Raw genomic sequence first — 144,179 nt, 5'->3', positions numbered from 1 at the left:
TGATACATCAAAGCATCAATTGCTAGGTTTGCACTAATATGTTCATTTTTAAAGATCTTTTCTATTTTTAAGGATTTTTTTAGCATCATATATGATTTTTTTTTGTATTTTTTGTTAGAATGACTTAGAGATTACTGACTCTCAAGAAAGATCACATCATTTTCTCCCAATATCTAGCAAGGTATAGGACATGATGAAGCAACAAGATGGTGGATAAGAAAAGTGGATATGCAGGGAATATGAAGCAAGTGAAAGTGATCCTCAAGGATTTGACTCCTCAAAAGCACCCAAGCTAGGGAAAGATAGCCATATAAAGTAGGTATTGGATAAGCAATGGAAGCAATGAGCAATATAGCATGTAGGCTAAGTAGTGAAGCGAAAAAGTGAGATAGCATATAACATAAGTAAGTGGAAGACAATAGGTGAGATAGCATGAAAGCATGTAATCCAAGCAAGTAGACATGTCAAGAGGCTTAAGAAGCATATTTTTCTTTATTGTGATCAAGATCAAGGGGTCAACTAGATAGGATAGCAATGGGATAGAGCAATAAGAATGAAGTTGGACATGAAGGCTATGAATGAATGAGAAAGCACAATAGGTAAGTTGATGAACATGATAGCCAATATCCAAGGATATCTCAACATTGTCAAAATCAAAGAGGGAGAAAAGGGGATGGATGGTGGAAGAATTATGCATGATGCATGTTTGCTATGTTTTCATCATATTACTTATCCTAGGTGCTACAAGAAGTGGTTTTCACCATAGGACAAATTTTTTTCTCTTTACTTTTGCTACCAAGGTGCCGAAAGAAGTGGTTTTCACCAAGGAACATTTTTTCTTTTTTTGAATTTTTGATTTTTAGAAAGAGCTCAAGATTTTTAAATTTGGATAGTGCTTCTATGGGAAAGATAAGTAATGATAAGCCAAGACCATAGAAAGGTATGCTCAAAGATGTTGATAGGGTTATGGAAGGGAGATAATAGTAGGAAGAGTATATGGAGGATAAGAATACATGTCTTGAAAGGATTGTAGGAGCATGGATAGAAAGTAAATCTAAGCTTTAAATGATTTCATGTGGGTAGGTGAAATATTGGGAAAGATCAACATTGACAAACACCTTGAAGTGTGTTGGAATGATGGAGCAATCATGGATGAAATAGCTTGAGGTTTAGATGTATGAGGTACTAGAGCAATTTTGGAAGAAGATGAAGTGGAAGGCTTTGGAAGCTTTTTATAAAGATGTTTGGAAGAAGATGGAATGGAAACCTTTGGAATCTTGAATTCCAACTTAGATATATGTTCAATATTCAAGTCTTTCAAGAGAGCCTTTGGAATCCATATAGCTTTAGCTTTCCTTTTCCTTTGGATGCTTTAGAGTGCATTTCTTCAATTATGGATTTAGGAACTCATATTTTCTTTGATTTCACTTTTTGAATAGTGGAAATTTGTGGTCTCTTGAATATTTTTTCTTTTTTTCCATTCACATGTTGATTAGATGAGACATAATGATCTCCATTTTTGAATGGATTCTTGTTCATTTTCTTAATTTGATCGTCCAAATTTCATCCAAAAAACTTAGGACTTATGGATGGATATGGCTCCATTTTCTTGCTGGTATTTTAGTTTCATTCTTTTGCCTAATTTTTTTACAACAACTTATTGCATCTAATCAAGTGGTTTTGCAAGTTTCTTACTTTGGTTTAAAGGCTAAACCTTGTGCAGATTTGTTTGAAGGCCAAAACTCTAGGTTTGAAAGATTTGAGCATATCTTCCAAACCAAATTGAGTTTGGATCTATAATGTATTTTTTAGGTTGGGGATGCAACCAAAATGTCTTAGTACAATTCTCATATTTTTTTAAGTTGATTTGCGTTCATTCTAAAGTCTTCTTTGTTTTTTATAAAAAAATGTTTTTGGTCACAAATCAGCAATTTTTTGGAAAAAATTACATTTTTGGAAAGGTATCTGAATTAACATGGGGTTAGTTCTTTATATTTTGAATTTTGAACTCATATTATTGCTCAATAACTTGATTTAAAAAATCTGGTCTATTTTGACAAAATGGGTCCTTAGGGCACAAATGAAGAGATATTTCTAAATTTCTTGCATTTTTGGAAAGCTCTCTAGTTTGTAGTATGGGTCTCTTATTTTGATTTCTATTTTTGGAGCTAAAATAATAGCAAAAATGTCCAATCTTGTTGACTAGGTCAAAAGCAAAGAGTTAAAAAAAATTGTTTTGTGATTAGCTTCCACTTACTTTGCATACACTTGGTTGGAAGATAATTTGGATCTTTTAACCACTTTTATTATGATCTAACCTTCATTTTTTTGTAGGGATTTTCTCATTTCATTGCTAAAAAGAACACATGTCAAAGCTTCAAATGCACAAGGGCTACTAACACTTATTTGTAGGGCTACCTAACACATAAAAACTAAATATTTGCTTGTATTTATTTCATTTTATGTGCAACATCTTATTAGTTGTTTCATTTTCTAGGCACATAAAACTTGTAATTGGGATCGGTGGGTGATAGAAAAGTATGCTCTTCACCCTTGTGGTGAATCAGAAATCATGATTGACCTTTGGATTTTGAGAACAAGAGGATTAATTGAAGCCTTTTGGTGTGTTTGGGGGAAATAATAAAGATAGGAGAGTATGCTCTTCACCCTCATGGTGAATCAAAAATCTTGACTCTTGAAAGTGGATCTAATATGTTTAGTTAGCATCCTTTAGAGGGCCTACTCTTGGGCAACCAAGAGGAATGGCCCAAGTGGGGGCAAGAAAACCTGACTATTGCAACCCACTATAATCTCAAGGATATCAAGGACACAAAACCTTGATAGACATAGTTTTTGTCTTCACTTAGTTTGAGTACTTGTGATATTAAGACAATAAGGAAAATACTAAGCAAGAATGTTTAAGGTGCTCTTGTGGTTGCAAGGCCTGTTACTTGCTACAAGGTGGAGTGTCCTAAAATTGAGTGCAAGAGGAAAATTACAAATGAAATCCCTTTCTAAACACTCTAAGTTAGTAACTACCCTATTTTGTTTCTCAACTTCTTTCTGTAAGGATTGGTCCTAGTGGATTACCTCGATCACCCTAAGATTTAACACTCACCATATATGTTCCCTTGGTTATGCTTATGGAATTTCCATGAAAAATACAATATCTCTTGTGGGGAACCACTTGGTGTGAGGCAAAGGAGCACTTAGTATGGGCCAAGTTGTTGAGTAATAAATTGTGACTTTTAGGTAGAAATTATTTGATGTGTTCTTGAATGTTGTAGACCCATGGAAATCTTTTGAACATACACATGACGATAGTTCTAGGGCTTTCTTTTGAGACCTCAAATATGCTTGTATTATGCAAGGTTGTATTGTTCCTTTCTTGATTATTTTAAGACTACTCCATGTGTCACTATATTTCTTGGAAAAAAATTACTTTTGAACATCAAACTTTCTATGCTATCAACTATTGTCAAACTTTTTCAACCAAATCAAATCATCAAGTGAAAACATTTGCTTATTTTTCTTGCTAAGGGGAGTCTCATTATTTGACTTTTCTTTTCTATGTCTCTAGTACTTTAACATGCTTAAAGTGACTCTTTGGTCTTAGTGGTCTTGGTCTTTCTATCTTCATGGTGTATGTTTGATTGCTAGTTATCTTTTTGCTAAAATGGTTACCTTGATTTCTTAACTACACTCTTGGGTTGGGAAAGTTTTTCACTTGTCACCATGCTTGCTCTATCTACTTGGCTATTTGGCTTCTTTCCTAGCTCTTGACTTGAGTCACTAGTGTTGTAAGTTTCTTGGACACTTTCTTGACAAGTCACTTTACTCTATATTTACTATTTTGGCAAGTGAACACTCTACCTCTCTAGTTTGGACACCAAGTTACCTTGTGTCACCTTCTTAGCTTCCTCTAGTTTCCTTCATGCTTGATTTTATATCTACCACTATGGGCTTCAAACATTGTGCTACCAAACCTCAACCAAATCTAAATGATCATGATATCCTCCATGCCACTAAAGGTTTTCAAGATCTATATGCTCAATGCAAAGAACTAGAAGAGACAAATGATCTTTCTTACCTTCATCTCACAAAGCACATGATAGAAATGAATTCTAAACTTGAGAAAAGGTTAGAGGAGAAGATTGTACTCTTAAATGACTCTCCCTTAAGTCATTTACATGCACATGGGTCATCTTCTTCTTTAAGAACTACATATTCTACTCCAAGACATCAAATGTCTATTAGTGTAAATAATTATTATTTACGTTTTAATTAAGTTTATTTAGGATAAATGCAATATTTTATTATTTATTATGTTATACATCTAGGAGTTTGCATACTCATATGAGTTTTTAGGTTGATAACATAAGAATAAGAAACTCTAATTTAGCACATGGTGTCTACAACACTGGAGTTTGCATAATCAACTTGTTTGCACTCTTAATTAAACAAATGTTGTCTACAACATAATTTTACATGACACACCTTTGTAGGCTTATCCTCTCATCATCACACTAACTATTGTGCTTAATGGAGGATAATCCACACCTGGTGGACATGTGCCTAGTTGTAAGACTTATCATGTTGCTAACTCCTAGACATTTTAGATGCATCTTAGAGGCCTTTATATATAGGCACCTCTAGTGTACTATACATCAATAAATCAAAATCAATTGAATATCATATTGTTATTTTGATCATACTTTATTGGTCTATTTTGTGCTAATTATTTTACTTCTTGATCTTGGGTGATTTTTTTTCTAAGGCAAATTCTTACATGGTATCAGAGTCATAGGAGCGTCATTTCGTAGCAATTGGAGACCATTCTTGCTTCACCTCTTGGAGGACCTCAATTTAGATTTTGAGTATTCACAGCTATTGGGAGTGTTTGAGCCAAAGAGAACCTCACTATTGCATCCAGAGGATCGATTCGATGAAGTTTGACTATAAATTTTCCTACCCTAGGCCATAGTCAAATCTGAGACCATTTTTTTTGCAAACCGAAACCCAAAGGCCTAATTTATGAATTTGGTATGATCATATCATATCTCTAAATTTAATTTTTAAATCTCTATATTGTACAATTTTAGTCTCTGCAATTTCTTTGCATTATTTTTCGGATCTTCTTATTTTATCCAAAAAAAAATTGGCCATCAAGCTAGTAGGAGAGTTTTTTGGAAGTGAAGATTGGAGATTGTTGGTGCTAATTAGATATTGGCACCATATTTAGAAGGTAACAAAAAACCCCAAATTGACTTTTGTTTCATCAAAATTGGGCATTAGAGGTGAAATTTAGAGTCATTTTATTTTTGAAGGTGCGACGACAGTGATTCAAGAAAAATAATTACAAAGGTGATTTTTAAATAGTGATATCTCCCTCATACGGACTCCATTTTTCGAGAATTTTATTTTGTTTTGGGTTAAAATTTTGTGATCTACACATTGGTGTAGGATGTTTAAGCTCTCTATTCTTGAATTTTTTCGTAAATTGCAAATTCTAATTTTTGCAACCCCAAATGCTTAGATTAGGCTCATCTGGACACATAATCAAGTTCCTTTTTTTGTGAAAGTGAATAATTTTTCATCTAATTTCCATATCTGCAATCAGTTTATAGGCTTGTGTGGAGAGAAATACCACTTTCAAAAATAGGTCCTATTTTGCATTGTATTACTTTAAAATTGTTGTATTTCTGAGCTACATTGTAAAGTTCTAGATTTTAACTATAAGAGGAGGTCATAAACTAAAAAATTAGAAGTACACTAAGATCAAAATTGAAAAAGTGGCCTATTGTAAATGCACTAAGTATAAAGTTCCAAATCATGCATTAGGTGGGGTTGATTGATTATTTTTGCATTTGGGGGGTGCATACATTCATTGATCTCATGGAGATTTGTTTCATATGTCAGGGTGGTCTTAAGCTGAAGTTGACAAAGAAGAACTATCAGAAATGGAGTGCCTTAATCATCGATCATCTAAGAAGAGAGCATAAGGGAGTATTTCCTTATTTATGTTTCAATGAATAGGTCTCTTCCTTTCAATATCCAACTATTGCAAGACTTTTGGACATCATTTATTTCAATGTCACTCATTCTTGCTTTAAAGTCATTGACAAGTACAATTATCCTTATGACATTTGGCTAGGTCTTTGGGATGCATATGGAGATCCAAATATTCCTCCCTTTCCACAAGACATTATATCTTTAGTCACTCTAGTTATGGTTCCTCCAACTCCATATGAGATCTCATATCCTGATACTCTTATTGATACTACTGATCTAGTTCTAGCCATAGATGCTCTTGATTCAGTGCACTAGGTATTATCATGTCTTCCTACTTTAGCTTCATGGGATGACTTCCTTATAGACATTGCAAGAATGTTTGTGGAGTCTTACATTGAAGATGTGGGAGACATCATTGATGACATCAATGTTCTCTTCATTGAGGAGACTTCTTCACTCGTTGTGAGGGCATAGTCTTACCCTCAACCACTTGATCATTCTGACATGATTGTGGCTTCTTATAGCAGTGGGAGGAGGACTCTTTCACTTATGAGGAGACATACAAGTCTATGGAGATTGTATTCCAATTTCCTTAGACATCATATTTTCTAAGGATTCTTCCTACCAATTGGGGAGCATTCCCTACAACACCTATTGCACCATTTCTTCCTATAGGGAGGACCATCATTCAGGTTTCATGGTGTAGTTTCTTTAGTCATCAAGGAGCTTCTTTCACAGGTGTACCTACATCATCAAAGGAAGACGACATTGCTTCTCTTCCTACATCTTCCTATCAGGATGCTTCATCATCTTTGGAGTTTGATTTAGCTTCATACATGGACATGTTACCTTTCTTACCAGCATATTTTGGGCTTCCACTAGATTGGTTCATGGCATCATCATTCATCAAGGACTTGTCAACATTTGAGAAAACTTCAGAGTTAGCATCCACTGCATACTACATCTGGATCCCTCTTCCATCTCTCTATCCATAATGGGAAGCATACTTGCACCTCTACTTGGTGTATCTTCCTCCTTAAGGGAAGAATATTGTTTGTCGACATTGGATTTTCTTCTATCTTTAGAAACTTATCATTCAAAGATCCTTTACTAAGGAGGGGATTTCATCAAGGGATTCTCTATTGTATATGCAAGATGTATGTCATAATGGGGGGTCTTGATTACTCCATCCATTCATGCATCTTTCTTTATTGTACATATCTCTCTTTTAGGGGGAGGGTTCTTTCCATGAGGTTTTCCCTCTTTCTCCATTTGTAGAGAGATCGCATTGCATTTCAGCATTGCATTTTTACTTGGGTACCTAACATGGCCTAGTAGTTGGGACCCATTATGCATTTCATCATAGCTTTTGTGAGCTTAAGTGCATTCCCCTAAGTTGCACTTAAGGGGAGTATTAGTGTAAATTATTATTATTTATGCTTTACTTAAGTTTACTTAGGATAAATGCATTATTTTATTATTTATTAGTTTAGACACGTAGGATTTTGCATACTCGTATGAGTTGTCATGTTGACAACATATGAGTAAGAAACTCTAATTTAACACATGGTGTCTACAACACTGGAGTTTGCATTATCAAATGAGTTGTCACATTGACAACACAGTTGTTCACACTCTTAATTAAGCACATGGTGTCTACAACATAATTTTATGTGACACACCTTTGTAGGCTTATCCTCTCATCATCACACTAACTATTTTTCTTAATGGAGGATAATCCACACGTGGTGGACATGTTCTTGGTTGTAAGACTTATCATTTTGCTAACTCCTAGACATTCTAGATGCATCTCAAAGGCCTTTATATACAAGCACCTCTAGTGTACTATACATCAATCAATCAAAATCAATTGAATATCATATTGTTATTCTGATCATACTCTGTTGGTCTATTTTGCGCTAGTTATTATGCTTCTTGGTCTTGGGTGATTTTTCCCTAAGGAAAATTCTTACAATTTCTTCATCTTCTAGATCTAAAAACCTCTTTAGAGAATAAGCAAGTGATACCACCTTTGAGCCTATGTCAAGCTTTCATGATGGACTTATCTTTGTCCAAGATAGTGATGAAGATATTGATGCATGCTATGCACTTGAGAAATAATAAGAAGATCCTAGTTATACTTATGAGAGGATTTCTACTCTCTTGGTATATTCTTATGATGACATTTTTCAAACACTTCTTGGAACTAAGCTCATCTCATTGCCTAAGTCTATCTCATATGTATTGGTAAACAAATTTGTTCTTTCTAGTTCTAACTCACAAGTGCCCTAATTTGGGAACAAACTTTGATTACAATAGTTTGGAAGGTTTCTTCTAAGAAGGCTAACTTCCCTCTGAATTGTTAGGTACATCTCCCTATTATGGATTTGCAATGAATTTTGTTTATCCTAAGTTTAACAATGCATGTTCTTAACCTGAGAATAGGAGAGGTTAATTGAGTTAAAAATATACAAGATTTAACCCAGGTGAGAAATGATTTAGAGAGGATTAACTAAGTTTATGAGTTTCACACATCCTATGAACTCACGAGACTGAATGGTTCTAATATGCATGCTAGCTACTACTAAGCTAAATTTATCAGAAACTAAATGCAGAGAAAGGAAAACTAAATCACAGAAAAATGCCTAAGAGATCCCTTTCAAAATCATAACAACACTTATCATGATCAGTTTGTTGCCTAAAAATAGGGAAACGAAGCTCTGTTCTTTCCTTTTTAATTGAAACAAAGAGAAGATAAAACCATTAATATCTAATAAATTGGAACAAAAAATAATTGATAAAAATACCATTCAATTGACTCTACAACATCAAGTACTTCACACCAAAAATTAGCCGACCCTTTTCTAATCTTTTAATCTCATACATTTAGGACTTAGAGATGACTGTTACAATGGAAGTTCAATCAATTCATCTCCTCAAAAATGACAAATGGCAAGGAGCTAGTTCATCTATTATAATGATTACATAACAAAAATGGAAAGGGCAGAATATGAATCACTTCACCTTCTTTCCCTTTTTTGCCTTTTCCCTATAGGCTTTGGCGACAATACTGATTGGAACTAGCTCTTCATGTTTATGGGCATGCACATTGGTGTATCTACAGAGCCATTTAGAATCCTCTCAGGATAGATCTTTAATGATGCTCAACTAGTCTTGCAATTATTCCATGGCCATGTGCACACATCCACCAAGCCTTTAAAGCTCATAAATTCTATCCTGGTGACTAGAAGGTATTCATGTTAGATCATCTATGAAATTGGAGAAGTTGGTCTACATGAATGTTGCTCCAATTATTGCCTTCCCTTGCCCACTAGACTGCGAGACTATATGCAAACCTCTTAGTAGTTCACAATCTTTATCTTGTTCCTTTTTTTATTCGACCTCTATTTCCTTAAGTTCTTCTTCTGTTGCCATGATCATTTTGGATTTGAACTGCATGCTCTAAAACCACTCAGCTAGGGGCTCATCTCCTTTGGGAAAAATCTTTGCTTCAACAACATCTTTTATCTTCATATGGATGATCATCTTCAACAAAGAAATGCAATCATCACTTTTGACTTTTTCTACAGTCAAGATGGCTCTATTTGATGATATGTTATCCCTTTCTATTTCCAATCTCAATATGGCATTACCAATCTACTCTATAATGGAGATTCCTTCTGCCTTGATCTTCTCACTCCACTCTCTATCGATTGGCCCAAAATGCTTATCTTCTTGAAGCTAGGAGATAAGTTCCTGGACATCTATGGTTGTGGACTCCCTAGTAATGAGCATCCCTAATTGCTTGCAAAAGGGGTGACTAATTGCCTTATGAAATTATTCAATTCCTATATTTTTTCTTTCATCTAGACCTTTGACAACTTAAGACTTTCTAGTTATCCTTCGATCACCTTGTTTGTGGACTTCCACAAACTGACTTTGGTATCATTTCTAGCTTCCCCAAGATCTACTAAATGCATGGTGAAATCATCCATAGTAATATCCTCAATCCTTCCTTCTTTAGTAGGTTTGGCTATCTCCATTGTTAAATTTCTTATTTTAGGGTCTTTCCCAAGGATAGACAAGGTATTTTTTTTCTTAACCTTAGTCAATGCAGAGCTAGAACAAACAACAAGGGATAAAGTATCCTTTTTGGGAGCACCTTCATCTTTCCTCTTTCTCTTCCTATCCAAAGTATCTTCCAACAATTAATCTATGCCTATCACCTTTGAGGTCATCCCAAGAGACTCAATGCTAAATATCTTCCTTTTGACCAGAGTGATTGCCTTTGTGGTTGAAGAGAATGGATTCTTTTAAGCTTATGAAACAAGCTTTGATGACTTTTCACCTTTCTCTACTTCTATAGTCTTCTTAGCTGCTTCATTTGATTTAGTGGACTTGCTATCACTACTTCTTCCATCCCCTAAGTCCACTACTTGCACATTAGGATTTCTTGGGAGGAGAAGGGTAGAGCTTGTAGATGTAACTAGATTAGTTGGAGGTGAGGGAACCAGAGTAGCAACACTATTTTTTGGCTTGTCCAACTTCTTCTTAGCTTTTGGCTAGGAACTAATCACTGGGGAGGAGCCATCTTGACAAGTTTTAGAAAAAGGGATATTTTTGTCTAGAGTTTGGTCAGCTCCACCTATTGGTTGAGTTAGTTCTTGAGTTATGGCTAGAGCTACATCTAATGTGCTACCTTGTGAGGAAGAAGTAGGGGTAGATGTTGGAGAAGCTTGAGTAAGGGTGCTTTTACTTTGACTTCTCCTTGCTGTAGTCCACTCAACCCACTTCCCAGTTCTTTTAATAACTTAGGCCATCATGACATCTAGATCACCTCCAGTATCTTGATAAGGCTCTTAGCTGATGGGAATATTTCTTAGCTTTGTTAAATATGTATTGCTATACATATTCTCCCCATCATCTTCTACTCCCTCCACATTAATATCAACCTTATTCATTTTCACTTGATCTACTATGAGTCTAGCAAAAGCATGCTCTTGGCTCTTGAATTCATCCTTGCAATCGGCATAGTAGTCTTCAATAGTGGTGATATATTTGATAACACTTCCAATCTACAACACCTCTCTTGCATATCCATTTAGATCAAAAATAGGCATCAAAACTTCACATATCTCCAATTGATATTTCATTTTGAACACCTTTAACATTTTCTTTGCATCAGAATGGGACTCACAACTAAAAGCTCCCACTTTCATAGGGAACTTGTAACCCTTCTTTAGACTCCCACTCAGCGTGTTCACTTCAATGGCTTGTCTCATGATCTTGATCAACATGATCATGTCACTTGGATATCTTGATAGCTTCAAGGGAATCCATCAAAAGCTACAAGATCCAAATATGAAAATGATGAGAACTGGATAAAATAACTCCCAAACTGACTAATTTGGATCCACCAATTGTCAAATCTAAAAAATCTTCCCTCTCTGGGACTCAAAGAAAATTTACCATAGTTTATCTATCAATGGATATCAATATTGTGTCATTCAACAATACAATCTATCTAGTATCTAGGTTATAATGATTTATAAATTCATATATCAACTCTGAAGTATGGACTGCAACTAGAAAACCCACTGCTTCAACTAGCCAGCATCCTCGAAACTTCTTAGTAATGGGATGAATAGGCTCTGATCTCACTATATTTTGGAAATCTTGCATGTCATAGAAACTAAGTGAAGTGTCCATGAAATTTTGTAGTGAAGACTTGATCCCATTCAATCCATCGAAACCCACAAATCTAGTTGCCATTCTATTTGAAAATGAACTTTGAACCCAGAAAATGAAAGGAATAACAAATGTGCATTTACTAGCTTTTTGAAAAAGTAATGCACTTTTAATAGAATAACAATTCAAGAAAGAGTGGTAGTTTTTTAACTGTTCATGTTTCCATCTATATAGGGACTTTAATTCACCTGTTGATCTTCAAAATTAATGCCACATGAGAGATCTATTGGAACAGTAAATGCATAGTTTTAATAGATATTAAGGTGTCCTTTCACTATTCCATTGGTCCAACGGTAACTTTCTATCTCTCATATTTACTTTCCCATTTTTCACTAAGTTTCATAAAGTTATAAATAGAGTACTTTGTAACAAAATATTTGCTGAAGAGAATTCTACTTAGTAGATCTTTTCTACAACGGTTAGATTATTTCCATTATCATCTTGAGAGGTTTAGTACACAAAATATGGGTTTGACCAACGTGATTGTCTTTAAAATCCAAAAAATTGTCTTCATGGTTTGAAAACCCGCCAAGGAGAAGACAATTTTCATTTCTTTGCCTAGGCTTTCCCTTTAAATTTACCTTTTGATCATGGTTTCCTTTGGGTTTGGAGATGTCTAAAATTAGTGAAAAAGTCATTAGGGACCCACCTTTTCTTCTTTTCCTTTATAATTAGCTTTTTCAGGAAATTGACTTCATGGGTCGAAAACTTGCAAAGGAGAAGTCAATTTCTAGTTTTCTATCTAGAATGATTCGAAGAATTGTGACAAGTCTTGAATTTTTCTTGTGGTAGATAATTGTAAGAGGAACATTAATTTTTCATAGGGTAACTTTTTATCTTCTTATTTTGGCCTATATGCACCATTTTTTGCTTTCAACGAAAAATTGCCTTCATGGATTGAAAACCTATCGAGGAGAAGACGAAGTCCAAACTTTTGCAAACTTCTATTTGCATGGAGAAAATGATGAATCCCAAGTAGATATAACTCTTGTAAATGATGTTTGCATGTTTCATGAATCTCCATCATATTAGGTACTAAACTACTTGCAAAAACTCACAACATAAAGGAAAACCACCTGGCTATGAAATGTGGAGAAGGGGAAAATAAAAAATTTGATGAAGACTCTTTCCACCTAAGGGGATTTAGACATAGACTTGAACACACCTAGGACCTTACCAAAACACAAAATTTCCACTTTGCAAATTGGTTAGAGAATGAAAAGTGGGGCAACAATATGGAAACCCTTTCTTGGATATCTATTGTTCTTACCATTGACATAATGAGCACAATACTTTAGATTGCATTGAGATGAAAAATAAACAATAAGATCTTATAGATGGTCGGATTTTTAATACCTCTAATGACTCATGTGTTAAGGATACTTCTCTTGAGAAAGATCATGCTAATAAACCTTTTGTCTAGTAATTCATTGACACCTCTGCTTCTACCAACACTCATGCATCTCCCAACAGTTCAAAGATTTCTAACATGCCTCCATCAAACAAAGAACCTAATGATTTTCATACACACTATGCCTATTCTCAAGGGTTGCCTCTAAAAGAAACTCAAGCTAACCTTCACTTGGCTAAAAATATTTTAAATGCTACTAAAGCTAAAGATCCTCAACCTACATGCAATGTTATACTTGTTATAGGTGGCTCCATGTCAAGAGGACTCTCAAGGAGAAAAATCTATAAATGTTAAGAAATATCAAGATCAAGGACCATTTCATCTCATTTGATATGTCACCCCTTCATATCCTATGTTTTTCCCACCTCCTAAGTATGATGAAGACATCACTTCCACTATTTCCATTGAGTTTACTAAAAATGATGATAAAAGTTCCCTTCCTACGCTATCTAAAGCTACTTTTCAAGATTAAAGAATCCCCTCATGTTCTACATCTTCACATCCATTTCAAAACTATGCTCAAGCTTCAAATGCTCCTACTAAACATGTGGTTGCTGTCAAAGCTACTCATGAGTCTATTGATGGCCTTGGTCATGTTGCTCACTCTAAAGATGTTGATATCCCTATCCACTATCTCTTTGCTTCTACTAAGTCTATCCTTGGTCCTTATCTATATCTAAGCTAAATCCTTCAAACCTTCTATCTATATTGAAACCTTATGTTCCTTCATTTCCTCCATTTTCCATTCTTAACTCTCCTATCATAATGATAAACAAAGATGCTTATCCTTGAAAAAATTTCATTTATCTATCCATCTAAACTAGTCATATTGGCCTTATTCATCCACAAGTTCCAAGCCTTTTGGAAGCAATTTTGATGACCAATTCAAACACAGATGCATGAAACCATCTTCAAAAGTTCACTATGTCTCCTCTAATCGACATGTGAATGCTAAAAAATAAAATATACAAAAGAGACCACAAAGGTCCACCACTCAAAGAGCTAAACCAAAGAAAGTATGGGTTCCTAAATCTATTACTAAAGAAATAGACTCTAAAGAATCCAATTAAGACTCTAAATCTATATGGATTCCCAAGTCTTTCTTAAAAGAATTGAATATTGAAAATACTTCAAAGTTGGCATTCAAGCTTCCAAAAGCTTCCACTCCATCTTCTTCTAAAAATGTTTATAACAATATTTTGAAGCCTCCCATTCCATCTTCCTCCACAATTACTCTACTACTTCATACATCTAAACATCAAGCTATTTCATCTATAACTTTTGAACCATTCCACTACCCTTTGAGGTGTGTATCTTTGATGACCTTTCCCACTTTCACAGCTACCCTTCTGCAATCTTTTGAAGCCTACACTTTTTTACTATCCATCCTTTGTTTATCTATTTAGAACCTACAACCTTGTCCTCCATCTACCTCTCTTCTTCCTACAATCTCCCTTTCATTATCCTATCAACATCTTTGAGCATAACTTTCTATATTTTTTTCTTATCATGACTTATCTTTCCTATAAGAGTGTTATCTAACTTGCAAATTTCCCAAAAAAAAGAGAAAAAAATATATGTGCCTTGGTGAAAACCACTTCTTGTGGCACCTTGGTAGAAAAAATTAAAGAGAAATAAAATTCATCCTATGGTGAAAACTACTTCTTGTGGCACCTTGGATAATTACCATGATGAAAACCTGGAAAACAAGCATCATGCACAATCCTTTCATAATCCATCCATTCCCTCTTCCTCTTTGATCTTGACATTGTTGAGCTATCCAAGCGCTTTGGCTATCTTATCTATCACTCACCTCATCCTACTCATTCACTCATATCATTCATATCTAACTTTATCCCTATTGTTATCTTATCACCATCCTAACCACTTGACCCACTTGATCTTGATCACTGCACTCTCTTGGCATGTTGATTCTTTGGATTTCTTGCTTTCATGATGTCTCATCATTATGCTCTTTCTATTGGCTTCTATGCCTCTAAATTATCTCACTTATTATCTTATTCTTCCACTATTACTCGCTCCTTGCTTTCACTACTTATCTAAATTATGATTTATATGGCTATATTTCCCTAGGTTTGTCACTCTTGAGGAGTCTATCCTTAGGGATCACTTTCACTTGCTTCATATTCCTCACCTATCCATCTTTTCTTATCCATCAACTTTTTTCTCCATCATTCCTACACCTTGCTAGAAACTGGGACAAATAATATGATCTTGCTTGAGAATTAATGATTTCTAAAAGTCTTGAAAAAATCCTAAAAACTGTATATGATGCTAAAAAAATCCTAAAAAATATAAAGTGTCCTAAAAAATAAAATAAAAAATGAGAATCTTAGTCAATGTCTATTCCTAAATACTTTGATGTCTCACCAAAAAAACAACAAAAAGGTTCCTTACACCTATGTCTATTATGCTTGTTGCATGCTTGTTTCCCATCCTCTTTACTATTCTATCTTACCTCGCCTAGCTTGGAATTAACTCTTCTCATAATCTAGGGGGCATCGTTTGTTTGGCTTATCAAGGATTTTCTTGTGCAATGAGATTTTTCTTTGACAGTGTCTTCCAAATAGTGTTTCTCAAAACTACCCCTCTTGATATCAACTATTTCTCAACACTTTTTAGATATTCTACCTACGGTCTTGTATATCACAATAATTTCTCATTTTCAAAATCAAGTCTCAAGGAAATGGCCAAGTGAAATGCACACATGAACTAAAAAATATAAAATTTTGAGCTATGATGAACTTTATCTTTCTTTCTGTGTTGTTGATGATGATTTCTTTGCTAAGTGTTCGCTCCCTAATAGTCTTTCAAGGATGTCATGAACTAGAAGACTGGGGGCATGGGGCATGTTTTACTTTCTTTCTACTTATGGGTATACCTTTTTAGTCTAAGGTGTTTAGAGCATTCATGCTTATCCTACATGACACTTCGAACCTACAATGTATTATCCTTGATTATTTTTGCAAGACCACACTCAAGGGTTATCTTGACACTTATGTCTTGATACAAGTGTAATCTTGTTACACTAAACTTAGGGAATCTAATCGCATAGTTATCTTGACTTACATGTCTCTAATGCTTATATTGGATTTCCACATACCTATTTGATTTCAATCATATTCATACCTTCATAGTTATACTAGTGATGATTGTATGATCTCATGATGTCCCTAATAAATTCTTAGTGATGAAATTAGAATCTAAATATTATGTGTTTCTTTCTAGTAAACCACTTTGCATAAATAGCTTGCATTTTAGATTCATTCTCTAGCTTTTTCTTTCATTTCTACATATTGAGAGAGGTCTCTCTTCATCCTTTTCAAACATGTTGGCTAACTACTTTCATATCTTCTTCACTTTCATCTTTATCATGTCTTTTCATCTTCTTGATCTTTCACTTTGTCTCTTTGCTATCCTATCATCATATCTATATAACCTTTTGATCCGTAGCTAATTTTGATGTCCTAGATCCATTTTTGAGTTTGAAATAAAAATATGAGTTCATCTTGATAGTTAAAATTGCATTTTAAAACTCTACCTTCTTCTATATAGTTAGCTGACCTCTTAAGGTCTAATCTTTGAATCATCTCTAGGGCGTCTTCATTTCTTCATGTCTTCATCATTTATACACTTTATATCTAATCCAATTCATATTTTCATGTCTAAAATCACCTTTCTACTTGATTTAACCTAATTTTCATACTTTATCATTTCTGGTAAACTCTAGTGAAACTGGTGCATTCTATTAGTTTTTTATGATCATTCTTTGCACTAGTAAATTTAAACTCAATTTTCAAACAATTTTGGTCAAAATTTCCACCTAGGTTGGTCAAATTTTTGACCAAGATGTTCATCAAAGTTTTTCTCGTCAAAATTTTGACCAACCTACATGTTGGTCAAAATTTTGACCAATACATTCGTCAAAATTTTTTAATTTTTGGTGGTCCTAATTTGCCAATGTTAGTCAAATTTTTGACCCATCCATTCATCGAAATTTTTTTGATTGGTCAAAATTTTGACCAATCCATTCATCAAATTTTTTTTGATTGGTGGAAATTTTGACCAATGCTTGGTAGAAAACTAATAGGAATTGGTCAAAAAAATTTAGCATTGGTGGAAATTTCCACCAATGGTTGGTCAAATTTTTTTAAGTTGGTGGAAATTTTGACCAATAGTTGGTAGAAAACTAACAAGTATTGGTCAAAATTTCAACTAATGTTTGGTCAATTTTTTTATTTTTAATGTTGTATCAAGCAATTGCATCTTATCCAAACCATTTAATTTGTAACCTTTTAAATATCTGTAAAGATAAAGTTGGAGCCAAAAAAAAAATATTTTCAAAGGTGTCCTTTGATTGTAAAGTGTCCATTCCATTATCTATTCAACAAACAAGACATATCTAGTTCAACAGATAATGGAATGGATGCATTACAATCAAAGGACACCTTTGGGAAGAAAAATTCTCCTACTCCAACTTTACCTTTGTAGAGATTTAAAAGGTTGCAAATTAAATGGCTTGGATAAGAAAAAATTGCTTAATACAACATGGAACAAATGGACATTTATGCACAGGGCACCATCAACTATGTGAGTGATGCCTACAATTGAAACTTTCCCTTATAAAACCCCATTATAACAAATCATTAACTTCTTTGTTCCCCTTGAAATTCATGCTAGTATTTTCCTTATTTGGTGCCTTTTTTGGCAAACTAGAATCTAGAGTAAGATCCTTATAATGCAAGATTTGGTATATTGTAGATATTTGTTTGGTATTCCTTTGCCAATCACATGAGTGAATTCCTTGAGTAGTCAATGAATTTGGTCTATCAGGGTTGTGCAATTTTTTATCACTTGTGTTTAATTATTGGTGCCATGTTAGTCCTTCAAGTCTTCCACCTCTTTGACAAATTTCTTTTGCATGGACTATAATTTCACGGGAAGTAGTTTGACTTTACTCTCATCCTTCTTAATGGTGAAGATGCTTTTGTAGCCATTCAAATAGTACATTATTTATATTTCTAAAACCTTTTTAGCTACATGTGATAGGCATCTATTAGGATTAGGATCGCATTCCACTATACCTTATTTGCATATCCTCTGATGCAAAGTGTAACTTGAAACTACTTTGCCATCATGAGTACTTTCTTTGCAACAAAGCATGTTAGTCTTTAACACTAATCTTTGCACTACCTTCATGGGTGCTGAGTTATTGATGTTACATCTACCAATGATCAACATAAATTACTTCCTTTCTCAACTTGCACGTGTTTAGAATGAACTAGTATTCAATTATAACTTATCATCTTCACATGTAGTTCTCAGCAAAATGTTACATCACTTTTTGCTCCACTACTTGCCAAATGCACACTCTTCTTTACACAACCTTTCTTTTGAGCAAAGTTTGGACCTAAAACTTGTGGTGGCTCACTCGCTTACATCTAAAGTAAGTTCCATTGAAGCCTACATGGCTTTTTCTTCTTTACAACTTTGTCAAAGGTCTGCTCACATTTCACACTTGACACATGCCATTAGTTTCCACACTTTCTTTGTGTGATGAGGTATGTCTTCCTATGCACTATTTGGTCTTCTTTTCCTTACCACAACTGCATGGTCTTTGTTGTTTATGAGATAACTACACATTTAGTGTGAACTAGTAGGCCTTTTTGATGGACCCGATGATTAAAATGCAGATGTCTTGCTAAAAGGAGATGCACAATCCATTTGCATACCTTCACAATTTCTTAGTGTCATCTTCCACATGACTAGCTTGTATCCAATTTTTTTGTTGCATACTTGACTCTTTCAGTCCTTGGTATCTTTGAACTCTTAAGTCTCATTTTATCTAAGTGATCTAGTCCATTGACTCTTTTTGGGTTTAAGCTTCCTATGTAGAATAAGGGATCAATCCTTGGTTTGTTGCCAAACTTAGCTAGGCAATAGTGAATTCCATCCCCTATGATGCCATCATTAACATTATTTTTATTTGTGGCATCTACTTGTGCCACAACCTCATCATTATTGATACCCTCCATTGCCATGGGACATCTTCTTCTTGCAGTCATGATAGCGTTGATCTAAGCATGAAAGGCTTCTAATGCATCAAAGAGGTCTACAATATGAGGCAATTTCTGGTTCCTTGTATCCCTTCATCTGACTTTGTGAGCCATCTCCTCAAGTTGCTTGCAATGCAACAAGACTTCACACAATATTTCTAAGTGGAACTTTCTTGAGATCCCCTTTACAACTTAAAACACTAATTTCTAATAGTAGGTTGCTGCAACAATGTGTCTACTGATCAACTATCCAATGAATGTGAACAAAGCATACACTAAATGTAAAAGGAAGAAAATGAAAAAAAAATATGAAGCCAAAAAAATTCCAAAGAAAAAGAAAAAGAATACAAAAGAGCTGCCAATTTCTAAAAGCCAGTGTTATGTTACCCAACACTAAGAGATACCTGCAGAGACTCTACAACTACAATAAAGCTCAAAAATTCTATTCAAATCCCAAATTCTCAAACTTCTATCCTTTTATCCCCTTCAAAAGACTATGGACTCTACTTCATATATCATATTCTACATCTACTACCTTGTGGGGTGGGAGTTGGAAGCTGAAATAAACATGTGCTCAAGAGTTATCTAAGCTAGCGAGGTGCAATTTGACAGAGAACAATCCAACCATTCCTCAAAAAATATGAACTAACATTCGTTTGGCCTTTCAAGCTTAGCATGCTATCAAAAAACCTATTCAATTTTTGACTCTAACAAAATGACCACCACTCAGCATTGACATTAACTAATCTTGTGAAGAGTGAGTGTAATGTGTGATTCATTCATCAGTGTATCTTCCATTCAAAGGAACTTGCACTAGGCAGAGATGCAAGGGTAATGCAAAATATTATTAACTTAGGGATGGTCCAATCTCACAATGTAATTTTGGAAGGCTAGGGTAACTTTGAAGCAAGCCATCTCTATGGGGAGCAAGGTCATGTACTTCTATTTCTGGTATTTTGATAATAGGCAAATACATGGTTCTCATTCATTGGAAAGATCATACATTGACCAGTAACCCTTATAATACACTTCCATTTAAAGATGGAATGTTCTTCAGGGTTGATTTCAAGGAACATGGTATACATGTATGTTCATCTTGAGGAGTGGATATGGGCTCTATAGGGCTATGAGATCGAAATTGGATATAAAGATGTGCATTGGGTTTCTAAGACTTGTTGAATACTTGTGAAAAATTATTTTATTAAAACCTAATGTTCCATTTAGTCTATTAAATGTGCTTCTAATAGTTTATCTAAGAAATCATATTTTTAATTTTTTGTATGCCTGCCAATGCTTTTTAGCAAGATAGAGCATTTATGAACTTATTTCTTATCCAATTTTTGTCATTTTTTCTATATGAAAAGTGTATAGATGTTTTTTTGAAATAGAATCATGCTAAAATATTTTGACATGCTTTTTAATCACTTCAGTTTATGGATATTGCCTATTGCAGGTGTATGAAAAAGGTGTGGCTATCATTAAGCTTCCTAAATCAATAATTAAAGGCTTAGATGTACTATTCATGGGTTTTCCAAATTGTGGAAATTCTTATTACCTTCTAATACAATTGGATATGGATTTCAAGCCTCTTTTTACCCTTCTAGAGTCCAAGCAAGACCCAAAAAGTAGATCTTGTCTTCTTTCTGGTTCCATCCACATGTTTCATTTCAACAAGATAAATATTGGAAGAATGCAAATGATGGATCATGAGGTGAACATGAGCATTTTAGAAAATGGATAGTCATCTCTAGAGAAAGAGATAATAGAAATTTCAGATTAAATGTCAAAATCTATGTCTAATCCTGATGCATTTACAAATTCTGAGCTTCAAGGCCAAGGCTGCTTGTAGTTAGGATTTTCATCTCTAGTAGATGATGTATTTGAGTTTGACAAGGGAATGCCATTATCTCAATATTTACCAAAATAGAATTATCTTGTTGAATCTTCACCATCAAATCATCTAAGTGTTGTTCAGGGTATTTAGCAAGGAGGAAAGTATGGTCCATCAACTACATGGGATAGGAACTCTCAGTTGTCTTTAATTAATAATACTAAAAAAAAATATTCTAGAAGCTCACCTTTCAACACTAGTTTGATGTCTAAACCAGATCATAAGAATGTATGATAGAATGGCTCAAGCCCCCTAGCTAGTGGGCACAATTATGGATTCAATACATCCACACTCGGGCCTGCAAGGATCCAATCTTTTAATAAACTATCATCAGCTACAAATAATTATTTTGATCATGATCTCACTTCTTCAAAGTCTCCATTGCATCTTGAAGACACTTCAAGTTATCCATCAATGGAGGATAATCATCTAAGAAAAGTAATGGATTCTCCAAATGAGGGGCTCCCATCACATTCTACTAATTGGAAATCCAATTCATCATATACAACAAGAATATTGCTAGTTCATAGGAATTCCATTCAATATTCAAGGTCTTCTCTTGTTACAACATCAACTATATTCAAAAGCTTTGCAACTAGCTTGCACTTGATCACCCCATCATGTAAGTTGCTATTTCTAATTCACTATACTTTTGTGATGGAAAATGGTAGCATGCTGGGTTGGGCATGTCAATTGTGTCTATTGTATGCCTTCTACTTTTAACTGAACATCATCTAGCTAATGCATGAGGTATACATCTTACAAGTCAAACGTTAGATTCTTTAACTTCTCATGGCAACACGTCTGATATAACTCCAAAAATAAGCAATTGAAAGTGTTGTATTTCAGATATTGTGCAGTTAATTCCATCCTTGCAAGGAATATTAGCTTATGGAGAAAATTAGAAGAAAAGAAAGATCTTGGAATTAGGTAATACACAACATGCTTATGTTTATCTAAGTACTTCTAGCACTTTGGGGAGATTTGTTGGTCGTGCATGTGGGAGCATTCTGAGAGAAGCTAATAATGGGAAAACACCTTTCGGTATATACATATTTGTTCTTCTTCAAGTGATTAGGCATTGTTCTTTATGTATTAAGCATGCTCAACCTACAAGCCAAATGGAAGTCCTAAATATCCCATATGTCAAAGATGTGGGCTTGCGAAAACCCTCTATAGACTTATGGTTTCAGCTACCCTATTCAAAGGAGGATGCATGGCAACATATTTGTTTGTGTCTTGGTAAACTCGGAAGCACCTACTGGGATGGCAAGGTAAATGATGAACATTTTAGAGACTTGTGGGAACTTTAGAAAGGTAAAACTAGAACTCCATGGGGTTCTAGTGTGCAAAATGCAAATACTTCAGATGTTGATTACCATAAAACACAAATGAGCAACAGAAATAAGAATTTTTTACATGATTATTTAATTCAATAACAAAGTAGGGAAATACATTCATCGCAGCTTTCATCAATATGAAGATTTCCATTGCTTTTTGGTCACAATGTTGTCTTATAATGACCCCAAAATTGCAAATAATTATTTCACTCAAATTGTATAGCACTTTTATAATTATATTTAACAAGAAGAACAATATGTGTACTAAAGAATCTCCGAGGTTAAGCTTTAGAGGCATTCAATTTTTTTTTGTTTTGCAGTACTGTTTCACTATTGAAAGGAGACATTATAATTTGATATAATTTACACCAATCAAATTGGATCCATAGTAAATAAATCATATTGCAAAAGGGTAGGAAGATTGCAATTTCTTACCTTTAATATTATTGGAGACAAAGAGCTATGTCCTCTAGAGGAGAAAAATGCAATTTGTGGAGCAAGTGTCTTCTTGATAACTATCTCTGTAGGGCTAGTCTTAGAAGAGGAGATCTACAGAGTATCAAATCTTGTAGTTGCAAATTTAGGGTGATAGCTACCTTGTTTCCTTTGTAGAAATTACCAATTGATTACCTTGATGTCTGTATGTAGGAAATAATACTAGTGCCCACTTCAAAATCCACTTGTACACATGGAATAAAAAGCCATGAATATAGAAATGTGAACTCTACATGAATATAAAATTTGAATCTAGAACTTCACCTTGATGCATGACGAGCCAAAAATGGCCTGGAGTAAGAACCCCTTATTTCATTGCAAACCCCTGCTTATCACACCCTCCCATAATCTTGAAGACATATCCCTTAAACTCCTAAAAATTTGTAAGAAACTGACATGAGAAATAATAACTAAATTAATAAAAGCCAAATATTTGTTGCTCATGATAGTCACTGATCTCAAAAGAAAGTATTTTTTGGAAAATATTATTTGTACATTGTTGGTTTTATCATTTAAATATGGGGTCTTTTTGAGTGTGTGCTCTGCCAAAGCTGAATGCAAATCCCTTTTTGACTAATGTTTGCAAAATGTTGAAACAACCAGCTTCACCAATGTATAGTACAACATATGAAAACTCAATCTAATACCCATGTGTTAGAAATGGATCCATATTAACTTTGAAATATGTGATCTGCTATCCTTAGAAACTTTGGAAGATTTGAATCAATTAGGTAGTTTTCTGGGGGTAAAAATAATTTATCATTTTTTATATTGAATCAAAGCTTTAAAAAGTTATATAACAAGATAGGCAACACATTATGACTATTTCAAATAGTATGTTGGTGTTACTTTTCTTCAAAATTCTTCCAATTTTTATTCTAAATACACCCAACATAGGTAAGCCAATGAAAAAAATACTATAGATATCTCCATTAAATTGTCATCAATAATAGCTCAACCCTTTTTATATTGAATAAGTTTCTATGATTTAATTTTAGGACTTTGGAGGTTCCCAAGGGATTTCATTCTAAAATCAAACATTTTAAAATCAAATTCATTAAAGTTTATAATAGTTTGAGCCACTTTTATGCAACCTTTGTAAATTGAGTTTAACCCTCTTAATGATTGGACAAGATTTTATTGCATAAAAATTGTTTCAAGAAAATGAAATTTAGCTTTAATGATTCAACTCTGATTGTACACCTTTCCAAATGACCTTGCAGTGGAATACAAAGACCATATACCTTATTATCAATTCTTATGCAAATTCTATCTATTCCAAAGTAGTTGCAAAAATTATATTACATCGTGTATTGGAAACATAACTCTTTATCCTATTGGACAATGGAATCTTATTCTATCTATAGAACAAAATTCTATCTTCCACAATCACATGGAATCTTAACAACTTTTTAGCATCTAAAAGAAGACCTATTTGTTAATGCTCATCTATTGCATCCTTTATTTTGAGTACAAAGCTAGCAGAAATGGACTAGAGATGACATCTCAACTACAAGATATATATACATACCAAAAGGTATAAAAATTAACTCATATATACATACATACCAAAAGATAGCTCAAGACTGTTGCATTATCTCATAAGACAAAATGTTTCCATTAGACTACTTCATTAAGGTAATTTGGACAATCTGTATAGGAGCAACTTTAGACATCAAGGACATAAGAATTTAAGATCACCCAAGAATTTCAGCTTTAAATTTGTAGTTCTTAAACTTTTAATTCAAAGACCTAGGATACTAGATCCCTCTTGAATATGGGCAAGATTCCCAAATGGAACAGATTCTCTATGGACCCTTCAACTGGATCTATGAGAAATTCAGTAGGATCCACAAGAATCTGAACTTCTAAACAAAATAAATCAAGGAGAATCCATTTTGAGATTTTTGATAAGTAGGCATATGATATAATCATATATTGACAATTCTGGACTTATCATTTTATGAGAATTGGGCTTCTAACTTATTATTATTATCATTATATGTTTGAAATTTTGAAGTTTTGAACTATTGATGAATGAGCATATTGACATGTTATGTGCATGGAAACTATGAACAAACATAAATATATAATTTTTCCAAAACTATCTATATATACATATATAGATATATATAAACACACACCCACAGAATTAGGATCGGACCAAAAAAATTGCCATATCCTTGGGACTAAATCCCAATCCGAACCAGAATAAGGATTGACTGCTTAGTCAAAGATTGTAAAATTCTATATATATGATAAATTTTTGAAGGGAATCTAACATAGAAATCAAGCCAAAATGGATGCGAATGTGAGGGTTGACAAAATAATAGATATTGAGTTAGAAATGGGTGATGTTCTTTGTAGCATATATCCAATTCTCCTAAATGCATTCATGCTCAACATTCATCAAAAAATTGATCTTGGAAAGTAAGTAATAAAAAAAAACTCTAGATCAAGGAACAAATGACACTATCATTAACATCCATAATATATTTGGCTTGTGGAGGCATATAAGCTATCTATACTGCATGGCCTCAATCTGCATTACTCATGCTAGAAAGTAGTTGCACACAAAATTTATCTATGATATCCTCTAAACTCGAACTCAAAGATTTTATGAACTCGTAATCTCTAGAGAGATAAAGGAAATTCTAGCTTCAATTGTAAAAACATGGACTAAACCCATCAAAACAAAACTTTCCCCTCCTTCAACTCATCAAAAAACTACTAATGTTTTTTACATTTGGAAAGCAATTGTAAAATTTTTTATATAGAAACCTTGGCAACTTTTTTATCATTCTGTGATTTCTATTACCATCTTTGGGTTATTTAATACAAGCTCTATGAGCTACACATAAATAGTATCATATTGCAAGTGACGTTTACTTGTAGCTTAAGTGGATGCAGTTAAAAGTATTGTACTCTTCAATAGTGAAAAAAAAATTATTAGCACCTAAAATGTGATAAACAATCTGACAATCATTTCACCTCAAATTCCAAGATTGTAGACACATGAAATTAGTACCAGGAAATTCTTTAGTATCCCCAAAAATAACATGTTTTATACATCACTCCACATTCAATCCAAGTGATTAATGTCTTGTAATCCACTAGGTTTGAATGTTGTCCCCTAATCTATTAGATTTTAGTTTGGACATATATCACATTTCAAATTACATGGAGGATCACATTTTGGATTTTAATGAAGTAAAAATAAGCAACATTCCTAATGGTAGGATTGGGAATATCAACAACACCTTTGAGCCCTCTCACTAAGCTAGCTTATTCAAAACAATGATGAAAAAATCAATGTGGAAGTGCACTCTTCACATGCTCAGTTTCCACCCTAATCTTATGTCTTCTCAAAGTTTGAATGTTGGCCCATATCATAGAAAATATTGCAGATCCTATGAGAGATGCTTCAAATCTAATACCAAAGATATATGATGCCAGAAACAATATGTTTACCTCCATCTCCATTCTATTCGGAGGAAAGCAGGCTATTCTTGTTTATTTCATGAGAGTACAAATCAGAATGGACATGAAAAACAATTCACAACAAGAATATAGGGGAAACCCTAAATACCAATACATGGAATAAAATTGCTAAGGTATAATGGATATTCTCCTCATGCTTAATCAAAGAGCTCCCACTTTGGAGTGGCAGATGATGTTGAATTAGGAAGTCCAGACTCAAATGTTTCCCACTTTGTTGTTACTTTAGGGTGATCCAATAGTGATTTTGGCATTGAATTGCAAACTTTCATAGCATCCAAAGTCTTGATGCACTTTTGTACTCTCCTAACCTACATACATTCTCCTGTATTTTAAACAATACTCTAAGAGATGATTAATTTAAAATAAACTTCCTACAACAGGAATCAAAAGGGAAACTCTCATAGAGATTTCAGCAATTTTCACTACTTACATCAATAACTCAATTGATAAAAATTGTCATAAGCATGAATGACTTTTAAAACAATAAAATAACATTTAATAGTAAATAAGGTATTCTAAAGATTTTTTGAGGAAGAAAATGTGAAAGACCTTATGCATTTCAAAGAGAACACAAAGAAGCAAAATATATTCCTTATGAAAAAGAGCTACTAGTTTGATAGGAAAGTAAAAAATTAAAACTGGTTGAGTGCCTGAAGAAGCATGCAAACCAACTGCAAAGGAGTGGTTACTGCCTTCATAGTTTAAATAATCATGGTGCAAACTTATAGAAAGAAAAGGTCAATGAAGAATATAATATATTTGGAAACACAAGTCAAATTGTGATATTTCTATCATGAGTGAATGAGTTTGATTAAAAAACTACACATTTAAATCCTGATAGCAATATCACAATTTGACTTGCTATGGAAAATATCTCATACTTACAAAATAGAAATCTATGAGGCCATTGTTTCATGAATAATAAGGCATGGTAATTGATCATCTCACAACCCCTATGAATACTATCATTAGTAGCCTAAACTTATGCATTATTTTCTAATGTACACAAACTTCAAGAAAACTAATGGAGAATGTGGTAAAAATTTCAAGCAAAGCAAATTGTAAGCTCGCAGATGTTTTATAAAACCAATTTCCATAACCTACCTAATAGTGTCATCTATCAATAGTTAACTCATTGTACAATATGAATCTTAATAGTCCATAAGTATCTCAAGTAATGAATCATGCCAACAAAATCTCATTAACCTAAGCATTGACCTAAAATAACAACAATACTTGCTCATTTTTAGGAGTACAAACTTCATATACCATAATTACTTATTCCAACAACATTCATGAGTATTCTTTGGCTTAGAGATAGAAAAATTCTATGAAAATGTTGAGACACTTCTGGGAATGATTGTGTGCCAATTTTTAACCATTAATGTTTCAAATCATACTCCATGATCCATCATTAGGATGAAAGAGTGTACAAGGATGCAAAAGACCATGGACCATGATGATCCATCTACACTCTTTTTCTTTGCTTGCAAAATTTACCATGTTTTCTATTAGTTTTCCTTAAGTTTGTGTACATTAGAAAATAATGCACAATCTTAGGCTACTAATGATAATACTCATGGGGGGTGGGGTTCATGATCAATTATCATGCCCTTTTGTCCATGAAATATTGGTCTCATAGATTTCTTTATTTTTCCAAATATTGCTGATTCTCCTTTTCGTTCTATATGTTTCAACTATGATTACTTAAACTTTAAGGTAGTGACCACTCCTTTGTAGATGGTTTGCATGCTTCTCGACAAACTACCTAGATAGTGTCATCTTTTTATAGTTACCTCATTTCAAAATATGAATTTGAATAGTCCATAAGTATCTCAAGTAACAAATCATGCAAAACATAATTCTATTAACCTAAGCATTGACCTAAAAGAGCAACAATACTTGCTCACATTCAGGAGTACATTCAGGAGTACAAACTCCAAATACCCATCAAGTAGTTTCTCAAACAACACTAATGATTTTGCATTTTCTTAATATTCATGAGCACCCTTTGGCTTAGAGGTAGAAGATTCCACAACCCATGACAATGTAGAGAACTTTATTTCTCATTATATGGAATACCAAGTAAAAAATGAGATTTTCACTAGAAATTACCTGTAGTCTTCTTTGCACTTTGGCATCCCCATTAGCTATAATTTCATCTACCTTTACCAATTGTCTCATGAGGAGCTTGGCACATCCTGTTATATCATTTTCTACTACTTTCTTCCCATTGTTCACTAATCCTTTGAGGGAAGACACCTACAAATCTACTTAATGAAAAGTATCATAAGTTACTAAATATAGGTTGTTTGAACTTACTACTCTGCAAACACCATGTACATGTATATTCACATAAATAAGTAAGAAAATGAAACAAGAAATTGTGAGGGATTAAGGAAAACGAATTTAAAATTTTAATATCAGCAATCTAAGTATATGTAACATAGAAAATGACAATCAACCAATGCATCAAGCCTTTGACCAACAATAATTGGTATAACTATATTTACACTATTTGATACTCACGCAATAGTTTTTAAATCCCATCTTGCACAAAAATGGGTCTATTTCCTTCAAATGTGATCTCCCAATGTTATAATAATTAACAATGAATTTGGAAAATATTCCTCAAATGTTTCATTAAAATTGAACATTAATTCTATAAACAAGTAGAAGTGTATTGATGCTATTAGTTTTGAGAGGGTAGAGTTATGTCAAACGATCTTAAAATCCTCATACCTACTCTAAAAGTTTATTCACTTCTCCACAAATTTTAGAAATTTCTTTGCAAGCCATCTCAATCTAAGCATTTCTTTTCATCTCTATGTACTTTCTTTCCCTACTTGAAGGATCCTCAATGAGCACATTTTTTTACTTTTCTTTCACCCTTGATATATCTAAGAAATTGCTACTATCCCTTTCTTTTCCTTTGAATATAAGTTGTGAGCAAGCTAGGGCAAAACCAGGGCATTGAGTTTTTTTTCTAGTGATGGTGCATCAAGTTTCCAACTCCAACAAAATGCAAATGATCCCGTGCATGAAAAACCACAAACAAAAAATGTTTTTGTTTTTTACATCTAAGCCCCATGTTGGTCAAAATTTTGACCAACACATTTCACCCTATATGTGTTGGTCAAAATTTTGACCAACACAAGGCTTAGATGTAAAAAAGAAATTTTTTCCTTCTACATTCTGACCAACCTAAACTTTTTTAGTTGATGGACAAAAATTTTGGTAGAAAAATGAGGTCAAATGTAGTAGTATTGGTTCTAATCATTTATATTTCATCATGTAATTTTCTATATCTTGATTTACTCATATCTAGCTCATTTCTACATCCCCCTTACCTCATTTTGATTTTGATCCTTGGGGATAGAAATACTCTATTATCATTTCCTACAACTATTTATTTCTTAGAAGCATATGTCTGATCTTTTCATTTGCTCTCGATTCATCTACTTTGCTAAGTGTTAGAATTATTCTTGAATTATGACATCATCTCTTTCCTAGTGTGTAGTGCTATCACTATCAAGCTGTACATTTAGAATTTTCTATCTCTTTTTGCATTTCATTCTTCAGAATCAGATATCTCTATCTATTGCTACCTACTTGGCTTCTATTTTCTTTGATGTAATTTGTTCCCAGATCAATCACACATTAGTCAAAGAGGGGAAAATTTAATCACCTAGAAATGGTCACCTATACTATTAGCCCCCTTCTCAACATTTTGGATAAATTAATTCATCATTCACCTAGACCAAATTGCTAAAAATCTATTAATTTGATTATAACCTATAGTTTGACTACACTATCCTAATCCATTATTTGATTAAAATAACATGTCCCATTTTAATTAAATAAAAAACCCCTTCCTTCTAACACACTTAAAGTGCACACATATAGTCCTTTTCTATTTTATAAATTATAAGAAAAGGCTTGGTGACTTTTGTCTTATATGGGGAGTCAACTTCTATTTTATTGGTTGACTTGTGTGTGCACATGGATCACTCCTATTTTAAAACTCCACCATTGATCATCCATTATTTTGACATTGATATCTACCATCCATACAACTTTAAAAGAAAAAGCTCTCCCCTTTTCGAAGGATCCACGCTCTTGAGTATTGTTGTATTGTAGGTTTAGCAATTGACTCCTTGAGAGCTTGTGGAGAAGTTCCATTTTTCTTGTTAACATTCTCACATATCATGGAATTTTAGTGTAGTTTCATGATAGCTTAGTTTCCTTTACTATAATCTAGCTCACATAGTATAACTAGGATGGTTTTTAATACTCTCATCATGGTTACTATAGTTGTATTAGCATTTCATCTTAGCTTACTTCACATTTGCATTATATCCTTGAGGAACTCCTTGTAGTTATTTGCATTTTTGCATCTTGTCTCTGGAACCTCCCATTACATGGTTTACTAGCAGGGAATGCACTTCTAAGGCTAAGTTGAGAGCTCATTTCATTTTATCTTAAGCATCCTTACACTTCATGGATAGGGATCTCTATTCTGACATCCAAGAATTCCAAACTTGTAGAATCACTTGCATAGAATGGTTTAGAGTATGACATATTTACAATATACTATACTCATTATGGAAAGATAGGGCGTACATCAAACAAGTGTTGGAGCAATGGGAAATCAAAATTTGGTAGAAAGTGTTATAGTTCTAATAAAGTAGGACATAGAGCAAGTGGATTCATAGAGAAATCTAAGTTTGAAGGAAAGTATTTCAAATACAAAAAACAAGGGCACACATATTTAGAATGCAAGAACAAGAGATGGAACCTAGTAGGATAGATTGCCAAAGCTATATTTGGTTGGGATTACAACACATGGTACAGATATCAATTATGTGATGAGTATGAACACATTAGAGAAAATTTCATAAGAACTCACATGAGGAAGAGAGATCCTACAAAGAGATGCTTTGTATGCATAGAACTTGGACATCTAGCTAGAAACTGCATAAATTAAGGTAAAGTTGAAGATGCGAAGAAATCAAAAGCTGACAATATCAGAAGTCAAATAATGCAACAATAGATAAGGAAATTTCTTAAGTTTTGACACCTAAGTTAATGAGTTGGGTGACTCAACCATTTCAAACTAGTTATTAATGGAGACTATTGGAACTATGATTCAAAAGAATACATCTACCAGATCTAGTCAAGAATCAATAAGATTCAAATCAGCATTTTAGATGCATTGGGATCACCAAGTTAGATGATAGTTGAAGTAATTTATTAGACCTTACCAAGAAAGATTGGGTTGCATGACCTAACCGAGCTTGGATGTAGTTGGTGAGTTTGGAGTTCTGACTGAGTGTTGAAGATGTATACTAAGTTCATAAAACTAATTGAGTGAATGGTTGTTGAGTTGAATATTGAAGGTATCTATTGAGTTGTATAGGTTTTCATCAATTTTTTTGAAGTATGATGCATTAATGGAAGCTCAAAGATAGAGTTTGATTAAAAAGAAGAAATCAAAGGATTTGTTTTCATTGTAAATTCTAGAGAAAATAGATTAAAGCATCCTTGAGCCCCCAAGTAATTTAGAGAAAATTTGTCAAAGTTATATCCTTGCTTCACCAAGTGAAATGGCATCTTCATCTAGTAGAAAAGTGAAGCAAGGTTATGAGATGTTGGTCAGAGGTGTTGAACATGAAACCCTAACATTCAAACTATGTCTAGCAATTGTGGAGGAGCTTGACCTAGTCAGAGCACAATCACAAATCCCTCCAATGGTACTCTTGATTCATGAGATTAGGTCATTCTATCATTTTTCAATTCAAGAATTGGGCACTCTAGAATTGAATCATGCATATGAGGCATTGTGTGTGGATGGAAGTTTGAAACTCGAGCACAAGCATTTAGGAACAAAGAGTTTAACCCACATTTTACATATGCCAAGGGATTTTCAAACCAAATGGATTAGATTCATCCTAAGTTGTATCTATGACATGCAATTTTGGCTCGATCAACCCATCCGAATCATGAAGAAAATGATACATAGGGTTATTGGGTTACCGATGCTCAGCAAAGCAAAGAAAACAAAAGCCCTAAGTCTAGTTGAACTAGTAAAGAAAAATCTTGCCAAGTGGGGTGATAGAGGAATGAAGTTGAATGACATTACAAACATGAAAATGAAGTTCAGAATCCATGTGATTTCTTATAAGATTTACCGTCCCTACAAATTGAACAACATTCAATGTGAAGCTATGGACTTGGAATACAAAGTGGTCAAGAACAATTTTTCATTTGACCTTGCAAAGTTGCAGCTAAACTAGCTAGGCAAGAATATGGAGAGAATCCAAGTGTCAAAGACTAACTCATGTAAGTTTGTCTCACATTTGACATGCCTATTCTTTTATGTTCATAAAATTTTTCCTTCCAAAGGCACTATAGTATGGAAGAAGGATATACCTATTATATATCAGATTAATGAAATCATAGCTAATATGGGAGATAATTATTAGGGCATCAAAGATGCATATTTTGAGACATTCAAAGAGAGAATGCAAAGAAAATTCAAAATACCCAAACAACTAGTTGATGACTATGAATAGGATAAATGTTTCCTCTTGGACTATGACAAGGTGTACATTCATGAAGTTAGGCCAATAATAGCTTGGGTAAAACCTCTTGGATATGAGGTAAATATCGATGACACCAAAGACATCATTGAGGCTCTTTTCAATGAGCCAATAGACCCTAAGACACCATATTTTGGCACTTATGAAGAGGCTAAGACCAATATTTCCTTGGAAATCAAGCTATCTTGTGCTCAAAAGTGAGAAAGAAAGAAGATTGAGAAAATCTAGAAAGAAAGCAAGAAGTCTAGCTTCCCTCTTCTACTAATAGAAGGAAAAGGTATTGAAATTTATGATGAATAATGAGAAGATGAACAAGATGAGGAAGAAGAACCTTAAGAAGAAGAGCCTCCCAAGAAAAAGGGGAATATAATCATGAGGAAATAAGCTATGCTCTCACCTGCCTTCACTAGAAGACTTGCCAAATCCAAGAAGAATCTCAAATTGCAAGATGAAGAAAAGGAAGATGAAGAAGAGCAGCAAGTTTCCTTCAAAAGGTATGACCCTTCCTTGGAAGAAAGACTAAAAAGACTCTCAAAAGGTTGAGGTATGACTTACTTTAAGTCTCTTAAGTATGATACTAGGACCATGAAAGAAAATAAGCAAATAGAAGATGCCTTGGTGGAAAAAACAACCAAATGAAAGTATTCTCTAAGTGAGCTAACTTCTCAAGTTTTAGATGTTATACTGAAGGTAGTTGCACCTAGATGGGAGGATATAGTAAGTGTTTTCTTAGATATTATGGAAAAAACCTTGAGAAAGGTTATGCCAAATTTGACGGATAAGGAAGTGAAGGAAGCATTAACCAAGCATAAACAAAATTTTACCCCTAAGTTTAATGCATTGCTGATTTTGTCAAATGACATAGAATCAATTGTACAATCCACTAACAAAAATGGAAAAATATCTGTGAATTGCATGAGGAAAAGCCTACTGATGAGGTTGTGCAAATTGATGATGAAAAATATGATGACAAGGATGACAACAAGGATGATGATGAAGAGGAAAAAGATGATCATGAAATTAGTGAGGATCTTCTTGACATTCAGGACATCCAAGGTTTTGATCTTAAGAAGATTGTAGTAGAGGTAATGGCCTCCCTCCCTAATTCTCCAAGAAAAGCCTTAATGCCATCTAGCTCAAAGAAGGCTTCCATCAAGTCTCAATCAATTGAGGTAAACATAGTTCCATCAAGCACCCAATTGACTATTGGTCTTGTTTTTCCACCATTTCATCTACCAAGAAGCAGGCTCCATGCTTCATAGAAGCACGCCAGACTAAATCTCAACAAGGAATAGTAAGAAGTCATGCTATAGTTGGTGTTTCTACTAATATTTTTTTCTATTTCTTGTGCAATAATAGTTCAAGTTAAGCCTCAACCAAGCATAGTAGATCTAAGTAAAGGAAAATAAAATATTCCTTCTAGTGTACAAAAGGAAAATCAAAAAAAGAAGAAGTAGAAGCATCCAATGATGAGATCAATCTAGAGGAAGACATAGTTATACCAAATTGGGATCTCTCCAATGTAACCCTTGATCAAATGGACACTCTAGGAGAGCTATGGAAGAAAAGAGAAAGACAATAGAAGCTTAGAGCTGAAAAGAAAAAGAGAAATCAAGTGCTTGAAGACATTAATGGTATACTTGTTGATGCACTTAGTATAGAGGCTGATGAGAAACAACCCATATTGAATCAACTTTTTGATATTGTTCACAAGTTTAATGAAGAATTGAGTGGACAAGAAAAAATTCTAGAGAGGGAAAAAAGGAAGTTTGAAAACAAATTTTTGGAGAATATGACACATAAAATTGTCATTGATCAAGTGGAGTTGTCCACTATTCTTGTACATTTTGAGAATTCCATAAATAATGTTGTCTCTTTATTTTCTAAGTTAAGTGATACTACTAGTTTAACAAAGGAAATAAAGGATAAGTTTTCACATATAGATACTGACTTGAAGGCAAGTGCACACTAGCTGTCACTTGACCCTAGCACTAGTTTTGCACATTTTGTGAAGATCAGATATTTGATAGATTTGCAGGTAGAATTGTTGAGGAAAGAAGCTAGAATTAAGGATACACTAGTAGAGATACAAAGCATGATAATTCCCAACATAGATTTAATGCAAAAATATATTGTGCATGGAAAAAAAATCAATCCATGATAATAACTTTTCAATTGCTGATCACATGATGGAATTATCAATTGAAGTATAGATAGCTTTGCATGCTTCCAAAATTTTGCAATAGAATTGGAACAAAACCATGTCCATAATTTTGAAGTTACATAGTGATTTCCTTTCACATTGTGGTGTTACCTTGTCAACATGCATTTTTTTGGGCATATGTATCAAAATCAAGGGGGAAATGATTATATCATAAGGAAGATATATGTATGTGTGTGTGTGTGTGTAAGGGGAAATATATCTATATTTATAAAAAAATTATAAAAACATTTTTTGAAAAATCCAAAATAGAGTCAGTGTTTCCTAAGTAGTAGCACAATAGTCAAAACTAAGTTACAAATCCAACCATATTGATAGTGGAAATTTTGACTTACATTTTTTAGTATTCAAGATTTTACTATGATAAGTGTTTTTGTCAATAATGTGAAAAGAGGAGATTGTTAACGTTATGGTCAAATCATTTGTCTATTAGTGACTAAACATTAAATTAGTTTGATTGATTACATGGCTACCAAGCTTTATAGCATTAACCAAGCTATTGTAGTGTAAGTTGAGCTTTACAAGAAGAAAGTAGTGCAAGTCAAGCTTCACAGAGTCTACCAAGCTCAATAGTGTAAACCATGCAGGAAGTCATGTTTACTGATCTTTGTAATTTTAACAAATCTTATTAGTATCAATTGAGCTAGTCATGTTAACCAAGTTGAAGTATGGTAGTGTTGACTAAGCTACAATGTCAATCGAGCCCTTCAGTGTCTATCGAGTTATTCAATGTTCATCAAGTCACTAAGTGCTAACCAAGTTCATGCAACTCCTGAGTGACGAATGTGGACCATGCACTAGTTTTAACCAAGTGCCAGAGATTTTTGAGTTGATAGTATTATCGAGTGTCAGACCATCACTAGAGTGGTCTTCAAAACCTGAGTTTTAGCAGTGAGCTGACCTAGTGAAGATTATTGAATTTGTTGTTGTAGCCAACTCTAGAAGGTAATTGATTAGATTGGTAAACATGTAATATATTTTGTGTGATCCAAAAGAGAGAAAGTAATAAGTAAGAAGAAGAATGCATGTGAATTAGAGGAAAGCTACAAGCAATATAAGGAAAAGTAGAATCTTATCTATTAGAGCAAGGTGATCAATTTACATCAAAAGAATCTCATTCAACAAGCCTAGTTGTAGATTAAAGATCAACCACTAATTCATCCTAATAGTTGCATCAATCAAATCTTTTAACAGGGTAGACTTAGTAGTCCTATGCAGAATCTCTTAATAGAGTGTATACTTAATTGTATTGTCTAAATCCTTTCACAAAGGTGGACGTAATAGTCCTTATTGCTCCTATCAGGGTAGATCACGAAATGTGATTAATTTTAAGCTTTAATAGACAAACTTTATACTATAGCACTAAAGCTTGTGGGTATCATCCCCACCCCATTTTTACTTTATATTTGGAAGGTTTTTGGGTTACCAAATATTGAGTCAAGTTTTATGAATGTTTTATTGATTTTAGTCTTTCATGCATGCAATTAGGTTAGATTATATTGTGAATTTTTAATTGGTTAATTAAAGCATAAGTTTTATTTGTTCATGATTCACCCCCCTCCCCCCATTTTAGTCACCTAGCCTACTATGGAGGCTACAATTCCTAGATCCAAGGATGAGACACTCTTAATGAGAAAAAAAGAATTTTCTATTATCAAAAGTGAATGAATTTGATTACAAAGAGAGATCATCCTTATAAAGGAGATCAAAACCCTAAAAGGTAAAACCTAGGTTTCATGATAATAATTAATAGAAGAATTAATTATTATATGCCTAAATTTTAGCTTAAGTAAAATAGATTTAACTAGAAAATATCCAATTACTCTAATAGAGGCCAAAATGAAAATTAGAAGAAGAAATATGAGGCTAGAAATTGCAGTCAAAATCAAAGGGGAAATAATTTTAATTATTTCTATGATTAGAATAATAGAGATCAAAGAGAAAGAGGAAGAGAGAAATGATCAAGAAGAGGAGGCTTCCATGTAAGATGTTTTCATTGTGGGGATAGTGGTCATGCATAGAGCATTTGAATGTCCTCAGTTCCAAGGAAGGAAAGAGGAGAATTCTTGGTTAACAAAAGAGTCATGTTGAGTGATGTGAATGAACTTGGTCAAAGAAGGATCTTGTTTGTCACTAGGTGAAAGTGTTATGATAAGTGTTCTGATGTGATTATTAATGGTGGAAGAACTAATAACTTAGTGTGGTCAAAAAATTAAATCTCAAGAAGAAAAAAAACTTGTATCCATACCATATTTCTTGGGTGTAGGATAGACAAAAGGTCATGGTTATTGAATAGTGCTTAGTGAAGTTCAAGATTGGAAGCTACAAGAATGAGGTACTTTGTGATATCATAGCTATGGACATATGTCATAGTGGTGTGCTAGAGTCATTATCAGTTTTGATGACTGAGTAGATACTAGATGAGAATCCGCATTCACTAGCCTACTTCTAATCAATGCTAAAACCATCATTGATCATTCCTTAGGGTTGTTGCACAATAGTAGAAATGCATTCCAGTTGATGTGTCCTAACTTGATATCTCAAATCTTTGATTTTTTGTCCCTAGATATGGACTTCTTTAATGATCACTAATATTTGAAAGCTACTAGTTTTGGTAAAATATTTGTGGCCATAGATGATGAAGATGATGCCATTTTATCTATACAAAAGAGAAATGTTAGTATCATTAATGACAAAACCTAAGATGACATTCTAGACATGACTTGACTAGAAAAAAAATGACTAGAATAAAGGAAACTAATAAAAAGCCTTATAAGTGCTTCAAATGCGCACATGTGCACCCTACAAACTAGGCACACTTGGGCATGTGTGCATCTAGGATCCTTGTAACTTTTTGAGTTCATTTGGTAAAACTATGCATGTTGCACACATGTGTATGTGTGCAACACACATTTATGTGTATGGAGATTTAATATTTACACTTACTTCTTTTTATAATGTGCACCATGCGAGGGTGTGCACATGCACAAGTGTGCTTATGCACACTAGGGTTTACCTTGGAAGGTTTTGAGCACCAAATTTGTGGATACATTGTTGAAAATATAAGAGGAGTAACTAAGATGGGAGGGAGAATCAATTACCACAAAAATAAATCCCAGATCCCTTTGATGTCAATACAAATAAAAATCAATATACTATTGAAAATGAAATACTTCTATAACTTAGTTAGAACTAAAATCACTTGGTTTAACATTAAGAATTAATGTCACTCAAAAAATATTGAAATAAAAAACTTTTAAGATACTTAGTGTTTTATCTTTAACTAAGCTAGTTGCATGCATATAAAGGAAATAAAATAAACACAAGAGACACTGAGATTTAACATGGAAACCCAATTTGGGAAAACCACCAATTGTAGCTAGTTACTAATTTTCACTCTTCTAAAGTGAGCCTTTTAAGGAGCCAACCCTATTAAAGGTTACAAAACACACTATTGGGTGTGACCCTGTTAAAGGATTTAGTTCACCATGTTAGGAGTGACCTTGTTAGAGGTCTTTAGATACTTTAATATAGAAATTCCACCTTGTTGGAGAATTTACAAGGTAGTTGTTAGGCTAACTCTATTAGGAGATTTGATTCACTGCTACAATGATTAGAAAGTAACAATGACTTGACCTAATTGTTGATGCAACTATCTTTTCTAATTTAGATCTCAATTATATCCTGAATACTTGATCCTCCTTGATTAGATTAATCTTTGCAGTTCAACAATGATATTCTTCTTATTCTTCCAATTTTCTTTCCTTGTTCGTCTTCTTGTCTTTTTCATACTCTCATACTTTTAATCCACAACTTGACCTTCTATTATTTACTTAGTCAAGTCAACTTGAATACAACTTAAAATAATTAATATTCATCCCTTCAGTTAGCTAGAACTAATCAAATTAATTCATCAAACTCAATATGTAGAAAGAAGAAAATCATTTGTTAGTCGACCCAACTTGATAGACACTAACTTAGAAATGATTTTCCTATGTTAACCAAGTGAACTTGGTTAACACTACATCTTAAATTTATTTCTTTTAGTAACCAAGTAAGCTTGGTTAACACTAGTTCCATGCCAACTTTACTTTTTCTACTGAGTGAACTCGATGGACACTATCTTCCCGTGAATTCTCTTTGGTAACTGAGTGAGCTTAGTTAACACTTGTTTCTTATAGACTTTCCTTTGACACCCCAGTGAGCTTGGTAGACACTTGTTTTGAACTTGGTTTATACTGAAGCATCCTTTGACTCCCAAGTGAGCTCTACATACACTAATTTTCTTTTCATACACACGACATTTTTGTAACATCAAAGGCAACATACAATTGAATGATTGTATTCAAAAATGTGAACACTGTGAGGGACAGGGCTATGAAGGTGTAAACGTGAGCACTCTAGAATTCAACTAGGAAAAACAAGTTAGTGAACATAGGGGTGTATTTCTTTTATAGGAAGGGGAGCTATTGGGTGTGCATGTGTGCACATGCAAAGGTGCACATGTGTACACACACACACACACACACTTGTGCACACTTTGGGGCTCCACATATCATGATTGCACATTACACGCTATGAAAGGGTGCATAGGTGCACAAGTGCTTTTGACCCACAAGAGAAATTTGGCCTTCTTATCAACTGACATTTTTCAAGATCAACCAACCAAACACCCTATAACAAATTAGACCTAGAGGGAGACCCTTATTCATTGAGGCACCTAACTAGGTGCCTTATTGTATAGAATAGGATCTATTTCCCTAAAAACCAAAGAGGGGACCCCCATTTTGGACTCAAAATGTGGCGTGTTGTGGAACCACAATAGGTTCAACTTGAGAAATCAAAGATAATTCTTCATGAAATTCTTTTCTTGTCATAACTCCTCTATCTTTGCTTCCAAAAATCTGATCAATAGGGTGATTCTTTGACAAATTCTTAGTTAATGTTGGTGTTGCTAACTCAATTCTTACTTTTGGTATATGTTTAGATCTTGGTTCCTCCCTCTATTCCATGTTTAGTCTCATAGAAATTATTAACATTTTCTTGGATAGGCTTAGGATTAGCTTCTTTATCATCAAAATTATAATCAAGAATTCTTTATTTAACTCCAAACTTCTCATCCACTTTTACATTTGTGCTCTCAAAAATAGTCTTCGTTCTTTGATTAAAACATCTATAAGCTTTTATTTTCAATGAATAACCAAGGAAGATACCTTCATTTCTTCTTGAATCAATCTTACAAATGTCATCAGATCTCTTGATATACCATTTTCTTCCAAAAATTCTAAAGTACTTTATTGATGGTGCATGTCCAAACCATAGTTCATAAGGTGTCATCTTCATGCCTTTTTTGGTCTATACTCTATTCATTGCAAATACTACTATATTGATTGATTTTCTTCAAAATGTATTTGATACATCATTCTCAAACATCATGGCTCTTGATGCTTTAGTTACACACCTATTTCTTCTCTCAGCAATTTCATTCTGCTCAGGAGCCTTAGGAGCTCATAGTTTCCTCTTAATATCATCCACTTCACAAAAGTGTTAAACTCATTCAAGGTAAATTCTCCACCTCTATCATATATTAAACATTTAACCTTCAATCCAGCCTAATTGTCAACTCTATTCTTAAACAACTTGAAATTTTCAAATGCTTCATACTTTTCTCCAAGGAAAGCTACCCACATCATCCTAGTAAAGTTATCAAAAATAATTATGAAGTACCTTTCACTATAGAATCCTCCTGTCTTAGTGGGACCACTAAGATGTGTATGAAAAATCTCCAATTTTTTTGTTGTAGCGAACCTCTTGCTAATAAAAGAGATTTAGTCATAGCACATTCCTTCCACACAACATTATAGGCTTCACAATTTTTGGTAAATCTCCAACAAAAAATGTACTACTTTCCTTCACATTATTACCAAAATTTATATGAGAAAACCTTCTATGCCTCAACCAACTATTATCAACTTTAGAAACCAAACAGGTTGTCTCCATAGGGTTCATTTGAAAAACATTACCTATGGATCTTGTGCCAGCACCAATCAACTTAAACTATCTTTGTCCTTAATAATGCATGTGTTTTCTGTAAACTATAATTACTACCCCTTATCAACCAACTATTCAACACTCAATATGTTATGTTTTAATCCATCAACAAAGTAAACATCATATGTGTTGGTTTTTCCATCAAAACTAATAAATCCTATTCCATTGATATGACTAGCCACATTGTTACCAACTATGATATTTTCTCCATCATGGCTATTAAACTTTAAAAAATTATTCATATGACCAATCATATGTTGTAAACAACCATTGTCTATTATGTAATGAGATTTCTTCTCAATCAATGACACTATGGATTTTCCCTATTTGACTTCTTTCACATGAATTTATCCTTTTATAGCTACAAATCCTAACTCATCATCACTATAACTCTAAACTCTCTTAATATACTCATTATCTTCATTTGCATACCAACATTCTCTTGGCCTTCAAGAGTTATAATTATTTTTGTACTTTTTCACACTTTTAGCATATTTAGAAGCATAATGGTCAAATTCATCACAAATCCAACATTTAAAAATTTTCTTACCATCTAGATCTCTCCTTACAAGAAAGGTATTTCCTTCTTTAATTCTTTTGTCTTCCTCAGATCTGGATCTACTACTACTAGCATAATCTACACTAGATCTTGCACTTCTTGACAAGGAAGGGAAAACTCTTAATGTACTAAAAGTAGTTTCCTCTAGGAAAATCTCCACACCATTTCAAGCTTACTTCTACTACTTCTAATCTTCCAAGAAGAGTCTCTCTCATAAATTTATTAGTACAAGGTATCACTTACTCAATCATCTACATTTTTTTCTTGAAAGGTGGTGTCAAGGTTTTCAAGATCCTCCATATAATCTCGGCTTCATCTTTAGTTTCATTACAAGACTTGATTCCTAATTTTTTTTTTTGATATTTTTCTCATATAACTTCTTATAGATTCATCTTCCATCATTTTAACCTCTTGAAATAAACTTATTTAATTTTGTAATTTGATTATCTTAGCATGCTTATCACCTTCAAAATTAGATTCCAAAGATTCCCCCTTCATGAAATGTTTGTAAGGATTTGACATGATTATAGTCATTTTCAGGAAGAGCTGAAATAAGTGCTTCTATAGAAAGAATGTTTCACATGAATAGATCTCTTTACCTTCATTGCATTCTTCAATTTTTCTTTCTTCTGCAATTTTCTTTCCAATCTTTGTCATCGGCCAATATTCTAGACCCATTGGAAGTCTATTTGGAAAGTAAGATACTGAGAGGAAGGTGAATCAGGATCTACAAAAAAAAAATTCACTTCTTTAAACAAATAGAAAATCAAATGTATTAACCTCTAATCCATATCATATCTTATATCATAAACCATATAATCATAAACTATAATGCTAAAAATAGATCTAAGTGTGCATCACATCCATAAACATGAAAGTAAATGTAAACACATGACACACAAGATTTGGCTCCCTAGAAACCCTCCAAGGTGAAGGTAAAATTGGGTGGGGATGACAACCAAAAATCCTCACTACTACAGCAATAAAGTGTGCCTATTAAGGCTACAATATTTGATTACTTATGGTGATTTACCTTGTGAGCAGTCTTCCCTATTAGGAGCTTACAAGAATTATTTAGTCTACCTTGATTAAATGATTTAAAACTTATAACTAAGTAAGCACTTTGTTAGGACATTTGAATAGGCTTGCTAAAACCACTTTGTTAAGAGATTTACCCTTATTTTCTTGCTAGAATGTATCATTACCAAATCCTTTGGTTAATACAGTAATGTTAGATTAGAGATCTCCTCTCTTTAATTCATTTTGATCTCCTTAATAGATATACTTTATTATATCCTTCATTGCTCTGCTCAGCTATTCTATCTGGTCTCTTTTCTTCTAACAAAAAAACATAGCCTCCTTAAATATCTCTTCATCTCTCTTCACATCATGCATGATTTAGGGTTTAGGCCCTCCTTAAATAACCAATTAATGAACCTTCTAGATTAAGATCAACAATCTAGATTCATCCCTTTTCCTGCTTAGTCCTTCCATTTTTATTATTGACTGATCACCTAGCATAGGGATCAATGATCTCTAAGAAAATGTGTAATTAACTCTTTAAATGACTCCTTGATCATCCAAAAATGTGTAGAAGTTGGCCAAGATGGTTTACCTTTTTTTTTGTGTCATTCCAAATATATATATCAAGTATGGCTTGTTGAACACTTATATACCTTGATGCTCGATCATAATTAGTATTCATGTTGTATGTCGACTTTTGAATGCTTAACACATACTGCATAGCTTGACATGAACTATCTTACTTTAGCTCAACATCCACTAACTTTTCTCTTACTTGGCTCATGAGGACACTCAGTTCATACTAGAGTACTTAACAACTAAAGACCTTCTTAGCTCAAACTAGAGTGTGAACAAGTCTAGTATACATTACTCAACATTCATTATATGGCTCAGTCGGAGTGATGACCAACTAATACTACCTAGGAAATGACTATGCATTTGACACTAATAGGCAACATGGCTTAGAGATCAGCAACATAGAAGATGTGTCTTCATCTTCTCTTTCCAATTTTCATAGTTAAATCCATCTAACTTAGGAATTTATTTTATAAAATGACCCACCATTGATCTCCTTAAGTTGTTAGGATTTTCCTTTAAGAACTTGTTGCTCTAATACCAATTGTTAGAAAGTAAATTCCACCAAGATAATTGAGAGGGGGATTGGGGGTGAGTTAGTTATTAGATTAATATAACTTTTATCAACCTTATTAAACCTTAAAAACATGATTAATATAATTAGAAACCATAAGAAATTACACATGCACAATCACAACAGATATGTTAAAAGTCGGGGAGACCCTTGATCAAAGGGAAAACCCTAGTGGGGATGGTACCCATAAAATGATTTACTAGTATATAAGTTTCTTGTAAGATGATGGACCTTATTAGGAGTCAATGAAATACATTCAGTACATATCAGTCCTTGTAAGGAGACTTTGAATCCCTATTAGGAGATTCCAAAACTATTAAGAGTTGTGTCAACTCTATTAGGAGTTGTAGAAGGAAGATGGACCCATTGTCCAAAAAAATTTAGGGATAAAAACACTGAACTCACTATCCAACTGGTCTCTATATTATTCCTTTCAAAATAATAGAAATATAATTTATCTTAACAAGTTGAATTATTTCTCTATCCTCTTACTATCCCAATACCACACCCAATATGTTCCATATCTCAATACAAAATCTTCAAATTCACATCACACTAAGCCCTTTGATCGCTTACACACATCTACCAATCTTCTTTACTTATCAAATTCACTTAATTAAATCCATACTTTATCACAAGGAAACTAAATTTCCTTTATACCATATCCTCAAAATAATTCATTGATTTGGTCTTGCGGCTTTCCTAATTAATTACAATAGGACCTCATTAAGATAATACAATTCATTACATGTTGTCACAATTATAAAACACCATTAAATCTTAGTATTTATAACTTTTTAGACGTGTGACCTCAAACCTTGCACACTCATTGACATTATCATTGGGTTGTCTACTACCACTATCCAACTTAACTTATCATGATTCAATCCCTATTAGAAGATACAATCCAAGTGCTAGAAACCACTTCTCAGGTACTCTATATGCACACTGCCTTTTGTAAATTACAAAAAAACTTTCACGTGCCTTGAACTTCTTGCATGAAAAATTGTCCACATCATTAGAAAATCTATAGAACATATCCTCAACAGTGCTTGACCTCATCACCAATACTCAATCCATACAACCTCATTCTCTATCTTCTACTCTCATAGTCTTTATAGAAACAATACTATGTTGACATTAATGAAACATAGTCAAGAATGCAACATGTCAATATCCCAAATGTTCCATCAATGCTTAAGATAGTCCCCAAAAGGAATACCATCAACATTCATGCTAACAATAAGAACACTGAAGAGTCTATCTCTAATCAAAAGAGTGAATATAAAGAAACATACAAACATGGTGGGAACTACAAAATAGTATATCTATTGTGGGAAAGGTGGAAATATTCACTTTCATTTTTTATGGTAAAATTATTGCAATAAGGTGTTACAATATAGTTGTGCATGCTTAACACACTTATTTATAAAAGACAACAAATTTATCCCTTGATGGTTATTTTGGAGAAGAGGCTCATAGTGATGTTGAATTTTGAGAAAGGGTTTGTGACACACACAATATAGATAATTTTAGATGAGGATTCCTTTCAACTAAACACTTGATGTATGAGTATCGTAGCTATAAGGGTAATGTTGCATGACCCAAAAATATTTTTATTTCTAGTTTTCTAGTTTTTTTGTTTACAATAAGGGCTATTCCTGTACGAAGTTTCTATTTGAGGGATCTTTCTAATTTTATTAGGTTGATATTATTTTCTCAGATTGGTCTAATCTCATATGTGGAGGTTTACCTTAGACATATTATCTTAGCAAGTGAGTTTCATTTTCATATCATATGTATTAGTGTAGTTATTGCAGATTTTTGGTATGAAATTTGGCTATCCAAACTTTAGGTCCAATGATGAATTCCTAAATGACTTTGAAATAACATGAAACCTCAACTAATATATGTTTGCACAATTATTCATTGTAAATCACTAGTTGAGAATTCTAGATTGGGCTTATAATAGCCCATCGAGTCAATGATTTGCTAGTTATGGTCTCCAGAAGTGGACCCATTCAAAAATATAATTTGTAAATTGTCCTAAGTCATTCCTATGTAATAAAGTGTAATGAAATAATATAATATGAGGCTAGTCAACCTCAAGGGTTAGGGCTTAGTGTCTAGAAGCTTCTTGTGAAGTAAAAGTGTTGATATAAGGAAGGCCCATAGGTTGTTCGGTGCAGTTCTAAGTGATAGTCATAGCTCTATCTTACAGACTATTCTAAGGAAGGTGCCCATGTGGGTTTGTATATTGTAATTATGTAGTTCTACATTTGTGGCAATAATAAGAAGTTTTTACTTTTTTCTCTAAGTTTGTGTTGCTTCTTTTTTTATATTTTGTGTGTAGTATTAAGGAGAGCACCCTTTATCAACACTAATATAGGCTGAATATGAATATAATTTCTATTTTTTTTGTAGTTCTAATGGATTGTGGTGAATCTAAGGAGATGATATATTTTCTATGGGCTTTATTTGGAGACTAAGATGCTGTGATGGAGAAAATTGATAGGATTAACATGATTCCCATGGTGAATGATTATTATGTGATGCACATTCATGCCAAGGAGGTGAAGAAATATCCCCTTCTCAATTGGGTGAGTGCATCATTAATTGAAAAAGGGGTGTGGTGGTGAGAATAAATACTATTTTTTTGAAGAAAGTATCTAACTTATTAAAGGAATGTAGCATTGGTTGGCATTAGAAATATTTGAAGTTGGAGGGTCTTGTCAGCAATGGTGAGGAGGATGTTGACAAGGAAGAAAAAAAATTTGTTGCTTCCTCATGCAAGGATTCATTTAAGGTAGAGTTGGTGAACCTAGAAGCCTCATCATGATTCATGCAGCTAAGAAAGATGTGGGTAGGAGGTGGTGGCTTTTGGGTAACTCTTGGCTTGGTTAATAGTATATAGTAATGTATAGGTATAGTTATCTATTTGTGGTCTACTAAATGCTAAGTCTTTTATGCTACACATTTATATGACCATGGGCTCTTTGGGTTGGGTATGAAGATAAAAAAGATGATAAGAAGCTTTCGGTTGAAAGGTTTCATGAGGACATTTTGATAATCTTGTCTTGTATGATGTATTTTTTTAGATTTTTGTACAAGGAATTTGCCTCCAAACAACTATTTAATGATCATTTTATAAATAAATAAATAACTTAACTCTTAAATAAATTAAATAATCTAAACTTCTAAAATATAAAAATTTATTAAAAATATTTTTAAGTTAATAAAATAGTTTTAAAGAAAATATATTTTAAACTAATTTTATATAGAGTTATATTCATTTTAATATAAATAAATCATTTATACAAAATAAACAATATCAAACAAATTCAAAAAATGAAGCTACATTATAGTCATGTCACTTTAAAATAATGGATTTTACTTTGTATCTTACCATTGGAGTTATAAAAGAAATAAAATGTTAATACTTATTAGTCTAATTTGATACATGCATTGATGTTTGTGTTGTAGGTGGGGAAATAGTGATGGGTAGTAATTGATAGTGAAGGACCTCTACAAAGAAAGCTCCTATATTTCAATGACACCTCATTCTCTTTAAAAAACCACACATTAATACACATCCCAACGAGAGGGGTAACTTTAGTGAAGGTGAAAATGATTTATTATGAATGATTCATGACATTACCAATTTTGATTGAGACAAAATGATCCTTTCAATAGCATTTTCTTACACATTTATTTCCTACTATAGACAAGATCTATCAAACTCTTTATGAGGCTTCTAAACCATGGAGTCTTACACATTTGTTTCCTACTATAGAAAAGATCTTTCAAACTTTTTATGAGGCTTCTAAACCATGGAGTCTTACATATTTGTTTCCTACTATAGAAAAGATATATCAAACTTTTTATGAGGCTTCTAAACCATGGACTGTAAAAGATAGCTTGTCATGCACTAAAAAAATAGTAATCTTGAATTATTTGGGCATATAACATCCATTTATATGATACGTCTCAATTTGGTTTGAGGGTGACATTAGTGGAGTGTGAAATGGAAAATAGAGATAAATGCTTCCTTCTTAAAAATGACCCTAACCACTAATAACAAATTATCACTCTTGCATATTGGACAAAATTAAGTGATAAAGGTCTCACATGAATTTGGCATTTCATGAGTAGGGTCAATCTAAATTTTTTGTGTGGGGACTTTAATAAATAGTGTGTGGGTATTTGTCTATCAAACTTTTTATGAGGCTTTTAAACCATGGATTTTAAAAGATAGCTTTTCATGCATTAAGAAAAGAGGAATCTTATGAGAATGATTTAAGTACATAACATCCATTTATGTGATATGTCTCAATTTGGTTTGAGGGTGACATTAGTGGAGTGTGAAATGGAAAATAGAGATAAATGCTTCCTTCTTAAAAATGACCCTAACCACTAATAACAAATTATCACTCTTGGACAAAATTAATTGATAAAGGTCTCACATGAATTTGGCATTTCATGAGTAGGGTCAACCTAAAGTTTTTGTGTGGGTACTTAATAAATAGTGTGTGGGTAGTTATAACAAATATTTATTTAGCTTATCAATATTAGTTTATTAAATGCATCTTTTTTTTTTAGTATGTTAGTTTTCTTATTTTCAATGTTAAAACATATGTTTAGTTTATCAAAACAAACTAATTAGTGCATTAAATTCTAAGAGCTTAGATTTTATCAATAGACAATTGGGAATTTGAGTGACAACCTTTCATATATTTTGATTCATATAAAATGAAGAAATTTGACCATCATTATGATTATATTTTCAAGTTTACGAGACATTTAAATAATATTTACATATATATTATATGAATAAGGAGACGTGATTAATTACATAACAAAATTAAATTAATCACAGTTATTCATAAGAATATAAACAATTCAAAGGATTAGGATTGTGAACATTAGAATCAATGGGAGGTGAATTCTAATTGATGTTGCATTGCAATATAATATTGATATCTAAAAATTTAAACTCAATAAAAGATAAGAGATATGAGTGCTACAAGTTGAGTTAGGGATTGTAATTAGATTGTACCTATAATTGAGTCTAATTGGTTTGACTTCATTTAGGTAATGAAAATATATCCTCTCAAGAAATTGATAGTTGATATTAATAGATATGGATTTCTTAATTTGAAAATAAATAATGTAACTAGTTTTGTATCTAAATGTAAGAGCTGAAGTTCAAAATTTCTTACACCTTAATTGGTTCACTTACATTAAGTTACAATTTTATAAAATAATAGAACTAAAAGTATCATTATGTGTGATGGAAACATATGGAAATTTAATGGTGCAAGAGAACCTTCATCATACTCACTCAAAGATTCCATGAGTATAAAAGGTGTAATACAATCATAAGAGGTCTAGGATCCAATGGACCAAATTGGATGTAATAAAGACCCAACATGTAAGGTCATTGTCATAGGTTGTACATATAAGCCCCTTGGTAAAATTGGTCAAAGAGTCCCTTATAAGGTAGGATTTAGTGTTCCAATTTTTGAGTCATAGAGTATCAAGAAAACAAGGTTTTCAAGGATTTGCACATAAAATGCACCATTTCCAAAAGTTGTCAATGTTGAGAATGTTGCTTGACAACATTTTCAACATTTTGTGCAATTTCCCTTAAAATAATGACCAACTAACCTTTCCAGTTGCTAGGAAGTTCAATTTTGGTTGATTGGGAGGGTGTTGGCCTATTTATGACCTTGTGCCTATTGAATTCAAAATAAGTAGCATGTATGCAGGAGTTTTGGTGAAGAAAAGACAATAAAATAACTGCTTTTTCCTCTAGTTTTCATGTTTTTATCCCTACCATTTGTGTTTATGCTTTGATATACATTTATTATTGATTGGATCTAATTGGGAGATGCTTCTAAAATAACATTTCTTTGATTTGATCAAAATTGGTGAATTATTTCTAGAGATGTTAGCAGTTTAGTGGTAACTAGTCAACCCTTGCTTTCATAAGGGTTTCACAAAAAATGCTTCCATCTTGAGTTGAGAAGATTGGAATTCAATGATATTTGGAAGAAATCAAGTAAAGGAAATGGCCTTTCAAATTCCAAAGTATTTTTGCAGGAAAAGCTTATTTTGAAAATTTACCACTCAACCCTAGTTGAGCATCTCAATGTGACAGACCATTGAACATATGTACAAGTAGTTGAAATACGAAAATCATGGTGGATCAAAAATAGGTAGCAATAGATTTTGATTTTTAAGGGTATTTCAATGCTCCCCTAACTCATATAAAGTTTGTGACATTTCTTTTGAGGGATCTTGTAGTTCAAACCTACACAATTAGGCCTAATTGCCCAATTAGGACTAAATTGGAGGGCTTTATACTCAATAATCAAATTAGGAATTGAAACCTTATAATTTGATAGAGCTTCCAAATGGGTATCATGAACTATGCTTAGTTTTTGGGGGCTGTAAAGAAGTTTTAGAGACTAAGTCCAAAATACTCATTAGGTCAACCTAATTCCATTACGTCCCCCTACTAGCCCATATTGCAAGAATCAAGCCAGTGATCTTTGGGGTTGGTTTCAATGGTGAATTTGAGTCATACTGAGTACATGGAAGATTTTTGGTCCACTCAAAAAGTATAGGACACCTTTCATATAAGTTTGTCTAAGTGTTGGATTAGTAAGGATTCCTATATTGAAGAAAAAGATCAAATGGAACTTGTAGTCACACAAAAAATGTGCATAAACTTTAAATAAAGAATAATATAAGACATTTGATAGGTGATGAAGTGAATTCCCTGTAATACCACAAACCAAAAAAGAAATAAAGAAATAATAAAAATTCACAAGAACATAAAATGAGCTTCTTATTATCTCCAAAATATAGAATTATAGATTTCAAAAATACAATGTGCAAAAATAAATGGGCATTTTCCTTACAATTCTGGTGTTTGAAAAATGTGAATCACAGACAAGTGTCTAAGTTCATCACACAAACACACACACACACACACACACACACACAAAGAAACAATACAAAATTTGAGAAACAAAATATGGACTTCTTATTATCACTACAAATGCAGAATTACAGAATTCTCAATTACAATATGCTAACCCAAATAGGTGCCTTCATTACAGAAATCTGCAAGATAGCGCTATGAACTATCACCCAAAGATGTCCTCAAAAATCTTTGGGGCTTTCTTAAATAAGTAGTTATATGCCACCCAGAAAGGTTCTAGATGCTTAAACTTAATACCTAATGCCAACAGACCCTAACAATACACATAGACTCAGCCAAATACATCTTTGAAAAATTATTTTAGAAATTTCGGTAGGCCAAATTTTGAAGGCCATAACTCATAAACCATTGCTATCATTGGCTATTATAAACACTTTTTGAAAAAACTAGATCCTGATCTATAGGTTTGGAACTGTGCTAGTGCCCTTCTATCGAGTTTTTAGACCTTATCTAGGCAATCTAAGGCCTCCAATTGTGAGCTTGAAGATTTTTTTGCAAATGTTTCCACCAAAAATCTGCAATAACTTCTCTAATACTAATTGTTGAGCAATGAAATTTTTATGGTAGGCTTACAACTCTAAAATGAACCTTCCTATAGAAAATGAGAACTTTTAGAGCTCGTATGACAAACTTACTAATTATAGCAAGTTCCCATAAATAGTAACCACCCTATCTACTAGTCCTTATTAAAATAGAAAAGGCTGAAAATAAAATATTTTTGGGTGATGCAAGATTGCCCTTACACCCAAGATGCTCCTACATCAGACACTTAGGATAATTTGAGAAGTGACCCCATCACATCTTAAGTGTTTAGAGGAAAATCAAGATGGTTGACCTCCTCCTTTGTTAGCCATGATGAATCCTCATCTGGTCTCCCTTTCCATTTGACCAGATATTCCTCATAAGTTCTATTTTTGGTACCTTTTCCAATATGACTATCTAGTATCTCCTCAATCTCCTTGGTAGCCGAACTAGTTGCTGGAATGCTCCACTATGCTTTTGAAACTTCATCTCCATCACCTCCTTCATAATACTCTTTCAAATCTACAATATTAAATACTAGTGAAATATTCAATTCAGTAAGCAACTCCACTTCATACACATTTCTAGAATTATGCCTCTTCACTATCTTGCACGGTCCAAATTTCATCTTTAGCTTATTATATGTACCTACTGGAAAATTCTCCTTTCTCAAATGATCCATGACTTCATCTCCAATCTAAAATTCCTTATATATTCTTTTCATATATGCCTTTACCTTATATTATGTATTCATCTTTATGATGTGCTTCCTCACCTCCTCATGGATGTTCTTCAAATGTTTAGCAAAATCTTTTGCTTCAGCACTACTTATCTCTCCCTTATCCAACTTCCTCAATTTAGAAACATTTCTGGGACTACTCCCATATATAGTCTAGAAGGGTCATTTACCAGTACTCCTATTGATAGCATTATTATATTCAAATTCTTCCTATGGTAAAATCATATCCCATCCTTTTGGTTTATCTCCAACCAAGTATCTTAGCAAGTTTCCCAAACTATGATTCATAGCTTTTGTCTGTCCATCAGTCTATGGATGATGTGATGAATTGAACTTCAAACCTTTCTTCAACTTCTTCCAAAATGTATGCCAAAAATACCCAACAAATTTTGTATCTCTATCTAAAACTATACTCTTTGGCAAACCATGCAATCTCACCACTTCTTTGAAAAATAACTTTGCGACATGAACAACATCACTAGTCTTCTTGCAAGGAATAAAATGTGCCATCTTTGAAAACCTATCAACCACCACAAAAATAGAATCATACCCACATTGTGTCCTCGGTAATCCAAGAACAAAATCCATGCTAACATCCTCCCATAGCTTCTTTGGTATAGGTAATGGCTGATACAACCCTGTATTCTACTTCACTCCTTTTACCATCTGACATACTTGGCAACTTTGTACAAAATTATTCACATCTTGCTATTGTTGTGGCCAGTAATAATTTTTAGCAACCAAAGCTATAGTTTTACCTCTACCAAAATGTCTAGCCAATCCTCCACTATGCTTCTCCTTGATGAGATTATCTCTCATTAAACTTTTGGGAAAGCACAGTTGGCTTCCTTTGAACAACATATTATCCTGGATCATGAAATCCAACCACTTTGTCCTATCAAGTGTAACATGTTCTGTACAAACATTCCATGCTTCACCAAAATCAAGATCATCTAGATATAAAGTACTAAGTTCCTTGAACCCAACCACCTCTATCTATATTTCTGTCAATAAAAGTTGTCTTCTACTAAGAGCATCTATAACTTTGTTACACTTCCCACTCTTGTATTTCAAAAAAAATGTGTAACTCTACAAAAACTCAACCCATTTTAAGTGCCTTTGGTTCAATTTTCCTTGACTATTCAAATATTGTAAAGCTTGATGATCAGTATACAAACCGAACTCCTTAGGAAGAAGATAATGTCTCCACTTCTTCAATGCTTGAACTATAACATAAAATTACTAATCATAAACATAATATTTTATTTTTGCATCATTTAACTTCTCACTAAAATAAGCAACAGGTCTACCTTCTTAGCTCAAAACAACTCCTATTGCAGTACCACTAGCATCAAAATCTACTTGAAACACCTTTTTAAAATTAGGAAGTGCTAAAATAGGTTGCTCAATAAATTTCTATTTCAACAAATTAAAACTCTTATCTGCTCCTATAGTCCACTTAAACTCTTTCCTATCCCCTTTCATTATTTTAGTCAAAGGTCCACAAATACTGCTAAAACTTCTTATGAACTTTTTGTAAAATGTAGCCAGTCCATGAAAAGGTCTTAGCTCTATTGCCCTCCTTGGAGTAGGCCATTATAGGATAGACTTCACTTTCTCTGGGTCCATTTTCAAACCTTCTCTTGAGACTACAAATCCTAGGTACACCAACTCCTTCTTTACAAAGTTGCACTTCTTCAAGTTTATCAACAACTTTTCTTCCCTCAACTTATCAAACATCCTACGAATATGAATCAAATGCTCCTCCAATGTCTTACTGAAGATCAAAATATCATCCAAGTAAATAGTGACAAACTTACCTAGAAACTCCTTTAGTACCTCATTCATGAGCCTCATGAATGTGCTTGGTGCATTGGTTAGCCCAAAAGGCATGACTAACCACTCATATAGTCATTCCCTTGTCTTGAAAGTAGTCTTCCACTCATCACCTTCCCTGATATAAAACTGATGGTACCCACTCTTCATATCTATCTTTGTGAAGTACTTAGCTCCACTCAAATAGTCCATAATACCATGCATCCTTAGCAATGGAAATATATACTTTATCATGATCTTGTTGATAGTGCAAGAATCTATGCACATCCTCCATTCTCCATTCTTCTTTGGTGCTAATATTATTGGTATAGCACATGGACTTAGACTCTCTCAAATCAAACCCTTCTGTAATACCTCATGATCTTGCATGTTCAACTCTTCACTTTCTACTGGTGTCATTTTGTATGCTTCTTTATTCAGAAAAGTAGCTCCTAGAACCAAATCCATCTAGTGAGTGATCTTCCTCACTGGGGGCAATCCATTAGGTACATTATTTTATACAATATCAGAAACCTCTTCCAACATATTTGTAACTTCTGCAAGTACCTCCTCTACTTCTTCCTTACTATCTTTAGAAATTATAGAAAAACACATATGCTCATGCTTCATACCTTTAAGAAACTCTTTTCCATCAACAAAACATATTTTGGAAACACTACATACCTTTTCTTCTTTATCCTTCAATGGCTTCATCTTATGTTTCACTCCATCCTTAGTTAGAGTGTAGGTATTTGCTTGCCCATCATGTACAACATGCCTATCAAATTGCCATGGCCTACCCAACAACATATGACATATGTCCATAGATATGATATCACATAGTACCTCATCTTGATAGCTCCCAATCTTGATCGTCACTAAGCACTACTCATTGACCATAAGCTTATGGTCATCTTGCACCCAAGCAATACGGTATGGATGTGGGTGTTTCTGTCTCTTTAGCTTCAACTTTGTGATCATCATTTTTGACACTAGATTTTTAGTACTTCCACCATCAATGATCTCATCACAATGCTTATCTTCACATCTACACCTTGTTTGAAATAAACTCCTTCTTTGATCAGGTTCATTCTCACCACTTAGCCAGACTCTTTTGTTAACTAGGACTACTTCTCTTTTAGCATCTTCATCAACATGTGCAACTGTTGCCTAAACTTCTATTCATTGATCTATCCTTCCTTGGAATTGAGTACATTCAAATGCTCTATACCCTTCTCCATAGTGAAAACATTTTCCATGGAAGCCTCCTCTTCCAAATCCTTGTCCTCTACCTCTTCCTCTCTTATCTCTATTGTTCTAATCATGGAAATGATTGGAATTGTTTCCCCTTTGGTATTAGTTCCTACTTCTAGCTCATCCTTGTTCTTCTATTCATCATTATGGCCTCCATAAGATCATCCACCAGAACTTTGACCATGACCTCTTCCACTATTCTTATTTTTGAACTTCTTGCTCAATTTCTCCTCAACTCTTAGAGAAAATTGGTATGCCTCCTCAATATTGTTCATCTGAACCAGAATCAACTCATCTTGAATGTTGGGCCTTAACCCATTAAGATAATGGGTGACCTCCTTATTATCTTCTACATGGTTGGTTCTAATGAGAACTCAGTCAAACTCCTCAATATACTCTTGAACAAATTTTCCTGCTTGCTCCATTCCTTGCATCTTCTTCAACAGATCAAGCTCATAATCCATAGGAATGAATTGTCCCTTAATTTTAGCTATCATCTAATCTGATCTAGTGATTTTTTCCTTTCCCTTTCTATTTCATTCCAACTGAACCTCTTGCCACCAGATCTTTGCATGTCCCTTCAGTTTTACCTTCACAAACTTGACCCTATCATCTTCATACTCAAAGTACTCCTCTAGTTCATTGATCCAATCAATCATCTCTTTTGGGTTAAGATTTCTTTAAAAATGTGGGAACCTCAAACTTAGGTCTTTTTCCAATCTTGGAGATGGCCCTAAAAAACCTCTCTTCCTTTGGGTTTAAAACTACCTCTGCTTCAACACTTTCTTCTACTTCATCCTCATCCTTTCTTTCATCTCTTATGGGAAGATTCATTCCTCTACACATTTTTTCTTCCAATGCTTGCATTTTTTTTTGGAGGGGTTGAAAAATCTCAGGTGTAACACCTACAACTCTTCCCCCATGCTCTCTTTGTGGAGGCATTTTTGCACTTTTGTTGAAACCCTATTGTAAACTACCTCGTAATTGGTGATCTATCTACACACTCAGCCCAAACCACAGTCCTAGTGTAAACTACCTCATAGTCGATGATCTATCCACATGCTCAAGAACTCTAGCTCTGATACCACTTGATGTAGGGGAATCCCCTTAATACCATAAACTCATAACAAAAAAAAAGAAACAACAACAAATGCAAGAAAAAAAAATGGACTTCTTATTATCATTGCAAATGCAAAATTACAGAATTCTCAATTACAATATGCTAACCCAAATAGGTGCCTTCATGATAGAAATCTACAAGACAGTGCTATGAACTATCACCCAGAACTGTCCTTGACAATCTTCGGGCCTTTCTTAAATAAGCAGGTTTATGCCACCTAGGAAGGTTCTAGATTCTTGAACTTAATACCTAGGGGTGACAGACGCTAACAATACACATAGAGTTGGCCAACTACATATTTGACAAATTATTTTAGAAATTTTGGTAGCCCAACTTCAGAAGGCCATAACTCATGAACTATCACTCCGATTGGCTATTAAAACCACTTTTCAAAAATGCCAACTCCTGGTCTTCAGGCTTGGAACTATGCTAGCACCCTTCTTGTCAAATTTTCAAACCTCATCCAAGCACTACAAGGGCTGCAATGGTGAGCCTAAAGATTTTTCTACAAATTTTTCCACCAAAAATCCACAATAACTTCTCTAATACTAATGCTTGAGCAATGAGATTTTTATAGTAGGCTTACAACTCTAAAATGAACCTTCCTATAGAAAATGAGAACATTTTGAGATCGTATGACAAACTTACTAAAAATAGTAAGTTCTTATAAATAGTAACCACCCTGTCTACTAGTTCTTATTAAAATAGAAAAGGCTGAAAATAAAATATTTTCGGTTGATGCAAGATTGCCCTTATACCAATGATGCTCTTGCATCAATATATATATACAAGCATAAATGCATATAAATACACACACACATATTTATACGTGTATATATAGACATACACACACATGTATATATATACATGTGTGTGTGTGTCTATATATATGCATGTATGCATGTATAAAACCATGTGCGAGTCTTTGGATGAAGCTAAACAAAGTAACACTATGTATATGGATAAATATAATGATTATGTCCATATTTTAGATTCTATTAATCTTGATATGGAAGATACTTTAGATGATTAACACGTTAGTAGTGATGAAAAATTAATTGATATGGATAATAATTTTCCTAACATTCTTTCTATGCAACTTACAATCACTTCTAGTAATGAGCATAGTGACTCCCAAAGTCCTTTCTTAGAATTTGTTGTGATTTCTACTATGATGGATCTCATTCCTCTCACAAGTCACCATCCTTCCCCTAACATTTAAGATTAATATGGGGGGGTGGGGGGGGGGGGGGGGGAAGGGGAGGGACATGAAATGCTTTAAGTGAACTTCATCTACCATGGAAGTCTTTGCATTCTTGTGTTGTATTTTCTCTCATTTTGTGTTTTTTGTTATATGTTTTGATTTAATTTCTTTAGATGATCCTTGTTTCTTTGTTGAACACGTGAGGATAAAGTGATCGCCCTGTCATATACATTATTCTATTTTTTATCTCTTTCTTCTATTTGTTTTTATATATTATCTCATGCTTGTATTTTTTTTGTATCAATGATCTTGTATAGTCTTCTCAATTACTTATTATGTGATAGCAATGATTCTTTCTAGTCTTAATGATATTGGCCTAAAAAGACTCTCCTTTGTAATTCTTACATGTATTTTCCTCCATTGTATAGTAGTTATACTTCCTTTGGGGATGATGATATTTCATACTTGATATAATATTACATATTTTCATATGATCTTACTGACCCCAAGGACAATAGATCCCTCTGTGTTCTCTCCTTTTCTCACATGCTCATTTCTCTTGTTATGTTTATCTTCTTGGGGTCATCTAATAGTAGAAACATTCATTAGTATATGTATGTATGATTTTATTAAAGGCATTGCTCTCATTAACGTGTTTCTTATATCTTTAATGTGGGGCCATGCACTACACTCATCCTTTGACCATGAATTGCACATATGGAGTCTATGCAAGGATTGGAGTAATTCAAAATTTAGTGCTTGGTATGATTTCTAAGTTAATCCCAAACTTATGTATTGTTATTTCATGTTTACCTCTCTCTCTTTCCTTCTAGTTTCTTGGAACTATTGACAATTCCTGGGGGATTGGGCACTTTTTGGATCTCTCTCTAAGATATTGATAGTTTTGGAAGCATGATCCTTTCTTTGGACTATTTTTTTGAGTACTAATAGTTTGGGAAGCTTGGTCTTGGTTTGATCACTCAAGGACACAAGCATCCTTATGCTTGGGTCACTTTCAATTCTTCTTTATTGGGACATAGATTTCCTTTGAAGTTTAATCCTTTGATGGAATGACTAGTATTACACACACATACACCTGCTAGATCATTTGGTTCATTGTCAATGGGTTGACTAGTATGCCACATAAACTTGCTAGACTATTCAATGTCATCCCCTTTTGCAAAGACCTTTTTGTAGGTATACGATTGATTATTGGGGGAGGGGAGGTGATAAGTAATCACCAAACTTATGAACTTCTCCCTTATTATTTTCTTTCACACAGTTTACCAATAAGATCCAGTTATGCCTATAGTGTTGTTATTAATTAAACAAATGGTAAACTCAAAATAAATAGTATAACCGTCGACATAATTGCAACACCAAGATTTTGTTGATCTCATATTGGTTTTGACAATTGAGTTTCAACACACTTAAGAGTTTTACTAAGTTCATGCCAAGCTACATGTCGAGTATAATATGTATAGATTTCAAGTTGAAATGAGTGTCAAGTCACTTATGTGTTGAGTCACTCAAGTGCCAAGCAGATAGATCATGCCAAGTGATTCAAGTGTTGAGTAACTAGTTGATGCTGAGCAATTCAGGTGTCAAGCTAGAAATAGAACTATAGTATGTGCCAAGTATTAGTATTATCAAGTGTCAAGTAACCTAGATTAGATCTAGTTATTTGTGATGGCACAACCAACTACATAAACCATTTTTATGCCAACTTATGGATAAATCTCAAAGCTTTGAAGATAAGGATGAATCTATTTGGATTCCCTATGTAATAAACATGCAACCAATCAAAAAATTGGAAGGGATTAAGTGACAAAAATGAATGAATCTCAACCATAGATTCATACCTAACCCTAAGCCACCAAATTCTTTATAAGGAAGATGAAGCCCCATGATTTAGTGTGTGTATATGTATGTATACATGCAAGAAAAGAATAGAAGGAAGTGGAGAGGTGAATTGATCAAAAAGTATTCAAGGTGACTTAGCCGAGTGAAAGAATTACAAAATCAGTTTGTAGAATAGAGGATCAAAGACTCAACATTGGAAAATTAGATCAGAAAGGATTAAGAAGGATAGAGTGGTGAATTGAAAACTAGGAAGTTAAAGTTGTAAGTCATCAGATCAAATATTCTACTATAACTTTCTAACAACTATATCAATAGAGAGAAATCCTTTGGACTAAGGTTGACTTAATAGCCATTATAAAATCCTTTAATAGGGTGACATTCCAAGTGAATATTCTAAAGTCCTTTAACCAGGCACACTTCTAACAAGGTGTTAAAATCCTTTAATAGGGTACGATTTAATAGTCTCTTGTAAGCCTTTAATAGGGTAGTCCTTTCATAAGGTAGATCATGTTTTATGGTCAACATTTTGTAAACTTAACAAGTGACACTTTATTGCTATAGTAGTAAAGAATTGTGGGTGTCATCCCCACCTAGTTTTACCTTCTCATTTGGAGAGTTTCTAGGTAATCATATCATGTGTCAAGTGTGTGTATGCTTATATGTTTTGATGCATTTGCTTCACATTCCATTTCAGTTTATTACATGCATCTAATGTATGGTATAAGAGTTTTAAATGTTGATGTTTGAAACTTCTAATTCACGCCACCCCACCCCCCCCCCCCCCCCCCCCCCCCCAAAAAAAAAAAAAAAAGTGTATGTTTCCCATTTGTAACTCCAACAATTGGTATCAAATCTGAGTTCTCAGGAGGAGAATCTTTACAATTTGGAGAAAAGATCTTGAAATGGAAGTTTACAAGTTGGGAAAGACCATTGAAAATCAAGAGATTGAGATACATCTCATACTACATCAACTGAATGAAGCCAGAGATGCTCTGAAGAGATCCCTAAAAATAAGGAAAGAGATTGCTATAAAAAAAAAATGACACACAATATAAAGAGATTGACACCACAAAGTTATTTATGAAAAAGAATAGAGCACAAGCTGAAGAGACCAAAAATCTCAAGTTGGAGCATGAATCACAAACTATACTATTGTGTGAGGTGACTGAACAAAAGAAGAAAGCTATAGAAGATAAGGCCATGATTGAAGAAGACAAAAGAATTTTTGCAAATAGATTGGAGGAAAAGTTAGCAGAGCTATCATGGATCTCAAACATGCAATTAGACACCTTAAGCCAAATGATGAATGCTCATCATGAGTTGAATGTCAAGGACATAGAAATAACCACTTTGAAGTTGCATAATGAACAACTATAGAATGACCTAAAAATAGAAAAAGAATTTTCTAAAAGTTTCAACAAGCCAAATGAAGCCATCAAGTATTTTGAGAAACTATTGAAATCCCGTAGATCTAGTAGAGATACATCAGGATTGGGCTACACAAGCACTGAAGAAGGACAATCATCCAAAACTAATGAGGAAAGGAGCAATAAAGGTAAGAACTCTAAACCTACTTGTCATCATTGTGGTAAGAAAGAACATATAGATAATGTTTGCAAGACTAAGAATGCTAGTCAAAATGCTAAGCCAAAGAACATGACTCATTGCCACAAGTGCAACAAACAAGGTCATTAGGCACATGAATGTAGAAACCACATGTTTTAGCTATCACAAGACTAGTCACACCAACAAGCATTGTCCAACTAGGTCCAAGGCACCAAGTTCTAAATTTGACAAGGGTAAAGGCAAGACAAATGTTGAGCACATTAGGAATGAAATGAACAAGACATAGAAGAAGAAAGATGTTGGGAGTACATCAAATGGAGAAGGGATCACTTCACCCAATGGGTAAAGTGGTCACAGTTCATAAAACCAAGCAAAAGGAGGTATGATGGACTAATATTTAAAATGTTTTATCATGCATCAGTTCAAAGAAATATTAGTACTGAAAAAGATAGATTAGCATGAATAAACATGCAAGATAATGAGGAAAGTCCAAGGTCAAATCTTTAAGTTGTCACATCTCTACCAAGTATGAAAGGTTCACTTAAGATGCCGAGTAAATACTAGTGTGTGCCAAGTTGATAGTCAAAGTTAGTTGGAGCCAAGTCAGCAGTAGCTGCCAAGTGGAGGTAAAATCAATGGATACCAAGTGAAATAGAAATCACATTGAAGCCGAGTTTTATATCTATACACAACTAAGCATTAATTTTAGAGATTTGAAGGGTATATGGTTGATTTTCACCTATTTTTCATCATTATGAACTCAAAGCAAGAACAAGCAGAGCAAAGAAGCAATCTACAAACCAATTCAAAGCATTTGCACAAATCACAGCAAAGATCAAGCACTAGTTCATCAATTTTGAAGGTATTCCTCATCTATCAAGCTATGTAGTTTTATACTTGTTAAACCCTAGTTTTACAATATGGCATCTAGTTCAAAAACTATGAAGGAGAAAGAAACTTTTGAAGTTCAATTAGTCAGAAATGAGGTTAAACAACTAGATTTGAAGGCTATATTAGAAGTTGCCTATAAAAATGACCCAATTGGAGCATTAGCTATGATCCTACCTAAGGTTATAATAGTTCAAGATGTGAGGAAATGCTACAACTACAAAGTAGGAGCCATAGGAGACATGGAAATAAGATAGGCATATAAAAAATTATGTAAAAATAGAGTCTTGAAGGAGGAATTCAAGATTGTAGAGAGAAAGGGTTTGACCCATGCCCTAGATTTTCCCACGACTTTTAAAATAGAGTGGATTGAAATAGTTTTGAGTAGAATACATGATGGATATATGTGGTTAGAGGGTGGACCCATTAAAATTTCAAATAGAGTTGTCCATAGGGTTATTGGTTATCCAACCCTAGATCAGCCCAAGACATTAAGAAGTGACTCCAAAGAGGCAATAGAGAAAAATACAGGTACAAAGTGGGAAAATTGTAGTATCACCATTAACACCATTATAAACCCTTTGCTTAATTTTGAAATTAGAGTTATTTCTCAAAAATTCTATCAATCAAGTAGGTTAAATAATGTGTCTTGCATAGTAGTGGATGTTGGATACAAGATTGTTAAGAAAGATCACACCTATGATCTTTTAGAACTTCAACTTCAACAGATAAATGAAAATATTGGAGCTATTAGAAGGTCAAAGAGTGCTCAACACAAGTTTGGATCAATACTTGCATGTATATTTTTCTATGTAACAAATGAGTTTCCATCTTTTGGCAAAATAGGATGGAAGACAAATAGGTCAATTGCTGCTCAAATTAATAAATATATTGAGCAAATGGGAGACAATTTTGAGTAAGTTATGACAAGTTATTTTGAAGACTTTAAGAAGTCTATAAAGCAGAGGTTAAGGATTCTTGTTTCCCTAGTTGAGAAATACTACAATGAAATTTGTTTCCTTTTAGATATTGATTACACTTACATCTAGGCTACAGTACCTAGGGTTAGATGGCTAAGGCCCCTAGGATATAAAATAAATGTTGATGAAGCCTTAGCCACCATCACTGCACTCCTTGGTAAAGAAATTGACAAATTAGCCAAGATATTTGGCAATTCTGATGTTGTGAAGTCAAAGGTTGAGATGGAATTTAAGATAGCCTCTACCTTGAAAAAGAAGGATAAAATGATAAGGAAATTGAAGGAAAAGTTTGGAGAAGGTGTAGGTGATGATGAAGAAGATGAAGAGGAAGAAGAGGTGCAAGATCAAGAAACTTTAGCTTTAACCAAAGGCATGGGTGAAGACCAAGAAGAAGAAGGTGTAGAGGAAGAAGAAGTCAAGGAAGCACTAGTAAATCTAGAACCTAAAAAAAGAAAGTCTAAGGCACAACCTGTAGAAAAACGTAAAGCAAAGAGAGCTACCAAGCCAAGAAAGCCAACTACCCCAACAACAAGAGCTAGTACAAGGGCCACTACTCAAAAAGCCAAAGAGCAAGAAAAGGAGAAAACAAAGGCAACTAAAAAAAGGGGCCCAGTGCAAAAGAAACAAAGGAAAAAATATGTTGCACAACATGAAACAAATGATGAGAAGATAGAGTCAAAAGATACAAGTCAGTTTAGGGTGGTAAGTCATGCACCTAAATCTGATTTTGAGAATATTTGTGATAATATTAAAGATAATGTAGATATGATAGGATTAAAGAACATTGATTTTGGAAAACTTGCTAGAGAAGAGAAAAACAAGGTAGAAGAATCAAAGTATGCCATGATGTCTAAGTTCAAGAATACTCCACTTGAATTAGACAACACAATGCCCAAGGAGCTATACACCCTTGTAGAAAATAAGTGGCATTATTGCTTAAATCTATAAAATCAAATAAGGGAATTAACCCTAGCCCAAGTGATGCCTAAACTAATAAAGGGGAAAATTATCAAGGAAAATAATAAATATGGTAGTAGATTTGCACCCAAATATAGGACATTCAACATTCTCTAGAACAACATTGAAGATGGTGTAAAGAAATCCACCCAAATGTGGAAATTGATAAATGGGTTAAAAACTATCAAAGTAGGAGAAGAGGATCCCTTTGAGGGAAGAAATGATGGAGAAGGAGAGGAAGAAAAGGAAGAGGAAATAGAAATATAAATAGAAGATACCAATGTGGAGGAGACACAAAAGAAGAAAGACGAAATGGCCACAGCTAAAAAGTAGTAAGAAGAATAGAATGTGGAAGAGACACAAATACTAGCCATGATCCCTCCACATGATACAAGAACACCTATAGAAACAATAATACTAAATGATGTTCCTGATAAATTACCTCAAAATATCAACCCATTAACTATAGAGGACCTAAAGAAAATCCTTGACCAATCCACACTACAAGCTAGATTGTGTGAGAATCTTATATTGGTGAGTGTTGAAGAGCTTGAGAAGACAATAGTTGATATAACAAGGGATAAAGTGAATCCACAAGAACCACCTTCTACCATCCCTTTAGCTACTAGCTCTCAAGCTCTAGTGAAAACATTAGATGATACATCTACAAAGGTTGACACTATTATAAAAGTTGGCATGGTTGAACAACAAACTCAGGCTGCTCAAGAAGAGAAGACTTTAGAAGCACAAATAGGATAGACAGAGGTATCTATACCTAAAACACTAACATAAGGAGAATGCCAAATATTAATGATTAATCAAGAAAAAAATGAAGAAAAGGACATACCAAAGGTGAAGGAGCAAGAATTCATACAAACATTGGTAAATTTGCCAACATCTGGAACTCCAACAAAAGTCCTTCAGAGACTGAGCACTGATGCAATACCACTTCAAATTTTAGCACTAGGTTCTAGCTCATCCAAGGTTGCCAAGGTATCTAACTATGGAGATGCAATTTTAGATGAAGAAATAGTGATACCAAAATATGACTATGAAACCATGAAACTATAGGAAATAGGCATAATGCAAGAAGCCTTAGAAAAGAAGAAATAATAGGAAATACTTAGAAAAGAGTACAAACAAAGGAAATAATTACAAGATATTAAAGACATCTTTTTAGATGCTTTTAGCTTGCAAACACCTGATAAATCTAAGCCAATATTAGAATAGATATTAAAAATTGTGGAACAAGTGAATAATGAAGACTAGGAAGCCAATGTCAAACTTATGGAATGGTCTGAAAGAAAATTCCAAGGGAAAGTCAAAGAGAAAATATCAAGTGATATAGCACTCTCACAAGTTAAATTGGCCACAAAATTTGAGGAAGTGAAGGGTGTACATGAGAACATATTCTCATTGTACACAAAATTGTGTGATCACACACTCTTCACATAGGAAATAGGCCATAAAATTCTGAGTCTAGAGAACAATTAGAAACTATCAGGTATGCAATTACCTAAGAATCTAGCTCAAAGTGAGAAGCATTTCCATTCATTTCTTCAAACACAAAGTCAACTAGTTGTCTTAATAGAAGAAGAGGCTAATATAAGAGCCAATTTGACTAACATTGAAGCCTCCCTTATCCCTCATATGGAGATACTCCACAAGGAACTAGGATATGTAGAGACATTGATAAAGAAAGATCCAAATCTTTTAGCAATAGATGGACTAGTTCACCGTGCAGTGGAGATAGCCATCCAAATAAAATCATTCGATGTTTCATTAGACAACTAGGGTGCTTCTCTAAAGATTATAATGGAAGTCCATAAGAAATTTTTGGACAAATACACAATTAGTGTATAGACCCTTTGACATAAGTGTCAAAAAGGGGGAGATAAATATTCAAGGGGGAGATAAACAAAATAGGGATATAATCCAAAGGGGGAGAGCACAAAACAAAAAGGGGGAGTAAACAACAAAAGAGAAGAAACAAAGTATACATCAGATAAAGAGTATCAGTATTTATTTTTGAAACCAAAAGAGTATCAGCAAAAGACAAATCTATGGAGAATAGATTTTGGATATACAATAGGCATAGTAACTCAGGGGGAGTTACAAAATTTTGAAGTTTTGTGTATATGTTGAGCTATGAATGTATTATACTCTAGGAGATTAGATCTATTATAAATAGTTAAGTGTTTTTGACACTCATGTAAAAGGGGGAGATTGTTGATCTTAGATTGGTTTTGACAATTGAGTGTCAACACACTTAAGAGTTTTACTAAGTTCATGTTGAGCTAGTAATACATGCCAAGTATAATACGTACAGATGCCAAGTTGAAATGAGTGTCGAATCACTTATGTGTCGAGTCACTCAAGCTTTGAGTAGATAGACCATGTCAAGTGATTCAAGTGTTGATTAAGTAGTTGATGTTGAGAAATTTAGGTGCCAAGCCAAAAACATAACTACATTATGTGCCAAGAATTAGTATTATCAAGTGCTGAGTAACACAGATTACATCTAGTTGTTTAAGATGGCACAAACAACTATGTAAACCATTTTTATACCAACTTATGGATAAATCTCAAAGCTTTGAAGATAAAGATGAATCTATTTGGATTCTCTATGCAATAAACATGCAACCAATCAAAAAATTGGAAGGGATTAAGTAGAAAAAATGAATAAATCTCAACTATAGATTCATACCTAACCCTAAGACACCAAAGTCTTTATAAGGAAGATGAAGCCCCATAATTCAATGTGTATGTATGTATGTGTGCATGTGAGTGAAGAGTAGAAGGAAGTGAAGGGGTGAATTGATAAGAAAGTATTCAAGGTGACATAGTAGAGTGAAAGAATTGCAAAATTAGTTTACAAAACAAAAGATCAAAGACTTAACATTGGCAAATCAGATCAAAAAGGATTAAGAAGGATAGAATGTTGATATGAATCGGCAAGTTAAAGATATAAGTCATTAGATCAAACATTCTACTATTACTTTCTAACAATTGTATCAGTAGAGTGAAATCCCTTAGACTTTAATAGTCATTGTAAAATTATTTAACAGGGTGAAGTTCCAAGTGAATATTCTAAAGTCCTTTAACCAGGCACACTTCTAACAGGGTGTTAAAAATCCTTTAATAGGGTGAGATTTAATAATTTCTTATAAGCCTTTAGTAGGACAGGCCTTTCACAGGGTAGATCATGTTTTATGGTCAACATTTTGTAACCCTAATAGGTGACACTTTATTGCTATAGTAGTGAAGAATTGTGGGTGTCATCCCCACCCTAGTTTTACCTTCTCATTTGGAGGGTTTCTGGGTACTCATATTAGGTGTTAGCTATGTGTATGCTTATATGTTTTGATGGATTTGATTCACATTTCTTTTTAGTTTATTACATGCATATAATGAATGGTATAAGAGTTTTAAGTGCTAAAGTTTGTAACTTCTAATTTAGTGCCCCCCCAAGAAGTGTATGTTTCCCATTTGTAGTTCCAACATATTTATCTCATGGAAGCCCAATTAGGGTGAAAACCTTGATGTAAGAATGGTGCTCACAAATATAGTACTCTTTTAGAATATGCTCTATTAGGAACTTACCCAATTGAGGGTTACAAACACTAATAAGTGTACCTTATTACATTATTTTCCTCTAGATCTATTAGGATCTCTAATCTTCTAGAAGTAACCATGTTAAAGGATTTTAACACTCTAATACAAGAATGTCACCTTGTTAGAGGTTTTATAGTAGACAAATTAAGGTTACCCTTCAAAGGGATTTAGACTTTTGCAATGCTAAGAAAGTAATAGAAATAAGAATGATCTGTGATTTGCACTGCCTTAATATATCAAATCTAATAAATCTCTTTACTATAACAATATACCATTAACTATTCTCCTTCTTCCCTTATTTTCTCCAATAAATATTATCCTAATCCAATCTCTATTCTCCTCATCTCTTTCTTACACTATCCTTTTTATGCTTCACAACCATAAACCTAGATCTTATGATCACAAGGACATCTCTCTACTCCTTGCATTACTTAAAAAGATAACTTTACTTTCCCACTTCACTAATAGAATATAACCTCATTATAGGACTATTTCCTCTAATAAACCAATAGGATAATCCATCACTTAAATTGTTCCCATTTATCATTCTAGTTGTTACTCAATAAGGTGCTTCCCTTAATTGCTTCTCAGTTCCTTGGTGCTTCAACCAATAATCTTGCTAAATATATGGTAAAAACATGAAATAGTATGTCACTTGTTTCACATCAATGATGAATAATATAATTTTATATTTTTTCTTATTCCATCATCAACTTGTGAATCAATTATGCCAAAAATCTCCCCCTTTGGCATTGATGGAACACCAATAAGAAATGTAGTCTTGTGCCAGGATAACGTCCCAGCATGAAAATGCTACATGTGATTTCACTTACTTGGTATTGGAGATTCTACATCACACTACCTATACAATGAATACATTGAGGTAGCAAGACTTATGATAGTTGAATAAATGAAAGAGAAGTAGGAACACAACCAAATGATGATTGAACCAATAGAAACCCTAAGTTATACTAAATTTGATGATGTAAGGGAGTGCATTACTACAAAGAAAATGTTACACAAGTTGGCTCAAATCCATGGAGGAGACAATAATATATTGAGGGACAAGGTAGAGATATTGAGAAGGAAAGATTATGACATGAGAATGAAAGAAGGTGAGACCATTGCACAATATTGTGGCCAAATCAAAGAGGTGGTGAATGCTATTAAATGAGCTAGAAGGAGACATGTCTAATGAGACTGTGACAAGTAAGGTAATCAAGACTTTACTCCCCATATATGTAATTAGAGTATCTCTAATTCAAGAATTGAGATGTACTCCTAGTAATGATCTAACCTTGGGTAGTCTAGTTGGTAGACTTACTACATTTGAACTATTAAATTATGATAATTATTCCCTTGCAAGTGTTGAATCTACTTTTAAGGCTCAACTAACCTTTGATGGAGCTAGAAGAAAGGAGAAGAGTAAGCATGCAGAAAGTGACAATAAATCTGATAATGATCTTGATGAACTTGAAGCATTATTGGCCAAAATGATACCAAGAGGAAAAGACGAATATAAAGGTAAACTCCCTATAATATATTTTACATGCAACAAAGTTGGTCATATTGCCGCAAGATGTCCTAATAGAGATGAGAAGGAGGAAAGGAAATACCTCAAATTTTGAGGAAGGAAATACAATAGAGATAATCGAGGTAATAAAGACTATGAAGAGAAAGGAAATAAATCTTGCTACATTAATGAAGAAGATGGTTATGGTAGTGATTATGATTGCCATGATGAAGAAGTTGTTTATGTTGCGATGAAAGATGATTCTCTTGAAGATGAGAAAAGTGCATTATTTTACATGTGAGTAACAATGATAAATGGATAACTGATAGTGGTTTCTCACATCATATGACTAGTGATACTAGTAATTTTGAGAAGTTAGAACATTGTAATGGAAGTAGTGTTAAGTTTGGAAATGATGCACCATGTTATGTGAAAGGTAAAGGATCATTTATACTGAATGATAAAATCAAATGTGACAATGCATATTGGTTTGATGGACTAAAATACAATTTATTGAGTGTGATATAATTGATTTGTTTAGGCTACCAAGTTAAATTCTAAGAAAAGAAGGAAAAAATCTATTATGTTACTAGTGAACAAGTTGCAAGTGGAGACAAAACAAGAGGTAAATTGTTTGATCTAAACCTATTTGAGGATACATGTTTATTTGCACAATTTGAAGATGTTTGGTTATGGAATAAGAGGCTATATGATGTGAATTTTGATAATTTGGTAAGAATTAGTAAGATGAAAAGATTTAGAGAGTTACCACGATTAAGAAAGCCTGATAACATGATGTGCAAATAATGTCAAATGGGTAAAATGATAAAGTCTATTTTCAAGAGAAAGACCTATTATTCTAATTATATTTTTGGGTTGGTTCATATTGATTTATATGGTCCTATTGGAGTGAAAAGCTATTATGGTGACACATATTTCATTCTATTTGTTGATGAGTTTTCTAGAATGATGACTGTGATGTTTCTTAAAGAAATATTTTGATGTATTTAAAATGTTTAAGTGGTATTTGGATAGAGTTTAAAAGAAAATAGGAAAGAATCTAAAGTGCTTGAGTTCATATAGAGGAGGTCGATTCATATCAGATGAGTTCAACATATTCTACAATGATAAAGGAATAATGAGATGAATGAGTGCACCTAAGACTCCTCCATGGAATGGTATAGCTAAGAGAAGGAATAGATCAATCAAGGACTTTGTAAGGATATTGATGATGGAGAAGAATATTTCACAAAAGTACTGGAGAGAAGTTGTAAGTACTATAGTCTATACACTAAATTGAGCTCAAGTGAAGGAAGGTACAAACAATATGCCTTTTGAACTTTGGTATGGCTATGCACCTGATGTGCATTATTTTGAAGTCTTTGGAAGCAAGTGTTACATATTCAAAGATGCAAGAAAAGGGAAACTTGATGCCAAAAGTGATGAAGACATTTTCCTAGGATATTCCACCAAAATAAAAACTTATAAGTGTTTGAATTCTAAGACTAAAAAAATTGTGAAAAGTACAAATGTTAGAGTTGATGGTTTTGCAGAAAAGAATAAAGAAGAATACAAGAAATAACCAAAAGACTACACGAATTTTGTCTGTATATGAAGGTGAACCTATCACCTTACTTGAGCCAAAAAAGGTGTTTGCAAAAAGTCAATAGATGGTAACTACTAAGGTTTATTAGAAGAGTTCTATGGAGCATTAGTAGACTTCCAAGCATTAGGCTATAGGAGCCAAGTTAAAGACAAATACTACTAGCCATCAAATGGAGGAAGTTGAGTTGCAGGATATTACACTAGATGCAAATGAACAAGCAAAATCAAGTGAACCATAGCAAGAAGAAAAGAAAACCTAAACCTATCTTGGAAAATCATGTGGGAAGACATCATACACCAAATAAAATCATTGGAGACAAAGATTCAAGATTTGTGACAAGAATATTATTGAAGAATGATATATTCTTATTATGTGAGGTAAGCCCAAATCAATGAAAGAAGCTTTGGAGAATAAATATTTGATAGGAGTAATGAATGAAGAAATTGAGAAAATAAAAAAATAAGACATGAACATTTGTACCAAGGCCAAACAACAAGAATGTGATTGAAACTAAGTTGTTTTTAGGAATAAGAAAAATGAGAAAGGTGAAGTCACAAGGAAGAAGGAAATACTAGTTTGTAAGAGATATGCACAAGAAGAAGGAGTTGAGGATGGTGAGACCTTTCCTCCAATTGAAAGGTTGGAAGTAGTGAGAAATTCACTTGCATATGCTACTCTCAAAGGATTCAAAGTATATCAAATGGATGTCAAATCTACATTTTTGAATGGAATCCTAGAGGAAGAAGTCTACATTGAACAACTTGAAGGTTTTGTTGATCCAAGAAAGATGAATATGATATGTAAGTTACACAAAGTATTATATGGTTGGAAATAAACCCCTAGAGCTATTAGCATGATACTAATGATATTCCTATGGGGGAGTATTCTAGCATTGCTAGAATAATGGAGATACATTTAGCATGATTGTGTGTTGCATTCATGATTATGCTTTTCATTGATGTTAACATACTGAGAAGATTGGAAGAGTGGAAGACATATATTTAGGTTGTATGGATTGAATATAGAACATGAGCTCTAGAATAGTTGGGGAAATGTTCTATAGTGTGTCCTAATTCAATGGTCAAGTGCACATACAAAAATTTGAAGACTGGTAGTAGTTATTTGTGATTTATAGAAGACAATTTGCAAACTGAGTACCTGAGAAATGGTTTTTGGTGTTCACATTATATCTCCTAACAGGGATAGAATATAGATGAGAAAAGTTAGAAAAAGATAGAAGATACCCTAATGATAAATTTAGCAAGTGCAAAAATTCTAAGGTCACACATGTGAGAAGTTGTGAAAATTGTAAGCTAACAATATTTTGTAATTATGAAATATATGTATTGTAGTGTGATATCTTAATGAGGTCCTATTGTAATTAATTGGGAAAGAATCAAGGCTGACTCAATGAATTATTTTAAGGAATTGGTAGAAAGGAAAGTTATTTTCCTTGTGAATGAAGATGTGTAGTGTGCAATTAGTAAGTAATATGTGAATTTGGTAAAAGTGAGTAAGTGATCAAAAGGATCATTGTGGTGTTAGTTTGCAGATTTAGTATTGAGTTCTAGGAAGTTTTTTTCTATGATAGGGGCATGTTAAGAGGAAAAAAATTGTTTATTTACTAAGGTCATTTGAATTTCTATTATTAGGAAAGGAACAATACAAATATTAGTTAGATAGTGAGTTTGGTGGTCTTGCCCCTAAAGCTATTTAGAAAATGGGTCCTCCTACATTCTAAAACTCCTAAAAAGGTTGGCACAAATCCTAACAAGGTTGGAATATCCTAACACTGATTCAAAGCCTCCTAATAGGGATTAATATGTATTGAATGTATTTCATTGGATCCTAATAGAGTCCATCCTCTTACAAGGGACATTTATATTAGTACATCATTTTATGGGTACCATCCCCATTGAGGTTTTCTCTCTGATAAAGGGTTTCCCTAGTTAGAAAATCTCATTTTATTATGTGTGTTTATCTTCTTATGGTTTGTATTTATATTGATCACATGTTTGAAGTTTAATATGGTTGATACAAGTTGTATTGATATGATAAATGATTCATCCCCCACCCCCTCCTAGCTATCCTTGTGGACTTTACTTTCTAACAATTGGTACCAAGGCATTAGGTGCTTGAAGAAAAAGCTTAATAGCCTAAGGAGATCAATGGTAGGTCATTTTAGAAAAGAAAGTCCTATATTTGACTATGATTGTTGGAAAGAGAAGAAGAAGAAGACACATCTACTATGCATGGGTCTAGGATATTGGTTGATTACAAAGAATAGGAAGACCATTATGGAAGAAAGAAAACTTGAAGAATGTACAAAAGTTGAAAAATATTTATTCATGTGTAACATGCTAGCTAGAGAAGAGTTTTGTCAACTCTTTCATAAGATGAGTATAGTCAAGTAAAATATTTGGTATCATCTTATGAAATTTAGAAAGATTTAGAATCTACTTTTGAAGGTGATAAGAATTTCAAGAGGCTAAAATGATGGAAGATGAATCTATAAGAAGTTATATTTATAGAATATTAGAAATTGTTGTAGGAATCAGGTCTTGTAAAGGAACTAAAGATGAGTATGAGATCATATGGAAGATCTTGAAGACATTGAGACCACTATCCAAGAAGACAACACAAATGATTGAACAAGTGATACCTTATACTGAGAAAAATTTAAGAGAGATTGTTCTTGGAAGATTGGAAGTAGAAGAAATAAGTTTGAAATAGTTTGGAGATTTTCTAAGAATATAAAGTGGCTTTAGCACACTAAGTGTTCATCCTACTTTGTCAAGAAGTGCAAGAACTTGTGGAGATTATACTAGTAGCAATAGATCAAGATCTAAAGAAAATAGAAAGATTGAAGAAGGGATTTCCCTTCTTGTAAGAAGTGAACCAGATGGTAAGAAAATATTTAAATGTTGGACTTGTAATGAGTTTGGTCATTATTCTTCTAACTATCCTAAGAGAGTATAGAAGTATAAAAATAATTTCAAGTCTAGAAGGCTTGGAGAATGTATGTGTGCAAATAATGATGATGAATCAAAAGAAAAGAGTGAAAGTGATGATGAATTAGGCTTTTTTGCTAGAAAGGAAGAAAATCCTAAAAAATAAGTTAGAGAAGAGAAAACTATAGTGTCACAGGTTGAGAATAAAGGTGATTGCATCATAGAAAATGGTTGTTCACATTATATGACTAGTGATATGGATAAATTTGTTCAGCTCAATAGTTGTGATGAAGGAACTATTGAAGTTTGTAACAATACGTCATGTCATATCAAGGGAATATGATATATTACTCTTGATCAAAAATCTAACACAAACGATGTTTATTTTGTTGATGGAATGAAACATAATCTTCTAATTGTTGGGAAATTGGTTATTAAGGGATATCTGTTATAGTTAATGAAGAAGAAATTTATCATCTAGGATAAGAATGGTAAGATGATTGATACTGGTACAATTTTAGATGAATCCTATAGAGATGACATATATGGTTGCTAAAGTTGACAATAGTTAGTTGTGGCATAGAAGGTTTTGTCATATAAATTTTCATAATATTGTAAGAGAAAGTAGTACATTTCTTGTAAGAGATTTACCAAAGATTTTGAAGCCTACTAATGTTGTGTGCAAGGAATGTGTTATGGCTAAGCAAAAGAAAAGTTCTTTTCCTAGCAAGAAGTTTAATACAACAAAAAAGTTAAAGATTTCTCACACAAATCTAAGTGGTCCCACAAAGACAAAATGATTCTATGATGAAAGGTACTCCATGATTCTTGTTGACAACTTTACTAGGATGATGTGGGTAGCATTTCTTAGAGAAAATTCTAAAGAATTTGAGAAGTTTAAGTTATTTAAGAATAGTTTTGAGAATGAGTCTATATTGAAGATTAAATTTTTAAGATTAGATAGAGGTGGATAATTTACCTCACATGATTTTTGAATACTTTTTGTGAAATGAATAGTATTAAGAGGTAGCTATCATTCCCTAAGAATCCTAAATAGAAAAGTATTGATGAGAGAAAAAATAGGTTTGTAACAAAAGAAACAATAGCTATGATGTTTGAGAATGATGTATCAAAGATATTTTGGAGAGAAGCAATTAATGCAATAGTTTATACAATGAGCACAATGCATATCAAAAAAGGTATTAAAAAAAAACCTTATGAATTAGCGTTTGGACATGCACCATCAATGAAGTATTTAAAAAAATTTAGAAATAAGTGTTATATCAAGAGAGGTGATGATATTGGTAAGCTTAATGCAAGGAGTAATGAAGGTATTTCTAGAAATAGGGAATACTGAGATGGGGGGAGGTGTGGTGAATCATATCCTATAAAAAAAATTACTACAATAGGCTATTGTTACTTACTTTAAACCAAGCATAAGAAAGTAAAACAATAATCATAAAAAATAAAGATAACCATAACCAATGAGAACTCATAACACCATATTTTGTTAACCAGGGAAACCCTGGCCAAGGGAAAACCCTAGTGGGGATGGTACCCACAAAATGATCCACTAAAAAAAAGTATTTGGTTAAGGATATTGACCCTATTAGGAGTTTCTTCAATCCTATTAGGAGTTGGTATTACAATTACAAAGTACGTAGGATGAGACCACTACCCAAACATGCAATATGCAATTGAGCTTCTTTACAAAAATAGATATACATACAATATTGTCTCACTGGTGTAATTTGTAATTATTTTGATCATACATCATATCTTGCATCATCAAAGGCTTTCATATCACATATATACCCTTCACATAAATTTTCATGTAATCACATCACACACATAAGTGTGCAAGTCATGATCTTTACTTATATCTTGCCTTTTAACAAACTCTGTTCAGTCAGCCCTAATGCTTCTACACGTTTGGAAAATTACAAACTTAACTTAAGGTTAACATCTAGTGTGTCTTCCCATCATTGTTAAATAATTTTTTTTTTACCAAAATAATTCCTTAAGTCATAATACTCAATCTTTTGTTGTGCTCTATTCTACCTTTTGAATTACCTGTACTGGTAATTCTTTTGTAACTATTGTCGTATTGTCCATACACATGTACACATTGGAACACATCATCATGAAACTATTTAATATCTTTCCTCAAGTGTGCACACGTCATATCTTACTCTACCATATGTAACCTCATAATCTATCTCTGTGTTGATGCAAACTATCTACTACTTAGATCATTTTCTGTCTCTAGTCTCACAATGAAATATCAAAATATATGTTGCCATAAATGACTACACCAAATCTACTAAGTAATCAACTGACTTGACCATATTTCCAAAAAACTCCCCCTTTGGAATTGATGAAAACATATGGGAAAATTGGCCAAGTCCCAAAATGTTGACCAAAGATGTGGCCTTAACAAAGTTTCAGAACATTAAAATTTTATTCAAAACTTGGATAATTCATAATTACATATTACCATATTTCCTTATCTCTCCTATTACAATGATTTCCTATATATGTAGCTAAGCTCCCCTTTACATATTCATACATCATTTACATTTCTTTCTTCATTTTCTTTACATATATTACAATTTTCCATTACATTCTTCTCCCCCTTTGACATCAATGACAAAGGTGTCCAAAATTGTATATTTACAAGAAAAATTGTTACCTTTTCCTATTCTAACTTGAGATTCTTGATATGCAATCTACAAAATCAAGTTTCAGCCCCTCATGCTCCTTCTTCCAGTTCTATTGTATTGTATCTGATACCACTTGTTAGAAGCTAGAGTTGTCGTTGCACCAAAAGATCAACCTATCAATGCCCTATACGACCACTAGACTAATAAAACATAAGAGGTAGCTAAGCCATGTCATGAATCCTAAAGGGGAATTCTGGTAGTTAGGCTAACAATTCCCCCTCCTCCTTAAAATTACCTAAGGATATTTCAACTTTTTACCAAGCTCTAATACCAATTGTTAGAAATAGGGAATACTAAGGGGGGGGGGTGTGTGAATTAGTATTCTATAAACTTTTTCCCACAATAGGATATTGTTACTTACTTTAAATCAATCATAAGAAAGTAAACCAATAATGTTGAATAGTAAAGATAACCATACATGATTAGAACTCATAACACCATATCTTGTTAAAGTTAGGGAACCCCTGGCCAAGGGAAAACCCTAGTGGGGATGGTATCCACAAAAATGATCCACTAAACAAAAGTATCCAGTTAAGGATATTGACCTTATTAGGAGTCTATTAAGTACAAATAGTGTGTCAAGTCCTTGTTAAAGGACTAGGCCATGTTAAATTCTCAACCCTATTAGGAGTTGGTAGTACAATTACAATGTATGCAAGATGAGCCCACTACCCAAATATGCAATATACAATTAAGATTCTTTACAAAAATAGATATGCATACAATATTGTTTCATTTCTGTACTTCATAGTTCTTTTGATCATACATTGTATATTTCATTATAGAAGGCTTGCATATCACATATACATCCTTCACATAAATTTTCATGTCATCACATCACACACATAATTGCGCAAGTTATGATCTTTACTTATATCTTGCCTTTTATCAAACTCTATTCAATCAACCTTGATGCTTCCACACATTTGAAAAATTACAAAATTAACTCAGGGCTAACATCTAGTATGTTATTCTATAATATTTAAATAATTATTTTTTTATCAAAATAATTCCTTAAGTCATAATACTCAAACTTCTATTGTGCTCTATTCTGTCTTGCAAATTACCTTTACTGGTAATTCCTTTGTAACTATTGTCATACTATCTGCACACATCTACACACTGGAACACATCATCATGACACTATTATATATCTTTCCTCAATTGTGCACATGTCAACTCTTACTCTATCATCCATACCCATTGTATCTATCTTTATGCTGATGCAAACTATCTATTACTTAGACATTTTTTGTCTTTGATCTCATAATGAAATACCAAAATATATGTTGCCATAAATGAAAACACCAAATCTAATAAGTACTCAACTAACTTGACCATATTTCCAAAATTTATGTTCCTTTTTTATTCATTGAAACTAAAATATTATAGATGTTTTAATCAAAGGAATAAGACTATTATTGAGATTGGACATGTAAAAGTGGATGAAAGGTTTGGTATTCAAGATAAAATTCTTAATTATATTTATAACGATGAAGAAGCTAATCCTAACCCTATTTAAGAAAATGTTGAGACTTTTTATGAAACTAACAATGATTTGCAAAATTTTATTCAAGTTGTGGAACAAAGAGAGGAGCCATAGTTTGAGCCTAGACTAGAAGTAAGAGTTGATATAGTGATACCCACACTAAATAATAATTTAATAAAGAATCACCCTATTAATCAAATTATTGGAAGCAAAGATAGAGGAGTTATGACAATAAAAAAAGTACATGAAGAATTATGCTTGATTTCTCAAGTTAAACAAAAGAGTGCAAATGAAGCATATAAAGATGATCATTAGATTTAAGAACTAAAGGAAGAACTAGATTATATTGTGAAGAATGAGACATAGAAATTGGTCCCTAGACCAAAGGACAAAAATTTTATAGGAACTAAGTGGGTTTTTAGGAATAAAATGAATGAACAAGGTGAGGTTGTAAGAAACAAGGATAGAGTAGTATGCAAAGGATATTCAAAGCAAGAAGGTACAGACTATGAAGAAACATTTGCATCGGTTGCCAAAATTGAAGAAGAAAGTTATTGGCCTATGCAGTAAATAAGAAGTTTAGAGTGTATCAAATGGATGTGAAGTCAAAATTTTTGAATGGATAAATTGAAGAAGATGTTGGAAACTTACAATTGTAATAATTTTTGTTTTGTCATTGATATTAAATCTATCGATGAGACATATTGTTACCTAATCTAAATGCCATATCTATTTGATTAATGAAGAGGATTTGAGAAATTGCTCATAACAAAAGCATCTAGAGGAAAGGTTGAGTTACAAAATGGAAGCTACAATGAACATTTGATTAGATAGACTTTGATAAAGAAAAGTGATTGTTTATCTTAAGAAACTTAAGCCAAGCCAAGCAATAGAGTAAATGGAAAAGGAATTTCAAGTGATGCTAGTGTCAACCGAGCCATAATTAGTGTCAAGCAAAAATATAGTGTTGACCAAGAATTGGTATCAACTGAGAAAGCTAGTTGATGCCAATCTAGAAATTTTTACAATGCCTAAGTGTTTAGTGATGACCAAGTGTTAGAACTCAGTGATTGTTGAGTAACATTGTTGAAGATAAATGCGAGCACATCACGATTCCTAGAAAACTTAGTTGATTTCTTGGGAGATGTAAACCATGTTGAAGATAAGATTGATGAGTAGGATCATTAAATTCAAGGTGAGGATTAGGTAAAGACCTAACAGACAGATTCTAGAGAAGTTTTTGAAGAAGATCAAGAATATGGACATATACAGTTAATTATGTTGAACTTTGTTGTGGTTTCACAATGCATGCCCCATTTCTACTAGAAATCAAGACCCCCTATTAATGTTTTTTTTTTTCCAAACCTCTAGTCCAAGGCCAAAGTCATTTTGGAACTCCAATTGGCATTAGGGTCTAGCCTTTGTCCTCAAACTAAGTAAATTTGGTGCCAGAACTAAAAAATTTTTGAAGAAAAGGGTGATTTTTGTGTCAAAAGGTGCACTAGTGCACCTAGCACACATGTGCACCTATCCAAGGTCTACAAGTGTGCTATATGCACAAGTTAGCACTTTTATCCTTTGGAGATGCATAACTATGCACCTACACATGTGCATACCTCTAAAGGGTGAGCACTGTCTCGAGCCTATAAAAGCCTATAGCCCCTCGCATCTCTTTGTTCTTCTCTTTGCACATCCTCACCTATAGACGTGTACCAACATCCCTGTTAAATTGCACAAACAAATAATACAAGTCATCAAAGGTGTGTACATGCATGCCTATTCAAGGTGCACATGTGTGCACCTTTATTTGTAGTAAAAAACCTTAAAAAATAAAAAACCTAAAGAATATTAATGAAAACTTAAGGAAAAGGTGTGAATCTACACACCATTTAAAACCTAAGACCATAAGCTTGTGTGCACCCATAAAGGTGTGCATGTGTGCACCCTTAGCACATTTTGAAAAACTAACTTAGTCCATCCCTTTACACATGGTAAAGCATGTGCTCCATAGCACACATGCGCATGTGTGGACTCTATCAGGGTGCACACCTATGCTAGTGCACAACTGCACACAAAATGACTATCAAAGAGTCATTAAGCACACCCAGTGCACCTATCAAGGTGTGCAAGGTGTGCTAAATTTCTTTCTAGAGCTATTAAGGGGAATTCGAGTTGTTTTTTAGGGTTTGATGTTTTGACATTTAGGGTTTTCTTAGGGTTTCATTTCCACCTTGTCAAACTAATATTTTTTCTCTTGTGTATAGATAAAATGGCATCCTCATCATCTTTGCTTACAAAAAAGATGGATTTAAATCCCATAGTATTCAAATTTCAAGGTGCACCAAAGAAGTCACACTTTTAGGATGGACATTCAGAGATTAGAGACACTAAGCTTGGCCACATCGATTGGAATATTCTCCTCATAATATGCAACAAACCTAAAGAGAGGTCAGTTACAGTGTCATAAAAGATTAGATCAAGATTAGTGAATACAACATCACATCCCACATCTGTGCAGTCCTCTAAACTTATCATGGCACTAGTAAAGAACTATGTACCTAAAGAGAAGGTGGTAAAGAGCATTACAGGGGAGATAGTCTTAGACCTAAGACCTTGAAACATTAAAAAAAAATTCCATCTCTCGAGAGCTCATTAGTGTGTTAAGATAACCTATGATTGAGCAGAAATATGGTATACGGAGAATAAAATGTAGCTTTGGAAATGATACAGTCTTCATTTTTTATTGATAGAATACTAGTGAGATGCAGAGCTAGAAAGGTAGACATGATAGATGGATTTATGAAGGATGACATTGTATACACTATTGTGCTTTTGAACCAAGTCATGGGCTTACCAATAGTTGGACATCTCAATACATGGATGGTCCACTTCATAGATACAATCAAAAGGGCCAAAATTTCAATAGACTGGGCTACTATCTTCAGCAATAATATGCATGAGAAACTCATAAGAGTACAAGCCGATCCAAGATTCTATATGAAATCATACATGGTGTATTTGTTGGTAGCTAGAATGAAAAATTCCCTAGGTCTTTATAAGAAGGGTGGTATGCAAGATGTTAATGCATGGCCTTATGTGGTATACCCTCAATTGGTGAAGAAAAATATCTCAAATTAGAGAAAGGAATACTATATAGTGAATGATACTCTCGTGTTTGTAATCATCTGATTCATAGAGGATGATTAAACTAAGAAAATGTCAGTGGAGGCAACATCAAAATTCATAGAGATTGGCACCTATTACATCCAATTCCAAACATTCACTTACTTATGGGTAGCTATTACAATGGTGAATCCAAAGAAACTTTTGAGATATCTGTTGGATAGACTCATTCTATTGGAGATTGCTAGATAGCTCACATCTGTGTATAATAGAGTGAGGAAACAACATAAGAAGACATGGGTATGACCTATTACTATAGGTACATTTGAGGTATTAAAAAAAAAGATATAATGACCTTTGATTATAAATGGGATCAATATCCCTTAGAGGATTACAAATCCCCTCATCCTTATTTTAACAATATTGGTATAGTTCAGCATTTTGGCAAGAAAGTAGTTTGTGCACGAAGATGTCATAGAAGATCATTGGATGAATATGATAGATGACTATGATATCTGAATAAGGGATTATTTTAGGATGACTATATATCTAGTAGGAAATGATTTAAACATAAAGTTCCTACTTAAGGCTTTTTAGCAACACATTGTCTTTGATCCCTTGTATAATCACGATAAGATATATGACAAGCCAATAATGAATGTCAAGATAGACAGAGATGAGAATGTAGATATAATTCATAAGGAAAGGTACATAATCTAGTTAACAAGAGAATGGATTAAAAAAGCCTTTAAGCTTGACCCAGTTCCTTAGGTAGTTATCTTTCAAGCCATAGCACATCCAATTAAGGGTAAAGGTGCAAAAGTTGCAGTACCAACTTTCCTTGCTCAATCTCCATTCAAACTAGAAATGGTGCATTAACATGAAAGGGATGTTGAGTACTTTCGGGTGAATAAGGGAAAAAAAAATTAAGAGGGAAACAAAAGGGAGTGAGAAAATTGATTAGGCCCAGCCATCTCAGCAACCTCAACAAGATCTAGTAGAAGTAGAGCCTCAAGATGAGCAAGTAGCTCAGGATCAAGAGATTAAACAAGTGCTCCCATATGAATAGGAACATGAGCAAGAATAGAGAAGAAATCACAAGAGGTGTCACCACCTAGTCAAGAGGAAGAGGTCACTCCTTCAGCTACTAAGAAGGCTATGGTCAGGCCTACTATGAGAAGTACACGAAGGGGAAAGTTATAAAGGAAATTTAATCTCATCCCTTAGGTGCTTGAAACCATCCCTGAGACAGATGATGATGAAGAAGAATAGGATAATCTCCCCTTGAGTCAGAGGACTCATTTAGCCAGGGCTACAATAAAAGAGAGAAGAAGAAACTTGACTATAATGTTGCCATCCATTCTTAAGGAACCTATTTAAGTTACCATTTCTAAAGATGAACAACAATAATGGATTAATGGTTAGGAAGGGAAAGAAAAATTATATTTTCAACATTTATTATTTTGATTTAATACCCATTGGAATTGAAAAGGTGGGTGATAAGATACAAGATACACCTATGAACCAACCTTTCGTAGGGGATTGAAAAAAAATGCCACCTCAACCACAAGGCTCTCTAGGTAAACCACCACCACCATTATATGACTTGTCTTTCTTGGACAAAGGTTCATCCACTCCTCTTGCTCATGTAACTGAAGAACACATGTGAACATGAAGTGCCTGGAGAAGAGTTAGAATAGAGGCCAGAAAATGAAGTATGAGAGGAGGGGTAGATACATAAACAGACTCAACAAACATCTTAGGATATAGAGGCAAGGACTTTGGATACAATAGATATAGGGATTCCCAATGTAGATCTCTCTCAAAAAGAGAAGATTCTAGAAAGGAGTGATAAGGGAAAATGGCCAGCATTGCAAACCTCCTCTTCAGCTAAATACATGTCTCCCATGGGCACTACACTAGCTTAGCTAAAGAGGGAGGTTATGGTCTATAAAAATAGGTAGCTATACTTGAATGTAAAGGAGATTATGGATGAGCAAGTAGAAACCATCAAGAAGCCTGAGCCACCTATGGGTGATGCATGAACATTAGCCTTTGTAATGAAGAACCAAGATATAGACTTGTTTACATATATTTCCATCCCTCCTACACATGATGATGTCAAGGATTTGAATCTAGTGATTACAAGATCAAGGAGGTTCTCTTAGGAAAGCCCATAATAGACACTACTAAATTTTTCATCACTACAAGTGTGAAATAGGTTTTCAAGCATGTGGATAGGTATGAGAGAGAAATGGTAATGTTGAGGAAGTAAAATGATCTTTTGAGAGGCTATTTGCATGGATTTGTGGGCCCCATTGATCTAGATATTTTAGAGATCACTCTTCTTGTGATATTAGAGAGGAGAGATCAGGGGAGCGTATAGCTAGATTCATTTTTGGGTTCATGTTAGAAATGGCATGAAAAATTTGAGGATAAAGGTGTACAAATTATACAAACTAATTTGAACCTATTGCACCATATTCAATCTAGTGCAGATAAATTGGTATCTATATTGAACTAGGATTTTGGGCTTGTGGATGAGGTACATACCTGGGGAAAAGAACTTCAAATGCTTTAATCAATAAAATATCAAAGGTATCATACACTCATGGAGGTGTACTCAGCAAAATAGCTTGATAAATTGGAGGATTAGATAGAGAAAATTATGGCTAGTAATAAAGTAATGGAGACATTATATAAGGGGATACAAAAGCTGAAGGACCAAACAAGTACAAATTCTGAAAGCTGAGAAGCATTACAACAATCTCTACCTTGACATTTTTGAAGATGAGTCAAAGGAAAAACTCATTTTAGTGCAATCAATTGTCCAATAGTTCAAAAAAACCTTTGAAGATGCTTCATCAGAAGAAGATGTCAGACAAGCATTTAGAACGAAAGAGATACTATTGGAGCTAGACACTAAACTTGAGGATTGTGTGGCCACATGTACAAAAGTTAGTAATTACCAACTAGTAGTAAAAGAGGAGTATGAAGCTTTGGTTTTTTTGGATGCTACCCAAGTGATAGAGATTATAGACAAATTCAAGAGCAAGCATCCAAACATAGCTCTGGCATAAACGGAAAGAAAACCAAGAAACTAAAATTTTAGTTTTGACACTTGGAAATTTGTTGGATTTTTTGAACATGCACACCCATCAAGGTGTGCAAGGTGCACTAAAAATTATCTACCAATTGCTAATTTAGAGCTTTCCATGCACTAGAAATGAATTCTAATGATAGTTTAACTCCTACAAACACTTAGAGAAGTTGAGCTTCCATTTTTAGAGCATTTAGTGACTCTTAGATCCTCTTATAGCTTCCTTCTTCTTATCTACTTCTTCTTTCATTATTTTTAAGTCATGTAAAGGCTCATGCACCTATTAATTGATATAAACAAGGGTGGAGTCCTACATAGCACCATTTAGAGAGTTAGTTTGTATATAATTAGATTTTTTTTATTAGTTTAGAATCATATATTTGCATTAAGAGATCTCTCACTCTCAACACAATTTGGGGAGATGATTTCTTATAAATTTGGGAATGTAACATGTACTCTAGGCCATTATTTTGACGTAATAATATATGTTATTGGTGTTGTCATTTTGATTGTAGCTATTCTTGCTAGAGTGTGTTATTTTTAATGATTCTTGTTCATGAGTAATAATGGAGCCAATGATTTTGTTGTGTTGATTTGATTGTGTGATCTTTTAGTTCTAGTGTTTTTTGTGTGTTGACAAATTCTACTAATGTACCAAGTTGGAGAAGAGATTGCCCTATTGTTCCTACATAGCTTCTTATCTTGCATGAAAACACTTTCTATGGCCTTGCAGTTTGATTGGAAATGAAACATCTTTCAATTTTTAATAAGTTCCCATTGATGATTGCATCACTAGATTTATGGAAGCCCTACTCCTATTTTCATTAATTTCCTACCCAATATTTTCGATGATTTAACTCATAGACATGTTACCATGGTTTAGGTCCATTAGGAATTTCCCCTTCATGCTATTTTATTTCATCTCTCATTACCTTATCTTCATTATTTTCTTTGCTAAAACTTGGTTAAATTAGGAATTCATATAATTGCATTGTTAGATTGCATTCATTTTTAAAATAGAAAATACCAAAAATATATCACTTTTGTGGTTAACTTTCTGAAACAACAAGAAAATTGAACATCTTATCCAAAATTTATTAGAACCATCAAAGGCCTCCCTATGAACAAACACATTTATCTTCAATTGAGTAGAATTTTGTAAGTCACAAGATCACTTGGAACCTTGGAATTGATCCTAGATTAACTTTTCAAGTGAGGAATTGAAAAGGATTCCTGCTATTAAGCATCATGCAAAATGATAGATGAACATAAGTGGTGCTGGAAGGAGGGCCAAAGAACCACTCAAAATAGAAAAAATAACTTGAAATTTCAAAATTCTACATATTTTTACATGTTAAAAAAAATTGTCCATCACTCTCCAAAGGTGCACAAGGTGCACTATATTTTTGAGAAAGTGCACTCTTGTAGAGGTGCATTTTTTTCCAAAATTCATGCAAGCTGGAAGATCCTAATCCAACATATTCATTTTAGTGAGCTTTAAGATCTTGAGATAGTGAGCTAGACTTCTTAGAACTCAGTCATTTTCATAAGCCTCACAGTCACAAAGGATTTTTCAGAATTCTATCACTTTAATTCAACATTTCATCATCTTCCTCAGTTCTGCCTCCAAACCAACCACCCATCATTCCACCAAATCCTCCACTAATGGAATTTTTCACAAATGATTTATACTCACCAATCAACTTGACAGGTGTACTCAATGACCTTCCTAAGAAAGCTAAGAAATTTTTCCCAAGGTTCATCTATGGAGAGACAAGAACAACTAAAGATCACATCAAAGTTTTCAAAGAAATTTTCAACTAAAAGAAAATTTATAATGAGAATGTGGTTCTTCACTTGTCCCCATATTCATTGGGAGAAGTTTCCTTTCATTAGTATGTCAATTTATCACTAGGATGTGTTGGAGACTAGGACACTTTTGAAAAAAAATTCTTGGAACAATTTAAGACTTTCATCAACCCAATTGTGATACATAATCAATTCATATCAATCAAAAGGGACCTAGCCAAAATGGTTTCATTCTTCAATAATCACTTTCATATGGCATATTGTAAGCTAGAAATGTCATACACTATACTGGTTGAAGTTGTAATTCAGATTTATCTAAATTCTATGGACCATCTTATGTCTATTTTCTTGTGAAGACCTCCTACTACAAATATCGATACATTGGACAAATTCTTCTCAAAAGCAATTACCTTCACAAAACAAGCCAATCCTAATGAAGGAGGATTGATACCCCCAACTCAAGCTATTACCATAATACCAACATATCTGGTTGGAACACCAATGATACCTAGCCAATTTATACCAATGAATCCAACTCCACTATAGTAGGCACCCACTCTACAAGTTCTAGCTTTAACATACCCAAGATATGAACCTCCAAAAGATGATTTCTTTGAGCAAAAGGTAGTAGCATCTGCTGAAATAGAGTATAGCATTGCATCCTAGCTTGGTCAAATAAAGAAGACCATGTCTCAAATTACCAATGAGATGACCCATTTGAGGTTATCACAAGGACAAAATAACAACTTTCAGAGAAAAAATGTTGGACCCTACAACAACAAAAATTATGGTCAGAACTATAATAGGAATTTTAGTTGGAAACAACAATGCAAGAAATAACAATGTGAGAAACAACAATAGAGGAAAAAATTTCAATCCTCCTAATCACAACAATGGTTTCCAAAGATAGAATTGACAATGGAACACTCATCCAAACAATAGAAGCATTCATGCATATAATAACAATAAAAATCCCCAATATGTGGATATCAATTAATATGATAGTAATCAAAATGTACCTAATGATGATGGCTCATATTACAATGGAAATCAAGAAGTGAATCAAAATTCACATGACAATAATAATGAGTCCCATATGCAATTCAATACTATACTAATAGAATCCTATGGTTCTTCACTGAATATAGGAATGGAACAATTATCCAATAAAGAATTTCCATTTCCTTTTAGTTAAGAGCCAGATACTTAACTAGAAGAAGTTTTTTTTGTTTGGAATGATAATTAAAAAACTTACAATTTTTGGAGTCAGAAGGAAACCATGACTGATGGTGTTCCTCCCGCATTACAACCAACTCATCCACATCTAAGAGCAAGTAACAATCTCATACCTATTAGACCCCCATAAGGAGGATGACAAAATTAGAATCAAAGAAATATACCTAAATCTTGAAGAATCCTACATGGTCTACTAAAAAGTATAATGCAGTTAAGATTTGAAACAAACAAAGGCCAACATGTCCATGTTTGACATGCTACAAAATTGTCTGAATCAGCAACAAGAACTAACAAAAAGTTCTAACCATACAAAGGCACCCTCTAATGTGAATATTGTTCCTCAAAAGATAGTATCATAATAGGTCAATGCTTTGGAGGCCATGCCAACTATGTTTAAAGACAAGGTTGAGGTGCCTCCCTTTTTTATTAGCTTCAAAATTTATGGGAAGAATCTTCACAATTGTCTAATTGATTTAGGAGCTTCTTGTAAAATGATACCACTTTTTATAGCATAGAGGTTGGGAGTCACTCCTTAGCCCTCTAATCGAATACTAATACAACTTGACAAAATGGAAGTAAAGGTCATTGGGGTATTGAAATATGTTTAGATACAATTAACAGTTGACCCCTAGATTCAAGACATCATAGATATACATGTGGTTTAAATTCTTGAAATGTATGGATTGCTACTAAGTAGAAAGTGGAAAAAATGCTTAATAGGATCATTTTTAACTAATTTTACCCAACTTTGGTTTCCTTGGAAAGGGTTGAATAATCAGATCAAGATCAATGTTGAACCAAAATTGAAAATGATGATTACCAAATACAATGCACCAAACAAGGTAGCATCTCTACAATTTGATTTAGGCTCCTGTAAAGTGATGGCTTTTGATACAACTTCAACTAAAGCATCAGATGATCAAAATGGAAGGACCATGATTCAATCCCAAAAGAAGAGATCATGATGCAATTCATAGATAGCATGGTGGAAAACTTACAATCCTTAGGTAAAGAAGCAGACCCAAGTGTTTTCCTCCTTCCCAAATTTTGTAGATTGCACAAAGTTAGTAATTTAGAGTTCTAATGTTCACATTTCCAAGAGGTGGTTTCTCAAGTTCTAACTTAGATAATGGAAATAAAGAGAGACCACATTCCAAAAGATGTACCCATAGAAAATCCAAGCTCCACATACATATCTAAAGTCATGGGGAGATGTGGAGAAGAGGTAGAATATCTCAATGCATCATATAGTAATACCTCTTGAGATGGTGGAGGCTTGTCTTCTCCACCAACAATAATTAAGATCCAAAGAAGGACACATTTCATGAAAGGCCAAGGTTGACTTTGGTATTCATTCATCCTAAGCCTAAATTTGAAAAAATTATAGAATTTATTAGGGAAATTCAAGATCAACAAGAAAAATATATGCTCCCCATATAAAAAATAAATAGTGAAAAATCATCAAGTCCACCGCATGAGAGATTAAAATGGATCGCAAAGAACCAATCCTTTAAGGTTCAAGTAAAAGAAAATCTATGAGTGAACAACCATAATTTGAGGAAGCCCAAAGAAGAACCAATCTGGACACTCAAGTTCATGGCTCTAAATAAAAATTAGGAGCAAGTGCATGTATTGAATTAATCAATTCAAAAGGCAGGTCTTTTTATGCAACATATTGGTTACAGTTTAGATGTACTAACAATGTTGCAAAGTATGAATCCTTGATTTGTAGACTTCTCTTCACATTAGAGAAGGGAGTCAAAGCTCTCATAATTGAAGGAGACTCCCAGTTGGTGACTAGAAAAGTACAATCAATTTACTCTTGTAATAATAGGAGATTACTCACTTTCTAAAAGAGAGTATGTGATCTAATGGATGACATTGAAGCTTTGAGCATAAAGTACATCCCTAGAAGGAGAAACATGGTAGAAGATACCCTCACAATTTTAGCTAGTGCATTACAACTTGTTGAGAGAAAAAAATTGAAACAATTTTCAGTAGAATTGGTTGTTGCCCCATCTACCCCAAACAACATTACAGACTTCCAAGTTTTCCAGGATGACCAACACATACTTGATTTTATCATGTGCAATAACTATTTTTAAGGATAAGAGATTAATGGCACTCCAAATGACAAAAATAAAGATGAAGAACCTGAGGATGAAGATGGGATTCCCAAATTGAAAACCAACACTATTCCTAAGGGGATGGTTGAGTTGGAACACTTCTTTGATTGTGATGAATCAGTGCTTAGCAAGAGAATGGTCAAAGAAAAAGGGATAGAGGAATGTGATTCATATAATCTGGGTACTAATGAAGATCCTAAAATGGCAAGAGTTGGAAATGCATGCAACACTCAAGAAAGGGAAGATATTCTCCAATTTCTTAGGGAATACAAAGATGTCATTGCTTAGAGTTATGAAGAACTCAAAATATATAATCTTGATATCATCACACATGACATTCTATTGAAACAAGATGCCAAACCTTTCAAACAAAGGAAAAGACTTGTTAATCCCATTATTGAACCATTAATAATGAAGGATGTCAAGAAATTTCTTGATGCTAAGATCATATTCCCCATTTTCCATTCTTTAGGTTTGTTTCATATTGTGAGGAAAGCATTCCAATCGGTGTGGCCAAGCTTGGTGTGTCTAATCTTTGAATGTCCATCCTAAAAATGTGAGTTCTTTGGTGCACCTTTAAATTTGAATAATGTGGGCTTTGGAGCCATCTTTTTTGCAAGAAAAGATTATGAGGATTCCATTTTATCTGCACACAAGAGAACACTTGAATAGAATGGGATTGGTGAAAGAAGGAATAAATCAATAGAAGAAGTAGCTAGAGTGATGTTATTTGAGAATGATGTCTGAAAGATGTTTTAGAGAGGATAAATTAACATTGTAGTATATACTTTGAACAGAGTATACATCAGAAAAGGTATGAGCAAGACACCCTATGAGTTATGGTTTGGTCATTCACCATCAGTTAAGTATTTCAAAATTTTTGGAAGTAAGTGTTACATAAAGAGAGATGATGATATTGGTAGGTTTGATCCTAGAAGCAACGAAGGAATGTTTCTTAGTTACTCATTGAAAAGTAAAGCATATATATGTTTTAGCTATAAAGCTAAGACAATAGTTGAGTGCACAGATGTAAGGATTGATGAAAATTTTGGTACTAAAGAGAAGAAGATAGATTATAATTATGATGAAGAAGAGAATAATTCAAGAATTATTAGATAGAATGTTGAAGTTATTTTTGAGACTAATAATAACTTGCAGAATGATATATATATTAAGCATAGAGAAGAACATAAATCTAAACCTAGTAAAGAGATAAGAGTTTATATGTCAACTCCTACCTATAGTAGAAACATGACAAAGAATCACCCTCCAAAGAAGATAATTGGGAGCAAGGATAAAGGTGTTATCATAAGGAATAGAGTGAATGAGGAATTATGTCTGATTTATCAAGTGGAACCTAAGAGAATAGATGAGGCATGTAAGGATTATCACTGGCTGTGAGCAATGAAAGAAGAATTAGAACAAATTGTGAAGAATGAGACATGGGAATCAATTCCTAGACCTAAAGACAAGAATGTGATAGGAACCAAGTGGGTATTTTGAAACAAGATGAATGATCAAGGAGAAGTTGTGAGAAACAAGGCCAGACTTGTTTGCAAAGATTACTCACAAAATGATGGCATAGATTATGAGGAAACATATGCACCTATGGAAAGAATGGAAGTATTGAGTATGTTCTTAGCTTATGCAGCAAGCAATAATTTCAAGGTTTATCAAATGGATGTCAAGTTAGCTAGTCTAAATGGAGAACTTGAAGAAGAAGTCTACATTGAACAACCTAATGGAATCCCTCTGACATAGGAAAAAGAGTTTGTATGTAAATTGAAGAAATCACTATAATATTTGAAGTAAGTACCTAGAACCTGATATGTAAGATTTGATAGATATTTTTCTAAACTTAGATTTATTAAAGGAAAAACAGATAGTAATCTATACTAAAGGAAAATTGATGATGGTTTTTTTATCATTGTAATATTTGTGGATGACATAATATTTGGAGGAAATGATAAATAAAGTGATAAGTTTGCTAAAGAGATGAAAAATGAATTTGAAATGAGCATGATAGGAGAAATGAAGGTTTTTCTAAGATTGCAAATTGTGTAGTGTAGAGATGGGATATTTATTTCACAAGCCAAGTATCCAAAAGACTTGTTGAAAATATTTGGTTTAGAATGTTGCAAACCTATTGGTACACCCATGATAACTTGTCACAAGCTATCTAGTAAAGATGAGACACCTACAATTGAGAAGAAGTATAGATCTATGATTGAAGGATTGCAATATTTGACTCACACCATACAAGATATAGAAAATTTAGTTGGTCTTGTAGTAAGATTTCAACCTAATCCTAAAGAGTATCATTATGTAGCAGTAAAGAGAATATTCAAATATTTGAAGGGTACATTTGGTTATGGAATCTAGTATGATAGATCAAATGATTTCACTTTGTGTACATATATTAATGCATATTAGGAAGGAAATATGGATGATAGAAAGAGCACTAGTGGTCGAGCATTATTTCTTGAAGGAAGATTGGTTTTTTGGTTGACCAAGAAATGGGACTCTATATCTCAGAGTATAGCTAAGGTTGAGTATGTTGCAAAAGAAAATAACTATAATCAAGTTATATGGATGAAGAAAATGTTGAAGGATATTGGGATTGATTTTATAGAGCCTGATATCATTTACTATGATAACAAAAGTACAGTGAGTATGTTTAATAATCTAATATTGCATTCTAAATAAATTAAAAAAAACCATCAAGTATCATGTTTTGAGAGACAAGGCAACTAAAAAGGAAATAAGGTTGGAGTATGTAAGTACTAAAGATCATATTGTAGATATCTTTACGAAGCCTTTTCCAAAGGATACTTTTGAGTACCTAAGAGGTATGCTAGGGGTTATGCCCTTGCCTACTTTACAATAGATGATGTAGAGAGTGCATTAGTCCAGTGGTACAGAGCACTATAGTTAAGCTGGACTGAATGCTGATACTTCCTATATGGGGGAGTATCTAGTATGTATTGAGTCATTGAAGACTCTTGGTATTTTGTATTTTGTATTAAATAGTGTCTTTGGACACTTGAGATGATTGAAGAGTTGGAAGAAGTATATTATAACAATTGGTATTTAGCAATTGGTATTTTTTACTTATATTGACACCTTTGACATTGATGTCAATGGGGGAGTGAATATGTACATGAAAACATCTCCTAGGAAATTGGGAGAGAAAATATGAAGGAAGCATCTATTCAGATGTCAATAGGGCAGTGTTATCCCTTTAGGGAGACTTAGAAAGATTCATATAAGTGTATAGAAGAATGTGTTAGTGTATAGAAGAATATGTTAGTGTGCAGAAAGAAATGTTAGTGTGTAGAAGGATATCTCTATGGGGAAGATATGCAGCCAAAAAAGTGTTGTAAGTTGTTCACTATGAACAACTGATTTTAGGCCTAGTAGCCAGAAGATTTCAAATTGATAAAGAGGATCTAAGAAGATGTTGGCAATAGCAGAGTATAATTGGTTTTCTTGAAACTTCAATATTTTTCATCTATGTTGCCATTAATGCCAAAGGGGGATATTGTTAGCATGAATGCTGATGATACTAGATTGGGGGAGTATCCTGAGCATTGGAGAACATTGATATGTTGAATTCATGACTATATTTGTCATTAATGTCAGCATAACAGTAATTCTATAAATATTGGAAGAATAGAAGTCAAATATCTTATGATGCGCAAAAGATGAGGAAGGTTTAGATGATGCATATTGAAGGACTTTTTTTGAGTTTTTCTTGATGATTTGGTTAACAGGACTAAGTATGAGTCAATGGTGTACAGAAGTTACAGTTGATTTACTAGAAGTAGAGAAAAAATAGAGTACAAAAAAACAATGTTTTGACGATCTATCACTATCTTTCATCTAAAATTTAATGAAGAGATGCACAGTCACACAATGATAGAGGATAGTTGTTTAGTAACACTAGCACATGTGCAAGACTTGGTATCACACGTGTGAAGTTTTTTTGTAGACTGTGAGCTGATATTGCTATTGCAATTATGAATTAATTAATTATCTTATTTTAGTTAATTGGGAAAGACTCAAGGCTAACTCAAGGGGTTATTACAAAGATACCGTATAAAGGAAAGTTGTTTTCCTCATTTGTAAAGTATCTTGGAGAAGAAGATCAAGTTGCATGCAAAGTATTAGTGCATAGTATGTGATGGAGAAGAAGTCTGGTTGATAGGACAGAGACAAAAAAAATACAATTCAATTATATTATTATATAAGGAATAATACAAAGATCTTTTTCATAGGGGGTTCATTGGTCTTAACCTCAAAGTTGTTTGGGTATTGGGTCCAGTTATCTTCCACAACTCCTAATAGGGTTGGAATCTCCTAATGAGGATTCAAAGTGTCCTAACAAGGACTCATATGTACTAAATGTTGTAATAGATTCCTAATAGAGTCTATCCTCTAATAAAGAATATTTATCTTAGTACATCATCTTGTAGGTACCATCCCCACTAAAGCTTTCCCTCTGCTTAAGAGTTTCCCTAGTTAACATAACTAGTGTTAATTATGAATGAGTATCTTGTTGTGGTTTCAATTTATATTACTCACATGGTTAAGTTTGTTTAAGGTTAATGATTGTGATAGTAGTTGTATAACTAATTCACCCTGTCTCCCCTCTCACTTATATCAATGGACCATATATTCTAAAAATGACATGATGATATGTGAAGGATGACATTGGATATGCTATTGTGCTTTTGCATCAAGTTATGGGCCTACCAGTAGCTAGGCATATAAATAGTTGGATGGTCCACTTCATAGATACAATCAAAATACAAAAATGCCAATAGAATGGGCTACTATCCTTAGTGATGATCTGCATGAGCAACTCGTAGGAGTACAAGCTGATCTAAGATTGTATATGACATCATACATGGTGTATTTGTTGGTGACTAGAACAATAGATTACCCAGGTCTTTATAAGAAGGGTAGGATGCAAGATGCTAATGCATGGCCTTACATGGTATACCCCCAATTGGTGAAGAAAAAGCTCTTAGATCAGAGAAAGGAATATTGGATAGTGAATGATGCTCTCATATTTGTAATCATCTAATTCATAGAGGGTGATTATGCTATGAGGATGTTAGTAGAGGTAGCAACAAAGATCATAGAGATTGGCACCTATTAAATCTAGTTCAAAACTTTCACTTACCTAAGGGTAGTTGGTATGATGGTGAATCCAAAGAAACTCTCAAGATATTCATCATATAGACTCATTTTTTTGGAGATTTCTAGATAACTCACATCTGCATATGATAGAGTGAGGAAACAACATAAAAAGAGATGGGTATGGCCTATTACTATAGGTGCTTTTGAGGTCCCAAAAAAAAAGGATATCATGACCTTTGATTTAGAATAGGATCAATATCCCTTAGAGGATTATAACTCCCCTTGTCCTTATTTTGACAATATTGGCAGAGTTCAACATTTGGTAAGAAAGTAGTTTATGTATAAAGATGCCATAGAAGATCATTTGTTGAATGTGATAGATGAATATGATAGCTAAATAAAGGATTATTGTAGGATGACTCTATATCTAGTAGGAAGCACCTTAAAGATAAAGGTTTCACTCAAGGATTTTTAGCAAGACACTTAAGATGTCTTGGATCCCTTGTATAATTGCGATAAGATATACGGCAGGCCAATCATGTATGTCAAGATAGATAGAGATGAGAATGTGGATATAAGTCATAGGGAAAGGCACATAATCTTGTTAACAAGAGAATGGATAAAGAAACTCTTTAAGATTGACCTAGTTCCTTAGGCAGTTATCTTTCAAGCCACAGCATGCCCAATGAAGGGTAAAGGTGAAAAAGTTATAGTATTAACTTTTCTTGCTCAATCCTCAATCAGACTAGAAATGATGCATCAATGTGAGAGGGATGTTGACTACTTTAGGGAAGATAAGGGAAAGAATAAAAGAAAGAGGGAAACAAAGAGGAGTGAGAAAAATTGATCAGGCCCAACAATCTCAACAACTTAAGCAAGATCTAGTAGAAGTAGAGCCTCAAGATGAGAAAGAAGCTCAGGATCAAGAGACTGAACAAGTGCCCCCATAGGAACAAGAATAGGAGCAAGAACTAGAGGAGGAAGCACAAGAGTTTTCACCACCTAGTTAAGAGGAGGAGGCCACTCCTTCAGGTACTAAGAAGGTTAAGGTTGGGACTACTATGAGAAGGACATGAAGGGGAAAGTTGTAGAGGAAAGTTATTCCCATCCCTTACATGCTTGAAACCATTCCTAAGATGGACAATGAAGAAGAAGAAGTAGATAATCTCCCCTTGAGTCAAAGGACTCATTTAGCTAGGGCTACAATAGAAGAGAGAAGAAGAAGCTTGACCATAACATTGCCATCCATTCCTAAGGAACCTATTTAGGATATCATTTCTAAAGATGAGCAATAGTAGTGGATTGATGATCAAGAAGGGAAAGAAACAAATATTTTCAACATTTTTTATTTCAATTTTATGCCCATGGGAATTGAAATGGTGGGTGATAAGATACACCTATGGACCAACCTTTGGGAGAGGATTGGAACCAAATTCTACCTCAACCACAAGGGTCTCTAGGTACACCACCACCACCATTTCAGGGTCTATCTTTCTTGGACAAAGTTTCATCCACTCCTCTCCCTCCTATTAATAAAGAACAAGAACAAGCAGTGCATGGATAAGAGTCAGAATAGAGGCCAGTTGATGAAGTATTAGAGGGATAGATCTATGAAGAAGCTCAAAAAATTTCTCAGGATATAGAGGCAAGGGCTTTGGATACAATAGATGCAGGGACTCCTAATGTAGATCTCTCTTAGAAGGAGAAGACTCTGGAAAGGAGTGATAAGAAAAAAGGGCCAGTAGTGCAAACCTCCTCTTTAGCTAAATACATGTCTCCCATGGGCACTACAACAACTTGGTTGAAGAGGGAGGTTATTTTTGAGAAAATGTGGTAGTTGAACTTGAATACACAAGAGAGTATGGATGAGCTAGTGGATGCCATAAAGAAGCCTGAGCCACATATGGGTGATGCATGAACATTGGCCTTCATAATAAAGAACCAAGATCATAACTTGTTTGCACATACTTCCATCCCTCCTCCACATGCTGACATCAAGGATTTGACTCCTAGTGATTACCAGATCAAGGAGGTCCTCTTAGGAAATCCCATAGTAGACACTACTAAATTTTTGATCACTATTGGCATGAAATAGGTTTTCAAGCATGTGGACACATATGAGTCATAATTGGTAAGGCTAAGGAAGCAAAATGATATTTTGAGAGGCTATTTGCATGGATTCATGGGCCAAATTGACCTGGATAATATAGAGATCACTCTTGCTATGACATTAGATAGGAGAGATAAGGGGAGTGTATAGATAGATTCATTTTTTGGTGTTAGGAATGTTGTGACAATTTTGAGGGTAAAGGTTTACAAATTATATAGGCTAATTTGAACTTGTTGCACCATATTCATTCTAGTTTAGATAAATGTGTATCTATTTTGAACTAGGATTTTGGGCTTATGGATGAGCTACATACCTAGGGAAAAGACCTTCAAGTGCTTCAATCAATAAAAGGTCAAAGTTAATGTACGCTCATAGAGGTCATAGAACAACCTAATAAATTGGAGGATTGGATAGAGAAAAATACAACTAGTAATAAAGTAATGGAGACATTACATGAGGGGATACAAAAGCTGAAGGACCAAATAAAAGAGCATATTTTGGTGGTTGCAAAGTATTACAGTAATGCCTACCTTGACATTTTTGAAGATGAGTCAAAAGAAAAACTCATTTTAGTGCAATCAGTTCACCAATAGTTCCAAGAAACCTTTGAAGATGCTTTGTGAAAACAAGATTTTAGACAAGCATTCAAAATGGAAGAAGTACTATTGGAGCTAGACACTAAACTTGAGGATTTTGTGGCACATGTACATAAATTAGTAATTACTAGTTAGTAGTAAAAGAGAAGTATGAAGCCTTGGATTTTTTAGATTCTACACAAGTGATAGAGATTATAGAGAAATTCAAGAGCAAACATCCAGACATAGCTCTTGCATAAAGGGGAAGAAGACCCCAAAACTAGAATTTTAGTTTTGAAACATGGGAAACACATCAAGGTGTGCAACTCTAGAGGTGCACCAATAGTTTTGATGAAGTGATAGTGCACTGATAGTTAACTGTCAGTTGCTAATTTAGAGCTTTCCATGCACTAGAAATAGATTATGATGGCATTTTAACTCCTACAAATTCTTAGAGAATGTTAAGCTTCCATTTTTAGAGCTTCCAGTGACTTCAGTTCCTCTTATATCTTCCTTCTTCTTATCTACTTCTTCTTTCATTGTTTTTAAGTCATGTAAAGGCTCATGCACCCATTAATTGATATAAACAAGGGTGGAGTTCTACTTAGCACCATTTAGAGAGTCAATTTGTATATAATAAATTTTTTTTAGTAGTTTAGAATCATATGTTTGCATTAAGAAATCTCTCGCTCTCAACCAAAATTGAAGAGATGATTTCTTATAAATTCAAGAATGTAGCATGTATTATGGGCCATTATTTTGATGCAATAATATATTCTATTAGTGCTCTCATTTTGAGTGTAGTTATTCATGTTGGCGCTCAAAATTGCATTCTCATTTTGAGCATCTATTTCAAATTTTAAGTCGAATCAAGCCCCATTAGTGCTCATAAATGTGATTGTACCCGACTATACCTTTGAGGCCCCTGAGGTGTTTAATGTTTCTAACACCCTCCATTCAGCCTATCCTCCTATTCCATGAAGTTAATTTGAGATTCTAAGTCATTTGGCGAAGTCCCATTTTAAGCAAATCCCAATTCTGCATTTTTCACGAAGTCTCAAAAAGCGATAGGAGGCAATGTTTGCAATTGGATATCTCGCACCTAGTAATGTTTCATGACTCACCACTTTGAGACTGTCTAGTATCCATACCTAAGAGTTTCAAGTCCATTTGACTAGGTTTTGAATCCCTCAAAGTTGGTCATTTATCAATGTCATGCTGATATGAAATGTTCAGAATTCTAGGAAGCCCTGTTTGACCTGTAATAACTTTTGACCAGTTGATCGAAATACTAAATTTGATTTTTTGATGGATTGTAGACATCAAAGACTTGTTATTTTTTAATTTTTAAGTCTTGAAGAATCTGTTTGATCAATCTTCCAAACACAATTCCAAATGCAATTTGTAACTTTTCGCTGGTGTCAACATTTGTAGATTGATTGGAACCCCTGTTTGTGATGTTATATCTTGAAATCCATGATTGCCTAGATCAAATGGATTGTACCATTTTTTTTTCCTCTAAAAATAATTTAAGTGTGGCAGTTTACAAGTCATTATGAATCCATATTCACACTTTTCTAGGTCAGTTCCATTTGAAAAAATCACTTTTCTGTCATTGTTTCCAGTCACCAATTCTAAGTAGCCTACTTTGACTGATCGCCATTTGCGTCCAGTTATTCATCATGAGCCCAAATCATAGATTAATATTTTCCTCATGACAGAGAATAAATGTCCCAGTTCTCATTTTCCCAAGTGTCCATTTACCCAATTTTCAAGACCAAATCCAAACCCATTTTATTACTTTTTGATGTTTTTTCTTGCAGGCATTTTTGAGAGGTCAATTTTGACAGCGAATATCTTTTGAGCTTGAATTCATCATGAGACCAGATTCGACAGGGTAAAAGTGTGTGGAACAGATAATCAGTATCCAAGATTTCAAAGGCCTATTATCTATTTAGGTTAGTTTTTAAAGCTAGTCAAAGGACCTCTAGACATGAAATTGACAAGCTGGAATAAATTGGTAAAATGAATTTTAATTGGCAGTTCAGTGATGGTTTCTAATTCGGATCTATATCAAATATTGAGTTGATCAATTTGCCATTTCAATTGTCCAAAAACAAAAAAAAAATTAGCCAGACCTACGCTAGGGCCTGACTTATTCCATCAGGCAGAATTAGTCAAATCATGTGAATAAAATGAAAACAAGAGACATGATTCTGAATTACAATATCCACTCAATGATGATAATTAGATATGTTAAGTTAGGGGAAATGGTTGATGCATTTCTATTGTTTTATGAGATGGTGAAGCAAGATTGCAAGAGATTGTGAATATGCCCTAAGCCTAATGGATATGGAGCTTGAGGAGGTTTTTTCTATTTACAAAGGCATGCAATGTCTCAGAGTAAAACCACCCTCATCATCTTACAACAAGATTATTGAACATTATTGTACTACTTTCACAATTCAAGTGGCTTTTGATTTAATTGATGAATTGTGTAAAGCAGGTCTAAATATTTGTGCAGAAGAGAATGAGAAGGTTACCATATCCCTTTGTTCAGAAGAAGATAATACAATTTTCATAAGAAATGTCATGGAGAGTTTTAAAATCTCTTAACAATCTTCCAATCTACCAGACATCAAAATGAAGTTAAGCAAGTTCATTGTGTGGAAGAAAAGAAGATCAAGCATAAACAAAGGATCCCACGCAGCTAGGAATTCATTTTATTTTGAATTTGCCAATTGTATTGTATGTGAAATTTGAGTGCTCTTGTTTCACATGCTTATGTTTAAAAAAAGGAAATTAAATATGGTTTTACTATTTTGAAAGTTGAAACTGGGTCCAAAGTATGTGAGATGATTTTGAGTTGGGTGTAAAGAGAAATAAAAGCACATCAAAAGAAGACTAGCAGAAAGTTGAAGCCATCAATGCATTAGCAAGGAGGCCCATGATAGGGGCTATGAAGTAGTTAAAGGGGAGGTAGCCCAAAAAGGTAGGATGTGAAGATGGGCACTCAATAGTAGGGGAGTAGCTAAAAAAGAAACCTGCAACAAGACAAATAATTCACAAGAGGAAGAATGCAAGATTTGGAAGTGCAGGGAGTTTGATGCTGGAGAAAAGCCACAGCTAGAGAGATATTTTTGAAGGAAAAAAGTTTCATGTTGAGAAAAATGGAAGCCTTAGTCAACACAAGACAAACCCCATGCTAAAGGATAGGTAGAAGATGTCAACAGAACCACAGTTTTATACAAGACATCTATGATGATGAATAAGCAGTCCAATGCAATAAGGAAATGTTTTAAAAAATGTGAGCAGTCCATGTTAGATTAAAAGGAAAGCTTCCATGCCAAGACAAGAGTGCCAATCTTATTGGTGTGGCCAATAAAAACAAGCCATCTACAGAATAGGAAATCATCGTTTGATGCAGAACTTAGAGAAATCGATTAATGTAGAGAGAGGGGCGACCAATGAATGAAGGTAACTCACGCCAAGTGAAAGAAGTCTACACCAATTCAAAGCCACCAGTGGGAGCAGGTAGCCCATGCATACAGTAAAAGGGAGCTTCAATGTTTAGGAAAGAGTCCATGCAGAGGCACGTGAATGTCATGACCAGGTAATAAACAAATGCCAATTTGAAGGATGAAGCCATGGGAAAAGGAATGATTTCTCAAGCCATTCACGCAGGGTAGTTAAAAAGGAAGGCATGAGAGTTAAAAAATCATGGTACACTATGTATAAAGAAGGGATCCATGCATAACTATCAGAGCTTGCAAACTGAAGGGAAGATCTAAAGCATACACACATAAGGAAATGGAAAAGATGCCTATGTAACAAGGAGAAACCATGCCTTGAGTATAAGATAGGAGATTTTCTTTATCCCACATTGCCCGTGGGAGGGTCTTTCTAAACCTTTAAATGAAAAATCACACATATGTTTTAGTGTCTTAGAAACAAAGGCTTTTGTAAGCCTTGCATGTTGAAAGAAGATGATGAGGGGCTTACTTGGCCGTCCAATTGGCACCAGACAAGATTGAGTTTTAAATGAATGTGCAGGCAGGAGACAGATGATGTCAGCAATAGTAAGTTGCCAAAAAATCAAAAATATAGCTAGTCACTATGTTGCTAGCCACAAAACCTAGGGTTTTCTAGCTAGCAACATAGTGAGTCATCGAAAAACCATAAAACTGATGAAATTGTGTGGCCTGTTCAATCAGAATGATTGTGTAATGACATTGCAGTCTCACAGCAAATCACAGAGTGACAAGTGGTAATCAGTAGGGGTGTATAGTGTGAATGAGCAATGATATGGAGCTTCAAACCAATCACAAGGTGCTACGTGGCATGATTTCCAAGGCAGATGGTGATGTGGCAAATAGATATTTCAGATGTGCCAGATCGTGCCACATGGCAAATCAGAGGGCCATCGCTATGTCGCTAAGGCAAAGTTGCACGCTAGTTAACATAGCAACATAGTGACCATGATGTGGCATGTTGATGTGGCAGTGAGTAGGATGAATCAAGTGATGCCATGTGGCATCCATTGTATAGGCCTGAGCCAATCAAAGCATGACACATGGTAGGATGGTCAAACCAAGTTTGGCCTGAGTGAAACATATTAGGGAAATTTCAAAAGTTTTTTAAAAATTAATTTTTAAATGTTTTTCCTCAAAGGTCACATGCAGGTTAGATTTTAAATTAAAATGGAGATTATTTGTATAGTCAAACTATAGAAAGAGGAATTAATTTTTGCAATTTTAAATGGAAGCCATGACTGGAGACTTGAAACTTCAAAGGGCCATATCTAGGGCAATTTTTATCAAAAATGGACACTTCAATATACCACTGGAACTAGAACGATATGAACTTTCCAAATATAAGGTCAATTTGTGCATAGATGCTCATTGGTCTGAGCTATAAGACAATTTTTTATTCTTAGGGCTTTCTCAATAGAGTAGGCAGATTTGATCACGGAGCATTGGAGTTGGTTAGAGGGCAGTTCTAAAGGCTTGTTGGGATCTGAATGCGAAGAAAATCATTTTTAAATAATTTTCTTGCATTCTAGAGGTTACATTCAATTGATTCTCACTTTTTACCTTGTGTTAATTTTTAACATTAGAAATCAGTTGCATTCTTTCATTATGAAATTTTTCAGATATTTCTGTCTGGTAGAGGCCAAATGATGGGATTAGATATGCAGTTATAGAGACAAGGTAGAGAGAGGTTTTTAAATATTTTTAGGAAGGAATTCAAAAGGGACACTTGTCAATTGCAAGTTGAATCCGAGAATTGTCCTCTTGATATTTATACTTTCTTCTTCTCATTTGTAAGGGTTGGAATTTTGGAAAGTTTTCTCTAGAATGAAGATAGTTAGCAAAACTGGCCTTGGAATTGATGAATTCTAAATGGAAGATCTAGGATGTGCTAGTTCCAGACCATGAAGCTTTTCTTTGGCTATGATATCCCCTTCCCTTCCCATCAGTTTCTCATTCCTGCCATTTTCTCTCTTGTATGACAGCATATGTTATTGTATAGTCTGGTTTATTAGGTGATTTGTGAGTTAATTTCATGCATTTTCATATATTTATTTCAAGGAAATCAATACAAAAAAAAATAAGGTTTGAGTTTCATGTTAAATCTTGTCTCCATTCTTAGTGAGTTGTAACATTTTATGATCTTTGAACAAAGAGCCTAGATCATAGTTGTAGTCCCTTAAGGTTGTATGTTTTTTCATTGTTGCTTGTAATTCAAGGAATTATGTAAATGCTTTAGGGATTCAACAAGGTTGCAGGTTTATTAAGGAGGATATCAGGTAAGAATGAGATTTAAGTTGAACATTGATGTCTATTTACAAGGTGAATGGATGGATCAGATATCTAAATATATGAATAAGTATTAGATATCTAGAATGCATAAGAGAGATTTATGAATTTTCCCAATGGATCAAACATTGATCATCGATAGGGTCATTAAGTTGTTGTCTATACATGGTTTTCATCCACTTTCCCCACCCACATAAAATCAAAATCAAATTCAAGTCATCTTTACATTTTATGTTGAAGAGCTAGAATAGTTTAACCCTCACTCAGCTTATGAGATTCATAGATTTTCATTTAGCTACTGTAGATCTGTGTTATTGCATGAGTTATTAGGAGAAATAAGGGCTTTTCATCTGCAGTAAATAGATTCAAGGATATGTTTTGCACTAGTATGATATCAATTGAATCTGAGGTCCACCTATCTATTTCTTATAGATCCTAAAGAAGAAGAAGGGTCTAGCCTTATAGTTGGCCTAAGACTGTAGTTAGATGTATCCGTCATAGGAAATTTCTACCCTTAGATGCATTTGTCTAGTTTCTTGGTCATTTTTAAAACTATTAAATCAGGAGCCAACAAAATGGTGACTATACTGGGGACTATATTGAATCAGATTTAAGACAAACCTTGAGAATTTAAGAAGGGATTCAATACAACAAGAAGATGTGCACTGAAAAGTTACAATAGTAAGTTAATTGATGTGTTTTCCAATTTTCTTACTCAAATGTCATGTACCCTAGTATTGCTTTGTTCAGGATAGCAGTATATTTGAAGGATTGAGTATAGATTGTGTTGCTACCAAGTTTTATGTTCAATCAATTCAATCAGTTTGGTTTTCAAAATCCTATTGTAAAAATCAGAGTCAAGAATTTGAAAGGGAGGTGTATCCTCTTTCCAAGGTGTTAGTGATCTACAAGTTTTCCATATTGAAAGTCTGGTTCAGAAAGTACAGATGGTAAAATTATTTTAAATCTTTTCTCACTAAGTGTGAGTGGTGACTTTGAAGTAAATCTCTATGCCAGTGCATGATTTGTTTTAATATTATAGGCTTTCAATATTTGTGAGCAGATCTAGTTTGTTGGGAAAGAGGAAGTACAAGTTCTCGATTAAAGTTTTATGTGATTGTTTGTATCTACTAAAGTAACTGATTCCAAAAAAGGTGAATCACTATTGTGATTTCATTTTCGTCTTCAAGGAGGTGGCGGCTCTACAAAGGATTTTATCTATGGTGTGAAGGGTTTCATGCTTGCACATGTGCCAATCAGTAGATCTAAAGTTTCAGACAGCAACACATAAAGGTATTTCAATTTTCATATATTTGTCTCTCATGAAAATTGAATGAACAAATTGGTTGCCTCCATCTAGTGGTTTCAACACTAAGAAAAAGAGGTAGGAGTTTTAAAAAGTTTATAGATGGATTCTGAGTCTAGGTTTGAAAGTGATATGTTCACTCTTGAAAGTGTTTGTGCAAATATTGCTAGATTGAAAAGAAAGATTCATGATAAGATTGTCTTAATGTTAAGAAGTACAATTGGTGATATTAAGGGTCTTAGTGGATTTCAAATTTATATGAAGTTCAAATCAGTAGTTATGAATCTTGATGAGTTTTTTAGACCTAAGGAGTCTTCATGGCTAGTGGTACTCTTAGAAGTTTTTATGCCAAATTCGGTTGATTGGCTAGCCAAGATAAGATTAGATAAGATTTATGAAATCCCCAAGATTTTATCATGGATGTTGAAAATGATTTGAAGGCTAATGAATCTAATGTTAATAAATGCAATGATTTCATTGAAAATGATGTCAAGGATGAAGAGTCTCAGCTTTATGAATCAGAGGATAGTAATCAACAATTTGATAATAGGCATGATGTGGATACATCTTCTTATGGTAATGAGTATAAAGAAGAGGAACAGTGTGACAGTAGTAATAGTCTTCTTTCTAGTGATGAATGTGAATGTGTTACAATGTTGGTTGTTGAGGTATTGTCTAAAAAGGAAGATGCATGTGATGATCAGAGTTCTGATTTTTCAGAAAATATTACTAATGAGTCTGCTGTTGTAAATGTGTCAAGTTATCTAGATAATGATCATAGCTAAGGAAAATAATTTAGGAATGAAGTCTTGTTAAGTGTTGATGAGATTTCTGACTTGTTAGCTCATGATTTTGAAAGGTATGCTAATCTATCTAAGGATGCTTGTGTTTTGCCACATTTTGCAATTTCATATAGTGAAGTCAATTCCCCTAAATTTGACATTGAAGAAGATGTAGTTTTAGAATATGCTCAGTCAAGTTTGGGAGGTGTATGTGATGGTAATATGTACATCAATGCACATGATGACTTCTATGTTGAAAATGAAGATGTAGAGATAAGGTCTGTTGCTGGTTCATATTTTTCTCATTTTCATGAAGATGAGATACATTTGGATAGCTCATATGACAAGAAAAGTAATACTAATGAAATGGTTTATCCTAGTGAGTTGTTTGAGGAAAAAATTTATATGGATCAGCATATTGTTAGAAGGAAATTTCATGATGACTCTTGTGATTTATTATCTAATCATTTGTTAGAATATGAAGACAATACAGTGTATGTTCAATCTGATTTATGGAGTACTGATATTGCAAATGAGGAGAAGTCAGATTTTTCATACTCGTCATACATGGATGCACAAGGTGAGTTACAATCTGATCCATGTAACTTGTTTAACAAAGTAGAATACCAAGCTTTTGTGTTTATGGTTGAAGAAATCCATGGTTTAGTCAGTGATGACCAGTTCTAGTTTGATGTCAGTTGTTATGATCATGCTGATTCATTTTTTCATAGTGAGCAAGGTGAGGAAAGCATGCCTGATTTTTATATGCACTATGGAAGTAATGATAGTAGTTTTGTTTTGCCTAACAAAATGATTGAAAGTGCTAATGTGTTGGGTGAAACAAATGAGAATAAGAATTTAAATTTACCTCAGGAGAATGGTGATGAAAATTAGGTGTATGATAGAGGTAAGAAGTTGTGAAAACTTTTCGGTGGCCTGGGGCCATCGTTTGTACATAATCTTAGTGGTAGTTTCTTTTTTTCAATAAAGTTGTTTGAGAGAGTTTTTGTGTGGTCTCCTTCCTCCAAAGATCTGAATTTTTGCCATGCCTACAAGAGGCATGCATCCCCAAACAGAGCCACTATTGGTGCTCAAAATTGCGTTCTCATTTTGAGCATCTATTTCAAATTTTGAGTCGAATCAAGCCCCATAAGAGCTCATAAATATGATTGTACCCAGCTATACCTTTGAGGCCCCTAAGGTGTTTAACATTTCTAACACCCTCCATTCAGCTTATCCTCCTATTCCATGAAGTTAATTTTGAGATTCTGAGTCATTTGGTGAAGTCCCATTTTGAGCAAATCTCAATTCTGCATTTTTCACCAAGTGTCAAACAACAACAGGAGGTTGTGTTTGCAATTGAATATCTCACACCCAGTAATGTTTCATGACTTGCCACTTTGAGAGTGTCTAGTATCCATACCTAAGAGCCTATGTTTCAGATTTCAAGTTGTTTTGAGTCTGTTTCACTAGGTTTTGAATCCCTCAAAGTTGGTTAGTTATCAATGTCATGCTTATATGAAATGTTCAGAATTCTGGGAAGCCCTATTTGACCTATAATAACTTTTGACCAGTTGACCAAAATGCTAAATTTCCTTTTGAATTGCATTTAAGATGTCACAAAATTTTTATTTTTTAATTTTTAAGTCTTGACGAATCCGTTTGATCAGTCTTCAAATTCAATTCCAAATGCAATTTGTAAATTTTCACTGGTGTCTGCATTTGCAGATTGATTGGAACCCCTGTTCATGATGTTATATCTTGAAATTCATGATTGCCTAGATCAAATGGATTGTACCACTATGTTCTCCTCTAAAAATAATTTAAGAGTGTCAGTTTGCAAGTCATGACGAGTCCATATGCACGCTCTTCTAGGTTAGTTCTGTTTGCAAAAATTACTTTTTTGGCATTGTTTCCAGTCAGCAATTCTAAGTAGCCCACTTTGACTGATCACCATTTGCACCCAGTTATTCATCATGAGGCCAAATCATAGATTCATATTGTCCTCATGATAGAGAATCAATGCCCCAGTTCTCATTTTCCCAAGTGTCCATTTGCCCAGATTTCAAGACCAAATTCAAACCCATTTTATTACTTTCTGACATGTTTTCTTGTAGGTATTTCTGAGAGGTCAATTTTGACAGCGAATATATTTTGACCTTGAATTCATCATGAGACCAGATTTGATAGGGTAAAAGTGTTTAGAATAGATAATCAGTATCCTAGATTTCAAAGCCCAGTTATCTGTTTGGGTTAGTTTTTAAAGCCAGTGAAAGGACCTTCGGACATGAAATTGACAAGCTAGAATAAATTGGTAAAATGAGTTTTAAGTGGTAGTACAGTGATGGTTTCTAATTTGGATCTATATAAAATATTGAGTTGATCAATTTGCCAGTATAGTTGTCCGAAAATGAAAAAAAATTAGCCGGACCCACACTGGGGCCCTATTGATTCCATCAGGCAGAATGAGTCAAAGAATGTGAATAAAATGAAAACAAGAGACATATTTTTGAATTAAAATATCAACTCACTGATGATAATTAGATATGTTAAGTTAGGGGAAATGGTTGATGCATTTCTATTGTTTTGTGAGATGGTGAAGCAAGATTGCAAGAGATTGCAAATATGCCCTAAGCCTAGTGGATATGGAGCTTGAGGAGGTTTTTTTAATTTATAAAGGCATGGATGAATGTCTCGGAGTAAAACCACCCTCATCATCTTACAACAAGCTTATTGAACATTATTGTACTACTTTCACGGTTCACTTGGCTTTTGATTTAATTGATGAATTGTGTAAAGCAGGTCTAAATATTTGTGTAGAAGAGAATGAGAAGGTTAACATATCCCTATGTTCGAAGGAAGATAATACAATTTTCATAAGAAATGTCATGGCGAGTTTTAAAATCTCTAAACAAACTTCCAATGTACCAAACATCAAAATGAAGTTAAGCAAGTTCATTGTGTGGAAGAAAAGAAGATCAAGCATAAACAAAGGATCCCACATAGCTAGGAATTCATTTTATTTTGAATTTTCCAATTGTATTGTATGTGAAATTTGAGTGCTCTTGTTTCACACACTTATGTCTAAAACAAGGAAATTAAATATGGGTTTACTATTTTGAATGTTGAAATTGGGTCCAAAGCGTGTGAGGATTTTGAGTTGGGTGTAAAGAGAAATAAAAACACATCAAAAGAAGACCAACAGAAAGTAGAAGCAATCAATGCATTAGCAAGGAGGCCCACAACAGGGGCTGTGAAGCAATTAAAGGGGAGGCAGCCCACGTTATGGTCAGCCCACACAAGCAAGATATGAAGATGGGCAGTCAATAGCAGGGGAGTAGCTAAAAAAGCAACCTGCAATAAGACAAAGAATTCTCAGTAACCACAAGACAAACCCTAGTCTAAAGGATAGGTAGAAGATGTCAACACAAGACAAACCCCATGCTAAAGGATAGGTAGAAGATGTCAATGGAACCACAGTTTCATACAAGACATCCATGATGATGAATAAGCAGTCCAGTGCAAAAAGGAAATGTTTTTAAAAATGTGAGTAGTCCATGTCAGATTAAAAGGAAAGCTTCCACACCAAGACAAGAATTCCCATCTAATTGGTGTGGCCATTAAAAACAAGCCATTTATAGAATAGGAAATCATCGTTTGGTGCAGAACTTAGAGAAGTTGATTAATGTAGAGAGAGGGGCAACCAACGAATGAAGGTAAATCACGCCAAGTGAAAGAAGTCTACACCAATTCAAAGCCACCAATGGGAGCAGGTAGCCCATGCATACAGTAAAAGGGAGCTTCAACATTCAGGAAAGAGTCCATGCAGAGGCTTGTGAAAGTCATGACCAGGTAATAAACAAATGCCAGTTTGAAGGATGAAGCCATGGGAAAATGAATGATTTCCCAAGCCATTCATGCAAGGTAGTGCATGATACACTATGTATAAAGAAGGGATCCACACATAACTATCAGAGGCTGCACATTGAAGGGAAGATCCAAAGCATACCCGCATAAGGAAATGGAAAAGATGCCCGCATAACAAGGAGAAACTATGCCTTGAGTATAAGACAAGGGATTTTCTTTATCCCACATTGCCCGTGGGAGGGTCTTTCTAAACCTTTAAATTACAAAATCACACATATGTTGTAGTGTCTTAGAAACAAAGGCTTTTTTAAGCCTTGCGTGTTGAAAGAAGATGATGAGGGGCCCACTTGGCCGTCCAGTTGGCACCAGACAAGATTGAATTTTGAATGAATGTGCAAGCAAGAGACAGATGATGTCAACAACATTAAGTTGCTAGAAAATCCAATATTTGACTAGTCTCTATGTCGCTAGCCAAAAAAACTAGGGTTTTCTAACTAGCGACATAGCAAGTCATCGAAAAATTGTAAAAATGACAAAATCGTGTGGCCTATTCAGTCAGAATGATTGTGTAATGACATGGTAGTCTCACAGTGAATCACAGAGTGACAAGTGGTAGTTAGTAGGGGTGTACAATGTGAATGAGCAATGATATGGAGCTTCAAACCAATCGCAAGGTGCCACATGGCACAAGTTCCAAGGTAGATGATGATGTGGTAAATAGATATTTTAGATGCGCCAGATCGTGCCATGTGGTAGATCGGAGGGTCATCACTATGTCGCTAAGATGAAGTTGCATGCTAGTTAACATAACAACATAGCAACCATGATGTGGTGTGCTTACATGGCAGTGAGTAGGATGAATCAGGTGATTCCATGTGGCATCTACTATTCAGGCTCAAGCCAATCAGAGCATGACAAGTGACAGGATGGTCAAACCAAGTTTGACTTGAGTGAAACATATGAAGGAAATTTCAAAAAATAAATTAAATTAATTTTTAAATGTTTTTCCTCAAAGATCATGTGTAGGTCAAATTTTAAATAAAATTGGAGATTATTTGTATAGTCAAACTATAGAAAGAGGAATTATTTTTTGCAATTTTAAATGGAAGCCATGAATGGATACCTGAAACCTCAAAGGGCCATACTTGGGCAATTTTTATCAAAAATGGGCACTTCAATATACCACTGGAAACAGAATGAGATGAACTTTCTAAATATAAGGTTAGTTTGTGCATAGATACTCACTGGTCTAAGCTCTAAGCCAATTTTTTATTCTCATGGCTTTCTCAGCAGAGTAGGCAGATTTGATCATGGAGCATCGAAGTTGATTAGAGGGTAGTTCTAAAGGCTTATTGGCATCTGAATGTGAAGAAAACCATCTTTAAATAGTTTTCTTGCATTATGGAGGTTACAGTCAACTGATTCTCACTTTTTGGCTTGTGTTCATTTTTAACATCAAAAATCAGTTGCATTCTTTCATTATGAAATTTTTCAGATATTTCTGTCTGGTAGAGGCCAAATGATGGGATTAGATATGCAGTTATAGAGAGAAGGTAGAGAGAGGTTTTTTGAGCTTCGTAGGAAGGAATTTATAGGGGACACATGTCAATTGCAAGTTTAATTTGGGAATTTTCCTCTTGATACTTATACTTTCTTCTTCTCTTTTGTAAGGGTTGGAATTTTGGAAAGTTTTCTCTAGAATGAAGATAGTTAGTAGAACTAGCCTTGGAATTGATGAATTCTAAATGGAAGATCTAGGATGTGTTGGTTCTAGACCATGAAGCTTTTCTTTGGCTATGATATCCCCTTCCCTTCCCATTAGTTTCTCATTCCCGCCATTTTCTCTCTTGTATGATAGCATATGTTATTGTATAGTCTAGTTTATTAGGTGATTTGTGAGTTAATTTCATGCATTTTCATGTATTGATTTCAAGGAAATCAATACAAAAAAAGCAAAGTTGAGTTTTATTTTAAATCTTGTCTCCATTCTCAGTGAGTTGTAATGTTTTATGATCTTTGAACAAAGAGCCTAGATCATATTTGCAATCCCTTAAGGTTGTATGTTGGTTCATTGTTGCTTGTAATTCAAGGAATTATGTAAATGCTTTAGGGATTCAATAGGGTTGCAGGTTTATTGAGGAGGATATTAGGTAAGAATGAGATTTAAGTTGAACATTGATTTTTATTTACAAGGTGAATGGATAGATCAGATAGCTGAATATATGAATAAGTATCGGATATCCAAAATGCATAAGAGAGATTTATGAATTTGCCTAATGGATCAGGCACTGATTAGCTATAGGGTCATTAAGTTGTTTGTATACATGGTTTTCATCCACTTTCCCCACCCACATAAAATTAAAATCAAATTCAAATCATCTTTACATTTTATGTTGAAGAGCTAGAATAGTTTAACCATCACTTAGCTTATGTGATTCATAGATTTGCATTTAGCTACTGTAGATCTATGTTTTGCATGAGTTATTAGGAGAAATAAGGGCTTTTCATCTGTAGTAAATAGATTCAGGGATATGTTTTGCACTAGTATGATATCAATTAAATCTGAGGTCCACCCGCCTAGGTCTTGCAAAGCTTGAAGAAGAAGAAGGGTCTAGCCTTATAGTTGGCCAAGGATTGCAGTCAAATGTATCCATCATAGGAAGTTGCTAGCCTTAGATGCATTTGTCTGGTTTTTTCATCATTTTCAAAACTGTTAAATCATGAGCCAACAATTCATTCTAGAGGGTGTTATTTTTGGTGACTCTTGTTCATGAATAATAATAGAGCCAATGGTTTTGTTGTGTTGATTTTATTGTGTGATCTTTTAGTTATACTATTTTTCGCATGTTGATAAACTTTGCTAATGTACCGAGTTAGAGAAGAGATCACCCTATTGTTCCTATGTAGCTTCTTTTCTCACATGAGTGCACTTTCTATGGCCTTGGAATTCGATGCAAAATGAAACATCTTTCAATTTTTACTAAGTTCTCATTGACAATTGCATCAGTGGATTTAAGGAAGCATTACTCCTATTTTCATTCATTTCCTACCTATTTTTTTTATGATTTAACTCACATACATGTTGCTACCATGGTTTATGTCCATTAGGAATTTCTCTTTCATGTTATTTTCTTTCATTTCTCATTACCTCATCTTTGTTATTTTCTTTGCTAACTCCTAGTTAAATTAGGAATTCATATACTTGCATTGTTAGATTGCATTCATTTTAAAAATAGAAAATAGCAAAAATATATCTCTTTTTTGGTTACTTTTTGAAAGAGCAATCAAATTGAACATCTTATCCAAAATTTGTTAGAACCAGCAAAGGCCTTCCTATGAACGAACACATTTATCTTCAACTATGTACATTGCAATACATCGCAAGATCACTCAAAACATTGGAGTTGATCATAGATTAGCTTTTCAAGAGAGGAATTTGAAAGGAGTCCTACTATTAAGTATCATTCAAAATGACATCTCAACAAACTTGATCATAAATTGTAAGATATATGGTGATCATGGAAAATGGTAAGGTGAGAATTTCCTATTTAAAGAGGTGCAAGGCCGAATAATGTATGTGTACAAGTACATATGCGTAGAGATGCATACATTGCAAGGTGGATCAGAGATGCACAAGTATGAGAGTGAATGCAAAGGTAAAAGAGATTGCTTGTGTAGATGTTGCTAATAGTGATAAGTGAAATCTGAGCAAGAAGGCCTAATTGATGTTGAAGGAGGAAGATTGATTGCTTGAAGGGTTGTTGAGTAAAAAAAGGATAGAAATGATAGTGGAGATCTTATCAGTCAATCAACACCTAGATCAAATAGAGATCTGAACTTGCAAATTGAGTTGTAATAACGTAGATCAACACCTAATGTTTTCTTTCTAATCATTTTAAATAGTTTGTATTGAAATCCTTTTAATAGAGGTTGACCTAATAGTCATTTGAAGGACTTAATAGTCTGTAAAATCTTTCACAAGATGACATTCTACATGGAATGATCAAAGCCTTTTGACAAGGCCACTCCTAACAAGGTGATTAAAATCCTCTAACCAGGTCATATTTAACAATGTGTATTGTAACCTTTAACAAGATTGACTCCCAACAAAGGTCACTTTGAAAGATTGGATATTGGTGGTATGTTGCTGGTGATTTTTCCCAAATTAGGTTTTCATGTAAAAATCCTAGTTTCAAATCTATGTTGAATGCTTGATATGTCTTACATTTTATATTTAGAAAAGAATGTTATATTTGGAATAGTAAATTTTGTTTACAATAGAGATCGAGTAATAGAAGAGACTAGGATAAGTAGAATAGTAAGAGTTTTATGTTTAAATGTTCAAATGGTTCTTAAGGACCTTGAGTAATTGATTCACCCTCCTCCCCCCCCACCACTCTTAGTTATTCTAGATATTTCTAATAGAACAATTCTACATTGAGTATCTTGAAGGATTTCCTTTGATAGAAGAAGTAGATACGATATGCAAGTTAAAGAAAATATTGTATGGACTAAAGAAAGCACCTAGAACTTGGTATAAGAGATTGGATAAGTATTTGGAACATTTGGGATTTACTAAAAATACTATAGATAGAAACTTATATTTAAAGAAATTGAGAATGGCTTGTTGATTATTGTGATATTTGTGGATGATATAATCTTTGGAGGTGATAATGAAGCGAATTTATGATGAAATGAAGAATGAATTTGTGATGAGAATGATTGGTGAGATGAAATATTTCTTGGATTTATAGATTGTATAGAATAGTGATAGTATTTTCCTATTATAGACTAAGTATTAGAAACACTTATTGAAGAGTTTTGGTGTGGAAAGTTGTATACCCATTGGTACACCTAGGATAACTAGTCACAAGTTATCTAGAAAATGTGAGATACCTATAGTTGAGTAGAAGAAGTACATATCCATGATTGAAGGTTTGCAATATCTAACTCATACAAGACTAGATATAGAAAATGTAGTTGGTATAGTAGCAATATTTCAAGTGACTCATAAGGAACCACACTATGCAACTGCAAAGAGGGATGTTCAAATATTTGAAGGGTACACATGATTTTGGGTTATTGTATGTAAGATCAAATAACTTTACTCTATGTGCATAAACTAATGTGGACTAGGCAGGTAGCATGGATGATAGACAAAGTATAAGTGGTGGAGTAGTTTTCCTTAGAGGAAGATTGGTTTCTTGGCTAATGAAGAAACAATATTGTATTTTACAAAGTACAACAGAAGCAAAGTATGTATCAACATAAAATAATTGCAATTAGATCATGTGGATGAAATAGATGTTGAAGCATATCAGAATAGATTTTTTAGAACCTTTTATCATACACTGTGATAACACAAGTATACTGAGTATGTCTACAAATCACGTATTGCATTCTGAGACAAAGCACACATTGATTAAGTATCATGTTCTAAGAGAGAAAGTTGAAGAGAAAGAAATCATATTAGAGTATGTTAATACAAAGGAGAAGATTGCAGATATATTTACAAAGAATTTTCCTAAGGATACATTTGACTATTTGTGAGGTATGTTTGGGGTTATTCCCCTCCCTACTTCAGAACATAATATGCAAAGATTACATCAAGTCAGTGGTATAGAGTACTATTGTTTATCTAGACTAAATGTTGATGCTTCCTCTATAGGGGATTATCTATGATTGAAAATAGTCAAGGACTCTTGGTAGATAGTATTGAACAATGTCTTTGGAAACTTGAGCTAGTTGAATACATTTGAGTAGCTAATTGACATAATGATGCCTTTTTTATTGATGTCAATGGGTAGATAGAGTGCATTAAAAACATCTTCTATGAATGCAAGAAAGTGAGTGGGGAGAATTAATTATAGAATACATGAGAAAGATAAGTATTCAAAATAAGGCAGAAGTTTATCAATGGGGGAGTAGCAATTTTTCTTGAGAGTTTTAGATTTGATTGATGAAGAGGATTTGAAAGATGAGAGAAGAAATGAAAAAGCACTATGTTTGGTATTCTTGGAACTTATATTTTTTTGATGTAGATATGGTTAGGAAAATTAGTGCCAAAGGTATGCCTAACCATCCAAACACCCTATAGAGTTAACATATTTTGAAGAAAATAATAGAGGACAACAGCAAGGAGAGAATTTGAACAATAATATCTTTATTGATTCACCAAATTATCAGCAAACATGTTGATCTATAGGCCTCATGGATTATGACTAGTACAAGTGATGGAGATATCAAATTCAATGAAAGCAAAAACAAAAGGAACCAACACCAGCAAGAGATAGATAATAAAATTCTTCTAATTGATTTATCAAATGAACAATACATACACTTGCTTTCATACAGATTTCTTCTTCCAATAACTTTCTATCCAAATACTTGATCTAAACCTAAACCTAAAACTCTATTTATACTTGCTAGGATAGTATATAGAACATTCTAGATTATTACAATATAGAAAATTCTAGATCAATATAGAATAGGGAAGAATGACCCCACAATGGTTTAAAAAAATCCCAAGAAAAGATCTTATCTAAATGACAAAATTGAGATAAATTTCTCAAGTTGGCTCGTGCATAAAACTTGATCTAAATACTTTATGTGGGTGCTCCTGCACCATACTCCCCAAGAAATTTTATCTCAAGCCCACTTGAGATGAACTCTTGTAGAGTGGTACCCTACTTTTTGATATCTTGTTCGGTCATCCACATAGCATCTACATCCAAATAACCTCTAAGTTTTACCAAATACTGCTTGGACTCCTTTCCTCTTTTTTGCTTTATGAATTTGGTGTCAAGTATCCTTTCTAGCTATGGTGTCTTCTTAAATGGTAGATGTTGAATGTCTTATGTATCAACAATCTATCCTATATCAATTTCTAAAGTGGTTGCTTTGAAGGGTGTGAGGTTTTCTATGTTGAAGATGGGAGAAATACCAATCTTAGGTGGCAATTGAATCTCATAAGCATTGGTTCCAAAATTCTTCAATATTTGATAGGGACCTAGTTTTCTCAACATAAGCTTGGTAGATTTAATTTTTGGTAGCCTCTCTTTCTTGAGATTTTCCCATACTAAATCTCCCACTTCAAATTCTAAGTGTCTCCATTGCTGATCTACATGCTTCTTATACTTGTCAGACATTCATTAGAGTTGTGGTTTGACTTCATCATGGATTTCTTTTATGGCTGTAGAAAATTCTTCTCCTTGGGCACTAACTTGTTGTTGTGAACTCATGTCTCTTAACTCAAAAATTCCCTCTAGGATGAATTCCATAAACCACTTGAAATGGTGACTTTCCTATACTTCTATTGATGGAGTCATTATATGCAAATTCAGCTTGGGGTACGATTACATCCCATTTTTCTTCATGTTGTTTTGTGAGTGTTCCTAAAAAATTGCCCAATGTTCTATTAACTACTTCTATTTGGCCATTAGTTTGAGGGTGGTAGGTTGATGAAAATGATAAATTGGTTCCAAGTTTCCTCCATAAAGTTCTCCAAAAGTGTCCTACAAACTTCACATCCCTATTTGAAACTATGTTGAGAGGTAGCCCGTGAATCCTTATGACTTCCTTGAAAAATAGATCTGCTATATGAGAAGCATCATAGGTTGACTTACATGGTAAGAAGTGAGCCATTTTTTTGAACCTATCTACTACAACAAATACACTATCATGCCCCTTTTTTGTCCATGGAAAACCTATTAAAAAATCCATCATTATGCTTTCCCAGGGTCTAGATAGTATTGACAAAGGTTGATAAAGTCTAGCATTTGTAGTCCTTCCTTTGGCTCTTTGACAAATCATACCTGTTTCTGTATACACTAAAAATTGTCCTGAATGACTATATTAATCTAATTAATAATAGTCACATTCCTCTACTTATTTAATTAAATTATTTTAATTAAATAGGTTCATTTTTGCCTAAGTATTTAAATTTAATTTAAATACTTTCTAGCTCTAATGTGTTAATTTAATTAACACATGATTCTCCACGTATTCTTTTTTAAATAAATTTTATTTATTTAAAATCCTCCATATTTCCATTAATTCTTCTAGACCTTGATTAAATTAAATTTCATTTAATTTAATCTTTATTCAAACCACCTAGAAGTATGTGCATTCATGTGAGTTGTCATCACATCTTTTAAGCACATGTTGTCTACACCATAGGAACCTTCTACACACATATGCCATCTCATTAGTCTTATCCATCTATCTAGAATGTGAGATAGGGTGCTTAGTTGTCAATTCTTATCCTTATGTCCTGTGCTTAGTTGTCAATCCCTATCCTTATCTCTTAGTGGTTTCTAAGCACATTCTAGATGCTTCCTTCATCCACTTTAAATAGACATCTTGTCTCAAGCTTTCCACACGAGGAGAACCTCGGCTGGGTTAGGAGTCATTCGAAGTCCATTAGAACTTCTTATTATTGCATCATCATTCTGTCATTTTGATTTCACACATCATCTAGTCTAGGTACATATTCCATTTGCATACACACATCCAAGAGATTCATCTATTGTTGTGTTCCTAAGAGCACACCGAACAATACTCTCCATTGTTATGTTCATAGTTTGAGGTTTGCATAATCTTGGTTACAATTTTATGCAACATAGTTTCCACAAAGTTTCTAACATTTGTCTGAAGTTTAGGCCAATAATAATACCTCCTAACCAATTCTACGTTTTTATCCAAACCAAAATGTCCACCCATTGTTCCACTATGCTTCTCTTTGATAATGTTTGTCCTCATAGAGCACCTGGGTACACATTGTTGTCCTCCTTTGAAAAGAAGTCTATCTTGTATCAAAAAATTAGGAAAATCAGCATGGTATCTCTCACCAAACTCCATACATACCTTGTAGATGTCACCAAAATCTAGAGCTGCTACATACAAGTCCTTGAGTCCTTCAATTCCCACACTTTCTAGTTGTATCTGGGAGACAATCAGATTCCCTCTACTAAGAGCATCAGCAACCTTATTTGATATGCCCTTCTTATGCTTGATGGTGAAGGTATAGGCCTATAAATACTCCATCCATTTCATGTGCCTATGATTTAGTTTTTCTTGGCTATTCAAAAAACTGAGTGCTTGGTTATCAGTATACACAAAAAACTCCTTTGACAACAAGTAATGTCTCCACCTTTTGAGAGCTTGAACCAATCTGCATTTCTAGGTCATATGAAGAGTATTTCTGCTTGGCTTCATTGAGCTTTTCACTTGACAAAGCCATTGGTTTTCCTTCTTGAATAAGAAATACCCCTATAGCAACCTTGCTAGTATCAAATTCTACTTGGAAAACTTTGTTAAAAATCAGGTAAAGAAAGAATTGGCTGCTCAATAACCTTTTTCTTAACCAATTCAAAATCTTCATTTGCTGATTGACTCCATGCAAACTTACACTTCCTCCTTTAATAGTTTCTAACATAGGAGCACATATATGACTAAAGTTTCTTATGAATTTCCTATAAAATGTAGCAAGACCATGAAAGCTTCTAACATCTCCAACTATTTTTTGGGGTGGCTAGGATAGTATAATACTTATCTTATCTTTATCCATCTTCAAGCTACCTTGGAAGATCACAGAACCAAGATATGTCAGCTCCTCTTGCATGAACAAACACTTTTCCAAATTTATTACCAATTTCTCCTCATAAAGTCTTCTCAAATCCATGTCAATGTGCTCTAGGTGTTATTCCTTTGTCTTTCTAAAAATTAATATGTCATCTAAATATACTATGATGAACTTGCCATTGAAATCTTTGAGTATTTCATTCATAAGTATCATGAAGGTACTAGGAGCATTAGAGAGTCCAAATGGCATTACCTTTCATTCATATAATCCATCATTGGTTTTGAATGTTTTCTTCCACTCATCTCCAGCTCTTATCTCTATTTGATGGTACCCACTTTTTAAGTCAATCTTGGAGAAATGCTTTGCACCTCCCAAATAATCAAGCAAATCTTCAATTCTTGGCATTGGAAACCTATATCTAATTTTAATCTTATTAATGGATCTAGAATCAATGCACAACCTCTAGGTTCCTTCCTTCTTGGGTGCCAAAATAGTAGCTATAGCACATGGGCTTAAGCTTTTCATAATCAAGCCAGAATTGAGTAACTCATTTACTTGTCTAGCAATCTCCTCAATTTGTTGAGGTGTCATCTTATATGTAGCCTTATTGGGTAAAGTAGCTCTAGGAATGAAATCAATACAATGACTAATGTCTTGTATGGGTGGTAAAGACTTTGGCATACCTTCAAAAATCAAACCTTCATACTTATCCAAAAGTTATTTCACTTCATTAAGAATTGTATTATTTTTTTCAGCCTCCTTTCTATCATTTCCAATGGGTTCTTATGGTTGTGGGTTAGGTAGCAAAAGAAAACAAGGTTTAGGTTCATCCTTCATGTCCCGTAAGAATTCCTTTTTATCAACCATCATAATTTTGGCTTCCCTCTCTTTATTTTCTTCCACTTCTTCATGATGAGCAAATGGAATCAATCTAATCACCTTTCCATCCTTCTTGATGTTGTATATATTGAGTTTTCCATCATGTTGTGCTTGTAAATCATACTGCCAAGGCCTAGAAAATAATACGTGGCATGCATCCATGTCAACCATATCACACAAATTTTTTTCCTTATACTGTCCAATCTAAAAATCAACCCATGATTGCTCATTTACAAGAGTTTTTTGACCCTTTGTTAGCCATGAAACCTTATAAGGAAAAGGATGAGGTATTCTCCTAAGTTTTAACTTCTCAACCATCTTAAGAGAAACTAAATTTTTAGTAGATCCTGAGTCAATAATGACTTTACACACCTTACCTCTAGATTTGCAAGCAGTCCTAAAGATAGTTTTCCTTTGTGGTGGTTCAATGGTAGTAGGCACTTTCAAAAGTGTTCTTCTCATTATTAAACTTTCTCCTCTTTCAAGTACACTATCTGAGTCAGTCATCTCCTTCTCATGGTATTCATCATCTTGTACCAAATGTGTTCTTCTTTCACCTTGTGAACTTGAACTTGCTCTATCTGAACACCTAGATGCATAATCTCCCTCCTTATTGCAATTGAAACAAACAATTGGACTTGTCCTTCTACCACCAAATCAACCTCTTGAATTGCCTCTTCTACCTCTGAAGTTACCTCTAAAATTTCCTTCACTTTGACTGGTTTCTTGCTTTATCTCCTTATGATCTTCATGGTTTTTTCCTCTTCCTTGGAAATTTCCTCTTCCCCTTTGATTTCTTCCTCTTCTTCTACTATTTTGTTCTTGCCTTCTTTTCAATATGGCTTCCACCTTCAATGCTAGTTGATAACATTTATGTACTATATCAAGACATAATAAATTAAGTTCTTCTTGAATGTTCAACCTCAATCCATTGAGATATCTAGCAACTTTTACACTTTCACATTCCCTCTGCTTTTCTCTCAAGCTTAATTTTTGAAATTCTTCAGTATAGGCAGTGACATCTATTCCTTTTTTCTTAAACTTGATCTCCTTCGATGAGGTTGGATTTCATAATCTTCAGGTAAGTATGTTTCTCTCACCTTGGCACACATCCTTTTCCATGAAGTTATCATGTTCTTACCTTCTTTGACCCTTTCTCTTTGAGTGAAATTCCACCAAGTGAGGCTTGGTCCCTTCAACTTTAACTTGGAAATTTTTACCTTGTCCTTTGCTATATTTTCACATTCAAAATGGTTGTTCAAGGCTTCTATCTAATCTACAATAGCATCAGCATCCATCTTTCCCAAGAAGATGGGCAGGTCACCTTTGGCATCCTTCTTGCCAACTCTTTCAAGGGCTTCTATGAAATATCTCTAGTCTACAAGTAATTTAACCACCTCCTACTCAAGGGTATCCTCTTCTTCCCCTTCTTCCTTTTTCTCTGAGGAACCTTTTCTCCCTTTTCCATCTAGCCCTTCATCTTCTCAAATTCATCTAATAACCACTTATTGATTTTCTCCTATTCTTGCATCTTCTTTGCCAGTTCATCATTGGTGACCATGTTTGATGTTTCAACTTCTGACTCAAATCCATAAATAAAATCTAATTGCCTCAGGAGCTTTCTCCAAGCTCTGATACCAAAAATGATGCAAAGATCAAATTTAATGGAAGCAAAAACAAAAGGAACCAGCACTAGCAAGAGATAGATAATAAATTTCTTCTAATTGATTTATCAAAAGAACAATACATACACTTTCTTTCCTATAGATTTCTTCTTCCCGTATCTTTCTATCCAAAAACTTGATCTAAACCTAAACCTAAAACTCTATTTATACTTGCTAGGATAGTATATGGAACATTCTAGATTATTAGAATATAGAAAATTCTAGATCAATATAGAAAAGGGAAGAATGACCCCACAATGGTCTAAACAAATCCCAAGAAAAGATCTTATCCTAATGATGAAATTGGGATAAATTTCTCAAGTTGGCTTGTGCATAAAAATTGATGTAATTACTTTATGTGAGTGCTCCTACACCAACAAGATGATTACAACTTCAAGATCCATGATCTCTGCAAATTTTAACTCTAGGTCTTCTCCTTTATGATCCTTCAAATTTGGTTCTTATAATGGGCAAGATTTGAAGTTGTATCAAATGCAAATTTGAAATCAAGTAACCCCTGCATGGTAGCTAGTTAGATAGGGTCTTCTTCCATGCAATTTTCTTTAGTTTAGTTGCTCACTTTCTTAGTTAGTTGCTTTTTTTTTCCTAGATTAGTTTGTTCTTTTTTTGCCAAGCTGTCACCTTATTTTGTAGAACTAGAGATTGCTAAGATTCTTGTAAGCATTGACATGCTTAAATCCCTAGACAGAGCCAGTTGTTTTCCAATTTTTAGTTCATCACATTTTTTGCTTTAGGTTGAAGTCAAGTTAATGTGTCAATGTTGAGTTTATGTCTAGAATGTCTCTAGGATGACTTCTCTTCTCATCATCATCTTTCAAGCTAACCTATGCAAGAAATTATGTAAGCATTTCACTAGGCAAGGGCTAGGTGATTTAGGGTTTGGTGGGCTAGTTATAAGTGTCTCCTTGATGAGAAGAAGGTCTGTAAACTCTAATGATTCATCATTAGAAGGATTTCAAGGAAAAATATCTATAGTGGTTTGCATTTCAATGGAAGATATCATAGGTGATCGAGCTAAGAATGTAGAGTAACTAGTTGTTTCAGTAGAAAACCAAGTTAAAATCCTCAAATACACTAAAACATAAAGGAAAGAAAATATGCATCATTGATCTATCACATGAATGGTCCAGGTGCTATCTTAATAGCTATTTATCTAGTTGGAAAAGTCAATAAATAAAAAGAAATCATGTCATTAGTTGTTGAAAAGTCATGCCCTTGAGTATTTTAAAGTGGTTTTCCCTCTTTTGATGTTACGAAGTAAAGGCTAGTTGGGGGTTGTAAAGGTTAATGTTGAGTCTCTCAATCTTATGATATTGCATATATCATAGTGTCACTAGTGTTTTTTAAGATAGTGTGCAATCTTATGATCATCCCATATCGTGTCATCATAAGTGTTTTATGGTAAATGGAAAGTGATACGATGTTACAAGATAGAAGTTGACATATTAGTCAAGTTTGTTACTAGTGAAACACAATTATTCAGTTTTTATATAGCTATTGAGCTTAGTGCACAATTTATAGTGTTTTCCATGTAATTCAGTTGTCATGAAGTTCTATAGTTGCTACTGAGTCCTTTGGACAAATCCTAGTACTTACCAAGCATATTCAGTTAATGTGAAGACTAGCAGTGTAAATTGTACATTTCAATTGATTCCAATTTTATTAGTGGTTATTGACCAATGCAATGGTCATCGAGTTTATAGTATATGTGATGAGAGTTGAGTGTCAACCTAGCTTCCCAGTGTTAATGAAGAGACTCATTTTATACTGAGCTCGAGGTGAGAATGTTTACCAAGTCATACAATGTAAATCAAGAGACTCAGTTTATATGATGAGTTTCACAATGTCTACTGAGTCATCAGTGTAGACTAAGTTCAAGACTACTTAGAAAGGATTAGTATGGACTGAGCTTCTATGTCTACCAAGTGCATGAAGATGCCAAGTATTCATAAGGGATCTCAAGTATTAGAACCTCACTGAGTCAGTCTTTAGAACCTGAATGTTTTCATGTGGGCTGACTTTGTAACATTTGTATAATTGGATTGATATATATGTAATGCATTTTATCAATGTATGGATGTATGTAATGTGTGAAAGTATGAAGATTTGAATGTGAATTACATCAATGAAAAGCAGAAGGAGTGAATTGTAAAGGCCATAATAGCATAAGGAGCAGCAAAGACATATCTATCATTGAAAGATGATCAACACACAAAGGAATCTCATTCAACAAGCCAAGTTTCAAATCAAAGATTATCTACTATTTTATCCTAATAGGTGGATCAACCAAATTCTTTCACAAGGTAGATCTAACAGTCTTTTGCAAATCTCATTATTGAGTGCATACTTAATTGTGTGTTTGTAAATCATTTCACAAGGTGGACCTAGTAGTCCTTATTGCTCCTAATAAGGAAGATCATTAGAAGTGGTCAATGTAAGCTTTAACAGGCTTATTTTATACTACGGTACTAAAGTTGCGAGTATCATCCCCACCCCAGTTTTAGTTTCTATTTGGAAGGTTTATGGGTCACCAAATCTTTGTGTTTTAGTGTTATGAATGCTTTTAGTTTCTTATTCATGCAATTATATTAGAATTTATATGATGGATTAAATTCTAATTGAATGGTTGGATTAAAGGTTGAAATTGTTGAAGTTTTAGAAGAAATTGATTCACCCCTTCCCTCTTAGTAACTTAGCTTGGTCTTGAATATTTCCAACAATTGGTATCAAAGCTTATTTGGTTCTTAGGAGAAAGCTTAAAAACTTGAGCAAAGATCAAGGCCGTGGAGATATTTAGACTTAAAAAATCCATTGACAATGAAAAGTTGGATTTAAAAATGGCCATTTCCCAACTCAAGAAAGCAAAGGAGCAACTCTCTCAATCCTTGAAAAGAAGAAAAGAACTTGCAATTCAAATGAATGATCAACTCTACATTGAAGAAATAATTAAAGACCTTCATTCAAGCAATTTAGATAAAGCCAATGAAGTAATCAAAGTACTCCTAGAAAAGAATGGTTCCCTATAAGAAGAAGTAAGAAAGCTAAGAAGAGAACAAGAAATTCAATCAGTAAGGTTATGTGAAATCTTGAAACAGAGAAACAAGATAAAAGAAGAGATGGATTGAAGGAACAATGAAATCCAAAATCAATCCCTTCAGCAAGCAGACCTTATTGATCATCTCTCCAATGAAAATGAAGAAATCATGAGTCTAATATTTGAAAATGAAAGAATGAGGAATGATCTAAATTCTGAAAGGCAAATCAATGAAAGAATGAACAATGATTTGAAATCTAAAAGACAAATCAATGAAATACTGAGGAATGATCTAAACTCTGAGAAGCAAATCAATGAAAGAATGATGAAATCTCAAGTAGACATAAATAAATTGAATGAGCAAAAACTCTATAGGAAAAAAGGAAAAGCAATAATTGGATATATAGAAGAAGGAGACTCATCTAAGAAAGGAGCTCAAAAGAACCAAAGTTCTACTTGTAATTATTGTGGTAAGATAGGTCATACATCAAACAAGGGCTGGAGTAATGGAAAATGCTATAATTGCAACCAGCATGTTCATAAGGCTAATGAATGCAAAGAGAAACCAAGATTTGAAGGAAAATGTCATAGATGCAAGAATCATGGACACAAGTCATCAGAATACAAAACCAAGGTATTGAATCCAATAGAAAAAATTGTGAAAGAAATATTTGGCTGGGACTACAACACTTGGTGCAAATTTCATTACTGTGGAGAATTTGGACACATTGGTATGAATTGTGTTAAACACCATATATATGAGGAAAAGAGATTCTACCAAAAGATGTTTCATTTGTAAAGAACTTGGTCATCTTACCAAGAACTACATGAATACTGGTAGAATTGAAGATGAGAAGAAGGCAAAAGCTGATAACATTTGAAAATGGATGAGACAACAATGGGTTACTAAGTCTACCGAGGATACAAATCCAAGCAATGATGGTCAAGTCAGTCAAGAAATGGGTGACTCTACCATTTCTAATTAATTTCTCAAGGAAGAACTGGAACTAAGCTATCAAAGAGGACATCCAAAACAATTCCAATTGAAAGGTGGCAAAGATCCAAATCTATATTCAAGATACAAATGGATCACTAAGTGAGATCGATATTAGTTACTACCAAGTTACTTCTCTACCAAGTGAGGCCAGTCCATAGACTCTACCAAGCGAGGTCAAGGTAATAAAGATTCATATGGTTACCAAGTCATGAAGACTTTACCGAGTGTTCAATGCCAAGTAGTGGATAATAGTCTGTCAACATATCTACTTTCATATCAAGAATTAATGGCAAAATTTCAACAAAAGCCATGGAATCAAAATCATTTCTTACCATGAAAATTTGAGTGCTATTGCAAAGAGTTTTTTTTAGTGTGATCAAAGCAATTTCAGCGAGTTTTTAGTGAAAGTTTTTTGAATTCTCTCAAACCTTACCAAGTGAAAATGGCATCTAGTAGCAGCAAGGTTAAGTGAGGATCTAACATGTTGGTTTGTGGAGTTGAGTGGAAGGTGCCATATTTCAAGCTCACTCTTGTGATTGCTAAAACCCTAGATCCAAGTGGTGCAGAATCCCAAATTCCTCCCAAGGTACTTCTTATAAATTATATTTGCACTCATTTCAAATGTGTTATTCAAGAGATTGGTACACTAGAAATGGATGATTCCCTAGGTCAGTTATGTTTGAATGGAGTCCTAAAACCCAAGCCTCAACATCTAGAAACCAAAGGGTTGACACACATCCCTCACAGGCCCCAAGAATTTCAAATCAAATGGATTAGGTTTATTCTTAGTTGAGTGCATAATGGGCAACTATGGCTAGAACAACCAATTTTGATGACCAAGAAGATGATTCATTGAATCACTGGCCTCCCTATGCTACCTAAAGCCAAAATAAAAAAAACCCTAGGTTGGGTAGAAGTGCAAAAGAAAATCCTAGCTGGATGGTAGAGAAATGGAAATTAGTAGTGTCATTATTGCAGAATTGAAGTTTGGTATTCATGTCATTCAAGACAAGATATACACTTTTAGTAGGTTGAATAGTGTGTCATGTGAAGCCATGGACTTAGCTTACATGGTGGTTAAGAACAATCTATCATATGACCTTGCCGAGCTATTATAGAGATAGTAAAATAAGAACATGGAAAGCATAAGAACTTCGAAGAACAATCCATGTAAGTTTGGTTCCTTGTTGAATTTCCTATTCTTTTATGTACAAAAATTATTTCCTTCTAAAGGCACTATAGTATGGAGAAAAGATGTGCCTATGCTCTATCAAATCAATGAGTAGATTGCCAATATGGGTGAGAACTACAATAGTATTATAGATAACTACTTTGATGTATTTAAGGAGAAAATGAACAATATATTAAGAATCCCCAAGAAGCTAGTTGAGGACAACAAAGATGATATATTTTTCATGGTGGATAGTGATAAGGTGTATATTCAAGTAGTTAAGCTTGAAATTGTGTGGGTAAAACCTCTTGGGTATGAGGTCAACATTGATGAAGAAAAGGATATCATTGAAGCTCTTATCAATAAACTAGTTGAACTTAAGGCCAAATACTTTGGAATGTATGATGAAGCAAAGGACAAGATTGAACTTGAAATAAAGATCCCTTAGGCAGTCAACAAAGGGAAAACAAGGATTGCAAAAATAAAATAAAGTTCACCCCTTTTGTTAATTGAGGGAAAAGGTGAGGATGAGAAAGGTGAAGAAGCAAAGGATGAGGAAGAGTCTGAGGAAGAAGATCCACTAAAGAAGAAAGGCAAGGTGATCATCACCAAGCCAGCAAAACCATCAACTACGATATTCACCATGAGGTCAAGAAAGAAAGATGACAAAGAAGGAGACATCATATTTAGAAAACCTCCACCCACCTTGTAGCATAGGTTAAAGCAATTGGAAGAAGGAGTAGGCATAATTAATTTTAAATCATTAAAATATAAGATTAGGAAAACTAAGGAGCAGAAGCAACTTGAAGACCTGGTGTTGAATAAAATGGGTAAGTGGAAATAGTCACCAGATCATCTCACTCCACAAGTTCCCAATGAATTATTGGAAAAGATAAAGCCAAGATGGGATTTTTCTATACAAACAATTAAGGACATATATGGACAAACCCTGAGGCAGTTGTTACTGAGCATATCAGATGCTAAGGTAAAAGAGTCATTGAAGAAAAATGAATAAAAATTGACTCTAAAGTTGAATACTTGTCTAGTTTTGATCAAGGACATTGAGCATGTTGTTAGAAAAAAAAACAAGATGATGAGGAGACTGACCCAGTCAAGATAGCTGCAATAGTCATTGCCTCACTTCCTCACTCTCTAAGCAAGCCAGTGTCAAGTTTGGAGATAGCATCAACAAGTTTGTTTGTGACCACTAGTGATATATCAAATATAGTCCAATCACTCTTTGTTCCTACTCAACTCATCACATCATTGACAGAAGCGACTTCCACTTCATCTACCAAGTTGCAGATTCTTCCATCATCTACCAAGTTAAGTACTTCATTTTTGATTTCTCTAGTTTTGGCTTCTTCAGTTGTAAGCATAGCAGTTTTGGGTTCTACAATTTTGAGCACACCAATTTTGGGTTACTCAAGTATTTCTATAAGTATTCCTTCAGTTAGTACAGTATCAATTTTTACTACAAGCCCAAGTATCTATACTATTGTTTATATTTTGGATACAAAAGAAATAGGTGTAAGGATAGTTGAGCCCAAGGTTCAACTGAGCACAAAATTTTTGGGAAAAGGAAAGGAGATAAAGGAAGACATTGATTTAGATGAGGAAATAATAATCCCCAATTGGGATATTTACAAGCTTACTCTAGATCAAATGCAAACATTTTGTGAACTCCTCCAAAAAAAGGTTAAATAGCAAAGGCTAAAAGAGGAGAGAGATAAAGAGTATAAGATAATTGAAGATGCTAAAAAAAATTTGGTAGAGGAGTAAAAGCACAAATTTGTGTCACCGTTTATGATACCAAAACCTATTTTGTTCAAATCTCATTTGTCTATCAAAACTCTCTTTTTTTCAAAAACTAAAAATACCCTTTTATAGATCTTAGATTCAATATCATGATTATATAAATTTTTGAGTGTTTTGATTAGTTATAATATGTTATAATTTCAAAATATTATAAGTCAATAGTTCAACATTCCAAAAGATGTTCCCTCAAAAAAGGAAAAAAAATAGTAAATCATATCAAAAAAATTTAGAAAATATATTTATCTCTAGAGGAGAGAATCTTCTTCACGAATATGATTTTTTTTAAAGAAGGTATAGATTTGATATGGAAGTTTTGATAGGAGGAAAAAATTGTTGGATTCTAATAAGGTCGAACTTAAGTACTTATAACAAAGAAAATATACATCAAAAATAATTATTTCTATTTTTGTTCACTAGCTATACATGTCATCTATAAGATATTTTCAAATCAAAACAAAAAAAAAAAGATGATTTGCATGTACTCGTTTGACGGGAACTACACCCTATATTTTTTATACTTAAAAAAGGGACTTCAAAATAAAATGAAATGAATAAATTCTTACTCAAAAAAATTATAAAAATTATAGGCTTAAAATTCATCCAAGTCTACACATTTCATCAGTTTACATCATGTTCATATTTTAAGCACAAATACCATTTTTTTTGTCATTAATATTGAACTGTCACATTCTAATATCACGTTTCTTTATAAAAGTTGACACAGGTTTGTGCTTTTACCTAGAAGCTATAGGAATTGAGATTGATTCTTCTCAACCTATTTTGTATCAGCTAGAAGAAGCAGTCCAAAAATTAAATGAAGACACTGATGGACAAGATAACCTAGTGGAGAAGGTTGAAAAGAAGTTTAACAATAAAGTGTTGGAGCACATTGCTCAGCAAATTGACCTTCATCAAGTAGAACTCTCTACAATTTTGGGCAATTTAGAAACATCATGTTCAAATGTGTCATCACTTTTTGGGAAGCTATGTGATGTTTCTAGTTTTATAAAGGAAATAAAGGACAAATTGTCCAAAATAGATGAAGATCTTAAGGCTAGTACTCAACCACTGCAACTTGACCCCAATTCAAGCTCTGCATACTTCAAGAAAATAAGTTTCTTGTCAAAAATGCAAGTGGAATAGTTAAGGGAAGAAGCAAGCATTAGATCCACATTGATTGACATACAAAACATGATCCTTCCCAACATGGATTTCCTGCAAAAACGTATTGCATATTCAAAAACTCTAATTCATGACAATAACTTCTCTATTGCAGACCATATGATAGAATTGTCAGTAGAAGTACAAATTGCACTTCATAAATGTAAGGTCTTCCAGGAGAATTGGGATAAAACCTTGGCAATAATTCTTAAGGTATATTCTGAATTTTTGTCTCATTTTGGTGTTTCTATGTAAATAAAATAGAATAAATCTTTTGCATTAATGTAAAAAAGGGGGAGAAAAGATATATTGGAGAAATCCATATGTTATGGGGGGCTGAGACACATAGAGATACACATAGTATGAGGAGAAATATGATATGGGGGAGAACTTGCAATAATGTTGTCTATACCTTACAAAATCAATTTTGAAAAATTCCAAAAATAGTATACTCTACCAAGCCAGTACCACATGGTGATGGATATAAGGTATTCAGTTTTGGCTAATAAGTATTTTTGTCACTAATGCCGAAGGGGGAGATTATTGACATATCAATCAAGTTTGTTATTAGTGGCACACACTTATTCAGTTTGTGTATAGCTACTGAGCTCAGTGTACAATTTATAGTGTTTTCCATGTAATTTAGTTGTCACTAAGTTCTATAGTCGCTACTAAGTCCTTTGGATAAATCCTAGTGGTTATTGAGCAGATTTAGTTAATGTGAAGACCAGCAATGTAAACCATGCATTTTAGTTGATGCCGAGTTTATCAGTGGTTATTGAGTAGTGTAGTGTTCACCGAGTTCACAGTATATGTGATGAGGGTCCAGTGTTAACCTAGCTTCCTAGTGTTAATGAAGAGACTCAATTTATACCGAGCTCAAGGTGAGAATGTTTACTAAGTCATACAATGTAAATCAAGAGACTCATTTTATATGATAAGTTTCACAATGTCTATCAAGTCACCAATGCAGAAGAGTTCAAGACTACTTAGAAGTGATTACTATGGACCAAGCTTCTATGTCTACTGAGTGCATGACAATGCCAAGTATTGACAATGGATGTCGAGTATTAGAACCTCACTAAGTCAATCTTCAAAACCTGAATGTCTTCATGCGGTTTGACTTTGTAACATTTGTAGTAACTTGTATGATGGTCGACTTTGTAATTTGTATAATTGGATTGATATATATGTAGTGCATTGCATCAATGTATGGATGTATGTAATGTGTGAAAATATGAAGATGTGAATGTGAATTACATTAGAGAAAAGTAGGAGGGAGTTGTAAAGGCCATAATAGCATAAGGAGTAGAAGAGACATATCTATCACTGAAAGGTGATCAATGCACACAGGAATCTCATTTAGCAAGCCAAGTTGCAAATTAGAGATCATCTACTGTTTATTCTAATAGGTGGATTAGCCAAATCCTTTCACAAGGTAGAACTAATATAGTCTTTTGTAAATCTCTTTACCAAGTGCATACTTAATTGCATGTTTGTAAATCCTTTCACAAGGTGGACCTAGTAGTCCTTATTGCTTCTAACAAGGTAGATCATTAGAACTGGTCAATGTAAGCTTTAACAGGCTAACTTTGTACTATAGTACTAAAGTTGTGGGTATCGTCTCCACCCCAATTTTACATTCTATTTGGAAGGTTTCTAGGTCACCAAATCTTTGTGTTTCAGTGTTATGAGTGATTTTAGTTTCTTATGCATGCGGGTGAACCCACAATAATAGGCTCCACTTTACTGGGACGAACAAATTCTAAAAAGTTTCAAAATTTTTGCAATTCCAAACTCCATACGTTCACGCAAACCTCGGGCACATGTTCGCATGAACATGCAAGCAACACATGTTCGTGTGAACCCGTTAAGCCATGTTCACACGAACATGTGTTCACGCAAACCTATACTACATGCATTTCCAGCAATTAAAATCGCTTTTTAAACTTTTCGAATTCATTTTCACGGTGACTACTATTCATTCAGAGCATTCGAGCGAATGTGTCATTTGTGCTACCTCCATCATTGTCATCCTGTCGCTTTCATTCTGATTCTCATCATCGTGTATGTCAAAATATTATTAATTTAATGTTTTTCAATATTTTTAAAGTATTTTTTTATGTTATCAAAATATTTTTTAATGTTTTTAATACATTTTTTTTAATGTTTTTAAAGCATATTTGAATGTTATTTACGTTTTTAATAGTTTTGAAAGCATATCTAAATGTTAATTTAATATTTTTATTGTTTATTTATATTAATTTAGAAAACAGAAAAATATTATATAGAAAACATTAGGAAACAATTTTAGAAAAACATTAGCAAAAATAATATAAAATTTAGGAAAAATATGAGAAAACAAATTTAGAAAAAAACATTACGAAAACATTAGAGAATTTATTATTTAATATAAAATTTAGAAAACAAATTTAGAAAAAAAAATTAAAAAATTAGAAAATTTAGAAAAAGACATAACAAAAATATTATAAAATTTATAATTTAATATAAAATTTAGAAAAAAAAATTTTAAATTTTTTTTTTTTTAAATTAGAAAATTTAAAGAAAACTATTAAAAAAATTAGAAAATTTAGAAAAAAATATTACAAAAACATTGGAAAATTTAGAAAACATTATGTTTAGAAAAAACATTACAAAAATATTAGAGAATTTATAATTTAATATAAAATTTAGAAAAAATATTAAAAATATATTAAAAAAAAAATTTAGAAAAACATTAGAAAAAATATTAGAAAATTTAGAATTTAATATAAAATTTAGAAAATAATTTTTTTAAAAAACATTGTAAAAACATTAGAAAATTTAGAATTTAATATAAAATTTAGAAAAAATATTAGAAAAAATATAATTTAATATAAATTTTAGAAAACAAATTTAGAAAAAAAATTAGAAAAACGTTAGAAATTTTATAATAATATAAATTTTAGAAAACAAATTTTAAAAAATTTAGAAAAATATTATAAAATTTATAATAATATAAAATTTAGAAAAACATTAGAAAAAATATTTTAAAAATATTAGAAAAACATTACAAAATTTATAATAATATAAATTTTAGAAAATAAATTTAAAAAACATGTGTGTGTGTGTGTGTGTTAATGTTAAATGTAGACATGTATGTTTTCGATATTAATGTTTATGTATATATGTCAAATTCACTTTAATGTCTTAATTTTAGAAGTTTAATTAAATGACATATCTTAAGGGTCTAGATCTTATATTGTACATGTAAAAATATAGATTAGAATGTATAATTTTTTATTTTGAACATAGATGTACATGTATATTTGTTCATGGTTAAAAGTAGATGTATGTACATGTTTATAATAAATTCACATTTTTTATATTTATAATTTGTGTATATGTTAACTATTGATCTTAATTTATCTTATAACTAAGTGTAATTAACTATATTTAATAACACATGTCTTAAGGGGAGATCCTAAATTATACATAAGAATGTAGATTAAAATGTATATTTTATTTCATAAATGTACATGTAAATATGTTCATGTGTTAGATATAGATGTGCATACATATGTTTTCAATATTCATGTTTAAATGTACATATGTTATTATTTTTAATGTCTTAATAATTAGAAGTATATAATTAACTATATAATTCAATGACATGTCTTAAGGGGAGATCCTAAATTATACATATATAAGAATGTAGATTAATTTGCATAGCTAGGTATGAATATAACATACATGTACATCCAAACCCTAACCCTAACCTAACCAAACCCTAACCCTAACCATTATCCAAACCCTAACCTTGATCTTAAAATTTAATTTCTAAACCCAAGATTATAAATGATAATAAATACCTGAAATCATAATCTTGAACCAAATCATAAACTTCATATGCTAAGTTCCCTTATTCCTAAATTCTTAACCATGGACCTTAATATTAACCCCTAAATTTAATGTTAGAAATTATGTAAGTTTGTGTAAACCCTGACAATGTCATAAGGTCTTAAATCTTACCCTAAAATTGAGCCTAATTACACTAAAACCCTATTTGAAAACCTAATTGAAGCCTAACTTATATAAAATTAAAATAAGTTGACCCTAATCCTAAATTGTTAAAAATTACATTTGAGATACATGCACATGCATTCAAACACATGTACATACATGAAGTATAACCTTTGTTTTAAATGATATATATGTAACCCAACTTGAAACCTAAACCTCGAAACATTATCATTTAAGAGTAATATAAATAATTTATTACCTTTTAATTGAATTCTCTAATAATACCCCCCAAAGTATAATAAAATCTTAGAACAACAAATTAACTCTAACCATAACCAAACTCTCAACTTTAAAGTTATCTTATACTTATATGCAAATTAATCTAGTTCTGGATGTGTTACAAATTATCTAGGTCCATGATGTGTGATGTATGTTTAATTACATGTGTATAATTTTTAATGTTAAAAATAAAAAATTGTGTACAGCAGGCAGTTTAGCTCTTCATACATTTCTACAGATATGGCTTCACATGATATGCTTGATGCAGCTTATGGTTTCACACCTAATGTAGTTCCTATTGCGGCTCCTACTGCGGCATAGGTTGATGTGGTTCCTGTTGCAGTTCCTGATGTAGTTCCTGATATGGCTCCTCGTATAGCTCGTGGTGGGGCTCATGCTATAGCTTCTGGTGGGGCTCGTTGTGTACCTCAACATAGGGCTCATTGTGCAGCTCATGTTCTAGCTCTTGGTGTGGCTCCTGGTGGTGTAGGTCCTGTCGTGACTCCTGGTGCAGCTCATGTTCTAGGTCAGGCTGCACCTGCAGCTCCTACTGGAGGTCCTGCTGCACCACCTCCACGCATCGATATCGATGCTTTGTTTGCATTTATAGAGCAGGACGTTGCTAGACTGTAGCACTCTATATTGACCTCTGATGATGGTCTTTATAGAGATATATGTACTACAATATGTAGAAGTTTACAGGATTTGACAGCTAGGTTTAGAGGTCACCATTCATTTACTCCTACCATAGTAGCTTCCATATCTAGGGAGCTTAGGGCTAAGGTTTCAGGAGATGCATCATTAGCCCCCAAAGACGTCACCTAGAGAGAGCTCTTTCTAGTTTATGAGGGGACACAGGGTAGGGTGAGAGGCTACAGAGTCACACAATGGAGAGACCCTATTATTGCTAGCATGATCTATCCATGATTTTTAATTGCATATGGTCGTTATCCTAATAATGACCAAATACCCCTTTATTTTGCACAGCAGTTGTACACTGAGTTCTGTATAGGGCTCAACGTCAACTACTTGGATATTCCTAATTATTGCAGATAGGGGCATGGTCAGATCACAGATCGTGACCAGTACCGTAGTGTAGATTATCTACCACCTGTAGATCTTAGACAATTTTTTGGACCGAGGATGCCTCCTATGATTCCTACACATGTGCCTATTGCAGATAGAGTCATCATTGCTTCCTAGAGGGAAGCAATTGACACTATTGGGCACATTGCATCTGTGGCAGCTAGTATCACATTAGATTCTATTGATCGTTATCTTACTAGTCGATGTCCTCGTCCACTTGGTTGACCATCTTCATAGGCATCTAGTAGCACTTTAGGTGCCTCCTCTGATGATGCATATAGAGCTACTGGGCTACCACTGCCAAGCGATATTCATGGTCTTTTAGGATAGCAGACACATATGGATATGGCACTATATTTTTTGGAGGATATGTTGCACTTTATTAGCTATATTTTTGATACATAGAGGATTCCAGTACACGCGGTGATGGATGTTGTTAGAAAACATTAGAGCCCTAACATAGTTCCACAGACACAGGGTGCCACACCAGTGATAGATGAGACACCTATGCATAGCTCATAGCATTCGGCACTAGACTCATGACACTCTATAGATGACTCGAGCATACGAGTTGGAGATGTCCATATCATAGTTGGGGGCCTTGATGATTTTGGTGAGTAGTTGTGAGGCATGTCTGAGATTGATACTAGTTCAAGCCTGGGTATTTCATCACACATGGACCTGTTATTCGGACCTGGAAGCACTGATTCTACACCAAATGTACCCAGCCAGTTACACAGTCCACTTCACTTAGATTTACTAGTAGTTGGACATGGAGTTTCAGGCTAAGGTGCATCAGTAGATGATATGATGGAGTCTGTTGATCATCCTCCACCTCCAGAGACCTAGGTACATATATAATTTATTTTTAATTTTAAATATATATGAAATTAAAGAATATGTTTATTTATTGAAAAATTTAGTTCAGATATATATGTAGATATTTAATTTAATCTTTAACTCGTAATAAATCATGTAGGCATAGGTCACTGAGCACATGGTTACACATACTGTTGGTTCAGGGCATCATATACATGAGAGAGATGATTCTATTGAGGCACCTGGTAGTGCTCAGGTACTTGAGTTTTAAATAGTTTGTTTAAAGTTATTTAAATATTTTGAAAACTAGATATATATCTATATATATGCAAATTTGTATTTAATTTGAATGTACATGTACATGATGCACGTATGTATATATATGTTTTAAAGATAGAACTCTAACACATGTATGTATATATGTATATATATTTGCAGGGCTTGGTTGATGCACCTCGGCGAGAGGATGTACAGGAGACTCAATCAAAGGGTCATTCTATTCGTATGCGTCTTGAGGGGTCCTTCTAGTAGTAGATCAGATTTATATATTTTTTGATGCATATATATTGGAGGTCCAGTTTACATGTACACGTGTATTTCAGTTCCTTGATGACATGCATGTACTTTCACTATTTATTTGATTATTGAGTATTTCAGTAGTTAGATACCATCACATGTACATATATATGACTTTTTATATTTTGTTACATATGTATATTTATTCGAGATTTACAGTTTGCATTTCAGATACATAGATATATATTAGATCTGTAGATGTTTATTCTTGAGACGTGTATATGTGTACATATGTGTTTTTTTTGTGTTATAGCTATAGAACATGATCTTGAGACATGTGTGTACATGTATATCAATTATCAATTAGTAGGAAGTTAGAAAGATATGTATTTCTTAAATTATCAAGTACTAACCCGCTAAAGATAAATATTAGTTTTATGTGGATAAAAATATGTTAATTAGGTAAGCCAATACATTATTTTAGAGAACTTTTACAAAATATAATATTAAAAAAACATATTAATTTAAACTTTAAGAGTACATGACCATAGATGTAATAAAGTAACATTAAAATATATAGTTTTTTAATAAACTAACCTAAATGATAACTATGAACTTATAATCTTACAATTTTAAACACATACTTTAATTTTCACTTATGAAATTCAATCTAGTTTGAAAAAAAGTTGATAAATGAATTTAAATTATTAAATTCATCCATGGTACAATTAATTTAAATTATTAAATTATATAGTTTTTTAATAAACTAAATTTGATAATTAAGAACTTATGATCATACAATTAAAAACACATTTAATCCAAGATGAAATTCAATAGTTTGAAAAAAAGTTGATATTTAAGAATTGTAACATAAAGAATGAAATTGTGTAAGTTTGAAATTGTAACATAGATAATGAAATTGTTGAAGTATGAAAAATACATGGAGGGTATGCAAGACAAGCAAGCAATGTTTGAAGTATGTGATGCAGTCCCTAATTTGTGTCCCAAGGAACTAATTGGTTTTGGAGTTCTTGAGAAACCTATTGGCCAGTGTTCAAAGGAAATCAATGCATTCATGCAAGGGCCACCTTTCTTCTACTATGAGAATGATGCTTTTGCATCGAAGGATATTTGGAAGACAATATTTGAACAATTTAATAGTGTTGAACCAGAGTTGGTGGACTCAATGTTCTTTTCAGCTTCTAGAAGAGCAAGAGGGTATGTGCATAACCTTCTAATAGAAGAGCGATTTCAAGCATAACCTCTCCCCGCATGACTATTCAGGAAGCACTTCCACAAATAAAAAAGTATTGGCCTTCAAGGGATCAGACGACAAAAAAAAAATTCATAGACTCAAGATGATGTGGCACTATCCTTATTGATCAACTAAGAGTTATGATTCAGAATTCACGAGGGCAACTGCAAGATAGTGCTCAAAAATATATACTTCAAAAGTGTGAAGAGTGGAATTTGGTATGGGTGGGCCCAGGTGACCTCATCCCTCTAAAGCTCCATGAGATAGAGCTTATATTAAAATTTGATAGAGATCACACTCATGGAACTTCTTGTCTGACTGATCACTTGTGTTGTTTGGGTAATTCATTCCAAACAGATACAGTTGCATATCATTTATCAGTCTTGAAAGCATTATATCCTGATGGCGTCAGAGTACTTTCTCTATTTTCTGGTATTGGTGGAGCAGAAGTTTCTCTTCATCGATTTGGAATACATTTAAGTTGTGTTGTATCTGTTTTAAATTATGAGTTTCCTCGCATTGTGATGGAAGTGAGAGAAATAATGCACTCAAAAGCCTCAGCTAATAATTTTTCCTAATCAATGTGTAGGCTCATTTTTTTTGTAAATAACTCAATGTTAATAGACTACTTGAAAAATGGAAAAGGATTTTAACCATAACAAAATCTTCTCTACTGATTTTAAATTGTCAAATCAAAGGATTACATACCCTAACTAAGAGTAGTAATTTTTTTTCATTTTCAAATTAATTTTATAAAGGTCTATAATCAGAAAATACTTTTTTTTTTTAACGAGAGTTCAATTTTCAATTGTCTAACAAATTTCTTTGAACTGACTCTAAAGTGGTTTGTCATGGAAGCTTATTGTAATAATAATGTTTCTAATCTTTTTTAACGGATGGTTTTTAATTATAACTTTTGGAGGACCTCTGTGGGCTTAGCAAGTATGCGTTCTATTTTACAATGATACAAAATCACCATATTTATTGTTTGCAACTACTTGAATTTCCTTGGAACTTTTTAAGGTGGAGTATGATTAAATTCATCCATGGTACAATTAATTTAAATTATTAAATTATCTAATTTTTTAATAAATTAATGAAAATTAAGAACTTATGATCGTACAATTAATCTAAACACATTTAATTCAAGATGAAATTCAATAGTTTGAAAAGAAATTGATGTTTAAGAATTGTAACATAGATGATGAAATTGTGTAAGTTCAAACTAACTTCTAGCCTATTTATATTGAGTTGCTAAATTATTAAATTCATCCATAGTACAATTAATATTATAGTTTTTAAATAAACTAATGATAACTGAAACTCGAATATTTAGATTAAAAACACAATTTCACCAAAGTTGATATTCACAATTTCACCATAGTACAATTGAAAACACATTTCACCAAAGTTGATATTTAGATTATTATTAAATAAATCTCAAAGGTCTAATCAACCATGATGTACACTTATAACATGCAATACTTTTCATGATCTTCGCTGTCTAGTCTCCACTTGCGACATACACGCTTAAGTTTGACTAGATGCAGACAAAGCCCTGTAGCAACGACCAGGTGGCTATATTGTAAAACTTTGTTGTCAGGTTGATAATCAACAAAGTGTATTCCATGTTGGACTATTTTCTCTTGCTTCAAATATGTTCCCTCTATCACAACAGAACCTGTACCACAAATTTAAGTGTTTTAAAATTTGAAAGATATGAAGTTACCTAGATATATATATTTATTTAAATATATATGTGCATGTACATGTATATGTATAATTTACCTATGGGGAACAACATTCCATCACTTTCTTCAAGGTCATATAACTTTGTCCTCTCTGCAGTACATCGCAATAAATAATAACTGACACCTTCATGATTTCCAAGCTCAGCAATCACTGCAAAGATATCTCCTGCATAACAAGTATAAATAAATGCATGTGTATAATATATATAAGACAGTTGAAATTGATAATTAAATAAAAAGTTGAGATTAATTTTTATGATACTCTTTTACCAATCCAAAGATATGATTATAATCATCAGAAATCAATGGAATATCATCAAAATTTTCATCTTCTTTATCAAATGTATCGGTAACATCAAGTGGTACCGAAATCCATACGCCTGTATATCCATGTGTCTGATTGATGCATTCTTCATAGTTTTCATCAATGCAACTATCACAAAAACATGAGTATTCTCTTGTCTTCAATGTCCAATTGCAATTATCTATACTCATGACTGAATGTAAGGAACGTGTCTTTTTTATCCTCTTGCAACCATGCATGTTTTTTCTATTGACACCTAAAAGTTCGTTAAATTGAAAATATAGAAAAATTAAATTTAAACTTCAATGAATTCAAAAATAAAACTTAACAATAAAATTTTATAATTTAATTGCATAAAAGTTAAATAGACATACACATCCATACTTGTTATCTCCTAGAAGACTCTATAGGGTGCTTGTCGACTCATTGTTGATGATGTCCCGACCTCATCTAATGCAAAATGAGTCTTACACCATTCAACAATATCATGTGCATCATTTACATGAACTCCCTAATAATTCATTTGATACTTTCGCAAAGCACGTTTAATGCAAGCTCCAACACCATCATGTTCACCTTTTCCATAGCTACTCTCAAAGAAATTCCATATGTGTTTTATATTCTCATTGCGATGATATCTACACAATGCATAAAATGGTCTAGATGATTTAAACTATGTGGCACATCCATCAAACCAAAAATAATGTTTATCAACATTTATGTTTCTTTCTTTCAAATGAGAAAAGAACATATTGAAGCAATGTTCTACATAGTGAATGTCATGTTCTTTATCATCACTTATATAAAAATGATATTCCTTTATAATTACTTGTGCTTGAACTGTACTCTGAACACCATCCAAATCTAACTATGCATGTCTATAAAAAACATGTACCATAATAGTGACCTGCTTATTAAAGTAATAATCTGATTGAATTGCTTTCTGATGAAAAAATGAATAGTTCTCTACAAAATCAACAACTAATACAATTGTTCCAAGTGGAAAATTATCTCTCAAAGTTTGAAATTGTTGTACTTGCCACTTTGCAAAAAATGCATGACAAATATAAGGTTGAATCAATTTCTTAAATTTGTCCATAAATGTTAGAACAGGCAACTCCTCTTCAACATATTCCAACCTTTTTGTTTCTTTCCCCAACTTTGTTTCATTCTTGACATGCTTGTAACTTTTGCAATTCAATATTTTTGTTACATCAATATTTTCAGTTTTCAAAGAAAATAGAGCCAATTCACCACATGTTTCACATAATCCTTTGATGTAATTTATTTTACCAGTTGGATCATCTATATTGTCACACAAAATGGATGATATAAACTCCCTTCTCCTACTAGGAGGAGTTGCATGAAAACCATGTGTCTTCTATAAACTTTTGAAATACCTGATAGTGGAGATCAAACTGAATATGATGACAACAACAACAAGTTTCAAACACTTTGTTTGACCTCACAAAGTATGGCTTCAATTTTTCAAACAATGTTTGCCCAACTTTTACATTAGGATGTTCATTACAAAATGACACATATAATTCATGTGTGTTGTGTCCAACCAATGTTTTGTATGATGTTCATATTGACCAGGTGCAATCTTATGCCTAATAACATCTCTACTATTTGATGAAGGAAGAGTGTTATCAATCCAAAATGATATGACTACATTTTTTAGTAACTCTTCAATTCTATCAGAATGAGGTGCTCTACACATGATAGCCCAGTTGCCCTCCATAGTACTGTCATCCACAATTAATCTTCTCTTAACATATTATCTCATTGTTTTCCTACTAAAACCCATTTTAGACAAAATTGAAGATATTTGTCTATTTTGAGACATATTTTTACTTACAATAGACATCAACATCACTTTTCTTGCCACAGACTTATCTTTAGTTCGAGAGTGTTTTCCTATGTTTCTCAAACCTTGTTTAACATTTTCAATCAAATTAGTTTGCATGCTAGAAAATCTTCTCTTCTTTGATGTTGTGTTTACACCTAACAATTTCAATGCCTCTTGCAACTTTTTTTGTGTAAGAAAAAGTGAAAGGAACTAAGCTTGTTCAAGTGTTTCAGTGTTATCAAATTGAGTAATAATTTCTCTTATCTTCTTCTTCATTGACCTTCTTTTAGACAAACTTTAATGGTTGAACACTAGCTACAAGTTTTCTCAATTTATCTACATCCATTTTAAGTAAATGGTCTAAATTCTTATGAGAAATACCATACTTTACAGATTGGACAATATTTAAGAGTTCATCCATACTAGTTCCTGCACCTAATCTCAACCCTTCTTTGATTTCTGTTACTGGAATTTCTACAAGGACTAATCTTGAGCCTTCTCCAACATCCATTGTTTGAGATTCAACAGGAAAAGATTCTAACCCTTCTACGACTTCTGTTATTTGAACCTCTGTAGGGACTGATCTTGAACCTTCTTCAACATTCATTGTTTGAGATTCCATAGGCAGTGTTCTTGACCTCTCTCCCATATGCACTACTTCTACTTTTGTTGAGCCTTCTTCAACATTTCCTTCACCTTGTTTAATTCGATGATAACTTGTCGTAGTCTTCTGAATATTTCTTTGTTCTCCTTCATCAGATCTTTTCCTTGCATATTTTTTTTTCCTTCCTTTCTTGTTTCCCATTATAAAATAATAATAATAATTTATCCCTTGCCTTAAGATAAATTTCCCATAGTAACCAGATAAAAAAATCACTGTACAAATTTGTTTGTCGCTATTGGTACTTTTAAATTGTTTGACAGAAATCAATATAATGCAATCATTTGCAACAAAGCATAAATATTCTTCATTATATGAATAAAATCTGTGAGCCGCATTCTTTACAAGTGGTAAAGCACCAAATCCTTCTTAAGCCATCATTTAATCACAAACAAATAACGTGGTATGAATACTAGAATGTTTCTCCTAAAAAATAAATTGCTTTTCATTTTATGAAAAAATGTTAGTCTATTTTTTCAAGAATAAATTGTTGCATAAAAGACAATGGCATTGGCTATCAAAAGAAGCAAACATAATGTTAGAAATCCCCTCTTTTGTTTATAGCACTCATATCCTTCTTTCTTCTCCAAATGATGTAGCTCCAAATGATGTGAGTCCTAAAAACAAGTCTTAACGTCCTTTTAGGATATTTAGGAATTGGTGGTATCTCGCACTAGTACATTTGAGGTCATTTTTTGACCATTATTGGTCCAATTTTTTACCCAAATTTTGACCAAATTTTGACCAACTTTGACCAAGCCATTGGTTGATATTTTTCTAGTCAAAATTTTGACCAACTCACTAGTTGGTCAAAATTTTGACCAATGCATTGGTCGAAAACCTTCCAAACCCATTGTGTAAGTTCAAACAGGAGTTGGTCAAAATTTTGACCAATGAAGGTCAAAATTTTGACCAACAAAGGTAGAAAAAAATTTGTGCTTTGGTGGAAATTTTGACCAACAAAGGTAGAAAAAAATTTAAGCATTGGTGGAAATTTCAACCAATGAAGGTGGAAATTTTGACCAACAAAGGTAGAAAAAAATTTAGGCGTTGGTGGAAATTTTGACCAATGAAGGTGGAAATTTCGACCAACAAAGGTAGAAAAAAATTTAGGCGTTGGTGGAAATTTCCAGCAACAAAGGTAGAAAAAAATTTAGGCATTGGTGGAAATTTCGACCAACAGTTAGGTGTAAATTTTTTTCAGGCATTCTATAAAATAGTTCACATGTCTTGCCTATGATCTAACATTTTACATGCATCCTACACTCTCTCATCCGGCTGATGATAGATTACACAGAGTGATCTGAAACCATGATTCTAAAAATCACACACAATCAAATCCAAAATGAACTTGCACTACAAATGGATTATGGAAATCTAATATTGTTAATTTTGCATGCATGTCTACCAGGACAAATATGTGTTTAAGTTGTGATTATCCTGGTAGACATGCATGCAATTTTACCAATATCAAATTTCCACAATCCATTTGTAGTGCAAGTTCATTTTGGATTTGATTGTGTGTTTTTTAGCATCATGGTTTCAGATCACTCTGTGTAATCTATCATTATCTAGATGAGAGAGAGTGCAAGATGCATGCAAAATGGCATATCATACACAAGGCATGTGAACTATTTTATAGAATGCCTAAAAAAAACCAACAATAACTAATATGAAGAATATATAATTATTTATATGATTGAGACAAATCATGTACCAGTGATTTGGTTGAAATTTCAACCAAAAAAAATTTGACCAATGGGTTGGTTGAATTTGGTTGAAAATTGGGTCAAAAATTCGACCAATAAAGGTTGAAAAATGAACCCAAATGTACTAGTGCAAGTATTCTTGCCAAGTTGATTCTTTGAGTTCGGTCATCAAGTCACCCCACCAAAGTGCCTCGTCAAAGTTAGTCTTTAGGTCTACTCATTGAGCTTGCTCACCAAGTCAACTAGCCATGTCGTGTCTCTAAGTGGCCTCGCCAAGTCGGCACACCAACTTGCCCCACCAAGTTGCCACTTTACGCCCACTCACCATGTTAGATCACCAAGTTGACTCCCCAAGTCAGCTCGCCAAGCTAAAAATTGAAGTACACTCACCAAGTTTACTCTCTAAGTTCGCTCACCAAGTCTTCCCCCTAGGCCAACTCTCCAAGTCAGCTCACCAATTCACCCCCACCCAGTCACCTCAACGAGTTGACTCATTAAGTCAGCTCATGAAGTTGACTCACCTAGTGGTTTTACCACCTTGCCCTAGCAAGTGGGCTCACTTAGTGTGCTTGCGAAGTTGAACCATAGAGTTACTTCTCTAAGCCTTCTCACCATGTAAACTCACTTGGTTAGCATGCCATGTCAACTTTTCTAGTATGCTCGCTAGGTCGGCTCGCCAAGTCAGCTAACAAAGTCACCCCACCAAGTCATGTCGCCAAGTCAT

The 144,179-nt window shown here is 33.5% G+C and overlaps 1 pseudogene; it reads right to left on the bottom strand.

Annotated features, from left to right (window-relative positions):
- Window positions 1–26,612: 26,612 nt before the first annotated feature.
- LOC149566319 (BAG family molecular chaperone regulator 1-like) lies at window positions 26,613–131,256 on the bottom strand (annotated as a pseudogene).
- Window positions 131,257–144,179: the final 12,923 nt, after the last annotated feature.

Source organism: Cupressus sempervirens, chromosome 3, assembly GCF_028749045.1.
Source record: "Cupressus sempervirens isolate cs-2001-9-10 chromosome 3, ASM2874904v1, whole genome shotgun sequence".
Classification (NCBI taxonomy): Eukaryota; Viridiplantae; Streptophyta; class Pinopsida; order Cupressales; family Cupressaceae; genus Cupressus; species Cupressus sempervirens.
This window is presented reverse-complemented; position numbering and strand designations above follow the sequence as displayed.